Genomic DNA, 144,179 nt, shown 5'->3' with positions numbered 1-144,179 from the left:
TCCATCTACAAAGGTGGCCCACCACTTTATGTACACACATCCATCCATACCTGATGTACATCTTACCGTACTGTCAGTATTTCACCATATACAGGTGTCAATGATGGGGCTGCATTGCAACTGCATGTTGTAGTAAGACACAGATGAACTGCAAACATCAGCTACTGCTCATGCATGGTAGATGAATGCACACCACTACATGTACATGTGTATAGGTCCTATATTCCTGTCATGTAGTCATGTTTGTATACATTGCAATTGATGAACATGTGTGATGACATACATGACACATGGACTGTTGTATGATATGATAGTTGTCATGGGTAACCAGTACAAAGGGAATGTTAACTCAGTCAACATTGCTACCTTATGTACTGTTAGCATTCAGCAGCCATGGACCTACCTTCCATGTGCATGCCTGTAATCGCTGTAGCCACATGTCTGCACGAAGGACAGCAAAAGCTATGCTATGTACATATGTGTTGTGTGTGTGTGGGCCATGTACATATCCATGGCAGTTACATGTTTGTCATATCCAAACATGAGTGTGTTGTCTGGTGTACAGCAACAGTTATCTGTTACAGCTGTATAAGACCCAGGGCCCCTGTTATGCGTACAGCCAACCTGGTTATGAATAGTGGTATCAGTGCATTGCATAACACATGATGGAACCCTGTCAGTACATGGGTAGTCTGCACAGTTGCTGTAGAGCTAGGTACAGTCCACTGGACATGAGTAACATGGTGTTGTACTAATGTATGGATGTGTGTTGCTGGTCCAAGGGCATGGTGATGTGTGAGGGCTACATACTAGAGTGCAGCATTTACCACTGTGATCTGCACCTGACACATCTGTGATGGCTTTTGAGAGTGTACTGGTCAGTACATGTGAGTGGCCTTCATATACGTGGGGACACTAACACCTGGAGCGGTCCGTAATGGTCTTATGGCCCACATGTCTGTAACTGAGGTATACAGTGGTAGTGCTATTGTGCACAACTGAGCCTTATGCCAGGTGTTCCTCACTGCACAGATGTCAGTATTCCCCATTGTTGGATCTAGACTGGCAGCTATGATTACGAACGCTACACATTTGGCACTGTTTAGCATACACATACAATGCAGTTGTCCTGTAGGTGTCAGGGTATTTACCTGGTCTCAGGTTCTTCGCCTATGTATGGTACTACATGTGCGAAGTACCCACTCCTGCCAGGACAACACCACGGGCAGTATTAGTGTGCCAGGTTTAGATTGGTACAGCTAAGGTGATGGACAGCAGCAGACGTTGTGTAGAAGACCGGTGTCAGACATATGTAGTGCAGTGTTCATGCTAACAATGATGACTATCGACACACTGTACCCTTCCGTGTTTAGAATCTGTGTGCATACAAGACAGCCCTTCGCTACTGTGTGAGCATGCCCAGTACGCCATTGTGTAGATGGACACATAGTGCATTCCAAACTGACGTCTGCTACTAAGTGTGTGAGCATGCCCAGTGACACCTTGTGTCGGTTGTGTGCCTCTGTGTATGGGCATGACCATTGTAATCCTGTATAGTGATAGTGGTCATCCAGGCAACAGATGGCCATACCTCACTTCAGGATGGATTCCTACATTTAACACACTGGTTCACAGGTATGTACACTGTAACTGCCAGCATCCATGTCGATGTCTGCAGTCCTAGAAAGTCATATTGACTGTCTTGAAAGGTGTACTGTTTGTGGTGCGTCTCATATCTATGTAGTGTTGTAATAGTGCTCCGTAGATAGCCAGTTGTCCTGCTCACACCACTGCCGTGTGTTTGTCTCTGTCTGCCTTGGGACAGTAATAAGCTTTTAGACTGCTCACACTCTATAGAATCCCTATCGGCGTCTTTGCCTTTGCTGGTGATGTCACCCACCTAGAAGTATGCCTCTGGGAGTGCTGTGATCCAGTAATCTCAGTAGTGCATTCTGTAACTGCGTAATGCTGTAGTGTGATAAGGTAGTCAGGTCTATGTTCTAATCCCAGCCTTGCCATGTGTGTTTCCAGCTGCCTGAGGACAGACTAATGCTTTTAGACTGCTCACTCTCCATACAATCCCTATTGGCGTCTTTGCCTTTGCTGATGATGTCACCCACCTAGAAGTATGACTCTTGGAATACTGTGATCCAGTAACCTTAGTAGCTTGTTCAGTAACTGTGTAATACTGTAGTGTGATAAGGTAGGCAGGTCTATGTTCTACTCCCAGCCCTGCCGTGTGTAAGTGTTTCCAGCTGCTTGGGGACAGGATAATGCTTTTAGACAGCTCACTCTTCATACAACTCCTATCAGCGTCTTTGCCTTTGATGATGATGTCACCCACCTAGAAGTATGCCTCTGGGAGTGCTGTAATCCAGTAATCTCAGCAGCGTGTTCTGTAACTGCGTAATGCTGTAGTGTGATAAGGTAGTTAGGCCTGTCTTGTAATCCCAGCCCTGCCATGTGTGTGTGTGTTTCCAGCTGCCTGAGGACAGAGTTATGCTTTTAGACAGCTCACTCTCCATGCAATCCCTATTGGCGTCTTTGCCTTTGCTGATGATGTCACTCACCTAGAAGTATGCCTCTGGGAGTACCGAGATCCAGTAATCTCGGTAGCGTGTTCTGTAACTGCGTAATGCTGTAGTATGATAAGGTAGTTAGGTCTGTGTTCTAATCCCAGCCCTGCTGTGTGTGTGTTTCCAACTGCCTGGGGACAGAGTAATGCTTTTAGACAGCTCACTCTCCATACAATCCCTATTGGCATCTTTGTCTTTGCTGATGATGTCACCCACCTAGAAGTATGCCTCTGGGAGTGCTGTGATCCAGTAATCTTGGTATTGCGTTCTGTAACTGTGTAATGCTGTAGTGTGATAAGGTAACTAGGTCTGTGTTCTAATCCCAGCCCTGCCGTGTGTGTTTCCAGCTGCCTGGGGACAGAGTAATGCTTTTAGACAGCTCACTCTCCATACAAGCCCTATCAGTGTCTTTACCTTTGCTGATGATGTCACCCACCTAGAAGTATGCCTCTGGGAGTGCTGTCATCCAGTAGTCTCGGTAGGGCGTTCTGTAACTGCGTAATGCTGTAGTGTGATAAGATAGTTAGGTCTGTATTCAAATCCCAGCCCTGCCATGTGTGTGCTTCCAGCTGCCTTGGGACAGAATAATGCTTTTAGACAGCTCACTCTCCATACAATCCCTATCGGCGTCTTTGCCTTTGCTGATGATGTCACCAACCTAGGAGTATGCTTCTGGGACTACTGTGATCCAGTAATCTCGGTAGCGCATTCTGTAACTACGTAATGCTGTAATGTGATAAAATAGACAGGTAGGTGCTTGATTCCAAGGCATGACAGGTGAGTGTGTTTTGCAGTCATTTCCTATGTGTTGGTATCCGTGGGTGGCTAGCTTCAGGATGTGTTGAATGTGTTTTGTTGCTTTCCTATATAGTGTCCACAAATCTCATAACCACCCAAGACACTGGGTTGTCAACACATACATTTGTCAATAGGTCTGGTGAGTAAATATCAGCAGCCCTACTCTTACCCTTAATACCGTCTGACCCATGTGATGCATCAAAACACACTTGCCTTGATAGTAACACCACTACATAATGCAGGTGGCACATGTGGTTTCCTTTTCATTCTTGTCTAATGCTTTGGTGTCATGTGGTCCGCTGTTGTGATATAAATGTATGTGTGTGTATATGTATATGTATGTGTGTGTGTGTGTGTGTGTGTGTGTGTGTGTGTGTGTGTGTGTGTGTGTATATATATATATATATATATATATATATATAATATACATAAATATAGATATAGATAGATAGACAGACATAGATATATACATATATGTATGTGGACATTAGCACTATTGAATGTTTGTGCTGGATGATCTGTACGTGATCACCTTGGATGTATGTATATCTGCCATGGCGTAATGGTAAAGCACATCGTCTGTGGTGGGCAGGGTCCGGGGTTCTAGTTGTGTAGAGACTAGTTATTTTGTTGCTGGGAAGACCAAGGAACATTGAATATGGTGATAGTAAGGCACCTTTAACCAGTTGTGTACGGATCTGAGTGACAGTAAGCAGTGGTTATTAATTTGGAGGGTCAGTATGGGTCATATAACTATGCATTAGAAGACTATACTATGCAAATGAGGTTGACAATAGTGAATCCCGTTTATCCCCAGGGTGTGATGCAGATCCCAAGAGTATATGCGTGTAGATAGCTGGGTGCAGGGTTCGAATATAGGTGAAAGCATGGGAGGGGGGTCAGGCATACTGTACGTACATTGGAGACCTGTGCCTCGGGATTGCTCCTGCCTTAGCATGCCTAAGCTGGGGGGTGTGTCTATACCTGCCTGGTGAAATTGGGAGGGACAACAGCAGTAGTGAAGTAGTAAAGGTGAACAGGCTGCACAAACAGGTGATAATCAGCACAATCAGCAGATTACATGGCCAACCCTCCCCAGAACACTGCGGTAATGTGAGCAAGCACCATACACACAGGTGTCTTCCACACTCTACACCACTGGTGTATACATGCGGGGACATTTCTCAACACAGTCCAACCAAATGAGAAGGGCTGCAGCAGGCAACATAGACCAACATGTGCAGGAGGCTGAGGGTGGTGAGGATGTGAATGCTGCCAAACAACCCTTAGTGAGGTGACATAAGACTTTACAGACCCAGGGTAACTTACCAGGGGCTACATGAGCTGGAGATAGTGGAGCGCTATGGGGTGGACAGAGACCTCTTACAACAGCTTGTTGAGCTGTGCCGGCCACACCTGACACATCGAACAGGCCAAGGGAAACCCATCCCAGTGGATGCCAAGGTATGTGTTGGCCTAGGTATACTAGCCACAGATACCTCCCAAAGCACAACTGGGGATATCATGGGGATCTCACAGGCATCTGCATCCAGAGTATTGCACCGGTTCACAGATGCCATGTCACCACATGCCAGTGAGCACGTACATGCCCTCAACACACATGATTTGTTGACCAGCAATATGCATCTCTTCCACCAAATGGCTGACTAGCCTGGGGTACTGGGTACTATAGCCTGCATGCACGTATGCATCAAAACACCACCCGGTGAGTGGGGTAGGGCCTACATTAACTGCAGGGGCATACCCTCCAACAGCTAGGCCATATGCGATGGCCAGGGCATTAAACTGAATATGTGTGCTGTCTGCCCTGGAAGCAATGACGAGTTTGATATATGGCATCTGATGCAGCTGTACCACACCATTGCCAATAGGGACATCCCCTACAGTCTCCTAGTGGGGGGTGCTGGGTAACCACTGGAGTCGTGGCTGATGACACCTATCAGCAATGCACACACACCTGAACAACCACACCATAATGAGGCAGATGCACAGGCAAGACATATAATTGAGCGTGTGTTTGGGATGCTCAGGTCACGGTTCTGGTGTCTGGACACATCCGGTGGAGCCTTGCAGTATTCACCAGCTTCATGCACCCAAATTGTTTTGGTATGTGCTATGCTACACAATCTGATCCTGTGGTAACAGTTACAGAAGGAACAGCATGGGGCAGGGCCACACAGCCCCCCCCCCACCAATGCCAAGGCCTGTACAGGCACAGTGTGACTTGGAGGAGGAACTACCTGAGCTGGGCCCAGTAGGTGAAAGGGCCGTGCACAGTATGACCTGCCCTCGGCAAAGAGGCAACACATGGCATATGCACTGACACAGTAGGTACCCAGAGATTTCACCCTCTCTGACTCACACAGACAGTACAATGGATGCCAAACATGACACTACCTGTGCTCATCCATGTATAGGAAGTGCACTGTGTGCATCCGATATAGGCAGCCCTCCAGCACCATCATCAGGTCTGGAACACCCCCAAGGTAAGTCAATTGACCTACCAATTGGCAGTTGTATTAGAATGTGTATTTACCTGTAGCTATGGTATGGAAGTGAGCATACAAGAGTATTTGGTGGCCGACTGTTAGGGCAGCAGACAGTACATGTCCATAATGGCACCATGACATCTGTAGCACATACCAGGGTCACAATAGTAGCCAGTAGTACACAGGGTGTCCTAACCCACTGCAGGTTATGGGCTGAACATCATGTGTGTCCATACAGCCCACACAGGTGTCATACAGCTGGACAGGTGTAGACCAATACAGACAAATGCTATACAATGGCCTCTGGATATGCCCAATGAATGACCCCAACCCCCACAGACACACACACAGACTACAGCAGGCCAGGCAGTTGGATGTAGGTTGTGAAGGCTAGGACGTTTGCAACCTCTATGCTGGTAATTAAAGCTAAGATCTGACGTACACTGGTATGCCTCCAACCAGCAATTTAGGTAGGTCCACACACTGAAATGGAGTACCTGGCATACCAGTACAGGTAGTAGCAAATATGTACAACTGTCAGCTGTGCCCCCCTTCCAGCGTACACATGTGAGAGTCATGCACGCCACCCCCGGTGCTGTGTAGGACTGAGGATACAGTTGGATGTCCCCCCATGCTGTGCAGAAATGTAGCAACACATGACTGTTAGCTGTCCTGCAGACACAGCATGCCACCTGTCGGTGTACAACGCAGGGGTCGGCACCACAGTACTGACTATCTGGACATGTGACACATGTGATCCAGTTGACCATACTTGGCATGCTCAAACACATGAAGGTATGACGTTAATGTCAGTCGACAACATGTGTAACAGTCATACTGGGCATGCTCACACACTGAAACACAGGGCGGCCAGGTCTGCAAACACCAGTGGTCCAGACATATCTGCCAGTACATTGCTATACTGTTGGATGGCTGTGCTGTATGGTATGTGTGTGGTACTGTCTATTCTCTGTACATATGCCATGGTGTATTGGTAATTCACATGAGCTGTGTGCACAGGGTATTGCTGCCAACACATGCAAAGGATGGTTCTTTGTTTGCAGCCAGAACGATGCCTTTGGATACGGAGTGGGTAAGGCACATTCCAACAGGTGGGAGCGGCTGTGCATGGGTTTGCATGATGTTAAGCACTGCTGACCTCTGGTTACAGCTCCTTATACTTGTTTAGACTCCACATTTCTTTAACAGTGCAATACTGGCATACTGGTAAACAAACACGCTTACACCCGCTCGCTCACTCACTCACTTCCACGTGCACCGACATTTGTGCTTACATTTGTCACTCATGCTGGGTGGGTGCGATCCCTTGTGATGCCTATTACATCAGACTACATGATTACAGTATCAGGTATGTCTAATCATTAGTCGACGGTAGGCGTTCGACTGTACAGACTCGGCGGCCTGTCCAGTGACATAATATTACATGCGTGTTCCTCATACAATCTGCTCCCATCTGGCTGATACATGTGAACCGATACTCTGCGATGCTGACATGTAAATGTTTTTTGGGAAACGCATCTCTCTGCCGGGTCATGCTACCACATACCTATTGTAAGTTTTCCACCTTTTGGATTGGCCGATGTGAGACTCTAGGAGTAACACCTTTCCCACTTTGCATGGGACAGTCCCTCATTAGGCATATGTGTCATGCGAGAATACTCTAGCCATAGCAACTGTCCTAATTAGAGGACATTATTATATTCTACGTGTCTGTAATAGTTGCATGTAATGGTTATTGTATACATGACACGTTGATGTAATGTGAAGTAGCATAAGCAACTTGACTGCTGCTAGACTAAGCTTTGATTTGTGCAAATATGTATATTTCTGTACTATGCATGGCTGTAGGTATGTTTTGCCCTGCTATGTCTGACATTTCTACAGAGCAGGTCCCACTTTGGCCATTCAGAAAGGTGGCAGCCCTATAGTACCTATATGTAGAGCTGTCACATTTGGCAAGGCAATACATACCCACAGCCAATAGTAAATTGACTACTTCAACGGTTTGCATACGTTAAGGTTATTCTTGTAGCATTATAGTTGCTAATACTGTTTCCTATAACATATAGCTGTTTCTGATACAACAAAATCATTTCATGACACCACTACACACAATATATGACCTCCTTTCCTGAAATCACAGGCCATGTGCCGTAACATTCATTTTGCAGGACACAACTGCCCAGAGTGGTGTGTCCCTCACAAAGGCGAACAGGTGGTAATCCAAAACTATTATGCTATCATCTACCTAAGGTGGTTAGCGGAATATGCGCTTTTCGTCACTGGCAGACCTCACATACCAATGGGGGAGAATGAACACTGTATCAGGGACACTGCATAACACCCTGAGGGACACATTTAAATGATTGGTTCTATTAACCTGACACAGTGACAGTCACAGGGCATACGTATTCATTCACGTTTGTCGAGGTACGTGCTGTTTATGACTCATACATGTCATCAGCCATTACCTGTATTCCACCACCTGTCCACCTAATATCACTAGTTCTGGAAGTGTTTAGTTGGACTTTGTTACATTCTGATTCATAACTATGGACGTCCATGCTAATCAGGTACACGGCATTGATTTGGTCTCTATGTATTCCCCCAATAGTTTACAGACTATCCAGTAGATGTGCTCTTCAGGTTTTGGAGGTATAGGCATCTGCTATGCCCACATAGGAATATTAATTACTTCCACTGGGCGGGCATACTACATCTCTGCCAACCAGCACCTGCACACTTAGGCCCATTATTGCATACCCATGATTCACCTACCTGACACCCCTCTACAGCACTCATGACAAATACTTACTGTGAGCACAGCTGGGGTATGAGCACACCCCGACACATTGCCCACTCTCCCCGTCTCGGGACACATGGTGTACGTTTTGTTAACCCATGTGTTATTACACTTGCACAACCTACTGTTCCATGTACACCTACATCCTGCTCGCATCGATAACGGGTTCACACGTAAAGTGAATTTTTGGTGTCCCGCAAGGGACCCCATTATCCATGTTTAAAGTGTAGACCTTGCAGATCTCTCCCACTGGTACTTTCCTGCCGGTGGTTTGGAAAGCAGCAGTGTATTTATCTTTATTGCCTGTCTGTATGTCTGACTGGCCTAGCTGGGTGGTGTGGGAGGTGAACGTTTGTTTATTGGACTTCCCAGTAACATATGCCCGGTCTGAACATATGTTACCTGTAATTGCTGTAAAGTAACCTAGTTATGTACATTTGTATATCTACAATGACATATATATCCTGTGTTCATAATCGCATAGCCGTAGTTTCTCCAGCCTACCGGTGTTGAGTTTCCACGCGTAACAGCCATTATCCACCTGATATTGCAGCCATGACCCACCTTTACACATTGCTCTCTCCAGAGTGTTAGGGGCCCTACACACATTTTGTACCACCTCGTGTATTCACAGGGTCTCCCTCCATTTATATTTGCACATATGTGCCTTTCCTGGTGTTATGGATTACGAACATTTTGCGGGTTACAAGTGTAGGTGGTCACAACATGAATTACATTCCATCTGTGTGTAATGTTGATGTAGCAGTTCAACGATATTATGGCCACTGGTTTAACCCTGCCTCTGGTGTGAATAGTGGTGCTCTACTCACTCTTGTGCAGCTTTATCTGACATATGCTGCAAGCACTATATAATACCTTAGTTGCTCTAGATTCCCTTCACAACCCTTATGTATGCTTTCTTCTTTCAGCGTTCATTCTATATATATATATATATATATATATATGTATATATATATATATATATATATATATATATATATATATATATATATATATGTATGTATATATATATATATATATATATATATATATATATATATGTATATCTATATGTATATATATATATATATGTATATATATAATTTCATATTTCTTTATTTTATGTCTGTGGATATTTACCTATACACACATATCTATATATATATATATATATATATATATATATATATATACAAAGTTACAGCTGTACAAAACAACATGCCGCTTACACCCACGCAGGCGCACTTGCATCTCCTTATTGTGAGTTACATATGTTTACTGCCACTTCTTTGTGCTTACATGTGCCTTATTCATTATGACAGTACCACTTTGATTGATGGAATCCGGTTATTGGCCCCATGCGGAACACACGTTCACCTTTACATGTTTAAATGTTGGCTTTACAGCACAGAGGCATTCATTACACAAAAAAATGATATGTGCTATAGTCATACTTGAACCGGGAATGCCTTTACATTAGGCAGATGCTCTAACCACTACACTATTGGTGTTCTGCCTCATTTATATGTATACCCATGGTTCATAGCTACCCTAACATACGCCTCACCGCTTCATGTACACAGCAGGCATCCATTCTCCTGCTGGGAAAACCGCAGTACTACACATGCGACATTCCCTATTCCCTACTGCTCTGGACCCATGCTGCATGTTTACTCACTCCAAGGATATTCAGAACTCCAATGCTTATAGTCCTGGCACATACGTGTGTTTGATTGTCAGAGTGTTCATGTGCTGGGCCAGGTTTAGGCTTGTCTGACTGGTGACTGGCACTGTCCTGTAGCTGTTCAAATATCAGATGTAGTACATGGACAGAGCTGGTCCCAATTTTAACATTCTACCTGTGTTTACAAATGCAGGGGTTTGGGCACCTCTGACCACATTATTAGGTTGGCACTACATAATATAGGGTGGGGGGGGGTGTTTCCACTGGTGCACATGGACAGAGTTGTTCCCAATTTTAGCATTCTACCTGTGTTCACAGACGCAGGGGTTTGGGCACCTCTGACCACATTACTAGGTTTGCACTGCATAATATAGGGTGGGGGGTAGTTCCACTACATAATACAGGGTGGGGGGATGTTTCCACTGGTGTTTCCCTTCACATTTGACTATTTCATTCATTCATATATATGATGAATATTATTCTGGACATCACTTATGAATTCACTACAGGTATGCAATAGTACTGTCAACAAATGTGACAGTTGGTTGGTGTACATATGTGTACGGACCTCTGTGATACTCAGGGACTAATTTCAACAGTGACAGGAACAAGAAAATGACAAATCAGGGACAATCACAGACACTTCTACAATATTAGTACTATTAACTTGAAACGCGTTGACAGATTGAGAGACATATGTATTAATACTTATTTTCTGCAGTTAGAAGCGTCTATTACTCTTAATTATTGTCATTAGTCATTCAAGTGTCATTCAACACCTTTCCTCCAAAGGTCACTGGTTTGGTGAGTGATTAAGACGCTGGCCAGTTATTGTGCGAATGCTCTGACCATTGGTAGGGTTGCCACATTTTCATATATACAGGATGGGATATATTCTGGACACACCAGATTTTTTAGGCCAACAATTACCCACGGTCAGTACAGGGTTTAGAGCATTCATTATTTTCCTAGCTGAGAGCCTATTCCTTTAGAACTTTAGTTGCTTATTCTGTTTCTTGTACAATTTATGTATTTTATATCCAGAAATAACTGCTTTAGGCAACTGTTACATGAAGTATGGTACATAGTTATTTCCTACAATCACAGGACATTTGCCATTGTATCATTCTTGGTCAGGACACACCTACCCAAACAGTGACTGTCCCTCACACAGTGGGTCAGGAGATACCCTGTTTACATCAGCACCTTAATCACTGTATTTCCAAGTGCCTCTATGTGAATGTGTACAATATATTCTCTCGATACTTCATGTGGGGAGATGTGCATCATGGGCAGGTGTTTGATCCTGGGTAGTAGGTTCTGCATGACCGTCTAGAGGCTGAACAGTCTCGTGCACCACTACTGCACATACAACTTGTGTCCAGATGTCTGCAGGACTGGACATCATGTCGTGATACCAAGTCTGATGTTTACACAGGATACTTCTCCCATGAGGGATATCCAAAAATTGAACAAGCCAAATACCATCCATTCTTTTGGATTTACGAAAATATGTTAGGGTTTTACATGCAAGGGATACATAGTTTGCAATCCTGACACTGCCTATTGTGACACTGCCTACTACATATGAGTAGTGGTCACTATGTGTAGCTATGGCTGGATTTGGTGGACATTCATGAATGGGGGCGGGTTGTGTGCTGTGGAGGGGATGATGGGTATTCAATTATGCATCCAGGCGTGTTGCATTTGGATGGGCCAGTTCCATCCAGACCATTCTGTGGGTATGTGCCGGTGACGTTTCTATACATGTGTATCGCACATTGTAATATTCATATGTTTGTGTGATTGTTTTTTACAGTATGGCCTGTCAGGCTGTATTGCGGATGCATATGCTTGTTCTTTGTGTTTCTTTCTGATTCACCTGCTGCTTCCTCATACACCTCCAGTTCACCTATTGTGCATCCAACACAGTCTTGCCTTTGTGGATTATACCATTACCCATCCCCCCCCCCACACACATATTCCTGACACTCCATCCATCCCTTCTTTGGGTGATGGCTCATGGCACGGTCAAGGGAACACATTGCATACACTACATATGTCAGGTACCTGTATGGTTGTGAGGACTACCCTGGCATTTTTCACCTTCCACATGCTGTACATAATGCACATAGGTACACGCACATATTTAAGTTTCATGACATGGTAGGTACACCCGGGTAATACCCGTTCAACTTTGACACATCCTGACAAGAACAGCTTGGACCGCATATGGGCGAATTTTGGCCAAATGCTCTGACCATTGGTAGGGTTGCCACCTTTTCATATGGCCAGGATGGGATATATTCCGGACACAAATCAGATTTTACAGGACAACACATACCCACGGTCAGTACTATGGATAATACTTTTGTTTTATGCCTACATGTTAGCTTATTGTTGTAGCAGTTTATATGCTCCTTCTGCTTCGTTTTCTTGCTTATTCTATTTCCTGCAACATGTGGTATGTTACATACGGAAATAACTATTGTATGTGACTTTTACATGGGATGTGGGACATAATTATGTCATACGGTTGCAGGATATTTTACATTTATAATGGTTTTGGTATGGACACAACTGCCCAGCTGTGCACTATCCCTCACAATGTGGGACAGGTAGTAATCCTGACCATTGCGCTAGACGTAGCTATTGGCGACGCGCTAACATGATGTGTTTCACTTCCACTTGATATAACTATCTACACTGCGTTAGAATACGGGCACAAGGTTTTAAATGTCATTTGTTCGAGGGATGGAGACTCAATATTCGCTACCGTGCATTTGTGTTTGCTTCTTAATTTTGTGTTCCCAAGAACTGTCTTGCATGCTTTGCATACATTTCAGTATCCACGGACACTGATTACTATTGCAGGCAGATTGTTATATTCATGCATTTTAGGTTGCACGTCAACAGCCGACATTTCCACGCCTCCGTACGGCACTTCGACACACCCTATGCACTCGCTCTCATTTCCTATGCACGTGGCTGTGGCGGCAGCGTGCCTTCATTTATATGCATATGGCACTACTGCGCCATCTACATGCCGCACGGTCGGTGCAAGCCTAACGCCGGCCTTCCGCCGAGCTTCATGAATCCCGGGGTCTATGTATATCAGGACTAATGCAAAGAGAGAGAAAGACTTTATTATGTGCTAAGATATGATGAATGAAATTGAATGATGAAAAATTAGGGCAGAATTTTCATAGATTTATAGATAAGTACAAGAAAACCATGAGTAATTTATGTACCATTACTTCTATGAAGGAAGACAGTCAAACAAGGTTGGATCTTTCATGGTACAAAAGGCTAGATATAGAACTCCACAGAGGAGTCTGTAAGAGATCGAGTACAGAGAAAAGGCATACCAGTCTTTCCTGAGAACTAAGATTTTTGAGGTGACTAATTCTTCTAGTTATGAACCGGGCTGAACCTGAAATTGGTCAACGCTGACCAGTGGACTACCCCGGTAAACAAATATGAATTTTGTTTGCTGTGAAGAATATAAAAGAAAAATTAAAAAGCATATATTTATTTATTTAACATTTGTTAACCGGGAAAGTCCGACTTGGAATTAAGCTAATTTTCAGCAGAGGCCCAGGGAGAAGCACTCCAGATGCATGTCTTTCTAACAAGAAAGGAAACTGGAGCACCTGGAGGAAACTCATATGAATGCAGGGAGAACATGCAGACTCCACACAGAAGACACCCTAGCCAAGAATCAAACTGGAGAACCACTGACTGTGAGGTGACTGTGCTACCGCTGCACCACTGCACCATCCACGTGTGGAAAATTTATTTATCTATCCATCACAACTAGCTACTGCCCACAACAAGGAGTTTGGACCTTGGTTTAATGTCTCATGCTGACACACTCAGGAGTGCTGCACCTCTATTATGGTACTGTGCAATGTCGGCAATCCATCTATTTGCTCTGGGAATAGAACCTACACTCTTCTGCATCAAAAGTGAGTGTGCTATGCATTGTGCCATTGATGAATATTGTACTGTGTATTTTTGACTTTTAGTTTAACTGGTTACTTAGGTTTCCTGTAAAACCTCACCTAGATACTTAATGACTTTCTTATGATTACAAACATTATGGGTAATCAGCAGTGACTTCTTACTTACATTGTGGTTTCTCTACTACCTAATCACATGAATTAATTTTCAATGTGAAGGGTTCAACTTGCAAGAACTAGTTATCAGCTTGTCTTTCAAAGAAGGAAGTAATTCCTACTGATATATTTAGTATGGAAATGCAGTAGCCTTTACATTAATTTAAGTAGTGAAGCATTATGGGTCAGACTTTCATGATGTGACAGCAGGTGTATTTAGCACTAAAGAAAAAAAATTAAATTAAGGGTCATCCTTAGCAAAAATCAAAAGTAAGATATTTTGGCATCATAAAATGCATAATTTGGTATTCCATCTGGTAAGGAGTTTATATCCAACACCAAATGTATGCTTTTTAAACTTCTAGTTTAATTTTCCCAGGTCTTTTGGGTTTCTAATACTACCATGAGACTAGACCCCATTCGTATGTCAAAGTATCATTAAAGCTCATGATATTAGTATTGTTTTAATTTTTGATGCAAGTCAAAAGTGCTCTTTACAGCACCTGTAATGTGCCCAGAAGAATTTATGTCAGATTATCAAAGTTCTGAAACTTGAAATTCATATGGCTGAGACCATATGATCAAAGTTTCGGAACTTCAAACATGAAGAAACACCCCCTGTTAATTAAATATACCAACTCTGAGATCGTACTACATTGTGAAAAAGGGTAAATTTCCCATTCCGTGCTGTACCACTTCCTTCAAAATGTTCAAAATTTTAAAACTTAGATCATATGGTCCCATTAGTGTATCATACCAGCAACAAGATGTGCAACTAATTCCAATTCTGTTTTTACAAAACCTGCATTTGTCTGATGTTCTTCATGTTTCACTGTTGCAGTCATTATATTTGGGTTATCTGCTTGCAGGTAGCCCTCAGTCGGCCTGTTTAACAAAGTCTTAGGTCCTGCATCAGTTGCTGTCCCTTCTTCCATGACGTCAGGTCATCAGGGGTATAAAACATGCAGCTGATGCCATTACATCAGTTTTTCTTGCTATGCAGTGCCCGAAGCAGAAGCAGTTCACAAGTGCTGGTCGGCCGACTCCTGAAATTTTCATTTTCGAGTTTCAGAACTGAAGTCTTCAACTGAAGCTAAGTACCCCGTTGAGGAATCTTTTTCTTGCTCCTTACTGATTTCAGTAAAAGTTAATAATTGCATTACTTGTGGAAAGCAAATACCTCATAAAGATTTTCATTCGTACTGTATTCCTTGCCTAGGCCCTGACAACGATGTACCTTGCTGTCAGTTTTGTGCTTTATTTAATCAACGCACTATCCATCGTCAGTATATTTTCGCCTCTAAATATTTCAGTTCTCTGTTTAATTATCCAGAAATGTCATCAGTTAGCCATCCTACTACCAGGATTCCAAAAAAAATGCCAAGATAAAGACAGAGACAGGCCGCCGAGGTCCAAAACTGCCAATGATGCTTCTCCTAAGCCAGTCACCAGTTCGCCGGTACTCGGTGAGGTGCTTTCGCAGCCCCAAATACCCGCTATTTCTGATTCGCAGGCCTCTACTGAGACCTATTCAGAGTCCGGTATGCCGCGAGATGCTTCAGCTATGGAACCCGTGGATGTCTCTACCTTGGATGGGTCTGGAGCTGCTATGCAGACACCGGCTTCTGGGGGTGTATTCAGGCCTACAGACTTGCATATTAAACCGACGCCTCCTTCTTCATTTAGGCTTAAATCTCGAACCATGCCTAAAAAAATGACGCCCAGGCCACATGCTCAGGCCTCTATGCCTAAAAAACAAATGATAAGAATGGCTGAAGATCTAATAACTCTAATCAGGGGATGCCAACCCCCCCCCCCTTTCTAAGAGGCCTAGGACTGAAGTTGTTTATGAATCTTCTGACCAGGATTCTGTTTTTTCTGATTCTTCTGATTATCTGGATTTGCCCTTATCTACTTATGAGGATTCTGATGCAGAGGACTCCATTCCCTCTGCTTCCTCTCCAGATGATTTTTCTTTTGGGGAAACCTTACATACTCTAAGGAAACATTTCCACTGGGAAAGCCAGGACTTTTCTGATTCAAAAAAGAGGCTTAGGGATTTCTTACTCCTACCTCAGCATAGGCCTTTAGGTATTCCTCCTGTACTAGACATTCTTGATGATGCTTTTTTGGAATCTAGTTTGGCCCCTGATTCCTTGCCTCCTGCTCCCAGAAAACCTGACAGATACTACAGGGTCCCTGAATCACATAAGTTCTTTTTTAAAAATCCTGTTGTGGATCCAGAGACTATTTCACAGGGGCCCAAGGGCCTTAAGGTTTATACTGCTAAAAATCCTACCCCTTCTGATAGAGACTCCAGGGCGCTGGATAGATGGGGAAAGAAGGTTTACACTTATGCAACTTTGGCCATTAGGGCTTTAAACTGCCAGTTTCATATGTTAAAGTATCAGCAACATGTTATTGTATTGCTTAAACAGAAAATGATGTTGATTCCTGACTATGTGGAAAATAAAGAATTACAGGATTTAATGCATTCTGCTGAACAAGTTGGAAAACATACTTTGCAATGTGGTTTTGATTCATTAGAGGCCTCTTGTAGGGCTGCTGTTACTGGGTCTGTGCTCAGAAGGCATGCTTGGCTAAAGGAGCAATTTTTGCCTGATCTTGTTAAAGCTGGGAGTAATAAGACCCCCCCTATGGTAAACTGTCTCAATGACTTCCTTTTAAAATTTCCAAGCACTTATCAACTGACTGCCCCTTTGGGGAGGAAGATTGCTCTTCATGCAAAGAACTGGGAACTCATTACCCAGGACAAATGGGTTTTAAATATAGTGTCCCAGGGATACAGATTTCACTTCCACATGTTGCCAACACCAAGCAGGTGGCTGGACCTACCCCTAAATCAGTGGGCAGAGGCCCAAAAACAAGTACTTTCTCTCTTAAGCATGGGGGCTATTCAACTGGTACCAGAAGAGGAAAAGGGACAAAGTTTCTACTCAAGACTTTTCCTGGTACCCAGAAAAGACAATTCATGCCATCCTATCCTGGACCTGTCTACTCTAAACACCTTTTTGGAGATTCCAAAATTCAAGATGCTGACTCTTCACCAATTACTTCCTATGCTAGGCAAAGATGCCTGGTTGGCAACACTAGATTTAAAAGAAGCATACCTGCACATCCCAATTACGGAATCTTGCAGAAGATACCTATGCTTCAAAGCAGGCTACACACACTATCAATTCTCTGCACTGCCCTTTGGCTTATCTACTGTGCTGAGGGTATTCACAAAGTGCCTAGCTCCAGTTATTGCATTTTGCAGGCAAAGAAATATTCAAATATACCCATACCTAGACGATTGTCTAATTCAGGCAGAAAGCCAGGACATACTTTTGAATCATCAGGCCTTTGTACAAAGGGTTCTAACTTGTCTGGGGTACACCATAAACGAAAAGAAATCACACCTGGTACCCTGTCAACAAATTATATTCCTGGGAGCAAGCTTGAATACAACTTCCCAGATGGCTTACCTCATGCCAGAGAAACAAATTCATTTGACAACCTACTTCAAACAAGTGGCCACAAAAACCCTGCTATCTGCAAGATAAATACTGCAAGCTTTGGGGTTTATGGCCTCCTGCATTCTTCTAATTCCATATGCAAGACTGCGTATGAGGAAACTACAGTGGTATCTAAAAAGCCTATAGTGACAACATTCTCAGGATCTAGAAGCAATGATTCCTATCATACCTTGCCTACGCCTAGAATTCCTTTGGTGGGTAGAGGCCTGCCACCAAAACAAGGGACTACCTTTCACATCACCCCCTGCCTCCCAGACCCTAACAACAGATGCATCAGACTATGCATGGGGGGCTCACTTGGCAGGAAAGTGCATTCAGGGCAAATGGAACCTAAGTCAAATGCACCTGCATATCAATCAAAAAGAAATGTTTGCTGTACAGAATGCTCTGACAGCCTTCAAGAGCCACATTCTTCCAGGACAACTTATGGTAAAGACAGACAACACCACTATTATGTGGTACATAAACAAGCAGAGGGGTACACATTCTTACCCCCTCTGCAGACTAGCCATGGCATTGTGTAACACAGCCCTGAGCTACCAAGTGCACCTACAAGCTCAATTCCTGCCAGGAAAAATAAATACACTGGCAGACGGACTAAGCAGAAACCTCATGGACCCAGATAAGTGGAAAATGGAACCAAAGATTTTCAACATGTTGACAAGCAAATGGGGGAGCCCAGATATAGACCTGTTTGCCTCTCCCCAGAACTACCAATTGGACAATTTTTGCACAAGGACTCCCCACAAACAAGCCTGGAAAGTGGATGTTCTGTCCTTCAGCTGGAAAAACCTATCAGTCTATGCCTTCCCCCTCTGCCTCTGCTATCCAAAGTACTAATAAAAATCAAACAGGACAAACCAAGGATAATTTTGATTGCTCCAGACTGGCCACGCCAACACTGGTACCCCCTCCTGCGCAGTGTGTCACGGTTATCCCCATGGCACCTGCCTCAGACTCCTTCCTTGTTGCCTCAGCAGGAGAACCAGATTCTGCACCCTCAGCTTCTAACACTGAACCTTGCAGCCTGGCTAATTACATAATCTCTCCTTCACCATCCCTCAGTAAACCTATGATGGATATCATTTTAGTGGCAAGGAGGCCTAGTACTAGAAAATCTTATGCTGAAAAATGGAAAAGATTCTGTGCCTGGAATCAATCTCAAGGGATGAGCACAGCAGTGCCCAATTTACCTCAGATTTTACAATGCTTAACTGAGATGCTTCACAAGGACCTGTCTTTTTCCTCCATTAAAATCCACACCTCAGCCATTTTAGCTCTCATCTCATCCACTGCTCAAGCAATTCCTCAGAGGGGGCCAAAAATTTGAGACCACCCGGGAGAGCTCCAACCCCAGCCTGGGACCTTAACTTTGTTTTGGAGAAACTCACTCTACCTCCTTTTGAGCCAGCTGCTACTGCAGACTTAAAATTTCTTTCTTGGAAAACAGCTTTCCTTTTAACAATCACTTCAGCTAGAAGGGTATCTGAATTACAGGCCCTTATAGCAGTTGAGCCTTTCATCATCTTTCATGCGGACAGGGTGTCCCTCAGAACCAATCCACCCTTCATGCCCAAGGTGGTATCTAGTGTGGCTCTTAATCAGTCCATTCATTTGCCAACCTTATTTCCCAATCCACAGAACAAAGGGGAATGGATACTGCATTCCTTAGATGTGCACAGACAACTTAGATTCTACTTGGACAGGACTAAACCTCAAAGCAAATCTAAAGAACTGCTGGTGGCATTTGCTGCAGGGGCAGAGGAGAAGGCTATTTCAAAGCAAACCATTTTTAAATGGATAGGCCATTGCATTAATTTCTGCTATAAGCACCATGGAAAACCTATCCCCCAGGGGATCAGACCTCACTCCACCAGGGCTGTATCTGTCTCTACAGTCTTTCTCAGAGGCGTCCCTACCAGGGATATCCTAGAAGCTGCTACCTGGAGTTCTGTACATACTTTCCCCAAGCATTATCATTGCTAATTTTCACTAAATCCAGAGCTGGCTTTGCCTCTGCAGTCTTGCAGGGCCTTATAGCTGGTCCTAATGCTATCTAAATTCCTCCTCCCAACCATAGCTTTGGGAATCTACCCAAATGTAATGACTGCAACAGTGAAACATGAAAAACATAGTACAGTTGTGTACACTTACCATAAATGTAGATGTTCAAGCGTATTCACTGTTGCAGTCCTGGTTACCCTCCCTCCAGCCCCCCAACTTCTATTGGCTATACCTCTACTTTCCTTTACTATACTTAAAAGCCTATTTGTGTATTTGCTTTTTTGTTGGAGGTATAATATTGTACTTTTATATTTAATTGCTCCCCATTAGGGGGGCACCTGACATCTGGGGCAAGAAAAACTGATGCAATGGCATCGGCTGCATGTTAAAACATGACATCATGGAAGAAGGGACAGCAACCGACACAAGACCCAAGACTTTGTTAATCAGGCCGACTGAGGGCTACCTGCAAGCAGATAACCCAAATGTAATGACTGCAACAGTGAATACACTTGAACATCTGCATTTATGGTAAGTGTACACAACTGTACTTTTCTCCCATATGTTCAATGGACTTTGTAAACCAACATGTACGTAGTCCACTATCCTGGGCTGCCAATATTAACCTTTTGGCTTTTGGTATAAATTCACTTCTCCTTAACCATTTCTGCATTCTATCCTGATTGACATGAGGTTGTTCATAGGTTCATAGGTTTATAGGTTCATACTAGGCTATCTGCCCGAGGGCATTTACAAGCCTAGCCTATAGTTTTGTGGCTTATGCCACCCCTTTAGTATGGGGAACTATACCCATTATTTTGCTGTGCCTCTGTCGAGCAGTGACACTGAGGTAATCCCTGGGGTATATCTGCGATCTCCCATCCATTGGTCAAGATTTCTCTTGAACAAGGCCAGCGAGGTGCTCTGCCTCACATATACCGGGATTTTATTCCACAGCATAGGGAGTCTTTGGGTGATGAATCTATCCCTCCAGCACGTCCTATTAATAGCCGTGTCGAGATTTAAGTCTCCCGCCCTTGTGGCTCTGACGGATCTAGATTTTTGAGGTGAAGCATATTCATCAAATCTGGGTTTGACATGGCCTTGTATGTTAGGCAAAGGTCACCTCTGAGCAGCGTGGCGACTGAATAGAGCTGGAGTTCTTTCAGTCGGGCAGCATAGGACAGATGTTTGAGACCCTTTATCCTTTTGGTGAGGAACTTTTGTGGCCTCTCCAGCTGCTGCAAGTGTCGGGTCAGATACATTCCGAATGGGGCATTGTACTCAATCATTGGTCTGATGAGTGATGAGTATAGGGAGACTATGACCTCCCTTGATCTAGATGAGAATCCCTTCATGATAAGGTGGGCAATGTAGAAGGTCTTCCTAACTACTTTAGCTACATGGGTGTCGAATGACAGACTACTATCAACCTGGGTCCCCAGGTCCCTGATAACTTCTTCTGTGCTCAGTGGATTGCCACCTATTTGGTAGCTAGGGGTAACCTTGTTTTTCCCGAAGGGTATGACTATGCATTTTTTGGCATTTAACTTTAGGCCATGGCTCTGGCACCAGTTATCCATTTCTGTGAGACCCTTCTGAAGGATATCTGTGTCATATGTGTTTTCTACTATGGCGCCCAGTTTGCAGTCATCTGCAAACTTTGTCAGCCATAACCCTCCTGTGTTTGCTTGTACTTCGGAAAAGTAGATGCCAAACAAGAGTGGGCCCAGGACTGAGCCCTGTGGTACACCACTTGTGACAGGCTTTGAGTCTGACATGGCGCCAGCAACTCTGACCCTGTGGGTTCTGTCACTCAGCCAGTTTGCAACCCATCTTGTGATGTATGGGTTAACATTTAAGCTGATGAGTTTTTCAATGATACCCGAGTGGGGTATTGTATCGAAGGCCTTCGCCAGATCGAGGTAGGCTGTATGGGCTGCCTTTCCCTCATCAATGGCTTTGGTGACTGTTTCGAAAAAGTCAACCAAGTTTAGAAGGCATGATCTGCCTTTGACAAAGCCAAACTGGGATGGATCCAAAGTCTGCAAATTCCCTATGTCTTTATTTATGAGGTCCATTATGATCCTCTCCATGGCTTTGCAGATAAGGCTTGTCAAGCTAATGGGCCGGTAATTTCCAGGGTCGGTGGAGGCACCGCCTTTGTGAAGTGGGACCACAGTTGCAGTGTGCCACTTCCTGGGTACATATCCAGAGGTAAGACTATGATTAAACAGCTGTCCTAGCTGTGGGTTTAATTCCTCGTTGAGTTCGTGGAGCACACAGCCGGGGACACCATCAGGTCCCATGGATGCTGTGTTTTTTGCTTTGGAGAGAGCAGTTCTCACTTGGGCGTTAGAGATGTTTGGGGGGCTGCAATCACTTGGTATAGATATCTCTCCTTTTGGGGGGGAGGAGAAGTTTGCACTGAACCTGTCAGCCAGTATGTTGGCAATGTCTGTAGGATCAGTAATCTTCACATCATTTTGAACTAGTTCTGAGCATATCTGGGAGTTTCCTCCCAGGTTTCTAACATAGCTAAAGAAGGCCTTATGATTGTCTTTTGAGTCTTTAGCTATTTTTCTCTCAAAATTTGCTTTGGATGATTTTATGAGAGCTCTTAGTTTTTACTTATAGTGATCAAGGGTGTCTTACCTTTTAAGGATTTTGCTCTATCTTGTAGTAGCTTCCTCCTTTTGTTGTAGAGTTTGTTTATGGCTGGGGTCCACCAGACTGGACGCTTGCCTTTGGTACAAAGAGTCTTTGTTTTGCTTGGGATTGCCTTATCCATGCAGTCCTGCAGGTGCTGGTAGAAGGCATTTGTAAGTGATTCAGCGGCTTGAGTACTGTTTTCCGCCAGCTCGGGGGCCTTAAAGGAGACCACACTAGTCTTTAGAAGTGTGAAGTCGGCTTTCGAGAAGTTCTTTACTGTGGTCTTTTTTATTTCAGGTGGGGGTGGGATGAGGACCACCAGTGAGATTAGTTTGTGATCTGATCTCACCAGTGAGGGGTATACTTCTGGTGTTGAACATTGTGCTCCCATGTTCGTGATGATGAGATCAAGTATGTTTTCTCCTCTTGTGGGGATGGTGACTAGTTGTTCCATGGCATTTGAGTTTATGAATTCCAGGAACTTTTGGGCTAGGGTGTTTGGGCTTGAGTAGTGTTCCCAGTCTATATTAGGGTAATTGAAGTCACCTAGTATGATAGTGTTTGGTGATACATTTATCCCCTCTAGTGTTTTCAGGAAGGCCATGTGAGGTTCCTGAGTTTGTGAGGGTGGCCTGTAACATGCTACAATTTGCAGAGCAGTCTTGCCTATGGTTAATTGCACCTGGATGGTCTCCGATGCATCGTGCATTGCCACCAGTCTTGAGGTGTGGGTGTCCTTGATGAATATGGATACCCCCTCCTTTCTTGGTATTGTCCGGATTTTGGGGCGGAACGCATGATAAGAGGTAAAACCTGATAGTGCTGGGGTGCTCTCAGGAGCCTTGAACCAGGTTTCTGTCACTGCACAGACATCGATGTTCTCCATACTGAGAAGGGCCTCGAGTGCGTGCATTTTGAGATTTAGACTTCTGGCATTGAGCAGCATTACCCTTAGTTTTTTTCCTTTTTGGTGTTCTAGGGTGGTAGGTTTAGAATTTGAGCCTTGCCTAAAAAGGCACTATGGGGGTGGCAAGAGCCTTTGCCAATATCCGGAATCCCAGGGGTGACAGGTGCAAGCCATCCCTTGCGAAGCAGCGTGGCTTGTCCAGCATGTCATCCCAGGCAGACAGACATTGGATCCCCTTTGAATGACACCAGAGTTTAAGCCAATTGTTAAAGCTGATCATCTTATCTCTGTATTGTGGCATCATTCTTGGTGAAGGTAGGATACTGCTCAAGGTTAGGGTCATACCTGCCTGGGCTACATAATCAGAGAGCTCCTCAATGTCTCTTTTCATGTAGTCCAAGGAGGTACGTCTCAGGTCGTTTACACCAGCGTGGACAATGACTGAGTCATACTTGTACTTGCTGGCGAGTGACCTGAGTGCTTGCGTTATGTGGCAGATTCTAGCGCCCGACAGGCAGCTTACTGTGACCTTCTCCTTGCTCAATCTGGTGAGTGGGACGTCAGTGTGTCTGACTATGGAGTCACCTATGACAAGAGTGTCTGGCATTGTGTTTGGCCTTAAGGGCTGTGACTGTTTGGCACACTGACTTTGTGGTCTATGTGTTGCATGTGTCTTGGTCTGTGGTGGTAGTTGTTTGGGTGTCTGCTTTGGTGGCCTCTGCTGTTTTGGTAGATTTTTGGTCAGAGCCTCCGAGTATGTTTTTATGTGTTTGTGTGTGTGATATGAGGTTGTGCTAGTGCTATGTGAGACTGGGTTTGTGGTGTGTGTGGTTACCTTCTCCTCCTGTCTGTCTTGCCAGTCCTATGATGAGAGAGCTCAGCCTCCAGTTTGGCTATATATTTGCATCTCTCGCATGTGTTTGTGTTTTGTGGGAGAAGGAGAGGGTTGTCTGTGTACATGAGGCAATTGTAACATTGCCTTAATATTCCCAGATTCATCAGCTGAGCAGGAGATGACACTAGCAACTGACCCCGCGACATGCTAGAAGGAAAAGTTAAGAACTTTGTGTAGATGGGTTTGAGAAGACTTCAAGGGGTGTGGATGATCGAAAAAGGGGTATTAGGCTGGTAGGGTGCTATGTATAATAAAAAGTGCTATATCAGAGTAAAGAGTACTTTGGGTGCAAGTGCTAGGCTATCCGGATAGAGAATAGTCACTTATGAATCAAGTAGATCAAGACTTTATAGGTATAGAATAGGGTAGTTAGATTATCGGTACAGCTTAGGAAGAGATGTTATAAGGGAAAATTTGAAGAGTGGACTTTAGGTAGCCCGAATAGTTTAACCTTGATTAACCGCCGCTGCTCTTGTGTGCTCTTGTGGCAACTCCGCGCTAAAGCGCGCCAAAGCGTGCTTTATAGCAGGGGGCTGGAAAAGACAGGAAATGACCCAAAATGGCCAATAAACTACAAGTTACTGCCTTAAACCACTCCTCTGAGGACAAACAGGCAGCTCAGTACTCCCCACTCTCACTGGTGAGTAAAGAAACTTCCCCCTGACCAAACAAGGAAAATGGAGAAACACAGGAACCAAGACAAAGCCCAGGGATCAGCAAAATCTGGTCTCTGGAACACTAGCTAGGAAAGTATGGAAAACAAGGATATTTTTTTGTTTTTTTTTCAAGTTTTTTTTACAGAAAGGCAGAAAACACAATAAATGCTATACTTTTCGACTAATTGCTATCAAAAGCTAGTACACTTGAGTGTATTAGCCTGTAGTTTAACTTTTAGGCAAAACTTAAACTAGCAAGTGCAGTAAACAGTTTGAGCTTATAAAAACAGTAAAATCAGGTCAAACTTCGATAAAATAAGCAAAAACAGTGGTCGAAAGTCGAAAAAGGTCGAAAAAGCCAAGAAAAATACTTAAATTCTGGAAGGGTAGTCTTTTCCGGTCTCTGCTGCTACAGGAACCCTGCTGGCCACCACGAGGAGCTGTGCTGAGTTCTCAATAGCTGGAAAAGCCTGCCAAAGCGTGCTTTATAGCAGGGGGCTGGAAAAGACAGAAAATGACCCAAAATGGCCAGTAAACTACAAGTTACTGCCTTAAACCACTCCTCTGAGGACAAACAGGCAGCTCAGTACTCCCCACTCTCACTGGTGAGTAAAGAAACTTCCCCCTGACCAAACAAGGAAAATGGAGAAACACAGGAACCAAGACAAAGCCCAGGGATCAGCAAAATCTGGTCTCTGGAACACTAGCTAGGAAAGTATGGAAAACAAGGATATTTTTTTTTGTTTTTTTTCAAGTTTATTTTTACAGAAAGGCAGAAAACACAATAAATTCCCAAATATTTATACACTCCACTTGCTCATGTTCTTTTATATCACATTCCTGCCCTAGGCTGATGTTTTCTTGGTGCTGCAGCTTTCCTGCTTTAAAAGTTGCTATTGCACATTTATCAAGACCAAATTATATTCTTATATCATCTTAGAAAGTTTTGACCACTTGCAGTTGTGGTTTTATTTCCTTATCTGATGAACTATACAGTTTTAAATCATTCACAAAAAGATGGTAAGTCTTTACATATTGTTGTTTTCTGGGAGCCAATCTGTAGCCATGACTTAATCTGTTAAATAAATGGGTTAAGGGCAAGACAAAAGAGCAGCAGTGGCAAAAAATCACCCTGGAATATCACCCTTTCAATTTTTATCCTTGGAATAATAATTTGCCCTTTATCATGGCTTAACTGCAAAGAGGTCTGCCACTGTTTCATGGTTGCTGTAATGTAATCGATCTGTGTAGGGTGTATCCTATACATTTTTAATCACTCTTTTATCTATGAATTTGGAATACTGTCAAATGCTTTTTTGTAGTCTATCCATGCCAAACTTAGATTCTTCCCCTTTTTACAGTTCTCCATTATGACTTTAACAACAAATGATCCTTTGCTCCATATAACTTTCTTTTGTTACCCTTTTGTTCTATTGACATAATTGAGTTTTCCTCTAAATGACTATAAAGTCTGTCTTCATTAATTCTTGTGTATAGTTTATACATTGTCAGAAGGCAAGTTATTGGTCTATAGTTTTTAGGATATCTTGCCAACTTGCCTGAAGTAGGAATATTGTTTTTCCTGTTGTTAACCAGGGTGGTGTCTGTTTGGGGTGCGCATATAAATAGTTCTGACTCATGGCTAAATCTTTGTGTAAAGTTGTTAATACTTTTAGCCTGAAGTTAGGTACTGCATCTGGGCCTGGGGTTTTCCATTTAGGAGCTTTTCTTAATTTTGTTTCACTTTCTCTGCCCATTACTTATCTCATTTCATATCCTGTACATTTGAACATCTTATTCTTTTCTCCTTTTACTTTTTATATCCATTCAGCATCTTTGTTATATTCCACAGGATCTTCATAGATATTTCTCCACAATGTGTCTACCATTTCTTCTTTTTTGGTGGTGTTTCAATTTCTTTTTCTTTGTTTCCCAGTTCTATATAAAACTTTTCTGGGTCATCAATAAATTGCTTATTTTGTACTTTTCCTTTATATTTATCTGCATATCTTCCAAGTTTTTCTGCCTGTGCTATCTTTAGTTTATTATTTGCAACAGTGTTCAATAAATCTTGAACTGTTCTAATACTACTAGTTGCTTTTATCATGTCTTTCTAAGTATTTTTGTTGATCTGTTCCCTCTTCTATACACTTCTAACAGTGACACTTCCTGTCTTAACTGGTTTATAGTTTTCTCAAGTCGATACTTCCATGATGGCATTTGATTTCTCCACTTCTTTGCCTTACTACCATGTGTTTTTGTGGTAAGACTTTATCTGTTATTAATTTAGCTGCACAGTAGTATATCCTATTTACTTATGTTATCAAATTCAAGAAAATCACCCCCCTTCTTACAACCATAAAAAAAAATCAGGAACAATAATAAATTCAACGCCTCCATTTTTCAAACTGAACTTAAAGCCCACAACTGGACAATACTCAAGTCTCTTCCTCTTGAAGAGGCAGTTATCTACTTCAACACCACCTTCCTCAAGATTCTAGATTCCCATGCTCCAATACAGTCCATTAGAACTAAAACCAAAAACGCATCATGGCTCTCTAAGGAAACAAAATCCAAAATCCTATCTAGAAACAAGATGTGGGTCACATGGCGTACCTCTAAAGACCCACACTCCCACCAAACCTTCCAGCAACTTAGAAATGAAACTAAAAGAGTGATCTTAAATGATAAAAAAAACTTCTTCCTCCACCTCCAACACAAACACCTTAATAATCCACAAAAATTCTGAGCAGGCTTAAACAGGCTCCTGCACCCAGGCCAGGCAACCACCCCCACTCCAACAACTTGCAAACAACAGTGCCCTGTAAACATTGCTAACACATTCAATAGTTTCTTCACAGAAACTATACAATCCCTGGCCACACAATTCAAACAAACAACCAGCCCACTCCACTACCCATGCCAGCAGAATACTACAACTACATCAGATCATCTATTTACCTTCGATCCAGTACCCATATCCTCTATAACATCTCTTCTTAAAAAACTAAAACCCACTAAGCTAGCAGCTGACCTTCTCCCAGCTGAGTTTCTGCAAAAAGCAGCTGAGGCCATTTCCTATTCCGTCTCCATAATCATAAACCATACCTTGTCAGAAGCCTTCATCCCCTCCATATGGAAAATGTCCCACATTATTCCTCTCCATAAAGGTGGTAGCTCACTAGAGCTAACCAACTACAGACCTATAGCTATACTCTCACCCCTGGCCAAAATTATGGAAAAGTGTGTCCACAAACAACTGATGGAACACCTCACCAAAAATAAAATTCTAGCCAACTCCCAACATGGCTTCAGGCCAAATCACAGTACCACATCAGCCCTACTATCCTTTTCTAATACCATCAATAACTTCAGAAACAATAATAAACTATCATCTGCTCTTTTCTTAGACCTCTCCAAGGCCTTTGATATGGTGAACCACATTCAACTCCTCCATACATTAAAAAAACTATCACTCAGCAATTCCACGCTGAAATGGTTCCAACCCTACCTGTCCAATAGGCAACAGGCTGTTCTATGACAGGACAAATTATCCACATGCCTACCTGTTACACTTGGAGTTCCCCAAGGATCTATTCTTGGCCCTCTTCTCTTCACCATCTTTGTTAATGACCTGCCCACAATCACCCCCCATGCCACATGCATTCAATATGCAGATGATTCGTCTATCATCAGCACTGCCTCCAACCTGGCAGACCTCACTGCTTCAACCCAAGACACCTTCAACCTAATAGAAAAATGGTTTTCAAGTCGTCAACTAGTTCTCAACCCCAACAAAACAAAACTACTTACTTTCTCACCCACTAACAAGACTCTTCCCCCCACCTTCTCTATTACATCCTCCAATGGAATCACTATATCACCAGAAGCTCACACAAAGCTATTAGGTGTTACCATTGATAACTCCCTTAAATTTGACACCCATTTCAATCTAACCATCAAAACCGTCAATAAAAAGCTTGGCTCTCTCTATAAAGTAAAACACTTTCTCACTCCTCACGCTAAAATTACAATTGCCAGCACACACCTATCAACTCTTTTCTATGCCTCCCCCCTCTTTACAAACCTAAACAAGACAACCCTTAACAAACTTGCTTCTTGTTACAATCACATAGCTAGATTTGCCACAAATTCCACCTTTAGAACGCACCACTGCACTAACTTGAAGCAACTAGGGTGGTTAGAGTTTTCCAGCCAACTCCATTTCAACCAACTCAAAACGGCTCACCAGATACTGTATCACCCAGAGAAAACACCAGCTCTGAAAAACATCATTCACCTCTATATTAACCTGCAATCTTTACGCTCCACCAATAAGATCTTAGCTCAAACTACCAAAGCCAATAATTCTGCTGGGGATTCGCTATTCTCAAACTTTGTAGGTAAAATGTGGAACTCCCTACCGACCATGCTCACCTCAGAACCTTCACTCCTACAATTAAAAAAAAAGCTTAAACCCCATCTCAATACTCTCTGGCAATGTCCCTGTTCCAAACCTGATTAACCACTATCATTTACCCTTCTCTTACCTTACTATCCTTAACTGCTTTTTAACAAGGCGCCTCGCCTTTGTAACTGACCTATGTTTTTTTTTTATATGCTGCTGTTATTTTTTTCCCAAGATGTGATGTATCTTTATATTGTATTTAGAACTCAACTATCTTCCTTTTTTGCATTAACAATGTTCATATGTCTGTTATGTACCTGGAGCTTTTCTCCCCGGGCCTCCGCTGAAAATGGACATGTATCCAGTCGGACTCTCCCGGTTAACAAATGTAAAATAAATAAATAAATATGTTATACTGCATGAATTTCTGTGAACAGTCCTAATTATTGTATTCATTTGTTTTATCAAACTTTTAACATTTTGGGTCTTACTGAATTTCTGTAGTCTATCTCTTTTATTGATCTTAATATGTCTATCCATCTCTATTAGATCATTTTCTTCTAAACTGAGGGCATGTTCTTTGTTCTGCACTTCCTGCAGGCAGTCTACAGAAATTTCCAGAGCATATTCCCATGCCATTTTTTCTTCAGTTTTATCCTGTGTCATATGTTCTCTTTCATATGGGAATTCACTAACCTATCAGTCCACAACATTGACTGTGTCAGAGTTACGACAGTTTCCTGTTCCTTCCCTTGCTGTGCAGCTCCAACTGAACTTTTGTACTGGTTTCCTACTGAAGGCTGCAAATTATCTTCATATGGTACCTCATCAGATGTTTCCCACTCCACTGGTTTCTCCTTAATTTGGGGATCTGATATTCCATTCTGCTGTGGTGTTATCAGAGATTGCTTTGTTATACTGAACCATTCAATTCATAGGTAATCCATAACTCAGTTTTTATTTCTTTAACTTCTCCATTACTAATCCGCTTTTCTACTTTCCCTCTTTGTTTTCTTATTTTTTGTATTGTAAAATTTTCCCTATCTGGATGCCTTTACCTGTATTTCTCTTCAAATCTATTTGGTGCTACTCTTTTTGTATTCATTACTTTTGCTTTTTCCTTTGCATAAAACTTGCACCATATTAACTCTCTTTTTTCTTTCCCATGTCCATATTTCTTCTTCAGATTTCTCTGTTCCTCCTACTTCTCCTTATTTGGATGACAAATTGTTCCATCATACTGTTATATAATCTGTGTTTGACTTTCTACACTAAATCCTTCATTTCACAGATATTCCATAACTTCAGCTTCGTTTTTTTTTTTTTAATTCAGCTTTACTAATTTTCTATTCTATGTTCCCCCTTTGTGATCTTATTGTTTGTATTCTGAAATATTTCATATCTGGGAGTCTTTGCCTATATAATTTTCTCAGAATATCTTTTGAGACTGCTTTCTTTTTATATTAATTTGGCTTTCTCCTTTGCATAAATATTGTACCATATCAGATCTCTTTCCCATGTCCATATTTCTTTTTTATACCTTTCAAAAATGTGTAGATTTTGTTCTTTATATTTTTGCACTTCCTCAGTTGCTTCTTTTTCCAAGCAATACAAGGTTATATAATGTTTTTTCATGAATCTGTTCAAATTTGCATTTGAAGCTTTTGACACTTTTTCTTTTGTATTTTTTCTTTCCTCTAAATTCTCTCTTAATCTTTTTGTATATCTTTTGTCTGAAAATTCTGGGCTTCTTGCATAATAGTAACAATACAATTTTTTTTCATATCCTCAATAGTCTATGCTAATCATCTTTATGGCTCTTTTTTATCCTATTAGTTTTTGTGATTTTTGTGGAATACTACTTCCTTCTACAATGGGGGGTGGGGACATCCTCCCCATGAGCCTATCCTTCCCCCTTTGTAGGAATGTTTCAATGGTTTGAGGATTCTACACTGTCATTTTTCTCCATTCCTGGCACCACTGTGCCTGTGTTAAAGGGAAATACTGCCAGCCCAGCTATCTGGAATATTGTAAATAATTTTATGTAATTTGTGAATATTGATATGATTTATACAGAAGTAAGTGTAATGTACTGAGCTAAAATGTAACTATAGCATGCTCTATTGGAATAAAACAGGAATGTACCTGCACTACTGTGATTGTTTCGATGTATATCTTTAATGGAAACTGGAACACAGGAGGTTAACTTGAAAAACAAATTCAGAGAAAATAGTTGAAATTAAATTGTTTCATAACCACATAATAAAAGATATGTTATCTCTCAGTTTCAGTGCAGTAGCAGACACAATGTCTAGAGCTAGAATTTTTGCATTGTCTTGAAAGAGAATTAATTACTAGGTTTAAGATATAGAAGTGTTTTATTGTTTTATGACTTCCAGGATCTGCAAACATCTGAGAGATGTGTATTTTTCACAGGGAGGTGCTAAAATTCTGTTAGTTTTTGACAAAGGGAGTTTAGCTTGGGAACTGAAGTCAAGTGACAAAAAGTGATGTTATCCAAGCTAACCCAACAGTAATATTTGATATTAATTTAAGAACTGTCTCAGAGAGAGACTGTGCATTTTGTATTTTGTCTTTCACCTAACATCAGCTGGAAACATCCACTCACCTCTGCAATTTCCTTGCTGTAAGCAAGTTTTTAGGGCATATCAACTCTTTTAGATTCAGATAGGAATATAGTAAAATGTAGATTAGATGTTTTCTTTATTTATTTGAGTCTGTCCTTCAATGTTTGTTTTAAATATTTCCTATGATTTTGAACTCTGATGTAACTGATTACTTACTGAGTATTGTCTTGTTCTTTTATTATTTATTATTAAATATATTTAAACCTTGTAATTGTGGCTGGTCTGTTTAGAGATATTTAAGCTCTTAGAGTACTTGAATATCTATTTGACACTGTACAGGGCACTCCTAAATAGCCTTACTCTTGGTCAGACTACCATTTGGATTAATAGTAACATTATACAGCAGGACTGGACATCCTTTGCTAACAACCATAAAGTAGCTGATATGAGTTAGCTGGTAGCAGTGAAAACTACCTTATAGTCTGGGCAGAAGGGGGCATAGATAGTAAACCTGTGCCAGCCTTTCCCAGGTGTGTGTGTGTGTGTGTGTGTGTGTGTGTGTGTGTGTGTGTGTGTGTGTGTGTGTGTGTGTGTATGTGTGTGTATATAAATAAAATCTCAAGCAGTGTATGTCAGCTGCTGGATCAGGGACACAAATCACTCGTTGGACAGAGAGGGTACTGGAGATCTTGGTTTGGCCACTCAGCTGAGATCTCAACCCTATAGCTGTGCCAGTGGGGAATCGTATTGCAGATCTGGAGAAAGAGGGAGAAACCGCCCCCAGACTGACTGTGATCTCTCTGTGCTTTTAAGGAAAATTGTGCTTTACTGTGTGTGTACCTGTCATCCTCAGAGTGTGTACTTTCCCCACTGTTGCCAGTAGTGAGAATTGAGGCACCTTGATTACTGGGCCAGTGCAGGGGTGTCACAGTGCTGTCCAGGATTGGGCACATTTTTATCCTGGGACTTGTGCACCCAGCTGTCTTTTTTATTTTCTAACCTACTTCTGTCCATGATATATGCTATATCAATGTCGTCTTGGTGAGATTTTGTAAAAACTGGGTCCACCTCATGAAGGTACCACGACTTGAGGCCGAATTAAATTCCAGCAATACTACTCTCCTTTGCTTGCTGATTTTATCATTTACATTTCGGAACCCAAAACTTCCCCTGTAACATGGCACTTTAAAAGTATAAATTCAATATGTATTACATACTCCCCCGGATTCACAAATCCTCCATGTAAGACTTAATAAGTCTTACTCAGAGGCTGCAGTTGAACAGTATGATGTCAGCGTGCCATGAATATTCATGAGGGCACACTGACTCAACCGTAACTCTTACACGGACTGAGTATGAAAGCAGGGGGGAGTGTCCGACTGCCGAGCAGTCTAAATGTCCACGCCTCTGCAAGTGTAGTAAAAGCAATGTCAACACACAAGAGCAAGTTCGCTCAAATGTACTTGCACCCAACACCACACTCCCTGACACTGTAAACCCCCATCACAGTTATAAAAAGTAAAATATATATTTTTTTTAAAATCCACGATATAGCTGCCCGTATTTGTGCGTGTGTGCGCGGGTGTGCCCATTGCTTAGCCATAGTAAGCAATTCCGACATGGAAGAGCATAAGAAAGAATGTTTATACAAATCACACCAAATTGCAATAGCATAATGGTAGAGCGTATGCACAAAGAGGAGGCATTCACGGTTCAAGTTCCACCACTCCCCTTCTTATTTATGTTTTAATTCAGTATTTGAAATAATACCAGACAATATATGAATAAAATTTTATTAAAAGCAGTGACATGGCCAATGTATCAGTGAACAAAATATATATTTTTAAAGGACCCAGATATATGATAGGCTGCTGTTAAGCAACGCTTTACCCAGTGAAACACAGGTACCCATAGTTTAACAGCGCTTTATCCAGCTAAACACAGGTGCCCATAGTTAAATAGCATTTTACCCAGTGCAATATAGTTGCCCAAAGTTTAAAAGCGCTTTACCCAGCGCAATGTGTTTGCGTGGATGTGTGCGACGTGCCAACCAGGGCACCATAGGGTACCGGGAAGCAACGTAGAGCAAAGTTGCTTAAACGCAGCCACACCCCCTAGCCTGTCTAGACAGTATTAAAATAAGACAATGACAAGGTTCGAACCCAGGACCCTGTGCATCATAATCAAAGTACAGAACCACTAAGCCATGACAACATAGAGGAAGCAGCCACTATTAAGATTCATATACTTACGAATGGTAGTTTAACCATTATTAAGCAAGTCTGCAGTCAGCCGAGAATTTTACAAAATGGCCAATCACAAAAAAGTGCGGGAAATGTGGCATATTTAAGCCCCATAGGCGGGAATACTCGCCATAACTGATTGTAGCTCACATTTGCAGTCAGAATGGGAGGTGCAGGAGAGGGTTCACGCTTCCGAGTGCAACGTTGGGGCATCAAGGAGTCCAAATACATGGTTTGGCTCCTTGTCCACTGTCATGAGACAATACTTCTCCAGGGCCAGTTCCAAGGGATGGAGTACAAGGCAGAGGCTTGGAACCGATTAGCTCATGACCTCACCAGTGCCACAGGCATTCCCCGGACTGGTGAGCAGGTCCATCACCACCATGCAGACCTGAAGAGACAAAAGCAGGACCGCCTGAACCAGTGGCTACAGGACCCATGGGATGCAGAATGCCCCACAACTGAGTATGTAGCCATGGAATGCAGTATGTAAGAATTGATAATGGAGTATGTATAACAGATAGGTATGTCTCAATATCCCTTCATTTACTTAACAGCTGCAGGTGACCATGCTACGAATCAGCAAACCTATACTGATAGGCTGCTAAGGCTGCACCACCAGGCAGGTTAGTGATTATTCTGCATGTATTGTTATATAAAATATGGGATAGAGCATGAAAGAAAGTGTTGTAGTCCAATAAAACAGCCATAGAATTGCCTGAATAAGACCTCTGCATGTACTGCCAGAAAAAAAATGTCAGAGAGGCAGAAAAAGAGTGTAGTAACCCATTAAGAAAGGTAACATATGTCTGGAATAATATCTCTGCAGGCACTGTCATATAACATAAGTGAGTGAGCCTGAAAAAAGATTGTTCTAACCTATTAACAAAGGTATAATATGTCTTGAACATGTCTGCCATAAACACCGTTAAAACAAATAAAGGAGTGAGCCTGTGGAAAAGTGTTCAATGTCATTAATAAAGGTCTAAAACCCAGAGTGTGTCTGTGTCACAGAGTCTGAAATGTTGTTGTACCCTTGCATTATACAAACAGTACTGTTTGAAAATGTGCTGGCAACCCAGAGTTATGCAGTCCCATATAAAGTGGGTGATGGAAGTGCTAGTAGCTGTGAAACATATATACAGTCCACAATAGTCAGTTACTGGCTGGCATGAATAAATAAACCTGGCACACATGTAGCATGTAATTATTCACCAGAAATGTGAGTGTGTGTTAAGAAATGCAGGGTTCTGTACAAATCGAAGTGAAAATGTCATGTGAAAACATCCCAGATATGTAGATAAAGAAATATAAATGCAAACAAGAAATATGTAGCAGTAATACCTGCATCCTGGACAGTTAGTATGTCAGATATAAGTCAGGCATATATTGAACTAGCCAAACCCATGACACAACCTGATGTATTGTGGCAAGTGTAATAATACAGGTAGGGGATATACACTTGCAGTCACTCGGAATGTAGTGTAGACTAAAAGGTCATTATAAGATGTTAACCGAAGTTTTTTCTACACCCTACCAAATGTGCATAAACCATGCAATTCCACACCTCAACGGGTATGTGTATCCTTAAGTATTTGTTGGGACATATGTCCTATTGTTTTATAAATATTTGCATTGATGTTGATGCATGTGCCCTGTTCAAACACCACGTTCATGGTGGCCTGTTGCTACCAAACATCCCTGCATGCTGTTGGAATATCCACTGTCATTCAATATATGCATGTGTTATGCTTGCTGTTCAACTGTTGGAACCTTGGTGTGTTGGGTTAATGGGAATATTACTGCATGCTGTTACAACTAATCTGGAATGCTGTTGTTTATGTTGTAATTAAACACACCTAATCACAGAACGTAAGGGAAGGCCGGTCCCAGTGGACCCACCTGTCCCTCCTCAGTTGGCGAGTGCACCTGGCACCAGCAGCTCCGGTGCCCAGCCCGGACTCCCCTCCTCTGTAGGTCCTGTGCCACCTTCGGGTGGAAGCATTGCAGGGGATGGGGCTCGTCCCCCCCCATGCAAGCATGGGTGGAGAAGGGCCACCTGTCACCCTTCGAAGGGTCCGGGCTGTGGTGCTTAGGGAGATCCAGCATTCAGTCGCTGATCCCCTAAGCCAGCTTGAGGTGAGAGTGGCATGTCTCTCGGGTGAGCCTGCCCATCCTACTCAACCCCCAGCACAGCCACCCTCGGAGCTGTGAAGGTGCAGTGGTGACTGCCCATGGGTGGGGATCTCAGTTCCGCTGTTACCATCTGTGGGCTCATGGGCTTGCGATTTCCAAACAACCTTCCCCATCAATTGTGTTCACCCACCCCATGTGTCAAACTCTGCCCCTGTATGCTTCTTGTTTGTCTTGTCTGTTTACCTCCCCAACCTACCTCCCCAAATATACCTACATCCTCTACCTCACATTCCACTCTCACCTGAAAAAAAATTTAAAAAAAGGGCAATATGTTCCCACAAAAAAAATCACGCCCCATACATAGCTGCCCAATTCGCATACATGTCCGCTGGACATGTAAACTGATAATTCTAACTGGCAGTACAACATATTTTGTTGTTCTCACCCCTCTGTCAGGGGTGGAAGGTTTCAAATTTCACACCAAATTTCATACATACACACAGCTGTTGCTGGTAAAGAAATGGGCAGTTATGGACCTTCCCTACACCCATCCTGCACATCCCGAGCTTGTTTCCCTACTGTCTTTCCCTCTTTGTGCCCCTTTTTTCACCACTTTCCTATCTCCCCATTTTCTTTTCTTTAAAAGAAATTAGCGCGGTGGTTAGCGGGAGTAAGCACTTTTAAGCAGTAGTTAGCAGGTTTAAGCGAGTGTCCGCATGTGTGCACTTAGCTAAGCATTGCTAAGCATCACGCAAACCCTCTTACAACTACTTAGAAGTGCCTTAGTCACTCTGCATGACAAGGCCCTTGTACTCTCAGCAGCAAAATAAAATACCCTTGTCAGTCTCGAACCCAGGATCTTGGACTCACCAGTCTGCATGAAGTACCACTACACCACAGCAAATATACAATAACTTAGTGCTGAAAGCAATATATCATGCATTACCATGAGTGAATGTAAAGGGAAAATAGGAATGGCATAACACAAATCTTGTTCTGTGGGCCTTAACCAGCAGGTGTTGTGGAATTGCATGACATGACTGTGAAAAGAGAATCAGCCATGCTAGTAGGGAATAAGGATACAGTAGCACCTTACAAACCCCCACACAGTATCAGAGCAGGATAAACACTGGCATATTTTCATAGGTCACAGGCCAGACCTCCCAACAGTGACTGCTCTACAGTGATGACCCTGATTTGTAAACAAATGTTAGCTGTGCCCCTCTGACTCCCTGTGAAATGTACTAACAGTAGGCAGAAAGGTGTTGAATCTCACTTAATGACAAATGTCAATAAGTGAGAGTAGACACCGCTTGCACGTCCGAAAAGGTGTAGTAATACATATGCTCTGAATCCCCCAAAGTCTGAACTGCAAAATGTCTGAAATATATCACAGGTGTATCCCAGTTATATGTACCTTTCCCTGAGGCTGTTCAAATATATACGTGAGAGTATCTGAGGCCTGGAAGAGTCAGAAACACACAGGCATATCAGCTTGTCTGCTGTTACACACTCTGCAAATAGCTGTAGAATGAATCCCACAAGCATGTCCTTACGTAGAAGTACAACACAGAAATATCAAAGGATGTAGCCATGTACAGCTAGCAACCACCTGTGACAATGCTATTGTTCAGGTGCTGAAAAGACTGCTGTGGTGCACAAAGAATACTAGGCTGACTTTGTTTACCATCTGGATATGTCCACAGGTGGGAGCTACTCAGACAGACTACTAGCCTTCATAGACTTACAGGTACACAGCAACTCTGCATATTCAGTAAGATAAACATCACACAATAATAAAAAATGCACTCTGCACCCCTACCCAAAGGTACTATATACCCGTGTAGTCAGGCACAACCAAGGGTGTAGGTAGGCATACACAGTAGTGAAATATGTCCAGTTGTCCTGAGCAGACTGTGCTAATGTCAACACAAACAAACCACAAACTGTTCAGAAGTGAGTAACATACTAATGACAGTGTAGCAGTTCACAAACAGTGCATGTGCCTGATATTCATAATTGGTAGTACAACACACTTAGTTGTCCTCACCCCTCTCTCAGGGGTGGAAGGTTTCAAATATCCCTCCTAATGTATTGTATATGCACAGCTGTTGCTGGTAAAGAAATGGGCAACTATGGACCCTCTCCACACCCATCCTGTACATCCCGAGCTGGTTTCCCTACTTTCTTCCCCTCTTTGTGCACCCTTTATCACCACATTCCTATCTCCCCATTTACTTTTCTGTCAAGGAAATGAGCTCAGGGGTTAGCGGGAAGTGAGCACTTGTAAACAGCAGTAAGCGGGTTTGCACCAGTGTGCGCATGTGTGCGCTTAGCTTAGCATTGCTAAGATATGATAAGCTAAGCCAAGCTTGGCTTAGTATTGCTAAAATAAAATCAGCTAAGCTAAGCTTAGCTTAGCATCACTAAGCGTCACACAAACCCGCTTACAACTGCTTAAAAGTGCCTTAGTCACTCTGCATGACAAGGCCCTTGTACTGCTCAGCAGCAAAATAAAAAACATTGTCAGCCTCTAACCCGGGACCTTGGGCTCACCAGTCTGCATGAAGTACCACTACACCACAGCAGATATACAACAACTTGGTGCTGAAAGAAATATAACATGCATTACAATGAGTGAATTTAAAGGGAAAATAGGAAAGCTGTACGAATACATTGCAATAACTACTGTTGTATGCCAGTTAATTCTCTAATTGGAAAAGAAAGTACATACTCCCATGTATCCAGTGTTAGCATTAGGAGGTGTGAGTAAACCTACACAGTGAGAAGAGTGTACTGGAAGAAGCAACAGTCAGGTTTCAGTACAACATGCATTTCACTGGCTACAACCCATCTTCAGATATGAGACATATACCAACATTCTGACTAAGACAACAGTGTCCACAGCAAACAAGCATGGTCCCCACTTTGCAAAACTGAAAGGGCTACGCCTACCTAACCTATCATTTTATAGCAGTGTCCTGAAATCACAGTGAGAACTGCAATTACCACACAGCAGGTTGCATGCAACTACTAAATACCTAGAAAAGCAGACTGTATCTGCTGTCCACACATGCAATAATATCATTGCAACAACTGGGAGAGAAAGAGAGAGCATGAGCGAGAGAGACAGACAGAGACAGACAGACACAAACAGGCAGAAGGAGACATATGCTGAAAACAAACAGCAACACACAGAGGAAACAAAACCAAAAAAATAAATAAATAAATAAATAATAAAAAAATAAAAAAACAACACCTACAACAGATGGAGGTGAGGAATACAAGAGTAAGGTATGTAACAGATATGTATTTGGTGACATCCGAAAGATGTGTCTGAAGGGTACTGTACATATTGTGAATCATCCATATGTGGCAGCAGTCTGTATCTATATGTACATGCACATTTACATAGGGCAAGGGACATACTGCAATTGTTAGTGAAGGCTGGACATAAGTATGTTGTTGAAGGCTGCTATGTGCACATATGTATGTAGGTTGTAGTATGTGGCATTGCAGACAGCAAGCAGTGTCAGTATATATCATGTGGTGTTAAACGCTGTGGGACTGAGCTACAGGCAGTGAGGCCTGCTACAGCTATATGGCCTGACGACAGCAGAATGCATTCTGCACAACATTGTGCAATAGTATTACATAACCGTATGTCTCACAACTGTTGCATAATTGATATCCGCACCATGAAAGGTGGGCAGTATATGTGTCTATATGTGCAGCTCTATGTACAGCAATGGATGTTCACATGTATATATATATATATATATATATATATATATATACATATATATATATATATATATATATATATATATATATATATATATATATATACATGTATATATACATATATATGTGTGTATAGATATATAGATGTATATATGGATATATGTAGATATATATGGATATATATGGATAAATATAGATATATATCGATATATATGGATATATATAGATATATAGATATATATGGATATATATGGCTATATGTAGATATATATAGATATATATAGATATGTATGGATATGTATGGATGTGGATAGATATGGATAGATATGGATAGATACAGATAGATACGGATAGATATGGATAGATATGTATATATGTATGTATGTGTACACATATATATATATATATATATATATATATATATATATATATATATATATATATATATATATAAGAGAGTGAGGGAGACATGGGGTCATATGTACTGCAACAGGTACCTGTTGTCCAAGGCATGGACTGAACACCAGTGTTGATACCGCAGTGCCATACCGCATTCAAAAACACCTTACGCAGTAACTTTTATTTATTTTATTTATTTTATTTTATTTTACATTTGTTTACTGGGCTGGTCTGACTGGATATATTTCCATTTTCAGCAGAGGCCCGGGGAGAAAAGCTCCACATAGAGACAAAACACAGTTACATTATACATAAAAAGAAAAAATAAGTAGCAGGTTAAACATGATTCAAGACTACATTACAGAATTCTACATACATACCCTGTAGAGAAAACAATTAAGTTGTAGTTATAGAAATACAAAATAGAAAGGTTCTGTAACAGTAAAATATTTGTGGCAAGAGTAGAGCACATTCAGCAAATTTCTTATACATTCAAAATTCTTTAATGGATTGTAATAGATGCTACTTGTAAAAGAAGTAGATTGTTAGGGAAACTTCTCAAAGTGTAGGTAGTAGAGAGCGAATAGAAAGAAGGTGTTAAAGAGAGAGAGAGAAAAAAAAATGTGGAAGTCACAATTTTAGTCAGGATTGAAGCATGGGCATAACCAGTGTATTTTAAGGTGTTTTTTCAGCTTTTGTTTAAAGAGAACAGGGGAGGGAATAGAAGTTAGAGCAGTCAGTAGAAGATTCCAATATTTATCGATGGTATTGGAGAATAGGGAGTCACCAGCAATGTTATTAGACTTAGTTAAGGTTACTAGAAGTTTGTTTGGAGAGCGTAATGAATTTAGGTTAGTGTAAGGGGTAAATAGGTTAGAAAGTATAGGTGTGTTATTAGGTTGGTAAAATATCCTATGGACAAAGGTGAGTTGGGAGAGTATCAACATGCTTTTTAGTTCAAGCCAGTGGAGTTGCTCTAGGTTCAGACAGTGGTGAGTTCTAAATTGGTTCCCAGTAACAAACCTAGCAATACTATTGTAAGTATTAGCCAGTTTAGAGAGATTATTTTTCTTTAGGTTAGTGTATATAGGTGAAGCATAGAGAAGAGTAGAAATAAGATGAGAGTGGGCAAGTGTAGCTTTGGCTATAGGAGTTAAGAACATTTTAATTCTGTAGAAGGAGCCCAGTTTTCTATTTACAGTTTTGACAGTATTGTTAATGTGGTTATCAAAGGTAAGGTTATTGTCTATAGTGACACCTAGCAGCTTGGTGGTCGAGTCAGGGGATATAAGGGTGCCATTCTTGGATAAGATAGAGAATTCTATTGGGGAGGACCTAATAGTAGGCTCAAAGAGCAAGAGTTTGTTTTTTTTAGCATTCAAAAGGAGGCAGCATTTTAAGAACCATGCCTCAACTGTGTTAAATACATTTTGTGTTAGTGTTTGTAATTCTGAAATGGTTTTAGCAGAACATATGAGTGTAGAATCATCTGCGTATTGTATGCATGTAGCTTGAGGTATAGCTACTTGTAGGTCATTTATGAATAAGGATAATAGAAGAGGTCCAGGAATAGAGCCTTGGGGGACACCAAGTGAGACTGGCAGAAGAGATGAGAGTTTGTTATCCCAGAGAACTGCCTGTTTCCTATTGCTGAGGTAGGAAGTGAACCAGTGAATTGCCTTGGGTTCTAAAGAAAGAGATTCTAGGATTTTTATGAGCAGGGGGTGGTTGACCATATCAAAGGCTTTTGACAGGTCTATAAAGAGTGCTGATGAGAGAATATTCTTGTTGCGGTTTTTATTGATGAAATCAGTAAAGGAAAGGAGAGCTGTGGTGGTACTATGAAATGGCCTAAAACCGTGCTGGCAGTTAGTTAGTATGTTATGTTTAGTTAAGTGACCCATTAACTGATAGTGAATACATTTCTCCATAATTTTTGCTAAGGGTGATAAGAGTGCTATAAGCCTGTAATTAGAGTACTCGTTTGAGTTGCCTCCTTTATGTAGGGGGATAATGTATGAGATTTTCCAGATATCAGGGATGGTTTCTTCACTAATGGTTCTGTTTATAAGGATGGATATGGGGTAGGCTACTACATTAGCTGCTTTTTGAAGGTATTCTGATGGTAGCTGATCAGCAGAGGGGGTACAAGGTTTAAGTTTTTGGATAAGTTTTTGGATAAAGGTGGTAGAGATGGGTTGTAATTAGAAAGTAGGCAGATTTGAAGATGTGTGGTTAGGGATGCTAGAATTGTCAATGGTAAGGTGAGAGGCTAGTGAGTTAATGGTATCAGAAAAAAGGAATTAAAGGCATTAGCAGTTTCATGAGTTGTATTCTTTTCAGACCCAGAGGGGGAGGGTGTAGTAGTCTGGCCTGGGTGAAGTAGTCTATTTAAGGTTGACCAGAACCTTTGGGGCTTGTTGTGATTCATTTGCTGCAGTTTACTATAGTAGTTCATTTTGTCTGTAAGTATGGCTTTTTTGGTACTATTTCTTAAGTGTCTAAAGGTTTGCTGATCAGAGGATAATTTGCTAGCTCTCCACTTAGCCCATGATTTGTTTCTTAGTAATAGTTTTTGTCTTGTTTCTTTAGTTAGCCAGGGGGCAGGCTTAGATTTGACTCTAATAGATCGTTTTGGTGCATGGTTATCAAGGATTGTTAAGAATTTGGTATTAAAATATTTAACAGCATCTTCAAGTGGGAGAGTTTTTAGAGGGTTCCAGTTGCAGGCATTAAGTTCAGTTTTAAATAATATTAGGTTAAAGTGTTTATTACATCGTGAGATCCTGTAGGTTGGGGTGTTAGTAGTGACGCTCTTTTGTCTTATGATGTAAGTTAAAGTATGGTCACTTACGTCATCAGGTAAAGTACCTACTAGATAAGTTTGTTGTTTGTTAATAAGAATCCAATCTAATATACTTTCTTTGTTGTTAGGTTTATTGATTCTAGTAGTGGTGTTTATTGTCTGAGTAAAGCCATAAAGATTAATGTGCGAGGAAGAGTTGTTAGTATTGACTGAGGACCAGTCATGGTTAAGATCTCCTAATATGATAGTTTCTTGTGGGTAAGAAGAAGACACCCAACTAAGGATATTTTCTATTATGGTAGAGTTATTTCCAGGAGGTAGATAGATACAGATAATACAGATTGACTTGTTTGGGTTTAATTGTAGTTTAGAAATAAGGAGTTCAGTCTTAGTATCTTCCAGTGGGTTATAGGGTACTGAGGAGATGTGTAATCCCATCTTAAATAGCAGTGCTACTCCCCCACCTTTATGTGTAGTGCGGTCCAGTCTCAGTATATTGTAACCTGGGGGAATTATTTCATTATCTTTAGTACAAGGTTTTAACCAAGTTTCAGTTAGACAGAAAATATCAAAGGAGTGATATTCAAAGAGAGTGTGGAGATAGGTGACCTTGTTGTTAATACTTTGGATATTAAGATGCCCCATAAGTAAGGCATTTGAATCAGTGGTTAGTGTAGGAAGGGTGGAGTTTGTGATAATATGTCTAGTTTCAGCAGAGGTATTAGTGGGTCCTGGGTTAGGATGTATGTCACCATCTTTTAGGGATGAAGTTTTAAATTGTAACGATGGTTTACAGGAAAAGCTGGTTAGGTATTTTAGTCTCCTTAACATAGGATTATTAAATTTAATATGTGAAAGTCGATGGTATTTGGCTAGGAGGTAGTTAAAGGTGGATGTGATGTTTAAATGAGTTAATTTTTGGGTAGTAAAATCAAAGGCTGTTTGTTTGAGAGAGTAATTGATGTGGTAATTATTTGCCTTTTCATAAGAAGTAAGGAGATAAGACAGTGTGAGAACTAGAGAAGGTATGAGTAAGAGGATTAGCTTGGCTAGGTTGCTTTTAGTTATAGGAGTCTTAGATAGGGTACTGTTAGTTTTGGAAGACATACTGCAAAGAAGAGTTATGGAACCTTACAGAGATAGAGTTAGGATATAACTACAATATAAATTATGGGAGGGTATGGTCTTTATTAGGAAGTAATAGCTACAGGTATGTGAGGAAGGTAAGATAGTATAAGAGAGGGTATTATGGAAAGTAGAATAGTAGAGAAGAGGTGGAGTTATATCAATTGGTAGTTTGTCAGGGTAGGTTGTTTTTAAAAGGGGGTGTGGTGAGGGAAGTATAAGTGTAGAAGCACGTGGGGTGGGTGGGATAAGGGGGTAGGGAGGGGAGCGAAGTGGGTCAGAACCAGTTAGTGGAGAGAGTGGAGCCAATCAGTCCTTTCAGTGAAGCTAAGCACTGAAGTCGCTTAGCAAGGTAAGACAACTCCTTATTAAGGGAATGTAATATTACAGTTACTACTACAGCTAATTTACAAGTTAAAGTAAGAAAACCTTGTTGAGGGAATATAGTAATTAAGTCAATATAAATCCAGCAACGTCTTACTTTAAAAGTGGAGTCTACTGTTAGATCTTTTGATTAGAAATTATACCTAAGCCAGAGAGTATCATTAGGCAGTACAGAGATCCAGGACAAGTGAATTAAATGCTAGCAGACGCTGTGTACTGCTGCCCTCTAGAGGCGTAGTGGGGAAAGGAATTTAACTATAAATGTTTGAATAAATAATAACTAGCAACTACAAGGAAGGGAAAAGGAATATAAAATGACCTCAGTTAGTTCAGCGAGTGTGCAAATCCCGTTTAAACTACTGTAGCAATGTTACAAGACAAAAACATGCACATACAGCAAATTCTGTGAGGCTGTCAACTAGAGCCAACACTGTGAGGTAGTAGGGATGCGTCCTGGGTGTCCACGCTATAGTGGCCTGCCTTGTAGCTTCAGAGAAATTTTGTGAAAAATTAGCAGGGAGGGGGACAACCCGATTAGGAACGCTGGGCTTCCAGGAGCAAATTCTGTGAGGCTGTCAACTATAGCCAACACTGTGAGGTAGTAGGGATGCGTCCTGGGTGTCCACGCTATAGTGGCCTGCCTTGTAGCTTCAGAGAAACCTTGTGAAAAATTAGCAGGGAGGGGGACAACCCGATTAGGAATGCTGGGCTTCCAGGAGCAAATTCTGTGAGGCTGTCAACTATAGCCAACACTGTGAGGTAGTAGGGATGCGTCCTGGGTGTCCACGTTATAGTGGCCTGCCTTGTAGCTTCAGAGAAACCTTGTGAAAAATTAGCAGGGAGGGGGACAACCTGATTAGGAACACTGGGCTTCCAGGAGCAAATTCTGTGAGGCTGTCAACTATAGCCAACACTGTGAGGTAGTAGAGATGCGTCCTGGGTGTCCACGCTATAGTGGCCTGCCTTGTAGCTTCAGAGAAACCTTGTGAAAAATTAGCAGGGAGGGGGAAACCCCGATTAGGAATGCTGGGCTTCCAGGAGCAAATTCTGTGAGGCTGTCAACTATAGCCAACACTGTGAGGTAGTAGGGATGCGTCCTGGATGTCCACGCTATAGTGGCTTGCCTTGTAGCTTCAGAGAAACCTTGTGAAAAATTAGCAGTAACTGCCACATATGTGGTAGCCTGCCTAACACTGAAGGTGTCAGAAGGGTACACGGGACACAGGTGGACAGTAGGCTCCCCTTTGATAATCACAGTGACAACAGTAGTAATGTAATCTGTCTACGTGGTACGTGTCATCACAAAAGGTGTGTCATCTAGGGAAATATAGGTCGGTGTTCCCCTCTACTCATCACAATGCCCCATGTGGTATGTACCTCACATGACAGCTACAGCAAGTGGAAAGGCCACAGACATACCTAACAAAGAGTAATACTACCCTCAAACACATGCCCTATGCAGACTGACTCACAAACCACAGCTAGACTGCGTTGCAAACCGGCCACCCAGAGGTTACCACTGCCAGACATACAGAGGTATGTCACACCCACAGCAGTCAGCCAACCACCATGACAACACCTCACAATCCCTCTGGGCTACATGACCTAGGGCCCTAATCCTTGTCACCTCACTAAACAGCACATGCTGGAGGTACAGGTTCCAATTCACAAATATGCCATACTCTGGACTAAACCACCCAGCATGAACAAACAAGGCTCCTCATTAGCAGATGTCATACATACCCCTGATGATTGTTTTGGCGATAGGTAATATGCCCTGGGAGTCACCTCTTTGTATCCAGTTGACAGGAGCAAGTGAAATTACATTACATGTGTGTCAAAGGCCAGGGTAGCATATGGCTAGGCTGCTCTAGGCCCTAGGGCCAATAGCATATTACCTACCTATGACACAATGCACACACACATGTACTCAGTGCAATACCTGCTATGTGAGGCGGAATGAGTGTGACAGTGACTGTGTGCAAGGTTTGTAAAGGTGTGATAGCTTAGTGTGAGGTTGCGTCTGTCATTGTAGTTTGTGTCGTAGGTGTGAGGCCGGTGAAAGATGTGTCAGTTATTGGGATGCAGACATAGTAGGATGGCATATGTTGTGATGTAGTTCCTTGTGTATGACTGTGGTGTCCCAATATAGGCTGAAGTAATACATGTATGCTCAGTACGTGGTACTGCTGGTGACTCCAGCTCACATATGAACTGTTGTACTACCTGAAGCTGTAGGCCTAAACAGCACAGTATGGTGTATGTTCACAGTCCCTGGTAACACTGTCTTGTGTGTTTCCTGTAGTCTGCACAGATTACATACCACAGGCATAGGGGCACACAGTACTATAAGGTACACAGGTAATGGTCATCTGTGTCGGCATACATCTGTGTGTTGTATGTATGTCTGATGAGTGTTTAATGATGCCTGTACCATGCCTGCAATGACATGTGTGTCACAGGGTATGTGTGTGTACCTAGCAACATGTATACTCTGTTACAGCAGTATGCCAGCTATATTAACAACCGTGCACATATGTTAGGTAGGGGTATGGCATCAAAGACTAGGGTGGTTTACCGGTAATACTGTAAATGTATATGACATTCATTGCATTGGATGACATATTTCTTCATGCATTAGCTTGATATATACCCCCCGGGGTGAGGTTGTGCATTGTATCCCAAACAGTGTGCTGACTACTGGTGTATACTGATGTGTTATATGGAGGGTTGCAGGCACTGTCAGCCAGTTGTGGGCTGAGCACTGATATGTGGTATTGAATGTGTGTATCCTCTGATATACAGATAGATGCTTTATATGGCAGTTAAGTGATATCTGTACTTCATAATGTTAAGTGTGCCACATGGCATGCTCACACATATCGTTTAATTGTCTTCCAGGGTAATGGCTCATCAACGTAACCCATCCTATTCAGCTGCGGAGGAGCAGGAAATACAGAACAGCCTGGTGCAGCACTATAACCTGCTTTTTTCCAGGGCCAGCCAGCACCAGCATGACCGTACTGCACTGTGGCAAGATCTTGTTCACCAGGTAAATGACATAGGCATGCATAACCGGACATATGAGCAGGTACGCCATCACTGCAGTGATTTAATTAGACATGTCTGGCGGCATGCTTCTGATATACATAGGCAACAGCTTGCCACAGGTGGTGGGGAGGCCATACACCCCCCCTCACCAGAGTGGAGGAGCTGCTCCTAAGCGTGGTGGCTCCTGGCCTACAGCAGCAACAGCGTCACACATGTGTCATCATGAAGGCCGGAGCTGCCCAGCAGGATGACATGGAGCGTGCATGTAATACTCCCTAGCTGTAGACTACCATTACCTGTATGGTTAGAATATGCATATGTGAGATGTGTACTGTTTGTTTAGCAGTTGTGCTGCCTAATGTGTACAATACTGATATTTGGAATAGTATCCGTACACCTGTGACTGTTGACTGTTGTTCCACTGTCGTTTAGCACACTCACAGTAGCAATGCCACAGTTGTGGCCACTGACAAACTGTGTCATATTCTTCTAGGTCCCTCTGGTGTGACAGCAGGGCAGACAATACATACTGGTGAGTGTGTTAACACTTTAATATTGGTAATGAAATGTGCATGTCATAGGTGAGGTGTAGGCCATGTACACGTAACACACCTACACATAATGCATGCTGTGCATGTTTGCTGTGAGACATCATTCATCTCAGTAAAGTCAGTAGCTGCCTCAATCACATGCAATGCACAGTGCAGCAGACACAATTGTGGCAACACTGTACTGCACATTGGATATGCATAGTTTCTACAGCTGTACACAACAGAACATGTTTATCATACGCAGTACACGAAAACATGCTACATTTGGCATTACCACACACCCGCTGTAAGATCACACTTCAGTATCCCACATGTCTTGCACACACACATGATGTACCTCAGGGGTAGAGGCCTATCATGCAGCTGTGCAACACTCTGCAACACATAACACAGTCATGTTAGGCAATGCTCCCTATTGGGCACCTCACACACCCATGTACAAGGTGGCTGTGTAAGTGTGAATGTAGCCACGGCACTGCAGTCCAGGTACAGCATGCCAGGTGGTGGTCTTGCACACATTATTAGCTGTGAGTGACCATAAGACACATGTTGATGATGGCACAGGGTACTACACCCCATCCAGTTACAGTGACCACAGTACTACTCATAGCAGTCATTGCTTTGCACCTCAGTGTTGTGTGTGTGCAAACATATGCACCTATACACAATATACATAGCATGTTGTCTGTGTGCTTACATATGCCAGTATACACAATATGCACAGCAGTCACCATCCACACAAAGTGTCACATATATGTCCTGGAATGCTAGTGGGTGTATAGGTCACTTGACGCACATTGGGTATGTGTGGTGTTTAATGTTGCACCCGTGCCCACTATTATCTGCTATGGACACAGACACTGCACTCAGACATGGATATCTATGTGTCACACAGATAACACATGCAGCCATGGCATGTATACTTGTGAGTGATGGTGCACAGGCCATTGCAGAGCTGATAATACCTGCACAGCGATGTTGTGTCCATGTACACATTGTGTTCCAGGGTGTAGCCAATCACTGAACAACTACACAGGTGCATCAAAGCCATGTATACTGCCATTTAACAGGGGCAGCTACACTTGCACTGCATGGTCTTGTGCAATACATATTCTGCATGCTGACACGTGTGGTGACTGTCTATCTTGTGATACTGACACCCACCTTCATCCACTATAGAGTATGTGTTGGATTGCTGGTATGTGTGTGTATGTGCTGTAGTGAGGTGTGTATGGTTGTTCATGTGTGCATGTGTGCATGTGTTCATGTGTGCATGTGTGCATGTGTGCATGTGTGCATGTATGCATGTGTGCATGTGGCTTGTGTGCATGTGTGCATGTGCAGACCGTAACATGTGTTTCCTGTCTTCCTCTCACAGGTGCTGAGTTAGGGGTTGGCCAAAGCAGCAAGCAACCTGAAGCCACTGCCACGAATAGTGGTGATGATGACACATGTATATTGGCACAAGAAGATTTAACAGGGTCTGTCATTGGTCCGCCAATCGACAGTACACAGTGTTCAACCCCATCTATGCGCACACTCATACTGTCAATACATCCCTCACCACCAATGGCCATAGGCGAGGGACAGCATACAGTTGGCATTGACCAGGAGAGTGTGCTACCCATGGCACTTGCATCCCCTCACAGCAGCCATAGCCATAGACCTGGAACGGTACCACATAGGCAGAGGTCCAGGGGTTCTCGGGGGAGCACCACTGGTCGTATTGCCCCTGGCAGGTGTGCCCTCACAGGTCTTACGACGACCAGTATGTTCCAGGCTGTAATGCAGGCTCAGGCACATATGGAATGGTACACTAGACAGGGACATAGGGCGCAAAGGGCACATTACACTACTATCAATGACAGCATCCGTGACCTTGCCGGTGCCATCGGGACTTACACCGAGGCTGTTGATAGACATTGGGGGGAGACATTAGATGCCCTCCACAACATGTCTTCCATGAGCCAGGACCGTGTGGGATGGTTGCGATGTCGACACGGACGCATGCCAGCAACAGGAACAGCTGGCAGTGGTCACTGATGGCCCACAGTTCACAGCCACTCCTGTAGTGGCAGTACCAGCCCCAGCAATGCTGGGGCTTGCCTGTCCATTAATAGTCCCAGTATACCATGTGCCCATGGCTCTGGCCAGTCCCAGCAGGGACATGGGTCCAGTCGTCATACCTCTGCCTCTGATGACAGTACCCAGTCAGGGTTGGTACCCGATACTGTCCGTAGCATCCCTGCCAGGCACAGGTACTGTGTCCATGGCTGGAGACAGTGATCTGTATAGCCTAGCAGGTACAGTCTGTGGCTGTCCCACAAACTACCGTATATGGCAGCCACATGGTGGAGCTGTGTGCATGCAGACACACACACACATTAACCAAATAACTAGGGCTCACACATACACACACACATTACATCAACATTGGCCCATGCTGTACTGTTGTCCCTCACACACACACACACACACACACACACACACACACACACACACACACACACACACACACACACACACACACACACACACACACACATACATGCCGATTGAATGGGTCAGTGTCAGGCTCTGGCAAACAACATAATGCCCTGTGCATATGATGATACCTGTGTCACCTCCTGTCATCTGCATCATTGACAGAGGGACAGGCTAACATGGTGCTGATGCACAGGGTGACACAATAGCAGTGTAGCAATAATAGCAAGTTGTCAACAAGGAAGTGTAACGACATCGTTGTAGGTATATCTGAGCAGACATTATGCATCAAAGCTCTGATTGTCAATGTAGCATTGTTTATACCACTGTAAGGTCTGAGTATGTATTGTCCACCCATGTGCCACTTGGCTGAAGTGTAATATGTTGCCAGCATGTGTTAGTGACTGTACAGTATGTGTTTGATGTGTGCAGTACAGATTATCAAGTGTACATCTGTGAACATGGTGGGTGCGCACTGTCTGCATGTACATGCATAGTGGACACATGGGACATGTGGCATACCCTGTCGTATACATTGTTAACATCTCATAGTAACTTTCAATGGCCAGTATGCATTCTACTACAGTTATGTACTAACATGGGAAGACGTGTGCATGACATGGGTTGACACTATGCTGTGGGTGATACCGTTAATATCTGTCAATGATTTGCAATCTGGTAGTATACACAACCTCAACAGCATGACTTTAAGCAATCATTGGATGATGTCCTGACAAATGACATACAGTAGTAGGGAACCCAGTAACAATTGGATCCTTCCGGTGCTACACTATAACACTAACCAGTGGTAATGACCACCACCCATTCCTGTGACCACACCTGTTTGGCATATAGCCCCCTTAGGTACATGCAGACACACTAGGGATATGTCCATCCAAATCTGGAAATCCATGGATTGGCCTACAATGCATTCCCTGGATGGGACGCATATCCTACACAAGGGTATCATACAGACAGATACCTGTTGTCTGCTACATGCTGCATAGCAGTAAGCCAACTATGACAAAGTCATCCTCATGTACTATACATACTATCCCGTCAGTACCACACAGGTGGTAGCCCTCAACATGTATGTTGGGTACCAATGTGTACATACAGCCTCATGTTATGTCATGTGTCCCTTGGTATCCACATATCCATAGGTATTGTGGAGTCCCGAGGTGTATCACATAAGACATTACAGGCCTGACTGCATATCCACAAGGCAGTCATACACCTGTAAAGACTGTCCATTCTTGGCAGTCTTTGTTGTGTATGACCATGTCTGACATATACCCCAGGCATATACCCTCACTCACACTACTCTTACGTAAGTGTCATGGGTGTGTGTGCCACAGATGACCTTGGCCACAGAACACGACAGTGGACGGCCTTGTCACATACATACATATGTGACCTATGATCTGAGAAGCAGCGGCACAACCTGTTAATGGAAACAAATGTATACATGTAGTATGCAGGCTTCACACCTATGTACTGATTGAGGGGACATGTACACATATATATTTGCCATGCAGATACCTGATGTGTGCAATGCACTTACTGTTGTAATCATACTATGTCATATCATAGTAAAAGCAAATCCTACACCGCATTGACCAACAGTGACACACACACAATCAGCATTTGCAGGATTCACATCCCTACTTAGCTATGTTATGATACTTGATACTAGAGAGCGATGTATTAACATGGCGCACTATCGGCTTTACTGGGTGGTTTTCCTTTTCCGGTTGTATTTGTAGGATGGTGACATCATCAGTCTTTCCAAAGAGGAATGTACGTCTTTTAGTGAGTTTTCCCAGTCTCCAAAAAGGGGACACCTCTCAAAGGAAACTGCACACATACACACACACCCCCCACACACACTCACTGTTTGCAGGATTCAAATCCCTACCTAACTATGTTATGATACTAAGAGTGACGCATTAACACGGTGCACTATTTGCTTTATTGGCTGGTTTCCCTTCTCCGGCTGTATTTGTAGGATGGTGACATCATCAGACTTTCCAAAGAGGAATGTACCTCTTTTAGTGAGTTTTCCCAGCCTCCAAAAAGAGGACACCTCTCAAAGAAAACTGCACACATACACACACACACACACACACACACACACACACACTGTTTTCAGTGATTCAAACCCCTACCGAACTATGTTATGATACTACAGGGAGATGCATTAACACGGTGTGCTATTTGCTTTACTGGCTGCTGTCCCTTCTCCTGCTGTATTTGTAGGATGGTGACATCATCAGACTTTCCAAAGAGGAATGTACCTCTTTTAGTGAGTTTTCCCAGTCTCCAAAAAGGAAACTGCATACATACACACACTCACTGTTTGCAAGCTTCAAACCCCTACCTAACTATGCTATGATACTATAGGGAGATGCATTAACATGGCACGCTATCTACTTTATTGGCTGCTGTCTCTCCTCCTGTTGTATTTGTAGGATGGTGACATCATCAGACTTTCCAAAGAGGAATGTGCCTCTTTTAGTAAGTTTTCCCCGTATCCAAAAAGGGGACACCTCTCAAAGGAAACTGCACACATACGCACACCCCCCTCCCACACACACACTTACTGTTTGCAGGATTCAAACCCCTACCTAACTATGCTATAGTACTACAGGGAGACGCATTAACAGGGTGCGCTATTTACTTTACTGGCTGTTATCCCTTCTCCTTCTGTATTTGTAGGATGGTGACATCATCAGACTTTCCAAAGAGGAATGTACCTCTTTTAGTGAGTTTTTCCAGTCTCCAAAAAGGGACACCTGTCAAAGGAAACTGCACACATACCCCCCCACACACACACTCACTGTTTGCAGGATTCAAACCCCTACCTAAATATGTTATGATACTACAGAGAGAGAGATGCATTAACACGGCACACTATTTGCTTTACTATCTAGTTTCCCTTCTCCTGCTGTATTTATAGGATGGTGACATCATCTGACTGGACATGGTGATGTGTTTACACTTTGTTTTCTGCCATTCCAGGAATGGTCCATGTGGGTCAGCAGGTGTCAACAGCTTGAAGAAGATCTCAGAATCCTTACCTTGTCTGATCTATCTGTGGACACATTGACATTCCATCATATGTCAACACATATTTATGCACAGCTTGTTGGTTTTGTGGATACTACATGTGAATGTTGATAAAGGGCTATTCAAAGTCTATGTGACACATGTGTAGATGTGTTCATTGATGTATGTCCTGGGTGGCTGCCTTGCAAACAGTCTAGCATGTTTGGGAACCATGATCCGGACATGAACATACCACAGTTGGTAGGGTTGTGTGTATGTCAGCTTCCAATAACTCTGTTTATGACTGCAACCATGATGGACTCCATGACCTTGCAGATCAGACTTCATAGGCGTACTGGACTTGACTTCCCATGGTGTGTTGTGCACCAACACTTGTGGGGAGTGCCATATGTAGCTGTGACACATTCAACGGTTCCACATCCTGTGTAGGGGTGAGGCTCAGCTGACTGTTCAGGTGCATGATCTGTTTGTTCTGTAGTTTGTGCATGACACATATTGGGAATCAATGTATTCCACTTGCTGCCATGCTTTTGGCAGTGGGGGTAGCTGCTCATCCATTCTACATGTGATATCTCCTGGTATGATGATATGGACTATTGTCAGTGGGAGGTGGGTATGTATATATGGGCCTGTCTGTCATGATGTCGGCATTGTCACTCAGTTACAGTTGGCCCTAACTCAGGATATATATGGGTGTACATTGCTATTTATGACATAGCTGAAGGAGGTGTCATGATTCAGTCTGGACTCCTTCTCAGCTACTCTTTACAAAACACCAACGAGCATGAGCACTAATCCCTGTTATACTCTTTTACATGCTTAACACCCTACTGATCCTTTGTGATCAGGATACAGAGTATGTCATGATAATATCCTGGCATGTCCAGGGGTCGGTTTTGTGTGTATTCTCCAGTCCAGCTGGTGGATATTGTGATATTGACACAGTGTCACATCTGCCTCATGTACACAGCCAACCCTCTCCTCCTCCCGACAAACTCAGATATATGTGTGAGATGCACCTATATAGACATACAGGGTGCTGAACTCTCTCGACCCATGACTGGCACAGTCTATCAGGGGATGAAGGTAACCACACACACCACATATCAGTCTCACATATCCTCTAGCAACAGCACTCAATCCACATTGTGACACATAGACATACTCGGATGCTGTAAATGTACTCTACCTAAGCAGCAGAGACCTCCAAAGCAGACACACACACACCTGCTACCCCACTACAATACCCACATATCACATAGTTCTCAACGTCAGTGTGCCACACAGTCACTGCCCCTCAGGCTAAACAACACACCTAATAAACTTGTAATAGTCGACACGTATTGTCAGACACACTGACGTACCACTCACCAGCCCTAACAAGGGAATAGTCACTTTGGGCTGTCTGTTGGGTGCCAGGATCTGCCGCATAACACAGGCAGTCAGGTCACTCCAAAGCAAGTACAGGACTGGCACCATCATTGTCCGTGCTGGTGTGTATAACCTCAGACATTACTCCCTGGACCACATGACATGATACATGGAGGAACACTCTGATCATGTAGCCCAGGCCAGTATGACCCTGACCTTGTCTAGCATCATACACCCACCAATTATGATGCCACAGTAAATGGACACACATATCACATTTAACAGTTGCCTAACAAATTTGTTTAATTCATAGGGGATACAGTGTCTGTCAGCCTATGGTGACATGCTCAACATGCCATGTAGCTTCACTATGGACAGCTTGCACCTGTCACTCTTGGACTTTGGAATGCTGGCTAAGGCTCTTGCTACCACCATAGTGCCTTTTTTAAGCAGGGCTCAGAAGACAAACCCACCTCCATAGACATTACAGGTTAAATGAAACTAAGCGAAATGCTGCTCAACACCAGATGTGTTACCCTCATATTGCAGCCACTCAGGACTCTCCTCAGTATGGAGGATAGCGATATCTGTGCACTGACAGACACCTGGTTCAGGCTCGCTTATGCACACCAGCACTACCAGGTTATGTTTCATACCATGCTGTCTGACAACAAGCCTTGGAACAGACAACACAACTAGTGGGAGTATCCATATACATCACAGATACACACACCTACGGGTTAGTAGCACTGCACAAAGCATCACAGACCATACATATACAACCACCATTGTGCAATACTGCCTTTCAGTTTGTTGCCTGCTACAGAACACACTCCCAAACTCAGGAACCACACTCGGCTTTTGTGGGAACTATGGAGAATATGAAGTTCTCCACAAACACCATTATATTGTGTGACTTCATATACACAAATATTGACTGGGGATAGTACTCAAGCCCTGACACCCTCACCCAACAGTCGCTACAATTTGTAGACTCATATGCTATGGCACAACCAGTCAGCACATCCACAAGGGGGAATACATATTGGACCTGATCATCACCAACATGGGGACTCTATGTTCCACAGCAGCGATATACCCCTCATTGGTAAGGTCAGAACATACATGTATCTCACTGGACATACTTATACCCTCCACACACCCATCCTGGATAATCTTGGTGAACTTCTCATGAGCCAATGTCTCACTTCACCGAGGCAAGGTGGTATCCTTCAGAGACCCTGAGACAGTGGCAAATACGGCTCACACTGCTGCATCCTTTACATACACATTCTATGGATACCTAGTGGACTGCATGGATTGTGCTATCCCAAATAACAACAGGACTCACTACTCCAATGGCAGGGGACCTGTCTGGTAGACACCAGCCATTAATAAGCTGTACAACATCAGGAGGAAGCTATTACATGATAGACCATGATCACGGACTGGGAAGGCATCTGTAATCTGTGCTAGCAGACAGCTACGATCACTCATGAACTTTTCTAAGGGCCGCTTCTACCGGACAATTGCAACAGACTCGTAGGACTAATACACAGCCTTCTTCAGTTATGTCAGGAACCTGGGTGGACACTCACTGATATGCTGTGAGTTACTGTATACTGACTAAACCTACCCTGAACCCACTGGCATTGCCAACATCCTGGTAAACAGGTTCAGTGCAGATGTCTCCCACCCATCCCCCCTAAGGAGCAACTATCCATCCCAACAGAGTATAACCTCCCTGACATCACATAGTAGCAGGTGAGTGCTGCCCTCCCCAAAGCGTACATCACAGTATCAATGTGACCAGATGGTGTCCCAGCCTTCATCTTACATGAGAATCATGACAGACGTAACCCTCACATTACATCACTGTTCAATATCGGAGTTACCACAGGATATGTACCCAAGGAATGGCGTACAGTGACAGTGGTCCCGCTCCACAGAGTTGGTGCCACAATGGACCACAGACAATATTGCCCTATAAGCCTAAGTAGCCTGTTCTGCATAGCTATGGAGTGTATTGTCATGGGACTCATACACGTAGACATCGGGAACCTACGGACACTGTGTCCTACACATTTCAGTGTTGTTGTGGGCAGATCTTGCCTCTTGAACCTGTTTGTATTCTTTAAACAGCTAACAGGTCCATCGACATAGGGACGGTTGTCCACACAGCCTACCTGAACTTTGAAAAACCCTTCAACACAATATCCCACTGGGCCATTATGCATAGGCTCACCAGCGTTGATATGGACACATATCTCACACGATGGATTGAGACCTGGATCAGGGATAGCACACACACGGTCAGACTTGCAGGTGCCATGTCTGACTATACACCAGTTACATGTGGCATCCCACAGAGCTCGGTCCTGGGACCTCTCTTGTTCAGTATATATTTGTCTGACATACAGGCTACCACAGGGGGAATATGGCTGAACATGTTTGCACTTGACTGCAAACTGGGTGCCATGATCAACTCTCCAGCTGCCACATGCATACTCAAACAGGGTCTCACAGAGATGGATGACTGGTGCCTGAGCCATGGCCTACAGCTAAATGCCATTAGTTGCATAGTCATCCCCTTTGGGAATAACAACATGCCCACACATTACCACATAAGTAGTACTCTATTACATACGGTAGGAGTTGTTAGGGGCTTGGGGACATGACATGTTCGTACTGTCGCCTTTGACATTCACATTGCCAAAGTGGTTGGACACACCTTCTATGTGGGCCACCTTATCCCATTTGGTTTCACATCTAGATCAAGTGAGGTCATTGTGCCCCTATACTCATCACATCCATGCTTGGTTACAATGCCACATTTGGGGTGTACCTTAACTGACACCTGCAGCAACTGTACTGGCCATGGAAGTTCCTCACCAAGTAGATCTAGGGACTCACACAGATGCCCTGCACAGTTCAGATGCAGCAACTCCAGCTCTACTCAGTCGCTTACCACCTACTCAGATATGATGCGTGCCTGTTGTTTACAGATATACCCAACCCAGAATTATTGGACATGCTCCACCTCATGATATCCGACTCCCTTGGAGCTACACACTCCAGGGACGTATACCTCAGCACAGCTGTTAATAGGACATTGTGGAGGGACAGATTCTTATCCCAGAGACTCCCTCACTCCAGAATGTAATCCCACTTTCACATAGGGAGAGCCACCCACTGACCACCTACTGGAGACATCTTGATGACTGTATGTGTGATCGTATGTTTACCCCTGAGATATCTTCTGTGCCCCTGCTAGACAGAGGCACACTAGCCTAAACGTACATGGGCTATCTTGTATGACCTACTATTCACACACACAGTGTAGTAATCTGTCATGGTTGCGAATGCCAAACACACTCTGGCTAGGCTTGTACATGCCCTAGGGCAGATAGCCTACTATCGACCTCTGAACCTATGCTAATGTTCAAGATGCACAATGTTTATTGCTGATACTGTTTGCAGGTCTTTATCATCTTTGCTTTACCGTTTCTATGAACAACTTCGGTATCTGCAGAACATATTTGATTATGACAGGGTTCCACTGTATTATATAAGTGTCTGTTGTCATATAACTGTGTGCACAGGGCGGATTGCTATATAGTGACAGGTTTCTGAGTTAACACAAGCAACTGCCAGATATGCATGGCCCACTGCTGTACTCAGACATGGCCTAAGTGTGTGAGCATGCTCAGTTCTGCCATTCCGTGTTTTGTTGCCTGACATTTGTCTCATTTATTCAAGTGTGTGAGCATGCCCAGTGTGACCTTTCAGTATGTTGCTATCTGAGGTCCACTACAGGCTGACCACTGCAATACTGTCGTGGTTTAGTGGTTCAGTAATTTGGCTATAGTGCATAGTGTCTTGGGTTCGAGGCCCATCACTGCTTTATATTTTCATACTGAGCAGACCAGACTGCTTAAGGGCCAGTTAAGCAAATATGAACATGTTGGCTTTTGTTCAGCTATGCCCTACTTAGACCAGGCTTGTCTGACATTGCTCAATATTCACCAACACTGCTGGACATTGCCCAATATTACTGAACATTGACCACAGTTGTGCTAGTTGGTGTGTGCAATTTTGTTTGCATATACTACATGGTGGTAATTGCTGTTTAGCACTGCTTTATATTGCTTAACACATGGCATTCATGCCTTAGGTGGTGCTGCAGGGCTGCCTATGTCGGATGTACATGCTACACTCCCTGCACATGTTTGGAAGCAGGTAGTGTCAACTTTGGCATCCCTTTTACTTTATGTGCGAGTTGGAGAGAGGTATCATTTCCAGAGTTCCTACTGAGCCAGTGTATGTGCTATGTGTTGCCTCTTTGCCAAGGCCAAAGCATACTGGGCACGCCTGCTTCTGCCTACTGGGGCAGGCTCAGGTTGTTCCTCCTCCGAGTCACGCTCTGCCTGTGATGGCCTTGGCAATGGTGGGGGGCTGTTTGGCCCAGGCCTATGCTGGTCCTGCTGCAGCTGTTTTCACAGGATCATATTATGTAGCATAGCACATACCATGACAATTTGGGTACATGTAGTTGGTGAGTAATGCAAGGCTCCACCAGATGTGTCCAGGCATGGGAACTGTGAGTTGAGCAGCCCATACACACACTCTATTACATTACGTGTTTGTGTGTGTGCCTCATTATGGCGTTCCTGTTCAGGTGTGTGTGCATTTCTGATGGGTGTCATCAGCCACGGCTCCAGCGCATAGCCAGCATCCCCCACTAGGTGACCATGTGGGATGTCCCCATTGGCAAATGTCTGGTACAGCTGTGTCAGATGCCAGATATGGGAATCATGGTAGCTTCCAGGGCAGCCTGCACACACATTCAGTATTATGCCCTGGGCATCGCACATGACCTGGCAGTTGATGGAGGGGAAGCCCTTGCGGTTGAAGTAGACCCTACCCCGCTTGCCGGCTGGTGCTTTGATGCATATGAGCGTGCAGTCTATTGCACCCACTACCTCAGGGTATTCTGCTATTTGCTGGAAGAGATGCATATTGCTGGCCAATACCTCACGGGAATTGGGGAAATATACATGATTACCGACATGTGCTGACATGGCATCCAGAAACTGGTGTAGTACCCTGGATGCTGATGCCTGTGATATCCCCATCATATCACCAGTTGGTCTCTGGAAGGTACCTGTTGCTAGTATTCTTAGGCCAACACATACCTTGGTTTCCACTGGGATGGGTTCCCCTCTGTTGGTTCTGTGTGTGAGGCATGGCCTGCACAGCGCAACAATTTGCTGCAGGAGGTCTCTGTCCACTCTATAGTGCTCTACTATTTCCAGCTCATGTAGCCCCTCGTAGGTTACCCTGGGCCTGTACACTCTTCTCCGTCTCCTTACTGTGGGTTGTCCTACAGCATTTCCATTGTCACCACCCTCAGCATGTTGCATATGTCGCCTTATAACAGCAATGGCAGCCCCTAACATTTCTTTGTCTCAGTAATGCTTTTTCAGTTTTCACTTCTATTAGCTTACTGCAGTGTCTCTTGTGAGAAACATAATGGACTGTTGTTTGTAGTGTTTTAAGTGCTAGGCTGGGCTGGGCTAGTGCACTGCCTGTGTAATTGTCTGATTCTGATTGTTTTCACCTGCCAGCTCTGCTAGTACTCCCTGGTAGCTTCCTACTATTTGTTGTGCTTCCTTTTTCCTTTCTGTTTCCTCAGGGGGGAGCGCCACGCACACAAGCGCAAACACACGCACAGCTGCTAACACGCACGCACACATGCTTACACGGACTAAAACTTGCTTATTCAGGTTAAAACATGCACACACCAGTGCAAACGCACTTACAACTCTTTAAACAGCCTTATACATGCTTACTCCGGCTTAAATGCACGCACTCACGCTTACACGCGCGCATACTGTCTTACTCAGGTTTACACGCGTGCACACACGTGCATACCCGCTCAGCAAGAAATGTTGGTGTTATCCACGGCATACACCTTCCATTTCTTGTCTTTCCCTAGCTTACCTGTTGACACACCTCTTTCCATGATGTATAAATGACAGCTGACACATGCCACTCTGCTCCAATGAGCTTCACTTCTTTCATACATACCCCCCTCGTGATGTCACCTATCTTCTACTCTGTTACTCCCCATATCCTACTCCTACACACCACTGACTGTCCTTGTTTGCTATGTAAACTTGCGATTCACTATCCTAACACTCATTTACATAGGATTGCCTACTAATAATGCTTGGTTACTTGTCTTAGACTGAGCTTCCCCCCTTAGCAACCGCTACTTGGTGGCCATGTTGTCTTCAGCCTGCCATTCCCTAGCATTGTACATTAACAATGTCTATAAATTCCACTTTTGTGGGTTTTAATTTTTAGTATTCTGGGTTTTAGAGTGCAACCCGTTTGCGCGGCGCTGCGCTACGCTTAAACATTGGAAATCGGCGAAAAAAAATATTTTTATTTTTATATTGCATCAGGAAACATTTCCAGTGGCCGTATATTTGGCCATTGGCATGCTTCATGCACTGGATGCAACCTTTATTTGGAGCTGTCACAGCTCCGTTTTGCTATTTGCAGAATGGTACTCAGTTGTCAACTGAGTACATTTCTGCAAATAACACTGCTCTTACTCGGACAGGTATGGGTTTTCTGAATCGCAAATCTACCTCATTTGCATACCTTTCGCCTGCAATTGAGGTAATTTGCATATCCCTGCCCTGTCCGTGTAAGAGCCATTTTAGGAGCTCTCTTACACACCCCTACAGGCTGTTCCTGGATCACTCATCGGACATGATGGCTGCATGGAGTCTTACTCTACTCTTACACTCCGTGCAAGCCATCGTGAATCTGGCCCATTATCTTTGGTGCTATCTGCTTATAAATTGGAAAAAAAAAAGATATCATAAATAGGCATTGCCTGTGGGACTTACTTCCTTACTGTGGAGGATTAATAATTTGGGTGTATCTCTTTAGATGGGACAACACACACATTCGAGATAATCCATAATTAAGTCATCAATATGGAGATTATATCTAAGCAATAATTTGGTTAGTTGATGATCTATAAGCTAGATCTCCTACTTTCTGTAGTTCCAGGGGGTCAGAACATGTAAATGGGTTCACAGCAGCATAGCCAGAAGCTATGGGCAAGTGTCAAAAGTTGTTTTGAATCTTGTTACTTGCAAAGTTGATGTCTTGTCAAGAAATTAGACTTTAGGTATTTGTTGCATTTCCATGGCTTTCAAGTTGCTACACATCAAATTAGCCATTAGAAAAGGCATCAGTATTTGTTCCAAAATGGTAATGGCCACTGAGATAACAGAGCTTTGATCTTCCACTTCACAGTTGGCAGTGGGTTTACCCAAACAGCACATGTCCCTCATTGGGTTAGTCAAGATAATAGGAGGTTACATCCATGGTATCTCCAAATGAGATTCATGCAACAAAAGGAATGAACATACTTGGTTTCATTTCTCTCAAGTGTCCATGGGTTTCTTCAAAGCAGGACTATTGGGTAACTTCAGGGGCAGTCCTCTTGTTTCATACGTGCAGCTGTGGAGCCAAGTATGGGGTTTTGCTATAGGAAGCTTTTTTTCTTGCACTTTGTCTGCTTTCTAGATTGTTGTAATAGAGACTGAAATTCCTTTGAGCTCATGTTCTGTTGGGGTGCCACTATAGGTATGCCATGAAAATGTGTGGAGTAGAAAGGTGTTCCTTTCATTCAGAGAACATAGCAGTGTTGCAGGTATTAGGTAAACCTCTGTATCAAGGGTTTGAGCCATTATTCATGATTGCTTTTTCTTGTGGATACTTTTTCCCAGTATATGTCAATTAGATAGAAAAATTAAATCACAGCTTTTGCCTCCTATAGATAACTAGATGCATCATCTGACTATCGGCTCGACTCCTTATTATCACATCAGAGATCCATAGTATGCACTAAAAGTAATGCAATTGCAGCTAACCATTCTTCCCCCTTTGGTCTGCAGAAACAAGGTTCAGGTTAATTGACTGTGCAGATCATTAGATTATTGTCAGATTCTCTTGAGACCGGGTGCAATTAATAGGTGTAGATACAGACTACATTCAGCCTTTCAGCTGGAGTTTATTTTGACCTTTGTGTAAAGTTTTCACCTATTGGCTAATGATTTTGATACTTATTCCATGCAGGTGTCTTTACTTCTGTAGCCTTAGGCAGGGAGCCTTTTGCACAACTGCATCTCTGTCTGCACTGCGTGGGAGGAACATAACTGTGTTCCTACCACAGTAGTAGGTCATTTTTCCTAAAACAGATCAATGAGATTTGGGCCATTAAATTAATTTAATCAGCACTTCTTGCTTCCTTCTCTGTCCATTATGGTGGGTGTTTTGTATTTCATTTATTATTTTAGTATATTACTGAACATCTGCTCAACAAAATTTCCAACAGGGTAGCTAGTGACTTTAGTTTTGGGAATGCTGTCAGTAGGTTTGGTTGCATAAGGGTTGCTCTGTTCAGGTTATTTCTCCCATTCATAGCATGGAAAGCTGGCTCCAGATTTAGCAAAGGCAGCTCAATTACTGGAATTACAAGAAAGCTGGTTATTTCCCCCAGATCAATCATTTTACTTTAGATAACTGTAGCATGTATAGCTATGGTGCAGTCTTCCAAGGTAATTTCTTTTGGGTTTGTCATTGCCAAAGTTGTTCAGAGGCCAGTGTTCCCTCAGAGCTATGTGAAGCTCGTCCATGACCCTGCATTTAGTTACCGTTGTGGGGTTTTGTTCAATGTTACGGGACTAATTATAGTCACCTTTCAGTTTCTGTTACATTAGCTGGTCAACTAGACCTTATGTCCTGCAGCATAGTATTAGTGTAGGAATTTTATTTATTTATTGATTTCACATTTGTTTACTGAAAAAGTCAGACTTGGCCAGAAAATGCCCATTTCAGTGTAGACCCAGGGAGAAAAGCTCCGCAATCACAATCTTTCAAAGTCAATTACAGATGTTTTAAATCACAAATTATCATGGTACACTACAATTTTTTTATTTATTATTTATTGACATTTGTTGATCGGGAAAGCCCACAGGGCTTGAGACCATTTTCAGTGGAGGCCCTGGGGAGAAAAGCTCCAAGTTTCATGAAAATCATTACATGAATTTATAAGAAAACAATTACTTATAAAGCAAGTGAAATAATAAAGAAAACTATCTAAACAGCACATGTTGTAAAAAGGCACAATATAGTAACAATGGAACATTAGCATCTAGGAAAATTATACAGTTAAAAATATTTAACAATACAATTCAATTTTTTGGGGGGGGTAGGAAAAGGGAAAAGTAAGTGTGGAACATAAGAGTGAAAATGTTGTAATGTGAAAAACACAGAACATGTTTCATAGTAGAGTGCAATGAAAAAAATAACACTAGTTGGAGAAAATATAAGAGGAAAAACTCATTAGTCATATTATTTGTTACATATATTAGTACGTGATAAATGAGACCTGAGACAATTTTAGTAAGATATTTAGAGATATTAGAGATTACATGATTAGATACTGTGAGGGGAATTGAGTGATGTCTTTGTACAAGAGATGGTGTTCATATTATGTTTCTAGAAGGAAGAAGGATGGAGAGAAAAGGAGATTAAGAAGAGTGTAGGATAGGGTGTCTTCAGGTTGTTTAGGTGAGTAGGGAGCAAAGAGGAAGAGAAAGAGGAAAGTTCTGTAGAGATGAAGGGGATAAGTTAAGTTAGTCGGAAAAACAAAAGTAAGGAGTCGAGTAGGAGGTTAGAGAGGGTTGTGAGGTATGACTTAGGTTGGGGGGTGGGTGAGTGAAGTCTAGTGAGTGAGTTTAGCCAGGATTTCAGAGGAGCAGGTCCATGATTTTGTAAAGTATTCTTTTAGGGAGCATTTAAATGTGGGTATGTTAGAAACAATTCTGGTGGTTAGAGATAAAGATTATTTTTTTTTTGCTACTGAGTACAAGTATAGGATTTTTTCAAGGGAATTATTTGGTTTATTTCTGGTAAGAAGTTGTTTGTCTTCTGATCTTAGGGAAATATATGTTGATTAAAGGGGTATAAGCTTGGAAGGCTAATGGTTTGTATATGATTTTTATGCATTGTTATAAGATGAATGTAGGACAGATGCAGGGGGCTCTAGCCAACTAAGAGTATTCAGAACGTTTCAGTGATTGGTAAAGGAGGATGAATTAATAGCAAACTTGAAAATTGTGTTGTAGCAGCTCTCAAGTTTGTTTTTTATGAAGGATTGTAAATTGGTTAGAACTGATGCTCCACAGAGTGGATAGAGCAGAAGGTAGGTTTTGGCTAGAGTAATTTTTGTGGGTATGCTCAGAAAATGCTTTTTTCTGTATAGTAGGGTTTCATGGGTTTTCTTGATATTGCTTTGGATATGGAGGTCAAATTTAAAATAATTGTTTATTATGACTCCTAATAGTTTGGTATGGTGGATTAATTCAATTTCAGTGCCATTTGCTGAAAGGATTTTGAAAGATGCTTTGTTAGGATTGTGAATTTTGGGGGTAAAGTGGAAGAGTTTGTTTTTTGGGGTGTTGAGTAAGAGTTGTGCTGTTGTGAGCCATGTTTCAATGGAAATGACAGCTTGTTGAGTGATTTCTTGGAGGCAAGTTAAGGCACTGGAATAGCACATGATGGTAAAGTCTTCTGCATACTGAATCAAGGTGCCTTTACAGGAAGATGTATGTAGGTTATTGATAAAAATGTTGAATAATAGAAAGCCAAGGATGGATCATTGTCGGACTCCTGTGGAAGTGGGAAGGTATGCAGATATGGATCCCTGCTATTATACAGTTTGTAGCCTGTTGGCAAGGTAAAGAGAGACTCATTGAATAGATGGAGATGAAAGACCCTGGGTGGAAAGTTGATTGAGAAGTTTAGTGTGAAAGATCATGTCAAATGCTTTTTGATAGATCTAGAAATACTGTAAATACAAGTTTATTAGAGTTGCAAACTTTACTGGCAGTGTCTGGAAATGATAGTAATGCAGTAGAGGTTCTGTTGTCTGGCTGAAATCCATGTTGTGAATTGGTGATTAACTTATTTTTTAATAGATAGTGGAGAAATTGTTAATGGATACATCTTTCAAGAATTTTAAAGATGGGAGACAGTGGCTGTGGGGCAGAAATTTGTAATGTCCGTAGAATTACCTCCTTTATGTAAGGGGATAATATGTGCCATTTTCCATACGTTAGAGACACAGGATTCTGTTAGTGATCTATTAATAAATATGCTGATTGAATATTATTACATCTGTAGTAGATTTAGGTATTCTGGGAGAAGATTATCAACTGAGGAGGAACAAGGTTTTAGTTTATATAAAAGTTTTTTTTTTTTATGAGAGTTATAGAAACTGGTTGAAAGGTAAAGTGGGTGGGGTTTTCTATGTGTGTATCAGAGAGGTTGCAGTTAATTGAGTTTTGTAAAGGAGATGTGCCGGGGTCTAAGGTAGAGGAAGTTGGTTATGTGGAAGAGGGTGTATTTAGATGAGTTTGCAGTTAAGCTGGCTATCAATTCTATGAGGTATGTATTGAAAAAGGTAGCTGTTTGAAGAGAGAGAATGTCTGGGTATGGGCTGGGATTCTTTTTTTGTACCAGGGTTGAGAGGATATGGAGGACCGGAATTTTTTAGGGTTGTTTTATATCTATCTTGTAGCTAGTATAATAGGACTTTTTATCTCGATTAACTTCTTTCTTGACCTGATTTCATTGCTGTCTAAATAGTTGCCAATTTCTGTCATTTTTATTCTTTTGCCCGTCTGTCTTTCATAAGGAGTTTGCATTGGGTATGGCTGTTTTAAATTCATTTTGTACATTGTGGGGCTAATGTAAAGAATATTTAGAAATGCTGCACTGAAGTATTTGACTGCATCATTTAAGAGGAGTCTTTTTAGGATGGATCATCTAACTGCTAAAAGAGCTTCAATAAAAGACTCTTTGGAGAAACTGAAAGGATTGTGGGTAGTTTTGAGCTTATGTTCCTTTGTTAGTTGTGCAATAGTCCTGTGGGTATAAGCTGGCAGGTGGCCACTTAGTGTATCAGGGAGGGTACCTGAGGAGGTAATATTCGACGGGCTGGTAACCAGAATCCAGTCCAGGATAGATTGTTGGGACTTATTTTTGTGATATCTTTTTGGTGTATTAATAAGCTGAGTGACTTCCAAAGAGGTCCATGCTGTTGGTCACTAAATTTGCAGATAAAAGACTGCCAGTCAATGTTTACATCACCGAGGAGGATAATTTCATTTGTGATTGCATCTGCTATCCAGGATAGTATGTTTTCAAGTATTGGAATGTTCTGCCCTTGGGGAATATATAGTACAGTAATGCATATGCTTTTGACTCTGTTTCATTTTAGGAATGAGATTAGTATTTTGACTTTTCCAAAATTTGGGATGCAGAGAGTTACTGTGAGCATATTTGGGAAGATTATAGCTATTCCAACTGCTTTTTTATGTATTGAGTCTAATAATATTATAAGCAAGGGGTAGTATTTCAGGAGCTTTTACTTCAGGCTTTAGCCATGTCTCTGTTGTGGCTAGGATGTCCAGGATGTGTTGATTGCATGAAAATATGAGATTTTGTTGCACATACTTCTAAGGTTTAGAGTGACTATTTTTAAACGTTTGGTGTGTATTCTTTAGTTTGGAAGTCGGGAATGCTGTGGGTACGTTTGGTTGCATAAGGGTTACTCTTTTCAAGTGAATGAATCATATGGGTTTTTCAGCTGAGTATTAGGATTTTGAATAGTAATCTTTAATGATTTCAATGGTGGAATACACAAATGGGATGTCATCATTTATATGTTTAACTTACCTTTGCCTTTTTCCTTTGCAGAAATGGTTAAATTTTAAGTACTTTGTTTTGAAGTTGTCTCCAAGATAAAAAAAAAAACAACAAAAAAAATAGATAGATAGATAGATAGATAGATAGATAGATAGATAGATAGATAGATAGATAAAAATAAATCTGTATATATCTAACCTTAATAAAGGTGATGCTACTCACAATAAATTATATAAGTCTAAGTTAAACAAGCTGATTCTTCAGCAGCCAGCACTCTGGTTGTGGTTCTGTTTACTTGACAATGGAATGTTCTTCAAGGTTGTAAGTATTGTAGTCCAGGAGTTTGAGGTTCCTCATGCCATAGATTCTGATGGGCATCTTATTATGGTGAGGTACTTTGCAGCCTGGTTGATGGTTGTAGCACAGCCTTCCCCCTTTTCATTCCCCCCTTCCATTCCTGGGCCAGTTTAGCACAGTACTTACGGGTTTGCAAGGGGTTACAATGCTGCTTTGGTGGAATTGCCACTTGGTTTGAGGACTGGGCAAGCCAACAAGGGGGGAGTGTTGGTTATTCAGCACAGGGTTGCTTATTGCACTGTGGACTTAAAATTTGGTTTATCAATGGTGGAATGAGATTATCTGTGGCTATTTTGGAATGGTTCTGTTGTTGTAACTTTATGGTCATACAATAAACTGGTTGCACTGGTATTATGTACCTTAGTGTTTGCTCATGGGAAAGGGCTTGAGAACAAACCACTTTATGGCTGAGTCATTATAAATAGACAACATCTAGTGAGTCCGGACATTCGGTTGGTGACTACCTATGGGCGTAACACCAACATATTATTAGATTGCGTCAAACAACACTGGAACATATTACTTGCGGAGCAGAAATTATCTGATATTCTTACAGATAAATGTTTGTTTTCATTTTGTGGGGGCAAAACTTTGGGCTCACATTTCAGTCATTACAAATGGTGGCCGGAACCAGTTAAGCAAAAACCACAATGTACCCACAGGGGACCTTTTGCATGGATGTTTCCCTTGTGGACATTGTGGACATTGCCCTAAAGTTGTAAAATCAAAACACTTTACCAGCAGAAACATGGCAACTATATTTGATATAAAATTTTAGTCAGTTGTGGGTCTGACTAGGTCATTTATCTTGCCACATGCTCCTGTTCAGCCTTCTATATTGGACAAATGTCCAGACCACTAAGACTACATATATCCAAACATACCAGCGATATCAGAAATAAAAAAACATCTAATGCTCTACCTCGAAACATTGATTAATTTTATATACCCACCTGCTGAAAATGGACATGTATTTTGTACAAACATACACTTATACATGCTACAGCCGTTTTTAGATTTACTATCATTGACAGAATTTTTGGAGATAGAATCAACAAAACAGGTTGGCATTCAATATTAAATAATAAGGAAAGAAAGTGGATAATCAAGTTGGTGGTTTATTTCCACTGGGATTAAATGAACAATTATGATGAAGCAATGAGAAAGGGTTTTGCTGCGAATATGTTGTATAAAAGGGCATTTGTATTTTGTGTTTCATGGCTTACACTGAGGAAGGCTTTCTTATAGCCAAAACCATGTTTATTGTGCCTTATTTATATTAAAATAGTATTAACACATACCACTTTGTGCTGGCCTGCTTTTCTTTTGGAATTGAGTCATTATAAAGACCAAATTACTATCCCAGGGATAAAATAAATTCAAAGAGACATATTCCAGGGTGGTTCTTTGTCACCACTATTGTTCTCCATTGCCTTTAGCTCATTAGACAGATAGGCTTGGCTACAGCTTGACTACCAGGCAACGACCTTGCCAAATGACATCTCGCTTTTTTGAATGATTTGAAACTGTATAACTAATTAGAAAAGCAACTGAAAGCAGAACTACAAATAGTTAAATTTTTCAGATGAAAGAATGGCATTTGGTCTTGATAAACATGAAAAAGCTACATTTACACTAAGAAAATCGAAGCATCGAGAAAATAACTTTGGCAGAGGAATGTAATATAAAAGGACCTTTAACAAGAAGGAGTATATAAATATCTGGAAATAGATAAAGGGTCAGAAATATGTGTGGAGAAATTAGACACTGTCAGTGCAAGCATGTCTGGCAGAGGTTTTGTACATAATTTCAGTTTAACCTGTGTTGTATGCCGGCATGACTAGTCATGATATTGTAAATAAGTTCTTACATGTTGATTTATAATTTGTAGAGACTGTTTTAAAAGCTTGAACATTGTTCCTTTACATTTCTAACTGTGCATATTTGTGAAGAAGATGCTAAATGCAGAATGTCTGAGGATCAGCTAATCTTGTAGATGATATCATTGGAATGTTGATAATTGCTATGTGTTACTGTGAGAGGCTGAAAAACATGAAGGGCTATTAGTAAACAGCTGTTGGTTGATTTTCAAAATATGAAATGAAAATTAGAACTGGACCAGTTGTGACAGTTAAGCTAGTGTATAAAAGAGCCTGCTGAAGACAGTTTAAGTCAGTTGTCAGTTAATAGCCAGTTATAGTTGTCAGTTACAGTTGTCAGTAGTTCACAGTTATATTGTGCAGTGAATACCCAAAAAAAGACTCACCAAAAACTGTAAGCCTGGCTTTACTCTGTTGTAAGAATAATTTAGTTTAGATCAGGGACAGTGGGAAAATTATAACTAATCAGTTAGAGTTTTTCTAAATGTTGGATTTCAAGTCCTACAATATTGATTTCATTTTCCTGGTGATTGAGTTCTGGTTATTTATTGGTAATTATGGTTTCATAATTTGTAATCATTTTGCTCATTATTAAATATTTTATTAACTTACATTGTGGCAGATCAATCAGTATTTTCTTTAGGTATTTTGAGAGTGCTTATACCTGCTTTGATAACTTCCTGGGCTACTCCAAAAGTCTGGCTGCTTTAGGTAATTAGCAATCATTTGTTTTAATATCTAATTTTCTTAACTGGACACCCCTTTAAAAGGGCATGTTGGTTCTCTGATTGGTGGCAGTGTGTTATCTGCATCAGGCTTTCCCAGAAGTGTTTGGATGTGTGAGATTTAATTTATTTAATTGTGAGTGTATCAGAGGTCTTAAACTGGGACACGTTGCTCTGAAATGCGTAATAAGTCATTACATTAGGGGTGGACAGAAGTATACAGTCCAGTCCCAGGTTATAGAGCGTGTTTCTCTTGTGCTTTTAGGGAAAAATTGTGAAATTTTACTCCTGTTTAAGTGACAGTCTCACATTGGAGTCAGTAGTGAGGACTGAAGTTCCTTATTTACTGACCCAGGATAGTGAGGGACGTCACATTATTGTTGGCAGTCCAGTGGGGTATTATCGAGATGGCACATTATGTATGAGCATATGAGAACAAAGCTTAGTGAGGAATGTTTCAGAAGTCTAAAACTAATACTAAAATCTGTCTTGACATCCAGGAACAAAGTTCAAGCTATACATCAGTTTGTTCTTCCTGTTCTTACAGGTTTAGAATGACTGACTGTTCCCATGAAGTGCTGTATCAGGTGGATAGGAAAATAAGAGAACAGCTTTATGCTTATCAAATAACATAAAAACAGAGCATGGCATGTTTATATATTCCTTAGTCTGAAGGTGGAATAAGCCTCCTTGAAATTGAATACATGCATAGGTCGTAACTTATGGGACTGCATATATATTTGATAACATCATCAGATCCAAATATAATGAAAGTCTGAAGAAGATAGGTCTAAGATGACATTTTTGCTCAAACTAGCAAAAGCATTTATGCATAACACTGTTAATAGCACAGACTCTATATATAGAATAGTTAAATATACTTTAACTATTCTATATATACAATGTCTGTAACCATTTGTAATATTTGTGTTACTGTTATGTTGAATATTTTAGTTAATGTTAAGTGAAAACTTATGTCTGTACTACTTCTCTATTCATTTGTCTAATATTCCTCACATAAACTGTTGCCTTATGGAGCTTTTCTCCCCGGGCCTCCACTGAAAATGGGTTCTCTATGGCCCAGTTGGTAAGGAAATGTTAAATAAATAAAAAAAAAAGAGTGGAAATAGAACTCAAACCAGAAATGAGCAAAAACAGGTAGCAACAGAAAGTGGCAAAAAAAACGAAGAAAGAATATAAAGGTAGCTGTGAAGCTTTGGAAACATGAACCACAAAGAATGACTGAAAATGAAGAAGTATTGATCATTATCTAATACCAAAAGTCAAGAAAGTAAAATCAAGAAAATCAGATACCACAGCTGAAGAAAAAAGGACAAAGTTACATTAATCCTTGGAATAACAACGCATACTGATTAGAAGGTCCTGTGTACTGAGTGACATAAAGGTATAAAATACTAAGATATTCAAGCAGAAACTAGGGCAATGTTGAATAAAAACACATGGATAACTCCAATAGTAGTAGGATCAACACAGCTAATAAAAAAAGAGTTTTAAGCATACTTAAATATCTTGCCAATACAAGTAACACCATATGAAATACAATACGAGGCCGTAGAACTTGAAGATCCGAATTGATTGAAATTTGCAACACAAGAAGATTAAGATTGCTAGAACTTAATTCACCCTGAAGCACTTTATGTGAAGGACTCTGTATTTAAAAAAATATCACCAAGACAGTACTGATATATACAGGTTATAATACAGAAAAAGAAAAGACAGGGAAAAAAGAATACACTATGGATGAAAGGATAAAAAATGTCCATTACTGGCACAGACACTGATGCCCATAGGTTCATAGGCAAGTACTAGGCTAGCTGCCCTTGTGGGCCATTTTAAGCCTAGCCAATTTCCCTGCCAAAGTTAAGAACCAAACTTGCACATTGTGTCTATTCATATGAGCAAAATGTCATAACGTGTATACCAACCCCCTTAAATGCACGTGACAGGATAAGGTTCATAGGTAAATAGTAGGAACTGCCAGTGTGGGTTATTTTAAGCCTAGCCAATTTCCCTCAAAGGTGAAAGTCAAACCTTTTTTCATGTGTCTTTAAGGGAAACAATTTAACCATTATGTCAACTTCCAACCCATACTGGAAAAAGAAACTGTGTGTATTCTTCTAAAGATGAAAACTCTTATATCATTGTGTTGAGTGACCCCCAAACCTGAGGCACATGAAATTAGTAGCCCACAAAAATATAAAAAAAAAATCTAATTGGCCAAATAAAATATATAGGTAATAAGGCAAACATTTGTGGACAAAAAAGAGGGAATGTCTGGTTTCATTTACATAATAACCCCAGAATATCCCCAGAGATGATATACAGTAAGAGTGAGAAAGAAATTAGACAAGAGAAAAATATATGCAACAGAAAAGCTGTCAAGAACTACAAGTAAAAATTTAAGATCATGAATTGAGTAGATCAAAACAAAACAAAATAAAGAGAAAAAACAATGGTCCATATGAAAGAGGATGCAACTGAGAAGTGTTACAAAAAGGAATGAAAAACAGGGGCTACTAAAATTCATACAAAAGCAAGGAATTGGGAAAGAAAAATAGATCAGATATGGTGTATTATTTATGCAGAAAAGAAAGCTGTTAACTGATATCACCACTGAAGCATCAAAGATTTTTAAAGATACATATAAATGAAAACATCTAAACACAGTAAACTTTACTAAAAAGAGAATAATAAAAAAAGAAAAGAAAATGTAATGCTGACAAGTAAAATCTGGTAGCTTTTTAGAAAATATTTTCTTTCTGAATGTTCAACAATATTTAAATATATTTTTAGAATATTTATACAGCCATAAGACTTATGAAATCTGTAATAAGAATTCATCTAGAGTAAAGAAGAGTTTAAGCTATTATTAGGTAAACCTTAGGTTATGTTTTCTTACTAATTATACATATAAAATGTTTATTATGCTAAGAATTACTACTGTAACTTTCTATTTTTGCTTAAGGTAGGTAAAGATATGCAGTAGTCACCTGGCATAAATATAGTTAGTGGGTGCCAATGTTATTTGTAAAAATAAGGTCATTAATGAACATTTGTTAAAGTATTTAGCAAATTAGTCTGTTATGTCCAAGACTAAATAGCAATTCTGGTTAAGTTTGGAAACATTGTTTCCATTGGGTCACCATCAAAGTAAAATCATTATATACTAGTGCGAATAATATGTGATCCTTGAAGATTTGGATTACTTTTTGGGTTCTGGTCTAACTTCTTATATTTGCAACTTGAAAAGCTTGGTTTAAACTTTGCTCTATATATGATAGGCAGATTTACAGAGAGAAGTATGAAGCTGCAATGGATACCAGCTTTGCACTATCTTGCTCCAATCCGGTAATGGTCCTACTCAATACTTATATGTATGGTACATGTTTCTTTCAAGATGATCTGTTTTAAGATTATTATATATTGACAGCTTGCTTGTGATATACAAAGGTAATGTGGAAAAAGTTTGTGAAATTTACACCAGCCTGGCAAATAATATATTTGCTTACAATTTTCTAGCATAGTGAGCAATCATCAGATAAAGTATTCATAATTCACATTATGTGGGATATTGAGGTACAAATATTGTAAGGAGGTTACACAGAGAGGCTGTGTGGCTAGAAGCAGAGAAGAGTTGTATAGACCAACTGCTTTTGACATCAACTGGGGTACAGGTAGGAGAACATAGATAACAGAGTACATGTTGTTTTAAGGGTAGCCACACAATAGTATAAAAGAATGTACTCTAGATAATTTGGCTGCATTGACTAATCTTGCTGAAACAATGTTATTGGTATTTACCACTGATTAGTGGGTTGAGGACCTGGCCAACTCCAACCTCAGCCAGGGGCCTATGGTAATGATAAGAATGGTTTATGTAACCCTATTCACTAGTATGTCCACCATAAAGCCCGGCAGCCCTAGGTCAATAAGTTATTGGACATCCAATGTCCAGTTGCACAGCCTGGGTTACCTGGATAGTTTTGTTGAGCATAAGCTAGAAGTAAAACCAGTCAACCAGCCCAACATGAACTAAGGATTGCTACACTCAATATAGTAAATAAAAACAGATTGGACAACTCCCCCCCCCCCCCCGCCCAGCAACAGACTTTTTAAAGGCAATAAAATGAAAACAAGAAAAAATTCAAAATCCACTGTGTCATTCCTTCAAACCAACACTTTATTGCAAACAGACATAATGCGTTCATCTCTTCACATACAGACTTATTCAGCCTCTCAATATAGGTTCACTGACAGGAAGCAGCTTGTAAGTGGATGGCATGATGGCAAGAAGGAGGCAGGACAAGATGGAAGGGTAGTACAGCAAAGCCACATGACTTGGGATTCAGAGTCTACTGCTCAGGGGGAAGACAGACTAGAAATGGTGTAGGAATTAACTTAAAGAAAGCAGCAGGCTCCGATGATATGATCAAGATGTTGAGTAAGTTAAGACAGGAATTGCTCCAGAGGGTACTCATTGCAATATATATTGAAAGATGTATTCCAGATGACTGGCAAATATGCATTTTACTGCCTGTGTACAAGAACAAAGTGGGGCATTCACAACTGTGGGCACCATAGAGGTATCAGATTCCAGGCATATTGCATTTATTTATTATTTGCTGCTTGGGAAAGTCCGACTAGGACAGAGCCTATTTTCAGTGGAGGCCAGAGAGAAATTCTCCAGATTCATGCCTTTGGAATGTGGGAGGAAACCCATGCAAACACAGGGAGGACATTCAGACTCCATACAGTAGGCAACCCAGCCAAGCATCGAACCAGAGAACCTCTTGCTATCAGGCAACAACGCTAACCTATGCACCACTGCGCCGCACATATGCATGAAAGTTCTGTAAAGGGTAATTAATAAATGAGTATACAGCTTGGTAGGAAGTAGTTCAGATTCAGATCAGGATGAATCACAACCAATCTGATATTTGTAGTTAAACAGATAGTTTTAAAGAAGATAGAGATGAAAATATTGTCCAACTAGTTATTCACAGACTTCAAAAAACTATATGGCAAAGTCCCAAGAAATCAGACTTAGGCAGTCCTGTTCTTGTTCAAAGTCCCAGAAACAATGATAGAATTAGTGCAATGACACATGTATGAACAGTATTCAGACTCACAGAGGGGTTCCCAATGAGAGGGCATCAAGGTTCAGTTCTGAGTCCATTGCTTTTCATCCTGGTGGTGATCTACATTAGTATATAGGTTGCTATATGCAGACAATGTGGCATTACAGGTAGACTCTGAGAACTTCAGCAATGATAGGGGAATGGAATACAAAACTTGAAGGCACATGGGATGAAATGGAGTACAGATAAGACAATTGTAATACTAGCAAATGAGGGAATATCAGAAAAAGCAGAGAACTGAGATAGAGGGGAAAAGAGTGGAACATGTTAACAAGTATCTCAGATGAGTGATCGAGAAGGGATGCCTGAATGAGGAGGTCAGAGTTAGAAATCGATGGGCTGTAGCCAAATGGCATGGAGTACTGAAGAAGCTTAAAAGAAAGATGTAAAAAACAGTGGTGCAACCAGTACTACTGTATGATACAGAAACATGGACAGTAAAGGCAGAGCAGTTGAGGAAGCTCAGTGCAGGATAGCAAATAAAATGAGCACATCAGAGGAGAAACTCAAGTAGCTCCTATTGCAGAAAATGTCAAAAAGAATAGATTACTATGTTTCAGACCCATGTGCAGGAAAGCAGAAGACAATCTGTTGAAGAAAATTCACAAGACACCCTGACCCCAAGTAGAAAAAAGGTTAAAAACAGTGTTTTTGTTCGTAACAATGATATAGCAAGATTATTTTGAAGGAAGCTAATGAATTAGTGAACAACTTTTTCTGATTGTAAGGGAAAATTCATTCCAAGATGTTGGAAAAGTTTGTGTAATGTGTCTATCACATCTGTTCTTCTATTAATGAGAAGTTATTTTGAGTATAAGATTTCATGTTCTGGTGTTCCCGATCCCACATGTGTTCCAGACATTCAAACAGGACACTTCCTCATAGATCTTGCAGAAGTCATCTTTCAGTAATCTATAAGTTCCTGGACCATTTTTGATTTGCATAATTTCATAGTGAGGCATCATTGTGTATGTAGTGCAATTATATATGTCTCACCTGATATTTGTGCAACTGTTCTATGTGTTTCTTGGCTGTGTATATCTAGTTCTCATTAGCCTCATGTCAGGCATCCTCGGAATGGCCTGTGTTTGTGTTCCAGACATCCTGTTTATGTTCATATCATCACATATGCTTACTACTCACTGACCCTGTGTCTGGAAACTGTAAAATAACCTGTCAGTATTCCACCACATCATGTATGGGTATTGATCACTCACCACGTCTTGGGTTTGTCCTATCAGATCCTGTGTACACTGTTTATTGGCAGATACAGCATCTGCTGCCTGGTCATGATCTGTCTTAACACAACTTGCTTGAGTTCTACCACAACCTGTGTGCCCTATGCAATGAACTCATGTGTCTTTTGCTACATTGCCCAAGTGTGTTCTGAAACATTCTATTTGTTCCCATCATACCCCTTGTGTATGTTACTCATTCCCCTCATATAGGAAACTTGCTGCACGGCCTGGATGGGCTCCACCAAATGTGTGTTGCACACTGACCTCATTTGTGACATCTGCTGCTTGACCTGTGTGGGTTCTACCTTGTCTTGTTTATCTCCTTCACACAACCTCATTTTTTATTAACTGTGTCATGGCCTGGGTGGTGTCCCACCACATCCTGTGCATGTTTCACCACATCCTGTGTGTGATGTACTCACTGACTTCATGTGGCATCTGCTGCATGGTATGTGAGTGTTTCACCACATTATATGTGTGCTGCTGACTGATCTCATGTGTTGTATTTGACGCATTGCCAGAGCTTCTTTTATCATATGTTCTTTGTGTTACACTCCATCCTACATGTATGTGTTCCACCACATCTTTTGTATATTCCACCCTGTCTTGTGTATGTATGTGCATGCATGTTTTTACTATATTCTGTGTATATGCTACTCACTGATCTTATGAATGTCACCTGCTTCATGGCCTTAATGTGTTCCTCCATATACTGCATGTTCTGCACAACATACTTTGTTCATTCTACCACATGGGGGTGGCATTCCATCAGAGAGAGTGTGTGTGTGTGTGTGTGTGTGTGTGTGTGTGTGTGTGTGTGTGTGTGTGTGCGTGTGTGTGCGTGTGTGTGTGTGTGTGTGTGTGTGCACTATTAACTCATATCAAGTTGTGGCATCTGCTGCATAACCTTGGTGTATTTCATCCCATCCTGTTTGTATGTGCTGTTTACTAATCATGTGTAGCATTTGTTGCATGGTCTAGGTGCATTCCAGAATATCTTTTGAGTGTGCTGCTTATTGACCTCATGTATAGCGTATGTGTGTGATAGTCAATGACCTAATGAGTGGCATCTGCTACATGACTTGCAAGTCTTGCTGTGTGTGCATCACCATACCTCATGTGTGGTTGATACTTTGCTAGGGTGTGTTCCACCATATCCTGTGCATGTTTCTTACATGCTTTATGTGTAGTGTGCATTGAACAAGTAGTTTCTGTTGCATGGCCTATGTCTGCTTTGCCACATCATGTGTATTTGTATTACTAAATTACCTCAAGTGCTGCATTTGCAGCTTTACCTGTAAATATTTGCCCATAACTCGTGTATATTCTGCCCGATGCTGGGTGGATGTTTTTAACCACATCTTAGGTGAGAATTTGTGTGGGATTGGTGTAATTGCTAAGGTGTCTACCTTACAGACACAATGTGCAGAGTTTATTTTCAGATGGGGTAAATGGCTAGGATTAAAATGGCCCACAAGGGGAGTTAGCTTAGTACTACCCTATGATCCCATGGTGCTTACTGATCTTATGTACTATTTGCTGCATATCTTGTGTATGTTCCACATTATTGTATGGAAGTGTCAGTGGTATAACAGGTGACACACTTGCCTTTGGTGATGGAAGATCAGAAGTTTGTGGGGTTTTCCCAGGTGATTGTATTCATTTTCCATTACTGACACTGCAGCATAGAATTATGGAATATTGCACTCATGAGTATGCCATCTTTCATATGAGATATTCATCTTTGGCCCCATTTATCTGAGTTACTGGTAGTTCAGATGGATGCAAGAGACTCCATAGCACTAATTAGAATGAGTAGGGAAGCTTTATTTATATTGGGTCTATATTATATTTTCGAAAGTTTCAAACATCGAACACCCCCCTGCACCCCCACACCCCCGCTACTTAAATATTCCTACTCCGAGATTGCACTGCATTGAAGTAAAGGGAAAATATTCCCTATGGCGATTTCCATGTTATGCACATGACGTTTCGACTAATTGGGGTTCGCTCAATACGTGTTTGCCATTTACAATTTTCGATCACGCAATAGGAACCCATTTATATCACATCATAATTCAGGATTTCACATCATACATTCCACATTATTCACATTTTCTTTTTTGAGTATAACATACTTTTCAAAATGTTTAACATCAAACACACTAAACCACACAAATATCTTTCTTATTTTTTTTATAATTAACCATCCCCACAATTATAACCTTATTATCCTTAATACAAACGTACAATTCCATAATTTATTATGTAGTAATTCCTTGCACCTGCATTGCCATGCGTTTCATATTGCACCTATCAAAACTCAATCCATTTTTTCTCACTGCATCTTTGTACAGCCATATATTCTCTGTATAACAACATGTTTATTTCCTGGAAACAGTCATATGTTCTTGAAAATTTTCCCAGAACACTTTAATTCACCTACACTCTATTAAAAGCATGCTCCATCATTTTCTCTATATCATTAATTTTATGTGGTCTTTCATTCTGCTGCTTATATCACACATTCCTTTACAGGCAATTTGCCCAATATTAATCTCCATACAAAATCACTTATTTCTTCCACTTCTTTGAATCTTTGTTGATTCTGCTTTATAACTTTTAATTTTCTACCAAATTATTCCAGCATTGGACATAATGTTTCTCAAATATTTTTTCATACCAGCATTTTCTTTTCATCCATTGAATCCCTATTTGCAATGTCTACCACCTCATTTTACATATGTATTCATTTATTTCTTTACTTATAGTACCTTCATTATTTTTATCTTAATTTTAACCATTCTGTCATATACTTAATCCCTAATTTTTCCTCCTATATCTCTTTTCCTGTTATTCTATCTTCATTAGCATCCATTAAAATTGTAAAGATAAAAAAGAAACACCAGATTAATTCAACACAATCCACTGTTTTTTTTTTGACACAGTGTAGTACCCTTCACTTAATCGAGTTCAGCTTTGACCCCCATATATCCTAAATATCTCTAATAATGATTTTATTTAAACATTGGAAAGGTGTATACTCCTCCCATATAACTCAACTTTCCTAATATGCTGATACAAAGCCATAGTACAAGCTTTCCACATTACAGTACTGTTCCACCTTCTTCCATAATGTCTTCCCATAGATTATCCTTTCTTCATGCCTTCAAAACCTTACATGTAACAATACATACTTATCTCTTGATTAGTGAAAATGTCTAATACCCTAAGACCCTTGCTTTCTTCTTAACATTAAGCTAATTTCCCTTAACGTACCTTCCAATATGTACATACTTTCCTTCATCCAGTCTTTGTTCTTCATGATAGCCACCAAATCAGTGTATACCACAAACTGGATGCACCTTAACTCCTTCCACTACCCCCCTTAATATTCTCACTGTGTTCAACTATCACACTATTCATTAGTAAAGTAAATGAAACCCTAGTTATAGGACAACCTTGTTTAACTCCCTTAAATACTTTATTTTTTTTTCTAGCCAGCCATTTACTACCAACCTATTCAAAATGTGTGTATTGTTTTAAAAACTTTTATTACTTTATAACTCCTTAATATCATAATTTCCTCACTTTTTGCACTAGAAGATTAGTCCCACACAAACAGTGCACTTTCTTGAGCATTCTGAGAATATACTGCTCACTGATGTCATGTGTGGCATCTGCCGCCATAATGAGAGTGCATTCCCCACATCCCATGTCTACTGATAATTGGCTAGGTATGCAGCACGTCCTGCTTGGCATGTGTGTTCTGTCATGACCTGTGAGTATTCTGCCATGGTGTGTGTGCGTGTGTGTGTGTGTGTGTGTGTGTGTGTGTGTGTGTGTGTGTGTGTATGCACTACTCACTGACCTTATGTGACGCATCTGATACATGGGTTGTGTGTTCAAACAGATCCAGTGTGTGTTCCACCACTTTCAGGGTATGTGCATCTCACTGACCTCATGTGCACCATCTGTCATGTGGCCTGAGTGTGTGTATTTCATCACATGCTCAATGTGCTCCACCATATCATTTGTGTGACGCAAGTTGTGAGTGTACTGCTGACTACCCTCATCTGTGACACTGTATGCATAGCTTGTACATGTTCCACCATATCTTAGGTGTGTGCTTTTCACTGATGTTATATGTAGTGACTGCTACATGGCCTGTGTGCATTTATCTACATCCTTTGTGTATTCCAGCATATCTTGTGTGTATTTTGCTTCAGCTTCAGTGTGTGTTGTTCAATGATGGTATAATGTGTGGCATTTATTGCAAGACTTAGGTGTATTTCACAACATCTCTTGAATGTGTTCTATCATTTGTGCTCATAGACATCAAGTGTGGTGTGTGGTGCATGCCTCAAGACCTATGTGTGTTCTATCACATCCTGGCCAAGTTTTCCAACATCCTGTTTATGTTCTACCACATCTTATATGTGTGCTTTTCAGTGATGTAATATGTGGCATCTGGAACATGTCCTTTGTATGTTGCAGCACCTTCCGTTTGTATTTCATAACATACTGTGTGTGTGTGTGTGTGTGTGTGTGTGTGTGTGTGTGTGTGTGTGTGTGTGTGTGTGTGTGTCTGTATGTGTGCATGTGTTTGTTGTGCAAACTAATCTCAGGTGTGGCATCTATTGCATAGCTTTGAGTGTTCCATAACATCCTGTAAGAATTCTGCTCATGACACCATGTGTCACACCTGCCTCTTGTGTTGTTCTACCATGACCATAGTGTGTGGTGTTCCCTGATCTCATTTAATATTTGCTACATGGCTTGTGTGTACTCTATCACAGTATGTGTGTGTGCGTGTGTGTGTGTGTGTGTGTGTGTGTGTGTGTGTGTGTGTGTGTGTGTGTGTGTGTGTTTTCCTCACTGGCCTCAGATGTGTATCACAAACCACATGTGTATGCTTTGTTGCATCCTGTGTGTGTGCTTATCACTGACATCATGTGTAGAACTTGCTACAGGATTGAGGTGCATTTCAACTCCTACTAAGTGTGTACTGCCTACTGACATTGCCATTTGCTTCTGCTTAATGGCTTTAGTATGTTCCACTACAACCTGTGTGTGAGCTGCTCACATCATGTGAGACATCTTCTGTATGTCTTGTGTGTGTTCTACCACATTCTGTGTCCCTTACTCATAGATTTGTTTGTGGCATATGCTGCATGACCTGTATCTCTTTTATCCCAGCCAGTGTGTGCTCTTCTGCATTCTGAATGTATTTCATCACATCCTCAGTATTTGATAGTCTTATATGCAGCATCTGGTTCATGGCCAGGTTGCCCTCCTCTACATCATGGCTGTGTGCTTCTCACCGGTGTCATGGGCATTATCTGTTGCATGGCCTAGTTGTGCTCTACTATACATTGTGTGTGTGTGTGTGTGTGTGTGTGTGTGTGTGTGTGTGTGTGTGTGTGTGTGTGTGTTATGTAAGATCATGCTATATGCTAGCAGTAGATGCCTAGGCCTCCACACTCGGTCTCTGCCATGATGGCATGTAGCTTTCTGATATTGGAGATTCTAGTGACATGCAGCAGACCACCAGTCCTGTCCAAGCCAGACAAGATTGCTGTAAGGTGATGGTCATAATGATTGGGTTGGCATAGCAGCCTGCTGCAAGTAAACAGAGCCAGATCTAATGCACAGAGTGTAAATGAACAAATTCTACCACAAAACCAAACTGTGTACATGTTGAGCTCAGCAATAGGTGTGCAGCATGTGGCATAGTTTGCTATATCTGCTGTGCTCATATACCTACCTATCATGATCTAGTGAACAGTGTCAATGAGTATCCCATCATACTCTGACACAGATACCATGGACAGTTTGGATGTCCTCAGCATGAGAAACATCTCCTCAGAATGCGTCCTCTAACTCACTGTTGATGGTGTCATGTTCAGCATGTAACAGTGTCTAGACTGAGTGGTCACTACTACCCATGTGGGTGTATCTCATGAGTAGAAGGCATTTACTGCTATTGTTACCTGCTGCAGTAACTCAAAGACTACCTACTGTACCTCCCCAGTCAGAGAGCCTTTTACTAATTCATCAAATTGTACCTGAGATTGCAGAATTGTAAAAGTGGTGATGCAAATATTGGTAGAGATGAAATATGATTCCACCTTCTCCCAGTGATTTATGTTCACTAGAGGCATACTGCAGAGATTAGACTTGAGCTCCATTCTATCATTCTATTTGCCTTTAATTTACTTTTATATTTATCATAGTCCTATAGCAAACAGTATGATAACTTCCCTCCAATATTTTTTTATTTTCAATTAAAATAACATTTACATATTTTAAATATCATTTTAAATAACTATATACAATATTTACAATAGCCTGACTTTCGATTATATATACTGTATGTTATTAAATATAGAATTAACAGATCAGTTATCAGAGATACAATATTGATTATTGCAGAGTGTTTAACAAAGATATAACTTTCTTCCAAGGATTATTTACCAATGGCCTGTGATAGATTCGTAATTCTTTGATTTTTATTTCCATCAATGCAGTTGTCTTCAGTAAAGTGTAGAATTCTTCCAAGGTTGGGGGTGTATTTGAATTCCACCTTCTGGTTACGTATTTCCTAGATATAGCAAGTATTGTCCATAACAGATACATATTTGTCTTATTCAGGTAGGGACCTTAATTTACATTTAGTATAGTCAATACTTTAGTTAAGGTAAAGGATGCATTAAATAAAGCTTGTAAAAAATGATTGATCCCATTCCAATATGATTTAATTTTATTACATTCATAAAAAATATGGATCCAGTCTGCTTTATTTGGCTTTTCACACCTCCAGCAAAAACCATTTGTAGTAGTACTGATCTTTTTAATTCTATCTGGTATTAAAATGCTCTATGTAAGTATTTCCAGTTAAATATTTCCAGTACTGTGTGTTAGAGGTGTAATTAACATAGTAAGATGTTAGTATTAATTCCTTCTGTTAACTGCAATGACTGACCTTTTGTTAAGAACTGCCAGTATGATGGTTTGGGAATTGTTTTATATGTTATTAACTCTTTATACAGCTTTGAAATGGAATTTTTCTTTTCACAACTATTATATATAAATTCATATAGAAAACTTATTAGATTTGGAATATCTTTAAATGAGAAATTATTAATTAATCTGCATAAATCTTTAGTGTACATTAGAATGCTTTGTAAGGTTAACCAGTCCTGTGTTGGAATATTGTAAACAGTTTTTATCATATCTATATCTAAAACATTTAATTTATTCACACATTGAAACCAGCATAAGAACCCATTTTGTTCCCTGGAGGTTATTGTTTCCCTATATATTTTGTGAAAAACATTTTTACTGATGGTAAATGGGGTTAAAAGGTCAAACCAAAGTTTTAGATCTATGTTTGCATTGATAAGTTTCCTAAAGGAATTAATGTAATGATTAATCAGTGTTGTTTTAGAAGGTTTTGTTATATTATATTGTATACTTACGAATAGTATGTACCAGGGTTTGTTTGATTTGTCTGCTATTAAAACTTTTTAACAGATTAAATTAATTTGTTAATATAGCCATTAATTCTTTCCAGTTGGCAAAATAATTTGAGTTATTGTAGTTTTAAGCACAGATGCTGTTATATATGTTTCTATTTCTGGGAAGTTCAATCTTACTTGTTTCCAGGGTCTAATGTGATGAGTTAGAGCTACTCTATTCTTTTTGGGATACCATAAAAATTTTATTAAACGTGAGTTTATTTCTTTAAGAATGCATCCTTCAGGAATTAACTGTATTGCTAATTCTACATATAATATTTTTGGCAATAAGACCATTTTTATTAATTGCAGTCTGTCTTCAAAAGTTAATATCATTTTGTTCCACTTTTCTATATATATTTTTATTGTTTCAATAATGTTTTTATAATTTATTAATATTGTTTTGTTTATATTTTTACATAACACTATTCCTAAATAATTTAGCGCAAGTTCTTGTTTTCCTATGATGGATTTATCTGTAACTTGTAGTTCTTTTTTCTTATTTAAAAATAGAAATTTTGATTTTGGTTTATTAAAGTGTAGACCTGAAATCGTATAATATTTCTCCATTACTACTTCTAGCTCTCTGGAGTTTGAAAGGGTTAATAAAATATCATCAGCAAAAAGCATTATTTAAGATATGTACCGGTCATAGACTTCTATTCCTTTTATTCTTGGATTATTGTGTATTATTTCTGCAAGTATTTCTATAGCCAAAGCAAACAAAATAGGAGAAAGGGGGCATCCTTGTTTAATACCTTTCATTATATGGATAGATTCTGAGGTGAAAGGACCTAATTTAATGTAGGCTAAGTTATTAATATATATGGTTTTTAGTAATAAGATGAAGGGAGGAGGAAATTCACATAATGCTAAAGTTTTAAATAGATATTCCAGTTGAGGGAATCAAAGGCTTTTTCTATGTCTAATCAGATTACAAGTATTTTTCTATCTTCTTTATTCATATAATCTATAAGAGTAGGTATCATTTTAATATTATCATGTGTGTGCCTGTTATATAAAAATCCAGTTTGATCATTATTAATTGTCTTTGAAAGTAGGATTTTCATTCTGTTAGCTAGGATTGACATGAATATTTTTAATCATTATTCAGTAATGATATAGGTCTGTATGAGGTGCAAAGGTCTGATGGTTTATTATCTTTTAGAATTGGTGTTATGAGAGAATATTTCCATGAGGGTGGTATTTTTGCTTCTGACTGGACTTTTAGCAACGTTTTATGAAAAAGGGAGATTACTGTTGAAGGGAAGAGTTTGTAAATTTATGTAATTATACCATCTATCCCTGGAGCTTTGTTAGATTTACTTTCTTTTATCTTGTCAACAATTTCTTTGTAGGATATAGGTTTTTGTAGGTCTAGTTTTAAGTTTTCGGGATTTTTTTTATATTGATAAGGATTGTATCTAAGTTTATTTGGTTGGTATCTAAATCTTCTTTTTTGAAGTGTTCCCTATAATGGAATCAAAATTCTTCAAGGATGTCTCCTATAGCTGATACTTTTTTCCCCTTTCTTTTCATGATATATACTACTAATGTTATTTGCTTTAGACTGTATTTTAATTCTTGTAGATAAGTTATGTAGATATCTGGGGGAGGTGGCTAATGAGTTTATTTTTAACTTTTCCAAGGCTAGACAAGTTTTTTCTGTTAGAATTTCATTATATTTTTAATTTAATTCCTCTATTTCTTTTTTGACTTCTGGACAATTCTGATTTTTTTTTAGATTTTGCTGTCAAGAGTCTGGTTTGCAAGTATAATGATTCAGAATCCCACTCTCTAACTTTGTTTTTGTACCAGCTAAGGGTCTTACCAAATAAATACGCTTATAATGAGTCCCAAACCATGACTCTACTGATTTCTGTTGCATTATTAATTTCAAGAAATAATTGTAGTTCTGACAACATCCAGGGTCTGAATTCTCTAATTTTCGTGATATATGATGGAATTCTAGTTGAGAGGATTAAAGGTTTAAACTCTATTTGGAGTTTCATTATCAGAGAGTCATGATCTGAGAAGGGGCATGGAACTATTGAGACATTGAGGATTTTTGTTTGTAAATCTTTGAACTACGAATAATTTGTCTATTCTGGTTTGTGTTCCAAATCTACAGACTTTATGGGAAAATAATAAGGATTTATCATCTTTTACTTTAAAAGTGTCTATTAAATTAAATGAATCAATCCATCTTTTTAAGGATTTTGAAATAGTTGCTATGCGAAAAGACTTCTTGGTGGTTTCAGAAGCTTCTAAGGTGCAATTAAAGTCTCCTCCCAGTATAAGATTTCCTTTATAATTGTTGGAAATAAAATCTAGGTGTTTTTTAACTGTTCTTGCTCCAATTCCTGGGAATCAATATAGATTAGCTAAGGTCCATATTCTGTTATTAAATTTAATTACCTTCTTTGTTTTCATATTTATAAATAACGTTTGGAGTGATTATGTTTTTCTTCCAGAGAATTGATACTCTTTTTGTCTTTGTTCTATAGGAGGATTGAGCTAGGGTTCCAAATAAAGCTATCATTAGTCTTAAAATGCATTTCCTGGAGAAATACTACTTGTGCCTTATTTAGATTTAAATATTTTAGTAAGTTTGATCTTTTAATTGCATTATTTAAGCCATTAGTATTTAATGATAAGAATGTTAAATCCATTTCAAGTTATTGTTGGAAGAAACGTTTTGCTTCTTTTTTTTTATTTTGATTAGTTATATCATATTCTCTGATAACATGGAATGTTATTTTTATGTGTGTAAACTTGGGAGTGTAATTTAATGTTCTTTCTTCTTTAAATACAAGTAGGATAAAATTCTGGTCAGGCTTTAAAAAATACGTCTATAAAACATTAATTCTAAAGTATCAAATACAAGTAAATATGAATTTCCCATTAAACATGGAATGAAAGTCATTCCTAATCAAATAGATAAAGATAGAGCTATTGGATTATCACTCATACCTTTAACCAACAATATCAACTGAGCTCCATATGTTAAATTATTATATGGAGAATTTTCTAAAAGAGATATGAAATTCTATATTATTCTATTATTATTCTATAGTATTTTATATATCAGGTAGCCACGGTGGTGCAGCGGTAGCATTGTCGCCTCACTGCAAGAGGTTCCCTGTTCGATACTCAGCTGGAGCACCTTCTGTGTGGAGTCTGCATGTCCTCCCCACGGTCGAGTGGCCTTTGAAAGACTGTGTGGATGGGTATGCCTTCGTTGAAGGTTGGACGTCAAGCTGGCATCTCGGCACCGTAAAAATCTACTGCCAATCATTAGCGATCCCTAACCAGAAAAGCCAAAAGAAGAAGAACAAACAAGTATTTTATATATCAGAATGGAATGTTAGTAGTGTAAACAATTATTATGTTGACTTAGAAAATATCCAATATTTAGTTACTCTTAAGAGATCCCAAACATGTCAGATATGTCATTTTGGATAAATTAAATGCAACAGAGGAGCATACGCTAAATAAGCCAACAAGAAATAGATTATAAAGGACAAGAAAATAACTCAAAGTAAGGCTGGCACAGATAGGGAAATAAATAAACTAAAAGAAAAACTGCACCAAAGCTACCACACAGTGCATTTATTGAAAAATAAATAAAAAGGTTTGCGCTTTCGCGACCACACTTGTCGCTTCATCAGACACATAAATAAAAATCACTACAACTTTATAGTCTGTCTGAAATGATCAGCTGACCTGTAAATCACATGTCTGCTTTAACAAGCATTACAAAACATAGGGATCTTTCTTTAAAAACTTTTAAAAATATGATAACTAGTAACTTTAAAATTAAATTCCTACATTTGTAACTAACATATAAAACTTACAATATTTAGACTGCAGAGTATTCATAATAAAATATTATTGATACCAAGCTAACTCTATAATCAAGTACTATCTCCCTATACAAAATTATATGTGTCCATCTATATATACTATACAGATGACTAATTAGGAGTTAGAAATATATACACGAAAACATGTTGACATATGCTTCAACCTATATAAAACATCTAGGATACATTTCAATGTTTAATGAGACAAAATTTTAAAAAATGTTTTAAAGAAGTAATACCATTAAGACCGGGATATCTCTCAGCATTAAGTGAGAGAATCCATTTCTGCTCAATACTTTCTGTTAAGTTCTCAATATCACCTCCTCATATGTTTGGATGGATAACCTGAATGGCAAAAAACTTAAAAACATGTGTAGAATCAGTCTATTTAAGATGCTTTGCCAGAGCATTAGTTTGTTTGCCATAGCTAATATCTCTAATATGTTCAAGGATCCTGTCCTTAAACATCCTATTAGTCTTACCCACATAATATACAAAACATTTCTGACAAAATGAAAAATAAACAATATTTTCAGTCCTGCAGTCAACATACGTCTTGCTAGTAATAGTAAATTTATGTGTGGGATGTGTAAATACCCTGTTACTATAAATGTATGGACATGCAGAGCATCGCCTGCAAGGAAAGGTGCTCATATGCATGGACTGAAAAGATCTATTTGTTTGCATTCTATTACATAAATGTTGTTTTAAAGACTTACTGTTTCTAAAAGAGAACAATGGAGCATCGCCAATTTTTTCTAACAATCCAGGTACTTCTTGCAATATATGACAATTTCTCTTAATAATTTGTGTGTATTCATTCACATCACTTGAATATTGAAATACCACCCTGAACTCACTGCCACCTGGAGTTGGAGTTTCGTCACATTCATTGAGTGCGCTGTTTGTTAAATAAGGTTTACATTTATTCTGTCATTGTTTCCATGCTTCATTTATAGTATGGTCAATTTCCTGTTGAGAATAACCTCTCTGCAAAAACTCAAGCCTCATATCTGTTAAGGCAGGAATTTAATTTTAAAGTTACTAGTTATTGTATTTTTAAAAGTTTTTAAAGAAAGATCCCTATGTTTTGTAATGCTTGTTAAAGCAGACATGTGATTTACAGGTCAGATGATCATTTCAGACAGACTATAAAGTTGTAGTGATTTATGTAGTTGTAGTGATGAAGCGACAAGTGTGGTCACGTAAGCGGTAACCTTTTTATTTATTTTTCAATAAATGCACTGTGTGTTAGCTTTAGTGCAGTTTTTCTTTTAGTTTAACAAATAGATTATTACTAAAATAATTTGACTAAAAGGACTCTGCAGGAGACAATGAGTGATTACCAATGAAATATGAATTTACTGTAGGTGTACTGTCTTCCTTTACTTTCCCACTCTTCAGCTCATCAACTTCAACTTACACTTATGAAAAGACATGGCTTATCAGTGGTATCCTGACTCTGAGTAGAGGCATCCTACATTCTAGTGTGCAGTGCTTTTACATATTTATAGATTTACAAAGCAGAGTCTAAGAATGGACTATGACCACCCTGACAATTCACATCATGCATAGGGGACCTCCTGCTTCCAGAAGGGGTAATCACATCAGGTCTAGAATGAATGTGAAGGTACCTATATGGTAATTAAGACTTACTTTAGGTAAGTATTAATCAAATAGTATTTAGAGCATCTTAGAGAGTTCTCAGGGCATTTAGAATACACTTAAGCCTCTCCTCCCTTGAACAAAAACAGAGACTTCCCTTCCCTTTCTTCCCCTTGTTTTAAATCAGTACTAATAAAAGAAATTCAGCAAACATAGGTAAACAGAAATAACATTCAGTACTCCATCTTGTACATGACTCGCAATCCATCAAACAAGTCAATGACTAACATCACTTTAGTAAACATTATAAAGACTAATTAGAAATAATTTCCTAACTCTTTAAATTTTCTGATAAAGCAAAAAGTTAACAATAAGCTATTTTAACTAAAAGTATAAAGCATTTCAATTTTTCCTTGCATGTATACAATTCTACTTATATTGTAGTGTCAATAGCTTTCTTTGAAATGTGTACAATACCTCAATTCTTCAAATCATTCCTTTTTCAATTCAGGTTTTGTTTTGTCAAAACGGCAACAATATTTCAAGGGCACAAATAATATTTAGACTGATGCTTCAAATAAATAACTTGTCAGTTGCCAATTGAGTTAGTTTAGAATGTATGGTTAGTGGAAATATAGCATGTTGCAAAAATAATATGTATTTTTGTGTGTGCTCTAGAGACTGTCATATGCAAGTGGCATATATAATGTAGAATATATAGAGCAGATAATTTATGGATTCAGGTTGTTAAAGTAAATTATGCTTATTAATCAGGCAGTTTCATTTAAATTCACAAGTAATTCGGGGACATTTCAGTTGAGTTTCCAGGAATGTGTAGTCCAATGTGAGTAACTGAGTCCACTTTTCCTCATAAACATATGTCACAGTTCATTAAACAAAGCAGAGTCTAACATCTGTCTAATAATCATTATAAAGACAAAAAATAGTAATTTCCTAGCTCTTCAAACTTTCTGATATCGCAAAATGTTGACAATAAGCTATTTTAACTGGAAGACTAAAACATTTCAATACTTCCTTGTGAATATATATTTTTACTTTTACTGTAGTGTCAAGAACTGTCTTTGAAATCTATGCATTACTTCACTTCTTTCAAGTCATTCATTTGACAGTTCAGATTATATTTTGTTAAAATATCAATAGCATTTCAAGGGCACATTTCATATTTAAACTGATATTTTAAATGAATAGCTACCAGTTACCAAGTGAGTTTGTACAGAGTGTGAGGTAACTGCAAAGATAACATGTTGCAAAAAGTAATATGTATCTTTTCATGTGCACTAGAGACTGACAATTTCAAGTAACATATAGAATGTAACTTTTACAGTGCAGACAGCTTGTGAAATCAGCATGTTAAACTGAGTAATACGTTTTAATCAAGCAGCTACATTTAAGTGCACATGTAGTTTGGGAACATTTCAGTTGTGTTTCCAGGAATATGCAATCCTATGAGAATCACTGTCTTTCAGCTTTTCCCGGTTAGGGGTCTCCACAGCGGAACTCCGGTCCGCTAATGATTGGCAGTAGATTTTTATGTGCTGGCTTGCCGGGCCTAACGCACAACCTTCAGCGAAGGAATGCCCATTCACACATGTCGACAAACAGAAGATGCTCTAACTGAGAATCGAACATGCAACGTCTAACTGTGAGGCGACAATGCTACCGCAGCACCACCACCGCAGTATGTAATCCTATGAGAATAAATCATAAAATATTTACAAATAGTCCTATTATGTATTTATCTTACCTTGCTTATGTTGTTTTTCATTTTAATAACTTAAAAACATTACTTTTTTCTTATTATTTGTAATCTGTTGGGCTAAATGCACTTCACAGGTTCACAGTGTCCTTAGAAACTGCAGCAATTGTTTACTGTTGCTATGGCAACACAAATAGAATGTGAAGAAAGCTTCACTTCTCTTAACCAACAGTACTTTTTTCCCATCCTTTTTTTTATATATTTGTTAATACTAAAAGGAAATAATTCAAAGGACATATGTACATGAATTGAACATTTCAGAGTTAATCACGACATTGTCCCCAATCCCAATAAGCATAACAGTGACTATCTTCTTATTCTTCTTTCGGCTTTTCCCAGTTAGGGGTAAATATTGTAACAACAATTAATTAAGTTCACTATTCCAATTAGTCTATTTTAAAACTAGATTATTTTAGACTATTATTTATCTATGTAGAGATAGTTATTAAATATATACAGACTATATTAGTATAGTAAATAGGATAGAATTTAGAAAGGGAGACAAGATGCAGTTAAAATAAATAATGAGAAAAGAGAGAAGAGAGAAAGAAAAGAGAAAATACACATATACTATGTATGTTGATTTACAGTATAAATATTTTATGTGCTATATAACCTTCCTTCTGTGAAAGAAAAGTACCCTGTTTTACATACCTGAGGTAATGTGAAAACTCTCATGTGTCATCTATTTTCAAAAAATATAGATAAAGATTCCAGCAGTTAGTTACTTTTGTTTTAAAATTCCAAGCCGTAAAATTGATCCTTTAAAGTAATGTTAAAACAATTCATATCATAGTAGATGCTTTGAGAGATTTGGCAGTAACAGTATCAGTATTTTGCTTCTTCTTTTTGACATCTGTCCAGACATTTGTTTCTTTTATTCTCTTGAGAGAAGGTGACATCCAATCCATATCTTCTGTAAAGTAATCACATTATTAGTTTTAATAAATGAAGAGGCTTCCTCTAAGTCAATAAAAGTCCTCATCTCATTGGCATACATTATTCTTATCTTAGCTGGATATGCAAGTTGTGCCTTGATGTTATTTTGTTTCAGAAACTTTTATCATTGGCCACACTTTTTTCCTTTGTTCCATTATTCTAGATGAATATAGCTATAACCCATGCCTGGGTGTGGGTAATGCGGGATTTACCCACGGTTGGCGTGGTTTGGTCCCGAGGGTGAAGCCCGAGGGACCAAACAAAGACAACCGTGGGTAAATCCCGCATTACCCACACTCAGACATGGGTTATTGCTATTATACTATGACATTATTTAAGAAAAGAAATAATTACTTTTCTTAAATAATGGCATTGTATAATGCCTCTTTGCTGCCCTTCCACAGCTGTCTGGTATCCGCGGCAGTTCTGATGTACTGCGCATGCCTACGCAGTACATTAGAGCTGTGGCCAAAAGCAACGGAGAAAGCAAGATCTCCATTGTTTTTTACTGTTTCGCTATGCTAAATGGGTTTAACATAGCGAGACAGCTTTAAAATAAGCAACGGAGATGTCCGTTGCTTATTTTAAAGCTGCCTCGCTATGTTAAACCCATTTAACATAGAGAAACAGTAAAAAGCAATGGAGATCTTGCTTTCTCCATTGCTTTTTTTTTTTTTAAACCTGTCTCGCTATGTTAAATGGGTTTAACATAGCGAGACAGGTTTAAAAAAAAAGCAACGGAGAAATCAAGATTTCCGTTGCTTTTTACCCACTGTGTCACTATGTTAAAGGAGTTTAACATAGCAAGACAGCTTTAAAAAAAGCAACGGAAATCTCCGTTGCTTTTTTTAAACCTGTGTCGCTATGTTAAAACAGTGTTTTAAAAGAGACTTATACTAATGGAAAAAGTCCGGGCGACCGGACCTTTTTCCATTAGTATAAGTTGATTTACAACGTGCACGTTGGCCAATTAGCGTGCACGTTTTGGAATATTAATGGGGGGGTCATGGTATAATAGTCGTTATTAAATCTTATCAGGCTCTGTTTATATTTTAGAGGTGCATTCCTCCAAGCAGATCTTAAAATCAGTTCCTTGTCCAAGTATGAAAGAAATCTGATAATTATTGACCTAGGAGTAAAGTCTGAGTTAGTGGCAGGTTTTCCAAGAGCTCTGTGTGCCCTTTCAATGCCAAAGAAAAGTCTTTCTTTTAAATTTAAAAAGTCAGGGATCCAGCTTGATAAAAAGGAAATAATATCCTCACCTTCTGTGTTTTCAGGTAATCCGAAAATCCTGATGTTATTTCTCCTCTCTCTATTTTCCAAGTCATCTACTTTATGAAGCAAACAAGTGTTTTGTTTAAGAAACAGTTCTTTCCGTGTTTCCTCTTCCTTAAGTCTGCTTTCTAAGTCATTTAGAGAAACCTCTATTCCTGTTATTCTTGTCTGGTGTTGTTGTAGCATTTCCTTGAGGGTGTCAGCCTGTTTTTGACTGCTTGTTTTAAGATTTTCTATGTTCTCTTTAAAATCATCCATCTTCAAAGACAACTCCTGCAGGGTAGATGCCATCTGTTTTAATTCCTTCTTTAAGGTAACATCCTGGTGAAAATTCCTTGAGTTGCTAATTTTAACAAGTGAATATATCTCCAAGCTTTTTGACAGGAAATTATTTGTAAAACTTCACCAAAGTTTCTAAGTATGTAAATTAGTCCTTTATCTATAAAATTTTATACTTTGAAGAAAAAAAATAATATTTTTTCCTGTCTTATTTAACTAGTTATATGGAGCTCTAAAATACTGCTGCTTTCAGTTAGCCATTCAGGCTCCAGTATGATAACGTAATGGCACCAAAAGAGCAGTGTGTATATATGTGTGTTTGTGTGTGTGTGTGTGTGTGTGTGTGTGTGTGTGTGTGTGTGTGTGTGTGTGTGTGTGTGTGTGTGTGTGTGTGTGTGTGTGCATGTGTGTGTGTGTGTGTGTGTGTGTGTGTACGCGCAGACATGTATGTGTAGACAGATATATATACATAAGGATTAGATATCTATAGCCATAAAAACATCAACCTTTTACCTCTTACCTGTCCCTCAGTTGACAGAGTATCCCTGATGTACCCTCAAAGCTGGTCAGAGTGCTAGTGCTATGTTGCATTTTTTTGTTGTTGGTTGTGGTTTTCAGTGCCTGTGCAAAGTCATGACATTTGCACAATGCTGTTCATCCAACACTTGCAGTTTGAAGTTCCTTGTATATATTCAGGTACTTAAAATATCAACTTTCCCTACAAAACCAAATTCTGAATTTTATTCAGTACTTAGTTGTGTGATGAGCAATTGAGTTGCATATAGGAGAGCACTTCCTCATGAGTTTAGACCTAGTTTGTAGTCTTTAAACCTGTATCCCTCCTTTAGATCACTCAGTAAGTATCTGGAGCCATTGCTATGCACTTTCCTACTATCTCTATAGCCAGCTTTTTGGAAACAGGCATGCTGAAACAATTATCAGTTGTCTCATGTACAGTGATAACCACTTAATTCTACAGAAAACTGATAGATTGCATGAGAGATTTAGTTACACAGTATGACTGGAGGCAAGGCTCTCACATACATATACTTCTAATAACAAACAGGTTGTTAGAAACACACACCACCATACCAATCCTGCTACACACAGTGCAGAGCAGAAAAATAAAACCACATATGCTGAGGCTGTTAGATGCAATATTCCTAAACCTTAGCAACCTTGAAAACACTCAACTCAAGTAACACATATCACAAAGCTTGCAACTAGAACTCTGTTTCTCAGTTTGTTAGCCCATAATACAATCACCAACACAACTAAATATCCTTGTCATAGGAGTTTCTATTGTGAGACACTGATAAACAACTGTCAGTTGCCTATGTGGAGACAGGATTTTCCACATAATGCATTCACTCAGGTCCTTGCACCACAAGTATACATTTAACTTGGACACAGTACGCATGGGAGTACATGACATGAAGTGCACCTACCTGACTATATAAACTGACAAGATGGAGCTCTCAGAAAATGTGTCTAAGGCAGGTATGAACCTGAACCTGAGCAGCATTTTACCTTCACTTAGACTGATGTCACAATATGAACAAAACATGACTGACTTTAACAAATGGCTTCTAGTGATATTCAAAGTGAAGCAAAATATATATAATCTTCCTGGGAGGACTTGGTAGACAGTCTTAGAGATGACCTGCACCTGCCTTCTTCAGGCTTTTATATATTGGCAAAATTCTTACCCACCTAATCAGTGCCTGTCAATTCAGTTTACAAAAACTTCCAACATAGCAAAACAAAATTCAGAAACATGAAAATAGTACTGCTCTATGCCAACAGCCTAAGCAGAAAATTACACTCCCTGCAAGCACTCATTACCCCTAGAATGCATTGATATATACATTATCCAGGAGACCTTGTTCAAGGATACTGAGAGCACCCCATCAAAGCAAAGCATCAGAGCAAAGTTTCAATGCAGGCCATGTGTTCTGACCAATGCAACAGATGAATGCACTAAATGTTGCACTGTCTCTGTATTTGTAAAACAGAATTATACATCCAGACTGGTTAATCAGGAAAGTGACCTGGAACTCCTCCATGTCCAACTTAACATTAATGATTCAATGAACTGAAATCCAAACTCACAGCCAAGCTAGGTGATTTAAGAGTTTGTTTAATTTTAGTACCTGTAGAAGATTTCATATTACATTGCAAGCCCCTATAACCCCCTTGACCCATGACTCCTACTTATCTAATATGGAAGCCTTCATGATTCAGTCAAATACCATTATCTTGGGGGACTTCAACTACCCCTCCATCCCCTCCATTAACCTAGAAACTTATACATCCCCAAACTGGTATGCCCAGAGGTTTCTGGACTTTGTAATTACTATCTCACTAGACCAGTAAGTCTTTATCCTTACAAGATGAGACAAACTTCCACTTGGTTCTTACCACTATGTTCCTCTCCAGATATGATATCCTCCCTAGTTAAATCAGTCCATAAATTAGTCATATTCACCATACGACTGAAGCTGGAAGCATCCTGCAATAACTCAATATTCAGAGATTATGCCAAAGGAAATTAAAATTAAGTGATGGCATTAAAAATTCAACTTTCCCTTCCACACTGAGGGCCCATTACAAATGCAGAATCCTTCATCAGCAAATTTCTATGAAGATGTAAATAAGTACACAGAAGCATCTGTCCACTTTTGATATAATAAACATAATGTCAAGTTAGAAATAACCCCTTATGGTGGAACACTAATATAAATATAATCTGTACAATAAAAGAAAAAATCTCATTGCACATAAGAACAAAACAGTTCTACAAATGCCAAAAATGATTTTGTCAAAGCTAATCGAGAACTTCAGACTGTGATTAAATCAACCAGCTAGATGTGGTGTAAAAATAGTCAACCAGGTAAAATACAATCACAAAACTTTTTTTCAGCTATGTCAGAAACTTCAGAAATAATGTCCAAAACTGCACTGAGTTAACGGTTAATGATGTTGCATACTTTAAGCCTGAAAACATAGCCAGTCTACTACAGGATATACTTAAATCTAAATTCTACTAGAGGATATATTTAAATCTAACTTCACAACCACAGAAATACTGGTAATTTTAAAAAGGGATTTAAGAAAGCTGATGGTAAATGACCAGAATGAATGTTCCAGCATGGCATAAAATCAAAAAAATGTTGTGACACCCATGCACTGGCCCAGCAATCAAGGAGCCTCAATCCTCAACACTGAGGGATGTCCACATTGGGAAGGATAACAAATACACACACGCAGTAAAGTATAATTTCCCTTAAGAGTGCACAAAGATCACAGTCAGTCTGGGGCTGGTTTCTCCCTTTCTCTCCAGATCAGCAATAAGACTCCTCACTGGCACAGCTAGAGAATGGCGTCCTTAGCCAGGGTCCCAAGCCAAGTCCTCCCTGCACTCTCTCTGTCCAACCAGTGCTTCGTGTCCCTGCCCAAGTAGCTCACACACACACACACACACACACACACACACACACACACACACACACACACACACACACACTTTGAGATATGATTTATATACAACCACACAGACACTCCTGGGGAAGGCCAGCATAGGCTTACCATCCATGCCCCTTCCATCCAGGCTATAAGGTAGTAATCACTGCCACCAGGACCCTTACTTATCAGCTACTAAAAAGGCCCTTACTAAAGGGTGTCCAATTATTACTGTGCAATTTTATTATCAAATTAGTAAGTATGACCAGAACTTTTTAAGGCTTATTGGAGTGGCTTGGCAAGCATCAATATATACGTGCAATGTACTCAAGAGCTTAAATTATCTTTACACAAAACAGCCACAATTGAAAGGTTTAAAAATATTTAATAATAAATAATAAAAAAACACAAGACAATGTTTTTTACTACACAGGCTAGTCAAGAGTTCAGAGATCAAAGGAAAATACTTAAAATAATACCATAGAAAATTTCTGACATCAATACAGGAAATAGCTAGACTAGACTTTCCTTTTCCTATCTATATCTAAGAGCAAACACAGTTCTAAAATAAACTTACATATAGGGTAAGGCAGTGCTGGTGATGTTATCAGTTCTGAAAACAAATGCAAAATGCCCTAATCTTCTCTATCTCACTGTCCTTAAATTAATAACACAGTACCACTGACTCATATCAGATTACCTCATTATTCTCTGCTTCCCAAGCTAACAGAAACTCATAGTGCAACAGCCCTTTTTATCTTGCAGCTGGTTAGGAAGCCAGAACAATAAAAAAACATTAAACATGTAAATTCTAGCCATTATCTCTGGTCTCAAAACAATAGGAATAATTCCTTCATTCAGACATCTTGAATCCTAGGTTTGAGATTAGACAATTATACAATGCTTGACTTATCAGCTTTTCTCCAGCAGAGTGCAATGTGGTTACATTTTTGAATTTCAACATTTAACACCATGTTCTTCCATTTAAGAGAACAAGGCTGTGGCTTATATTAATATTTACAAATGACAGAATTATCTATCTAGCTATGTTTGAGCTATCACATATCTCCCCCTCCTGGAGAACTCAAGCTAGCTTTTCAAGTGACCCTTGAGAAATGTTGCTTGATAGGGTTAGGTCTATCTGAGTATACCTTACCCCATTCCCTGTCTTGAGAGCCCATCTGAGTTGGCATTGATAATTCCACTGTGGTGCTGCACTGACATATCATATGCTTGCAACCCTAGGCTTCATCTTAACAACTTGGCATTTTGCTGTCTGGCCCTGTTTAATCATTTTAGAGGATTGTGATCTGTCACTACAGTTAATTTTCTTCCATACAGATAAGGCTGACGTTTCTGCAGTGCCCACACTATGGTCAGACATTCCTTTTCTACAGCTGCATAGCATTCCTCCCTGGGTTGGAGTCTACAACTGAGATAAACCACTGGGTGCTCTTCTCCCTCTGAAGAAATCTGGCTAAGTACAACCCCCACCCCATAGTTTGAAGTATCAACCTGCTCAACAAATTCTTTACTGTAATCTGGACTGGCTAACACAGGGGATCCTCCCAAAGCTTCTTTAAGCTTCTGAAATGCCTGCTCACATGCTGAGGTCCACACTACCTTATCTGGCCTGTTTTTCCTTGTCAGGTCTGTGAGGAGAGTAGCTATGGTACTATAACTGCGGACAAACCTTTTGTAGTACCCTGCTGTCCCTAAGAATGCCCCCACCTGCTATTTTGGTAACAAATGCAGGCCATGCTTGAATGGCTTCCACTTTGGCAGGTTCTGGCCTGATCTTATCACTCCCCACTCTATGTCCCAGGTAGGAGAACTCTGCCATACCCACCTGACATTTTCTCGGCTTAATGGTCAACCGGGACCTCTGTAGTCTGCCCAGCACCTCCCTTACATTTTAAAGGTGCTCTTGCCAGGAATGGCTGTAGATGGCAATATCAACTAGATAATCAAGGGCAAACCCTTCTGCTCCTATGAAGATGTGATTTACCAGCCTCTGGAAAGTCGCTGGGGCATTTTTCATCTCAAAGGGCATCTTTGTGAACTCCTACAAGCCAAAAGGAGTCACAAAGGCTGACTTCTCTTTAGCACTGGGAGTCAAGGGCATCTGCCAGTAACCCTTGGTAAGATCAATGGTGGGAAGATACTTAGCTCCATCCAGCTGCTCTATGGCCTCATCTGTCCTAGGCACGGGGTAAGCATCTGAATCTGTGTGACTAATTTCCTGTAGTCCACACAGAACCTGGAGCTGCCATCCTTCTTTGGCACCAGCACCACTGAGGAGGCCCAGGGACTGTTGGACTCTTTAATTACCCCTAGTTCCAACATTTCCTGTATCTCCTCCCTCAGAGTCTGTTTGACTCTCTCAGGCACCGTATAAGGGGCCTGCCTAATAGGCCTTTGGGGTCCTGTATCCACCTGGTGCTGCACCAGGTGGGTTCACCCTGATTTCCCAGTGAACACATCTCCAAACTCCTGTAACTCTGCTCGGATTTCTTGACAATGGGTAGGAGATAGATGCTGAGCTATTGCTACCCCTTCCACTGAGGTGTCAGTCTGAGCCTCACTGAGGAGATCAGTCACCAGATTTCCCTTAGACTCCTCCTCCAACCCACTGCAAATACTCAGCACAAGGGTCTCCCTATCATGGTAAGGTTTCATCATGTTAACATGGTACAATTTGTGCTCCTGCCTCCTGCCTAGCAGTTCTACCATGTAGTTAACATCACTTACCTTCCTTACCAACTTGTAGGGTCCCTCCCAAGCTGTTTGCAGCTTGTTGTGTCTGACAGGAATGAGAACCATTACCTGCTTCCTCACAGCCTAGTTAGGTCATTTAAGAGTTTGTTTAATCTTAGTACCTGTAGAAGATTTCATATTACATTGCAAGCCCCTACAACCCCCTTGACCCATGACTCCTACTTTTCTAATATGGAAGTCTTAATGATTCAGTCAAACTCCATCCCCTCCATTAACCTAGAAACGTATACATCCCCAAACAGGTATGCCCAGAGGTTTCTGGACTTCGTAATTACAATCTCACTAGACCAGTAAGTCTGTACCCTCTATAAGGGGAGACAAATTACCACTTGGTTCTTATCACTATGTTCCTCTCCAGATGTAATATCCTCCCTAGTTAAATCAGTCCATAAATCAGTCATATTCGCCAAAAGACTGCAGCTGGAAGAATCCTGCACTAACTCATTATTCAGAGATTATGCCAAAGGAAATTAAAATTGAGTGATGACCTTAAAAATCCAACTTTCCCTTCGACCCTGAGGACCCACTACAAATGCTGAGTCCTTCACCAGCAAATTTCTATGAAGATGTAAATAATTACACATAAGCATCTGTCCACTTCTAATATAATAAACATAATATAAAGTTAGAAATAACCCCTTATGGTGGAACACTAATATAAATATAATCTGTACAATAAAAGGAACAATCTCATTGCACATAAAAACAAATCAATTCTACAAATGCCAAAAATGATTTTGCCAAAGTTAACAGAGATTAAATCAACCACAGCTAGATGTGGTGTAAAATAGTCACCCAGGTAAAAGACAATCACAAAGCTTTTTTCAACTAAGTCAGAAACTTCAGAAATAATGTTCAAAACTGCACTGAGTTAACAGTTAATGATGTCACATACTTTAAGCCTGAAAACATAGCCAGTCTACTAGAGGATATATTTAAATCTAAATTCTACTAGAAGATATATTTAAATCTAACTTCATGACCACAGAAATACTGGTAATTTGAAAAAGTGATTTAAGAAAGGTGATTTTAAATGACCAGAATGAATGTTCCAGCATGGCATAAAATCAAAATAAGGTTGCGATACCCGTGCACTGGCCCAGCAATCAATGAGCCTCAATCCTCACCACTAACACCAATGAGGGGCATCCACATTGGGAAGGATAACAAATACACACACAGTAAAGTACAATTTCCCTTAATAGTGCACAGAGATCACAGTCAATCTGGGGCTGTTTTTTCCCTTTCTCTCCAGATCCCCAATAAGACTCCCCACTGGCACAGCTATAGAGTGGGGACCCTTAGCCATGGTCCCAAGCTAAGTCCTCCTAGCACTCTCTCTGTCTAACCAGTGCTTTGTGTCACTGTCCAAGTAGCTGACACGCGCACACACACACACACACACACACACACACACACACACACACACACACACGCACACACACACACACACACTTTGAGATATGATTTATATACATCCACACAGACACTCCAGGCGAAGGCCAGCACAGGCTTACCATCCATGCCCCTTCCGTCCAGGCTATAAGGTAGTAATCACTGCTACTTGGACCCTTACTAATCAGCTACTAAAAAGACCCTTACTAAAGGGTGTCCAATTATTACTGTGCAATATTATTATCAAATTAGTAAGTGTCACCAGAACTTTTTAGGGCTTATTGGAGTGGCTTGGCAAGTATCACTATATGCATACAATGTACTCTAGAGCTTAAATTATCTCTACACAAAACAGCTACAGTTGAAATGTTTAAAATATTTTAATAAAAATAATAAAAAAAAACAAGACAATACTTCTTACTACACAGTGCTAGTCAAGAGTTCAGAGATCACAGGAAAATGCTTAAAATAATACTGTAGAAAAGGTCTAACATCAATACAGGAAACAGCTGGACTAAACTTCCTATTTCCTATCTATATCTAAGACCAAACACAGTTCTAAAATAAACTTACATATACGGCAAGGCAGTGCTGGTGATGTTGCCAGTTCTGAAAACAAATACAAAATGCTCTGATTTTCTCTATCTCTGTCCATAAATTAATAACACAGTACCACTGACTCATATCAGATTGCATCATTATTCTCTGCTTCCCAGGCTAACAGAAACTCAGAGTGTAACAGTCTTTTTGATCTTGCAGCTGGTCAGGAAGCCAGAGCAATAAAAGACAATATACATGTACATTCTAGCCATTAACTCTGGTCTCAAAACAATAGGAAGAATTCCTTCATTCAGACATCTCAGCTCTGAGGTTTGAGATCAAACAATTATACAATGCTTGACTTATCAGCTTTCCTCCAGAAGAGTGCAATGTGGTTAAATTTTTGAAGTTCAACGTGTAACACCATTTCCTTCTATTTAAGAGAACAGGCCTGTGGCTTACATTAATATTTACAAATAACAAAACTATCTACAAAATCCTATCTAGCTAGGCTGGCAGCCTTCACAAAGGTACTGATGTAAAAACATTCTGAAATATCTTGCTTTTCTTGTTTTTTTATTGAACTGTTGCACAAGCATGACAATGACCTGTTGAAACCCACCCCCAAGCCCACAAGGTCAGGCCCACAATGACATCAGGAGTGGTTCAATAAAGCTTATGCCCCCATACACCCCTCTGATGTAATAAGTTATTCCTACCTTGAGCCCACTCACTTAACCTGTAATAAAAACCCTGTGGAAACCACTGGTACTCAGTCTTCTAAGCAGTGCTCATCTGCCAAATAAAGGATTGCATATCTGAACAAGAAGCGAGTACTTGGTTATTTTTTTCTGGAATTGTTGCTGGAGTTTAGGACCAGGGAATTGCCTTCTACAAGAAACAAGCACCACAGGGCCACAAGTCAGAGAAGCAGATTTTAGCACAGGGGATTCCTCAAAGGAATCCCCTCCAATAGTGGCAAATGTACTCTAATTGTGCTGAAAGTCTTGAAAAATAATACAAACTTAATGTACCTCCCTGTCTTGTTCATTGGATTGCAAGTCAGCCATCCAAAAATCCCAGATTGTAAAAGTTGCTGGCATGCTTTCTGAATGGAAAATGTTAATGAGATCTGCCACACAGATCTGTCTTGGCACTCTCCCATGTAGTACTTACTTTGTAGACATCCAAACAAAAAAACAGAAGTTTGATTGACACAGTTTGCTGATGAAACTAAGCTGGGTACTGGCACAGTGAAGGGGCAATTGTCCCAGACACAAAGTGTTAAGGGGAGTGGTCACCTGATCCTTATCACTCTTGAAAGTATACATGCTTTTAAAAGACAGTATTGCATTTGTGGCCAAAGCTGCAGAGCTCCTGTGTGGTCTAAGCTGTCTGCTACAGTTTAAGACATTTCTTTTTCATTGTTTTAAGTAAATCCTGATTACTGTAGTGCTCCATGCAGAGTATAAACTGTAGCAACTATTTGTTCCATTGTAGCAAGCAGTTTGCTATAGTTTAAAAGAAAAAGAAAAAATCTTTATATTTTTACTAAAACCTGAACACTGTAGAACTCTGTGCAGAGTATAAGCTGTAGTTTGTCACAATTTACATGAAAAAACAGACTTTCTGTTAAACTAAAATGTGATGATGGAAGAGGGTGGGGGGCAGAGTTCAGAAACAGGATCTGATTGACTCTTGGGTCAGGAGGGAGAGGGTATATATCTGGCCATTTGGATGGGTGAGCCAGTAGAAGGAACTGAGCTTTTTTTTTTTTTTTTATCTTTCCTTGAAGAACTAACGGATTGGAGCACAACTTTGTGGGACCAGTACATGGAGCTAAATGAATCCGTTATGCCTCTGTTGATATCTGCATATCCACTGATACTAAAATGCTCTACCAAAGGTTAGAATATGCACATACCTGGTGTACTAAAAATCATCTCAGGTTAAATGTGAAAAAGTGCATGGTAGTTCATAGGTTTATAGGTGTGTACTTGGCTAAAGGCCATGGAGCCTTTATGGGGTTGGGAGGGTGGCCTAATGGTTAAGGTGTTTGCCTTACAAACACAAGGTGCAGCATTTGAGTCTCACAAGGGATAATTGGCTAAGCTTAAAAAAAATGGCCCACAAGGGCAGTTAGCCTAGTACTAATCTATGAACCTAAGCCTAGCCCATAGGATTACCCTGGCATCATGCCACCCAATCATAGTTCCCAGTGCCTCTGTCAAGTAGAGCCACTGGAGTGATTTCCCCAGGGTGAATTTTCTATTTCCCATCCACTCATTAAGATTTCTCTTGAACAGGACCAGTGAGGTGCTCTTTTTGACATGTATGGGAAGTCAATTCCATAGCATGGGCAATCTCTGGGTTATGAAGCTGTCCCTCCAACACTTTCTGCTAATTGTGGTCATGAGGTTGAGGTCTCTGGAATGTGTGGTGCAGAGGAATTCAGATTTCTTTAGATATAGCATTTCTAACAGAGTTGGGTTAGACATGGCTTTGTAAGTCAAGCAGAGGTCGTCTCTAAGCAGGCGATATGAGACAGAGACTAGTTGGAGTTTTCTGAGTCTGTCCATATTGGGCAAGTATTTAAGGCCTTGGATCCTCTTTGTGAGGTACTTTTGCGGTCTTTCTAGTTGTTGCAGGTGTCTAGTGAGCTACATGCTAAATGGGGCATTGTACCTGATGACCGGCCTAATGAGGGAAGAGTAAATGGAGACAATGACCTCTTTCTTCCTGGTTGCAAAACCCTTAGTAATGAGATATGGCCACATAGAAGGACTTTCTAACCACAGTGGCAATGTGATAGTCAAAAGAGAGGTTGCTGTCAACCTGTGTTCCCAGATCTCTTATAATGCCTTCTGTGTTCAGTGAACTACCATTGATGTGGTAATTCATGGGAACTGGGTTTTTCCCAAAGGGGATGACGACACATTTTTTGTGAAGCCTTTCTGTAGGATGTCAACATCACTTGGGGAGTTAATAACAGCTCCCAACTTGCAACAGTCTGCAAACTTTGTCAGCCAGAGTCCCTTCGTGATGGCCTGGACTTCAGAGAAGTAGAAACCAAATAGGAGAGGACCCAGGACTAAACCTTGTGGGACTCCACTCATGACTGGTTGGCAGTCTGACTTGGAGTCAGCTACTTTCACACTGTGGGTTTTATCTATGAGCCAGTTTGCAACCTGCCTAGTGATATAGGGATTGATGCCTAGCTTAGTGAGTTTTTCTATGATTCCTGAGTGGGGAATGGTATCAAGGCCTTGGCCAGAACAAGGTAGGCTGTATGAACCACTTTACCTTCATCCACAGCTCTGGTGACTGACTCAAAGAAGTCGACCAAGTTGAGCAAGTATGATCTATCCTTCACAAAATCGAACTGTGTGGGATCCAGAGTTTGGAGATTCCCTATAGCCTTGTTTATTATGTCCATGATGATGCATGCCATAGCTTTGCATATCAGACTCATCAGGCTAATAGGGTGATAGTTCCCAGGGTCTGTAGTCACTCCTCCTTTGTGGAGAGGGATGACTGTAGCAGTGTGCCATTCGGTAGGGACAAAGTCTGAGGTGAGGCTGTGATTGAACAGGGCACACAGGTGAGGTGCTAGTTCACTCTGTAGTTCATGTATAACATAGCCAGGGATATTGTCAGGTCCCATAGAAGCTGTATTCTTGGCCTTGGATAGTGCTGTTTTAACCTGTGCAGCAGTAATACTGGGTGTCTGGCAATCTATTAGTATTGTGACTGGTCCTGGGGGGGGGGGGTAAAGTTGGCAATGAATCTGTCGGCCAGTATACTGACAATATCTGTTGGCTCTGTATAGGAGATACCATTGTGCAGTAGCTCAGAGCAAATCTGGGTACTGCTGTGGAGATTCGTTACATAACTAAAGAAGGCCATGTGGTTGTCTTTACTATCTGCTGCAATTCTGTTTTCATAGCTAGCTTTAGAGGATTTGATAAGGGATCTCAACTTTTTGTTGAGGCTGATAAGGGAACTTTTCCAGTCTTGGGACTTCACCTTATTCCACATCAGTGTCCTCCTTCTGTTGTAGAGTGTGTTTATGGCAGGGGACCATCATTTTTTTGGAGGAGAGCATCTTGGTTCTATTGGGTATGGCAAGATCCATGCATTTGTGTACGTGTTCGTGCAGTGCATTGATGTATGATTCAGCAGTCATGCAACTATTCTCATTTGCATGGGTGCCATGAAGTTAGCCACCTCTGTTTTAGGAGCCCAAAGTTAGATTTGGAGAAGTTTTTCATGGTGGTTACCTTTGTAAGGGGGGGGGGATTTCCAAGGTGATTAGTTTGTGGTCAGATCTAACCAGGGAAGAGCTGACTATTGGTGTAGAGCAACAGTCACCCATGTTAGTAATGACCAGATCAAGGATGTTGCTACCTCTAGTGAAGGTAAGAACGAGCTGGTCCTGGGCATTGGAATTAATGAATTTCAGGAAATGTTGGGCAAGTGTATTGGTACATGAGTAGTTTTCACAGTTAATGGAGGGGTAGTTGAAGTTGCCCAGTATGACAGTGTTAGGTTGGACCCTAATATTCTCCAGGGTACTTAGGAATGTGGAGTGTGAGTCTTGGGACATGGTTGGGGACCTATAGCAGGCTATGACCTGAATCACTGTCTTACCCAGTGTTAGCTGCACCTGAAGTATCTTTGATGCGTTATGTTGGGCTACCAGTGTGGAGGTTTGCACATCCTTTATGAATATGGAAATATCATCGCCTTCGGAGCTCAGTCCAAGTTCTGGGGTTGAAAGGTATGGAATGCGTTATAGCCTGGTAGTGCAGGTGTGCTTTCTGCTGCCTTGAACCAGGTCTCTATTACAGCACGAATGTCAATGTTCTCCATTTTAAGGAGTGCTTCGAGCAAGTGCATTTTGAGATTTAGACTTCTAGCATTGAGCAGCATGACCCTCAGATTGCATTTGCTTGTAGCTGCTACAGTGGTAATTTGGTATTTGGAACACTGCCTAAAAAGGCACTATAGGGGTGGCAAGAGCCTTGGCCAGTATCCAGAAGCCCAGAGGTGACAGATGCAGGCCATCTCTGGCAAAGCATTGAGGTCTGTCGATCATGTTATCCTAGGCAGACAGATATTGGATCCCGTTAGAATGACACCAGAAACTTAGCCAATTGTTGAAATCAATCATTTTCTGCTTGTACTATGGTATCATTCTGGGTGATGGTAGGATGCTGCTCAGGGCTAGGGTCATACCCGCCTGGGCTACATAATCCGACAGCTCCTCCATGTTTTTTTTTATGTAGTCCAGGTAGGCACTTCTCAGGTCATTCACATCCACATGTACAATGACAGACTCATATTTGTACCTGTTCTTGACAGACCTGAATGCATGCATTATGTGGTGGATCCTGGCACCTGACAGGCAGCTGACTGTTACTTTCTCCTTATTCAACCTGTGGGACATCAGTGTGCCTCACTATCGAGTCACCTATGACTAGTGTGTTGGGCATGCTGTTTTGCCTTAGGGGCTTTGGCTGAGTGGCACACTGTTTAGGAGAGTTATGTGTCTTGTTATTAGTGCTGTGTTGTGGTCAAGTACATTTCTGCCTTGGAGGTCTCTGCTGTTTGGGTAGATATTTATTGAGAGCCTCCACGAAGGTGGGTGTGTAGTTTGTGTTTTTATGTGAAGGCAGTGCTGGTTTGTGTTCTGGAGGGTTATGTGTTTCATATGGTGTGGTGCAAGTGTTGACCTTCTCCTCTTGACCAGCTATTCCAGTCTTGGCTGGAGACTGCATGGCTTATTATTTGGATATATAAGTGCATCTCTCACAAGTCTGAGTATTGGGAGGTAAGAGGAGAGGGTTGTCTGTGTACATGAGGCAGTTGCTACATTGCCTCAGGATGCCCAGGTTCACCAGGTTAATAGGAGAAAGCAGAGGGAACTGACCTTTAGACATGTCTGGAGGGGTGGGCATTAATAATAAGTACTGGAGTTGTTTCCTTGTAGAACATTTAGTGGTGGTAGCACTTTTGTGTGCTACAATAATTGCTACAAGAAGTCTGGTAAAATGCTAGACTAATAAGCTAGTAAAAGTGCATAAGAGGAGAGAACTAGCAGATCTAAGAGAACACTTGAAGAGCAGACTTTGGCACCACTCAGAAGCTTACAAACAGTCCTGGATACAGCAAATCTGTATCTGGACTAGACTAGTTACAGAAAAGGCAGGAAACAAGCGCAAATGTGGACTTTTAAACCAGAAAGTTGAAAGAGATGGAAAAACTGCCCAAACGGCCAATATGGCAACACATCTGAACATATATTATGAATGGTACTCTTCTTTAGACAGAGACAGTCATAAGAGACCTGGACACTTATGTAGACAACTCTCTGTCATTTGATCATTTTTCTACCATAGTCAAGAAATCCCACTAACTGGTCCAGTTAATAATCAAGAGAATATCTTCAAGAGGCATAAAAAGTCATACTACCCCTGCATTACTCCTTTATCAGACTCATTAAATACAGTGCCCATTTGGTATGTACAAATCCAAGCATATCACTCAACTGGAAGGGCTCCAAAGATTTCCAGTCAAGAAAACTGAAAGTCTTAAATCTTTCAACTATCCTGAAAGATTAACATGACTGTCCTTATACTCAGTAGCATACAAGTTGTTCCAATGTGACCCGTGCCTAGCTTTTCGGGGGAATGAAGGACCTAGTCCTATATGACCTACTATTTCTTTGCAAAACCAGTACCTCTACACACCAGGGCCCTAAATCTATACTAAAACATAAGCAAGACTTGCTGGAGGGATGAGTTCCTAATACAGCATATCTCAGCCCATGGAATAAATTGTCACCACAGGACAAACAAAGTATTACTTTGGCTACCTTTAAAACTAATCCAGGGGACCAGCTGTATAGACCCCCGATTTACACCAGGCTTATCATCTAAGGCCCTGCTCAGTTTGGGTGGTAAGCAGTAAGAGGTGCTTGACAAGGGTAGTAAGACCAATTAATTTTGTCTGCTTAAAGGCTAGGCAGCTTATGTTTCCTGTGATTGCTTGCCTAGAATTAGTCCTAAGTTCTTGTGTTGTCAAGCTGTTTTATGTAATGTTGTATTTTATTTATGTTATATATGCTCCTTTACGTTGTCTCATGTCATGCTGTGATATATTATGTCATGTTATGTTATTTTATGTTATGTTGTATTTTATTATGTTATACTATGCTCCTTTATGTTGTGTCATGTCATGCTGTTATATATTATGTCATGTTATATGTTATGTTATATTTTATTTATTATGTTATACTACACTCCTTTATAGTGTCATGTCATGCTGTAATACACTATGTCATGTTACATGTTATTTTGTTATGTGGTGTGACTGGCCAGATGTGCGTTGAGCTCCAATCAATATTCAGCAATGTTTCTACATCCCATAGGCTGGTGTCCACTACACTGTCTACAACACTTGCATCACACGTGTTAAGATGAGTGAATATATGAGTATCAGAGTACAGGTATACTATACACAGCTAGGGAATCAGTAAACAGAGTAAATCCCAGGCAGCAGCAGACATGTTCATGTATTTATGCACATCAATGATATTTAGTACTCAAAATATAAAGAAATGAGACCAAGTGCTCAAACCAACATATTAAGTTGGCTATTCCCATGGCTTTACAGCAACACCATTTAGTGCCTTCTCAATGGGACCCTGCTGTGTTCTCTCTCTCTCTCTCTCTCTCTCTCTCTCTCCTGGATTTCTTTTTTTCTGTTTGTTTTATTATTGATCTAAATTTACATCAACACTTTCAAAACAGTAACATACATAAAAATAAAACATCCCAAAACATTGATCAATCAATCAAAAACATAATTAACAATTTAAGCTGTTCTAGTAACATATAAATGGACAGACGAGCTCAGTCTTAAATCTGCCTGTCTTCTTTCAGGAGTCTCATTAGTAACAAAAAAAATGTATCCTGTACTTTTATTCTCTTATTGAAGTTATCATGTCAACAAAGTCATAGTAGACCTTTCTCAATTTATGCATTATCTCAGAATATTATAAGCTCTAGGAATCCTCATTCCAATATTTTTTGCAGAAACCTCACCTGGTTATCACTTGTCTTAATCTTTTGCTTTGTATCAGATTAATCTATAATAACTCCTCTATATACCCCAAGTTATGTTTGTTAGTTTGACACTTTTCTCACAGTTTTAACTCTCCTTTCTAACCTTTTGCTAATACACTATTTGCCCATTTCACTAGAAGAGAATCTGACTTTGTTCTTTACCCTTCCAAACAAACGTTTTAACCTGTTCCAAAAACAAAAAAACACCAATTCCATTGAGTATATTTCTCAGTATCCCTTCCCAATTAGAAACATACTCTTCTCAAAAATATTTTACCCCCCTACTCTTCCAGAACATTTGAGGTATACCTGCATTTGGTTCAATAAATCTCTGGCCCTCTCCTCTCCTTTCCCAATTCCTCAATTTCTATTGAAAAACTCAGGGATTTATATCCATCTATGAAACAGCCTCATGTGTTGATTTCAAGCTACAGGTAGAAAGATATTACACTTAGCCTGTATAAGGATCTATTTTCCTCTGAAAGGTATTCACTCTGCAATGGGCTCCATGGATTATATTATGCTTCCAGTTTCCACCCAGTTGTCAAAAAAACAAGCCTTTTTATAGTGTTTCTAACTTACTATTTTGTCTTAGTTGTAAGTTTTCAAGTCTTGATGTCACCTTCACTTCATAATTCCGAAGATGCACTATTATTCACTCCCTATACAGCCAGCATTTAATTGCAGTCTATCTTTTAAAATGTTATCCCCACTACCTCAGGTACACCACATCTATAAGTGAAAGAGTCCCAAGAGGATATCTGTTTCCTCCATCAACCATTCTCTTCCCTACCAAAAAAAATCTTCTGTTTTATTTATCTCCTTGCCTGTCCAGTTTTTATACAGAATCAGTCAGGCGCACATTTAATCACTGGATTGTTCCATATAGTTCTACCCCAGACAGAAGGGAAACTATTGTTTTTCCAGTCCATTTCCTTTGCTGTCACATTGCTTTGTGTCTCACTTTTGTTAAAACCAGGTAGTAGTCTTTGAATTTCTGTAACCCAAGAAGTCTTCAGTCACATCCCCTCTCTCTCTGGTCTATGTTCCTCAGCCATTCCTCACTTTCATTTTCCTTTCAAAGAATATTACATGGTGCATTCATCTGAAAATAAGGCATTCCTCAACCTCCAGGTTTCCTAGAAAGTCTCAGTCTTGGCCTTTCCCTCTCTGTTGATCCCTGTTCTGGCATCTTTCTCCTTCCATATAAATCTTTCACAACAAAACTGGATTTTCTGAATCCACCCATTAGAAACCTTAGCTGCAAATGCCTAAGGTAGTAAAATATTTGAAGAAATAGCATTATTTGAATTATATGCTTCACCTCATTACTTTGCATATTTTATTATTCAGTTTTCTCAACTTTGATAAAAGTCTTCATAACTTTGCTGAACTATGACATACCAAGGTTTATGTACCATAATACCAAAGCATTTCATTCCTACTGTGCTCTTTATAAGTGCTTCTGTGAGACAATTTTGGTGGGCTACCTACTTTAACCTCTTGCCAAACTTTCCTTCCAGCTCTGATCACACAAATTCTAGAGCTTACCAAATCTAGCCTATGTGGTGTTATACTCAATTGTGACCAGATGAAAACCCTTCTACAGGCATGAAACAGTCTCCAACACTATTCAAATCTTTTGCATCAATACTTCTGTAGCCAAAAGAAAAAGTACTACATGAGAGTGATAAGCCTTACTACATCCTTCTTTCCTACCATCTCTTAATTTCAGAAAGTCCCCCATTAAATGGCAAATTATTTCTATTTCTATGTGAAGTCATCACCCGCCATATAAACATTTCTCAATTATGCCTCCAGTATCCCTCAAAACCTGAAACAGAAATGGCCAATTTACTGAATTAAATTATTTTTGTATATCAAAAAAGATAACACCTACATGCTTCCATGTCCTAATGTGTTGCCTGAAAAAATGGGCTGAATATTATCTGTATCCTCTTTGTCCTGGCTTCTTTTAGGTATTGAGACCACCCTCACCCCCAGTGTATGAAGCTGGAGTAATATCCAACTCTCTTGCATCCCTGAATACCTGGATTAAGGTCTGTAAAAGTATTTTCCCAACTCCTCATAACATTCTCCTGATAGTTTATTTTAATCCAGTGCTTTGGTTTGAAGCTTCTTAGGTATAATATGAAAGTCCCATCTGAGGCAAGTATATGATGAAAAAAAATAGGATTTTAGGAAACAAATGTTTTTCACATCTGTGTCCTACTAAGAAAGGATAGGCACTTAATCTTCCAGGTAGCACATTTACTGTGCACCTCTTATCAGAGACTTTAAGTATTCTCAGTGGATTAGTCGCATAATGCTATATACTTTACAACATGCTATATTCAAGAGAAACAGAACTTAATATGAAACCTACTTCTCAACCTCCATGCAAGAAATCTGGACAAAGCCTAAAACAGTGGGAGACAAAGGTTCAGAAATAAGGACAGATCTTAAATATTGGTCTAATAAAGTTAGAAAGTTATTAGAATAAGAGGATTTGTGTGAGTATTTTCTGAAGAATATGAAGTATGAAATTCAAATTTATGTCACTATTTAGTGATGTCAGTCCTCACTGACTTGCCAGAAAACTACACATTTTATGAGGAACAGACCAAAAATGTGAGGTAAAAATCTGGACAATTGAGAGGTACTGAGAGGTATGTTATGAAACCTGAAACAAAGGAAAAACACAAATGATTGTATCCCAGTAAAATTCACCTCTGGTCTAATTATTCATACTAAACAATCATCAGCAAACTACTCAGTAACAAGGGTGTTAGTGTTTTGGAGCGCAGTAGAATATGAGAAAGAATATTTCTGAAGAACTCAAGAGTTTCCAGTGTTAATACCAAGAGCAAAGGGGCAGGGGATACTGTATCTCGCTCCTCAATACTTTAGCATTAGAGGAGTTATAAAACACAATAATATATAAAATTAGATTTCTCTGCCAAGATCATTTTCCTAAGGATACACCATAGAAATGGCCATTCTAATGTCTAGAAAGTCTGCTGCATATTTCATGTTCGGCCTAATAACTGGCCTCCATACATTAAGCCAAATAAAGACTAGCTCTTGCCCACACTAGCTACCTTTAAAAAGCTCTGGTTGGTTCTTCATTTAAAATACAGCACTACCAATACCAGCAGTGTGTTAACATCTTGCAAAGACCTTATTCTTTAATATTAAAAAGGAAACTGGGTGATAATTTGCTGGTCCAAGTTGGGAGATGAGAATAACCCTCACCACCCTAGAAGAAAAGTCCAGAAACAATTCCTGTCTTTTCAGCCTCATAATGTAGGTATAAAAGAGTTTGGCCGGCTTGTGTTTATGCACATTGTAAAAAACAAGAATGATGCCACTGAGTCCAGGAGATTTACCAAACACCAGGGAGTCCAAACATTCCAGTTTCTCTGTTTTTTTTTTTAATTCAACATTCCCCCAGCCCTTCTTCCTAGTGACTATCAAGCATATGCCCTCTGCATACTTATTCACCCACCCGTGGAAAGAAATCTACAGATTTAATGAGATTAGATGACAACCATCCTGTGGGCCATCATATGATCATAGGATGTTATGAGGTCCTCATGCCCTTACAAGCCTACCCAAGAGTTTATCCCAAAAAAAGAAACCTCAGTCAGCACCTGTCACCCATGTCAGTGAGTGATACAGGTGGAACCCCTGGGACAAATTTGTGTTTTTTCATCTACTCATCAAGGTTGTGCTTGAAGAGGGTCAGCGAGGTACTCTGTTTGACATTATGGGAAGTCTATTCCAGAGACAGGGCAGCCTCTGGGAGACAAAACTGTCTCTCCAGCAGGTTTTGTTGATGTTGCACATTAGATTTAGGCCTTTTGAGTAGGTAATGTGCGAGGAGTTAGACTTACGGATATGGGGCATCTCTAGTAGGGCAAGGTTCGAGATTGCCTTGTAGGTGAGACACAGATCACCTCTTAACAGCCTGTATGACACCGAGTAGAGTGATAGTGATTTGAGCCTCTCTCTGCATAGGACAGATGTTGGAGGCCATGGATTCTCTTTATGAGGTATTTCTGTGGCATTTCCAGTTGGTGCAGGTATTTAGACAGTTACATACCAAATGGGGCATTGTACTCAATTATTGGCCTAATGATGGGGGAGAAGTACAGAGAGAGCCAACATCAAGGTTTGTTTTAACCCTAAATAGTATCTCAACTTTGAGGGCATTTTTACTGTGAATGGTCAAAACCTCACCAGCTAATGGCTTGAGCAGGTACGTCACTACCGTTACCACCTATTCGTCGTTGTCCACTTAAGACTGTGCTTCCACATACATCAAGAGCTCTCTTCACTGATTTGGGTGATTTTGCCACATTGTCCCCCTGACCTCAAGTCTGATTCTACGATTTTTGTTTACATTCAATTTGTTCTGGAGGGCAATAGAGGAATTCTTTCAAGTTGTCTTCATGTTTGGCAGACATTTTGTAGTACATCTGTGAATATTGGTAGAGTATTTTTTTTATTTATCTTCATTTGAAATGTATGTACTTTGTTTTAATGCTGCAGAGTTTTTATCTTAGAGATGTTGGTTGGTTATTCAATTTAAGCTCTGCTTTTTTCTGTACAAGGGTTGGCACTTGTGTTAAATGTTTATTTTATTGTACAACTTTTAATTACCTTTTTAATTGTTAAACTGTTTTTAATATCTTCTGAGCATAACTTATGTTTTTCTCAATATTGCTCTGAATATTTTTGTCACTTCAAAGTTAGATTATTGCAATAGTCTGCTTCTGGGATTTCTCTGAACTGAACTTGTTAATTTAAAGAAGGAACAGACCTCTACAATGTAGGTTTTGATTCCTTACACAGCCACCAAGCAGTGTAAACATTGGATCTAGATGATGGTAACCCCAACCCCATGCAAAAATGGGAAGAAGGGGTTCTGGATGGATCATCAACACTGCCATTAACTCATATTTTGTATAGTCTGCACTTAATTCCTTTAAAATCTAAAATAAAAGTTGATGTTCTACTGATGATGTGTGAATCTGTACATGGCTTATGTCCTTCCTACACGAAAGAGCAACTTGTTCTCCACTGGACTTCTCAGCTGTAACACTCAGCTGCCTAAGAGCTCTTTGTGGTTCTTATGATGTTACCTCAGATCTACTTAATCATTTGCTTATCAGAAGCTGCATTACTGAAATTCACTTCCTTGGCAGCTAATGGAAGACCCTACAAAAGCTGGTCTTAGGAAGACACAATTGTTTCGTTTTACAAACCCACATTGAGACAGGGAGAACAAAAGGAATAGTTTCAATACCTATTTTGCATTAGTGCCTTGTGTATTTATGTTTCTTATTCTTTAGTTTTTCTTTTCCAGACTTTATACCATATTATGTCCAGGTCTGGCCACTGCATTGCAATGAGAAAGAGCACAGATGGAGACAAAGTACACTGCTGATAAGAGGCATACAGTCTGACCACATTCACACTTTGTACTGCAGCCTGGCTAACTATTATGGAAGCCTAGTACTGCCACACATTAACTGTAAGGTCAGTACAGCATATCACATCCCACTTCAATTAAAGACATATTATCATATGCTTGCTAAGGTAGAATGACATTTTAATGTCCACATACTAAGTTAGTGCAGAGGTTAAGGCTATGAGCTGAAATTCCTGTGGTACAGAATGTTTGATTCCCTCAGAGGCATACAGTCTGACCATGAGCAAGTCACTTAACCAGACAGTGCTTGGGGGCAACTGAGAACTGGGATAAGGCTACTCAATGGTCTGCTGAGCAGTGTAGTAACTACATATGAACCTATACATGCAAAGCAAAAATCAATGCACTTTAGACTCGTTCATCTTAAATTCAAGTTTCATGCTGTATTTTGCACTTAGTGTCAGCATTTTCTGAAACATTGGATTTCCAAAACCACGGTACCCTTTCTTGCGAAGAGTTCATCAACTCCTATAGTTGCTAGTCTTTCACATTGTCATAATCCACCATTTCTGGACAGGAACATGGGCACACTGCTTCAGTGTGTCCATATCGACAGTCTTTGTATCTGTAGATATTGTGATCGTTATTTAACCACTCTGCCTTTAACAAAAAGTTAAACTACACCTGCCTGTCCAGTTATTAGACCTACGATTCACTTAGAACCTTGTCCTCTCATATCTCGTATGGAATCCGGTTCATTAAATGACTGGTCCTTTGCATTTTTATCAGTGAAACATTACTGTAAGTACTGTTTGATTTGTTACAGCAACACACAACTTTGGTTTGATTAGGTTGCAGCTGGTTTTATCATGCTTATTAAGAAACAATCTGTATGTGATAACCTGCAGTACAAAACCATTGAGGATAGATCTGTAGTGTTGCAGAAATAACAAAGATTTGGGTGGTATTCATAGTTATTACATAAGTGCAGTATGTGCCATTGACAATCGCCTACACATAGTAAGGCCTTGTTAAATTTAAATTCTGGTGGCTGCCAAAAAGCAATTACTAGAAAATGGAAATAAAAAATCTAAAGCGACTATACTTGAAGTAGTAAATATTGCAACAGAGATAAAAGAGCAGGAAGTAGGATATTTAGAAGAGGGTAGGAGTACATTACATAGAATTATGGAAACTGTGGGAACAATACATGCAGAATAATATTTTAGAGGAGGAGTGAGGTTTAACAGAAGACAGGGAGTGAATATTTTAAGCAATGCTGCTTATATTATAAGATATATAACAATATATGAGACGTATAATGTTTGTAAATGTGAAATGGTTAATATTGTTTGATTACTTTTATATAAATAGAAGTTTGTCTGTGTCACAAGTGATAATTCAGTAAAGGTGTTAAAAACAAAGGTGCAGTTCAGTGACATAAGCAGTGCAACAGTCAGAAACTGGTTTAGAAAGTCTCTGCAAATGAGGGAATGATGAGACATAAATGAGAAATGTTTGAAAACTGTGCACCTTTTGCAGTTCATAGTCACTTTTGGTGAACAACTGTACTTTGCACACTTCTGTTACAAAAAAGTTCAAACCTGCTCCTTTTCTAGTCACTTTGCAGTTGTCGAAGATGCTCATATTTGCTGCTGGTCATACTGCTTCCCATTTTCAGTGGCTTGTCTCTGTTGTACCAAAAGCTAATGTGCTCATCCAGCAGGAGTAAAAGGCAAAGAATAACCCACCTGAAATTTACTGTACAGGAGATTTAAAGGTAGGCATTTATATAACAAGGGTATAGGTGAGCTTGTATGACCCACAAATGTGAATTGGGGGAATGCATGGCCTCCCTATCTTTGTGGATACCAACGTATGTACAGCGTTCACTGTACCTGCCATGGGGACCCTTCAGAGACAGAATGGTGACACTGCTATCTCAAAAGCTTCCACCTCAAGTATACTACAGCAGTTCCCCAGTACACTCGTGGTACATGTGGATCAGCATATCCCTTTCTCAGTGATGCCACAGGACTGAGCTGATACCATGCATGCCTTCTGCTGAATGGCATGCTTTTCTGAGGTGCTTGGTGTAACAGATTGTACCCAGGTAGCTATAAAGGTCCTGTCTGGATCATGACGGGGGGGGGGGGGGGGTTAGGTACCGTAACAGGAAAAGCTACCATTCCATCAACTGCCAGATGACATGTAATGTTGAGTGGTGCATAGCCATATTACATACATTAGGCTTTTCTCCATATATCAGACAGAAATTACTTCCTTTATGTTAGGAGCCATCATCATTTATGCCCTGTACAGAGGTCAGTTGCATAGCTAGTTAAACTGGTAGAGTTTGCATGAATTGCAAAGTAGCAGGTTTATGACAAACATTTAGCGATTTAGTCCAAATTGTAAAGGAGTGGGTTTATGACAAACATTCAGTGATTTAATCCAAGTAATTGAACAAGTATATGACTGAAGCTATATTTTAGTGGTTAACACAAATGTATTTTATTTTTCATATTGAACTGTTTCATTGCCACATGTTTTTTTTTCTTTCATTTTATAGGAACCAAGTGCAGTACTTGTTATTTGCAATAGATATAATGTGGCATATGCCACTCTGTAAAGTATTTTCCTGGTAAGTAACATAAGCATAACAGCATCTGAGAATCTGAGTTATATTTGAATGGTATCATATACAATGTCCCCTAAAGATAGTGTTGGTGATGGTCTCAAAGAGTTTGAATAAGCAATAACTTTATGCAGAGTTACTCCAATGATGGGATCTACTGGATGCATATGGAATCTCTTGACATTGAACTAACAGTGCTGCAGGACTTAGACCTTGACTCTGAAGTTCTACTCATGACATGGAAGTCTGACAAGGTCTTACTGCCTTCTTTTTGGTGGACTCAACATGATTCATTGGTTCCTAAATAAGCACTAGGCTAGCTGCCCTTGTAGTCCATTTTAAGCCTAAGTAATTTCCTTTTCAAAGGTGAGAAGCAAACCCTGTACCTTGTGACTGTGAGGTTAACACCTTAACCATTATATCAACCTCCAACCAGGCAACATGAATGCCTACATCAGTTTTAAGAGATATATGTTGCCCATCCTACTTATGTACAGTTCACGTGGACACTACCTCATCCCCAAGCTGCACTGTCCCCAGTCTGTGTCTAGTAAACCCTTATTAGTGTGCAGATACAGGCTGACAAAGATGCTGTGTGCACAGCCATATTCTAGAAGGGAATCATTATGGTATGGTTCCTGGCCTCCACCATTCCCATGTACCGCTAAATGCCTTCATGTATAACCTATAGCACTCTAACCATCTCTATCTGACTCTCTGTGGCAGTAGCGTGGGCCTGCACTGTGGCCACTATGCAGGCATGGCTTTGCATGCCTTTAGAGCCAACTGCGAAAGATGTCTTCACCTAGCACTTCTGTGTGTAGTAGTGTCAGTCAGTATCCAGGGATTCAACCTGTGCATAAGAAACAGGTATTAAGCTATGTCATGTTCCCTCCTTGTTGTAATGTCATTTCCTCATTATGTTGGCTATGAGTCTGTGTCATTAACTACAGAGTTATCCACCCACTGTGTGAGGGGTTCTGCCAATACACTTTATGACTTTGTGCCACTGTCCTGAGGCTGTGTCATAAATACAAGAGTAAAAGCACTATTGTTGAAGGCCATTCTGTTGTCAACATCAGCCTGCTATGGTCAACCACAGCATGCTATTGTTTCTGATGTTGCTGCTTTTAGAAAATAAATGTTTATGTTAATAATGCCACCTGTGATGGCACATCTTTTAGTGCTTAGTTTATGATGAGCAAATTTGCCATGTTTGTTTTTTGACATGGCACAACTGACAATGATGGGGTAACAGATGATGTACCTTTTCACAATTATATGTACACAATTACCATTCCATGCATTCATGCCATGAAATTGATAGTTCTAGTAAAATACTGACCTTCTGTAGCACCTGTACATGGATTCTCCACCAACTCAGATGAATCCTGCACCTTCTTTTTCTTCTGCATCAAAGTTATCATCTCTTACAGACAGCAGGTACCCCTCATCTGGTGTTAAAGGCTGGAAGTGGAAGGCTCACCACTAGACCACCTGCATTCTGCTTAGCTTTGGTCTTTGTACAGCTCACCATACCAATTGCTCTGTGCTAACGTGTGGTTCCTTCCGTCTACAGCATTTATGTCAGACACCATTTGATTCCATACATTTGCTTGCTTTGCCATCCTTTTACTAAACAAAAAATAAGAAGAGAAGAAAGAAGATAAAAGAGAGAATATAAGGGTAGAAGAATCAGGAAGAAAGAAGTTTATTGTACTTATACAATGTAAAGAAGACAGGTATGAAATATGAGACACAATGATTGTGCCTTTAGGAGTAAAGCCTCAAGAGGCAACAGCATTTATTTTGATAAAAAAGGAGACATATTGTGACATTTTCTTTGAAACTGCTGCAGGACTAGAGTCTTTTTTGTGAGTATATGAAAAAAATATATATTCACGGAATAAGTATACTGTTAAGAATTTTTATTGTGAAACTGTTAAACATTTATTACAGAACTTTTATAAAATGGTTAAAACACATTTCAAGCAGAGGATTATGGAAATAGGATTGGTATTGTAATGTTATACTGAAAATAGACAATGACAGAATTATACAAATTCCCAGTATGATTAATGTTGAGGAAATAGAGCTGTTGTAAGATACTGGGGGCAACCAAGACACACACACACACACACACACACATATATATATATATATATATATATATATATAGATATATATATATATATATATATATATATATATGCACACACACACACACACACATATATATATATATATATATATATATATATATATATATATATATGTATATATATATATATATATATATATATATATATATATATAAGTACACCAAACTCCCAGATGTGAATGTAGAAATGAAAAATGAAAATAAATCCGAAGGAGCCAGAAACCTTCGTAGCGTCTAACCACAACTGCTACCACTTCGATATGTGAGTTACCAATGTGGATCCTTCACAAAGTTCCTATTGATGTTATTCCTCCAGGTACACAGCAAAGGCAAAGCAGAAACCAAAACAGGAACCAAGTACTCCAACAGTTCAATGCTTGGAACAAATGAGTAAACTGTAGTATCATAAAACTTGTTCATTTATTAGTTAAAAATCGTGAGCGCTTTCGTGGGACTTATCACCGCTTCTTCAGACAAAGACAGCCATACAATAATCCTGGTTTAAATAAACTAAGCATCCAATGACAACTTTCAAAATTCCCTCCAAAATCAACATCACTTCCTGTGTCAAAAACCAACAGGAAGTGATGTATCATGAAAACTGACTTTCAAAATTCCCTCGAAAAATGAACATCACTTCCTGTATCAAAGACCAACAGGAAGTGATGTATCATGATTACTGCAATGAACATTGTATTCATGCTAGTATCATTCTCACTTCCTCTATTCAAAAGCCGACAGAAAGTGAGGTGACATAGCTACCACAGTAAACATTGTACTTAAAATATTAACATCAGTACATATTCACTAAAAACTGTGTAAGCAAAACAAAGCTAATAAAACCACACCATGATACTAATTACTAATACTACCAGAATTATTGTATGACTGTCTTTGTCTGAAGAAGCGGTGATAAGTCCCACGAAAGCACTCACGATTTTTAATTAATAAATGAACAAGTTTTATGATACTACAGTGTACTCATTTGTTCCAAGCATTGAACTGTTGGAGTACTTGGTTCCTGTTTTGGTTTCTGCTTTGCCTTTGCTGTGTACCTGGAGGAATAACATCAATAGGAACTTTGTGAAGGATCCACATTGGTAACTCACATATCGAAGTGGTAGCAGTTGTGCTTAGATGCTACGAAGGTTTCTGGCTCCTTGGGATTTATTTTCATTTTTCATTTCTACATTCACATCTGGGAGTTTGGTGTACTTTGTATATCATGTTGGGGAACATGGAAGGAGCTGGTGACATCAATGGGGCAATAATTAGTCCAACTACACCCACAAACATGAGAATGAGACTGAGGAACCTGTTGGATGATACAAACAATCCGCTTGTGGGGTTGGTGAATTTAACAGAGGATGATACACACAATAGAGGTATGGAAAATTACTTTAATATTAGAAAATTGAAGAGAGACATAGAAAATTATTTGTATAAGTTTAAAAGGTTAAGGGCGCAACGCTTCCATATGGAAGCATGTCTCAGTAATGAAGTAGTGCCCAGAGGCCTTCGAATTTTGACCATGCCCACTTATGGCAACATGTACCCCACTTTGCTTGCGAAATGGCAACAAATTAATTTACGAGCAAGTAGGGAGTACATTCAGTTACTAATAGATTTTTTCAGGCCCATGGAGAATGAATTAAGAGACAAGATATTTGAACAACAAGGGAAGTTGATGGAAATATCTGCTGTGGTGTACTGGTACTTCATGCAGACTGGTGAGTCCAAGGTCCCGGGTCCGAGACTCACAAGGGTATTGGAGATCATAGGTTTACCCCGGGAATCATCTCAGTGTCACTGCTGGACAGAGGCACAACAAACTAATGGGCACATTATTTCTAACATAAGGGGTGGCGTAAGCCACATAACTTTGGGCTAGGCTTATAAATGCCTTAGGGCAGATAGCCTAGTATAAACCTATGAACCTAAATATGGGGCCCTGATGAAACTGAAGTGTTTATGCATGAGTTACTTGATCGTGTATTAAGATGTGAGAATAACCTCTTGGCCAATAAACGCAAAAAGCTGTCCAGGGATGTGGTTGATTTTTCAAATAACAATGTATTTGTTTGGCCAAGGACCAATAATAATGGGGCAAGGGCCATAAACAATAGTAATAATTATGGAAGAAATAGAGTGGCTGTGGGTGAACGAAATAACAATAAAATGGGCACGTCAAATATTGGTTCTCACCAGAATGTTACTCTGAATGAAGCTCCACAGAATCGTATTGGTGAGGCAGCGATAAATGGGGTGCCTGTTTCAACCCAATTGGAAGGGGGAAGTATAAAGCCACAGGCGATCACTGGTGATACAGCATTATTACCAGAAAACATTACCTCACCGACAGTTGTTGGGTCGGTGTATACTACACCTGATGAGAACTTTGGGGACCATGCCCAACCTTTAAATGGAAAAGGTGTAATGACTGTAAACTCTTCTACCAGCCTCTCCAGTGTGGTGAGGAGGAAAATACAGTTAGAGAATCAACAACATGTGGATTTTCCTCTGCCCATCAGGGCAGGGAGGAAAAGGTCGCTAGATTTGGAAGTCGACAGAGGAGCGAAGAGGAAAGAATCATCAATGAGCAACCAGCAACGAGTAATACCAAGTTATTGGAACAATCATGTTTAGTTTATAACATCTCTAAACAAGTTTTAAATGAAGCTGAGATAGCAGTCCTTAATAGGGGGTTATCGTTTATCCCCACATCGAATATGGACATCAGTCAAGCTCTAATATCATTGAGGATGTTTACTAGGAGAATTGCACTTAAACTTTCATTTGGACCCCAACACGATAAAACTGATGCATCAACATCAGTTGTTTTTAAAAAGAAAAGTACATTCACTCCCCAACTCCCAGCAAATCTAGAGGTATTTGTGAAAGTGGTGGAAAATAATTTATACAAGGATGCTGATATGTTTAACTCGATTCATAGTGGAAATCTCAATAGAAATGAGCGAGATGCAATAAAGGGCCTACGGAACAACAGTAAGATCGTCATACGACCAGCTGACAAGGGAGGCCTGGTAGTGGTAATGGACAGTGACTACTATGAAAACAAGATGTTGGAATTATTAGACAATGAATCATATGAAGTTATAACTACACAAATGGCACAGAATATGCAAGACAATATAATTCGAAGTCTACATGAATGTAAATGTATGGGCTATATCACTGAAGATCTATACAAATATTTCCTAGTGGAATCGCCCTTAATTCCAATGATAACAGGGTTACCTAAGGTCCATAAGAATCCACATGCACCAGATATGAGACCTGTGGTGGCTGGAGCTGGATGGCTCACCGAACCTGTCTCCATTTATTTAGATCATGAACTCAGAACATTTCTTAATGGACATGATCCAGTGTTAAGAGATACGGAACAATTCTTAAGGGAGTTGTATCTGAGAATGACTGAAATCCCCAATTTTGACAATATTGTGTTTGTAACAATGGATGTTGTATCTTTGTTTACATGCGTTCCCAATGAAGAGGGACTTGTATACTTGGGATGGTTTCTTAAAGAGATTATGAAATGTGATGATAAAAGGGCTGACTTGCTCTGCCTATTGATGGAGTTAGTTCTGGAAAATAATATATTTTTATTCCAGGATGTCTGCTATAGACAAACAAGTGGCGTAGCTATGGGTACTAGTTGTGCCAACAGCTACGCCAATTTGGTAATGGCCACTTTTGAAAAAAAGTTCATAATGGGTGACCCACATATCATATGTTTTAAAAGGTTTGTGGATGACCTGTTTTTTCTTTGGAGGGGCCCTGTTGCATCATTATATGAGTTCTATCACAAGCTAAATAATAGCAGTACCTTTCTGAAATTTACCATGAAATATTCATATGATAACATCGATTATTTAGATGTAAATGTGTTCATGGACAAAGGGAGAGTGAATACCAAGGTCCATCGAAAAACATGTTATAAACCTTCATATCTATACACAGATAGCATGCATAGTCCCCATATATTTAACAACATAGTTAAAGGGCAGGCTATGCATGTATCAAGACTATCTAGAACAGAACATTTGTTCAATGATGAATTAATGCATCTAGAGAGAGGTTTAATGGGACGTGACTATTCTGCACAGGAAATTCATAGGGTATATACAAGGATGAATCAATTAAGGATTGACAGGGCACAGCCATATTTTTCTGGTGCAGTTAGAACAACGCAGGATGCAAAACGGAAATGTGAATATGAATCCTTTATAGTTCCGTTTGGTCATAATATAGATGTAGTGAAGGAAGCGGTTAGCAGGAACTGGAATATCTTGATTACAGATGAGCGGGTGAGAGATATGGTTGGGGAACAACCAAGGTTCACATATAGTAACCTACAATGCTTGAAATAGATGTTATGCCACAGTCGAGTTCATGATCTCACATTCTCTACCACTTCAATCTCCCTTATCAGGACGAGTAAGTGTGGGACATGCCCCCAATGTGACTCTATTGATGAGTCGCATTATTTTAAACACCCGGACACAGCCAAACTCTGGGAGATTAGAGTCCCCTCTGATTGCAGCAGTAGGAATGTAGTATATGTTGCAAATTGTGTACAATGTTTCCATTTTTATGTGGGGAAGATGAACAGATCCCTAAGAGAACGCATTAGGGACCATAGATACTGTCTGAACAGAGGGGATGAATATAGTGCATTGGCAAAACACTTGCTAAGATATGGTTCCTTGCACTCATTTGTATTTCAGGTTCTGCACGTAGAGAAACCATCGGTACAGATGGGGGATTTGATAAATAGAACTGAAGAGTGTGAGTTAGCATGGATTTTGAGGCTTGGGGCCCATAGAGGACGGGGATTAAATGAGATAGTATCACTGAAACCCCACCTTAAAGGTAGGAGGGTAAAGTAATAAAAATTTTTAGTACAATAGAATTATATGAGTATAGAATATAGAGTACATATGCAAATGTTTTATTAATTACTATTTTTAGCATGTGTTTAAGTATATGTAAGAATTTTTATAGACTCATACAATGGTTTGTAATATATTTATTGAATCCATTATACATTAGTTTGCATAAGTATATTTTGTAATTGTTTATACATATATCTATACATTAGTTTTAGTATCTTCAAAGTCTGAATGATATGTATTAGTATCATGATGTGGTTTTATTAGCTTTGTTTTGCTTACACAGTTTTAGTGAATATGTACTGATGATAATATTATAAGTGCAATGTTTACTGTGGTAGCTATGTCACCTCACTTCCTGTCGGCTTTTGAATAGAGGAAGTGAGAATGATACTAGCATGAATACAATGTTCATTGCAGTTATCATGATACATCACTTCCTGTTGGTCTTTGATACAGGAAGTGATGTTCATTTTGGAGGGAATTTTGAAAGTCAGTTTTCATGATACATCACTTCCTGTTGGTTTTTGACACAGGAAGTGATGTTGATTTTGGAGGGAATTTTGAAAGTTGTCATTGGATGCTTAGTTTATTTAAACCAGGATTATTGTATGGCTGTCTTTGTCTGAAGAAGCGGTGATAAGTCCCGCGAAAGTGCTCACGATTTTTAATTAATAAATGAACAAGTTTTATGATACTACAGTTTACTCATTTGTTCCAAGCATTGAACTGTTGGAGTACTTGGTTCCTGTTTTGGTTTCTGCTTTGCCTTTGCTGTGTACCTGGAGGAATAACATCAATAGGAACTTTGTGAAGGATCCACATTGGTAACTCACATATCGAAGTGGTAGCAGTTGTGCTTAGACGCTACGAAGGTTTCTGGCTCCTTGGGATTTATTTTCATTTTTCATATATATATATATATATATATATATATATATATATATATATATATATATATATATAAAACACACACAGACACACACACACACACACACACACATATATATATATATATATATATATATATTTTATATATATATATATATATATATATATATATATATATTTATATATATATGTATGTATATATATATATATGTATTGTTTTTGTTATGGAAAAGAAGGTCCTTTCGTGGACAATTGTTCTAAAACAAATGTTTTGTATGTGGGAGATATGGTCATGATGCAAAATAGTGTGAAACAGAATGTTATCAATGTGTGGGTGGATTATAAAAAAGAACAAATGGAAAAATTATGTATTGAAGAAGATGTAACTGAAGAGTAAGAAATCAAAATCACAAGAAGAGGAAAATTCCAAAGTTTATGATTAAATGCGAAAAACAAAGGAAATGGATAAAAATAAATAATTCCCTTTAGACTAAGTAGAAGAGAAGCAAATAATCTCAGAATTTTAGTAGTTAATGTGAATAGTATACAAAGTTTAGTAAGAATGATTGGGATATTGGAGTGGTGTAATAAATGTGAAGTAGATATTATAATATTAGAAGATCTTAGAGGTTTAATAACAGAAGAAAGATTACAAACAGAAAACTTATGGAAAAGGGATATCATCTGGAATGTGAGAGAAGAGACTTCTTTAGGAATAGCAGTATTATCTATTACAGCAATTTTAATCATAAATTTCACTTTGCTTAGATTAGGATGATTACTTCTAATAGATTTAAGGTGGGAAAATAAAAGTATATAGAATTACGGGAACACTTTCAAATCTCAAAATACTGAAATATCAAATTTCAGTATTTCGAGATGAAAACAAAAGTGCAGTTATTCGAAACTGCATTTTATCAACTGTTAGATTTTTGAATTAGCGGTAGTTGTGGCGCAGTGTGTAGTCTATAGTGTACTGTCTCTTTAAGGTGTTGTGTATTCTGGTGTTTAGAAATGGTGTCCCATGTGTGGTTACACCCAGAAATAGGTAGGTTTGCATTTTTTACTAGTTTGGGGTAGAAATTTTTATTTTTTAATCTTTTTGGAAGATTTAGGAGTAAGTTTAGGTAGGTAAGTGCGTGTATGTGTGTGTGTGTGTGTGTGTGTGTGTGTGTGTGTGTGTGTGTGTGTGTGTGTGTGTGTGTGTGTGTGTGTGTGTAAGTGTTGATTTTTGTACATGTGCAGTGTGTGTGTGTTTTTACATGTGAAACTCTGCAGTGGAATTGTAGATCTTGTAGCGGTTGGTGTGTTGTGTTGTGTTGTTTGTGATAGTGCGATCTCAAGTAGCAGAGGTGTGGGGGCTTGCCCTCCTCCCGCTTATATGTAGATTGCTTGGGTTTTGTTGTTGTGTGTGTTGTGTTGGTTTGTTATGGTGTAGGGTGGAAGGTGATGTTTGTGTTTTTGTTTGTGTGGTGGAGAGTGTATTAAAAAACAGAGCACTGTATACTGAAAATTTGGTATAATAAAGTTTCAGTATTGTAACATTTATTTTTTTAATTTTTGATTGTAGTGGGGTTTTGAATTTCTCATGTTTAAATACTGTAATTCGATATTTCAGTATTTTGAGATTTGAAAGTGGACCCAGAATTATAACTGTATATGCAAATTATTATATTAAGAGATATTTCATTACATAATAGTTAATATGGGCATCATATTTACAGGTGATCTTAAAAACAGATCAGACAAGAAAATGAGAGAGATCATGAGATGAGGAAATTTGTTATTAGGGAATATAAATGCAAGCATGTATAGGAGAGGAAATGTAAAGACAGAGACTGGCTATTTTTTAGTTTCTTGAATTATAAACATAATTATAGAAGATTGAGTACAAACAGGTTTTTCAGATCACATCTCAATATGGATAGAAATTAAAAAAAAATAAAGAACATAGAAACATTGGGAAAGGAATTAGAAAGGATAAATGAAAAAGTGTGGAAAGAAAAAGGAAAAGGCAACATATGTCAATTATGGAAAGCACATATAACTGTGAGAACTTGTTATAATAATTAGGCAGAATGATGGCTAATATTCAAAGAGAAACTAAACTAGATTATTGACAATAGGAACATGGATTAATACAAAATGAACAACAGTATATGAAATACAGGAGTCTATATTACATTGTCGAAAGCCGGCAATATCGAATCTGATATTGTCGACATGACAATAACGAACGTTCGAATGTGTAAACGGAAATCTCCATAAGGGGAGATTTTCATTTACTTCAATGTAGTGCGGTCTTGGAGTTGATATATTTAAGTAGCAGGGTGTGTGGGAGTTTGCAGCCCCCCACGTGGGGGGAGCAGGGTGGCTTGCCTCCCTGCTTACACCCTTTAGTTTTTCTTTTTTTTTATTATTTTTTAGGAACATTCAATGTTTTAATAGTTTGATCATTAAAGGTCGACCTTTAGTGATTCGACCTATTAAACCTTCGATGTCTTAATATAGACCCGAAATACAGAATAAAGCATTAGAGAGTTTGGAAAGAAATTAGAATGTATATTATGGAAAAGGGGAATATATATATATATATATATATATATATATATATATATATATATATATATATATATATATATATAAAAAACAAAAGAAACATTTTTATAAGGAAAAAGGAAGAGATTTTTCCTTATTTATAAAAATGGTAAAAGAGGAAAGCAATTTAATGAGGGAAATGAAAAAGGGGAAGTAGAATAACAGCAAAGTATAATTATTGAAATTGTAGTATAGTATTGTTAAAGAGATGGTGAGGAAAAGAGTGAAAAAAGAAAGTGATTGGAGTGTTAAGCAATTTACTAAAGAAATAAATAAAGACATGAATTAACAGATTACCATAATGGAATTAAATATGGTAATGAAGGAAGTAAATCTTAATTCTGCAGCAGGTTTAGACAGTATAGTTTATTTAATTTATAAGAATTTGGAGCTATGACAAAAAGAAATTTTGATATGTATATTTAAAAATGGTTAAAAGAAGGTATTTGTCATACACAGATATGTAGTGGTATTATGAAATTTGTAAGGAAGAAAGGACAGAAGGATGAATTTTCTAATTGAAGACCGGTTGTATTAAGTAATACTGACTATAAAATATCTATGAAAATTATACAGTGTTAGAGGATAGTATTTATGGAATTAAAGGAAAATGATGGAGGAAGTATTAATGTTTGTTAGAGAAATGATAGATGTGTCTTCTTCTTCTTTCAGCTTTTTCCCGATTAGGGGTCGCCACAGCAGAACAATGGTCCACAGAATGATTGGCAGTGGAGTTTTATGGTGTTGAGTTGCCAGCCTGGCGCCCAATCTTCCACAGAAGGCACACAACACATGCACACACTCACACCTAGGATCAATTTGGAGTGTCCAGTCCACCTACATCATGTCTTTGGGATGTGGGTGGAAACCTGAGCATCCGGAGGAAACCCATGCAACCGCAGGGTGGACATGCAGACTCCAAACAGAAGGCACCCCAGCCGAGAATCGAACTGGAAAACCTCTTGCTGTGAGGCAACAATGCTAACCCCTGCACCACCATGGCTGCCCAGAAATGATAGATGAGTAATGGAGCAAAGGTATTAATAGGGGATATAAATAATGCATTTGCTGCAATAGATCATGAAATATTATGGAAAATAATGGAAAGGTATAATGTTATCAAACAGATACATAATGTGGGTTAAATCAGTGTACAGAAACAGTAAAATAAGAGTTTTGATAAATGGCTGGGTAAGTGATGAGATAGAGGTGAATAAGGGTTTAAAACAACAATGTCCAATAAGTAGTATTTTATTTGTGATAGTTATGAATTGTATAGTAAAAAAAAAGACATGAAATGAAATGAAAAAGGTATGCAGTGTAATGGCATTGAATATCCAGTTATTATGTCTTATGTGGATGATATCACTCTTATGACTAAGGTAAGTAAAATGATAGAACAAGTGGTTTTCGGCATAAATAATTACAAAATATAGAAATGTTATTAAATAGAGAAAACAGCAAGGGATTTGGATCAGAAGACAAGTTGAAAGTAATTCAGTTTCAAATAAAATAAATAGTTTTTAGGAATTAAATTTAGTACACTGAGTGTGGCTAAGGAAATCTGATTGAACATTTTACAAGAATTAAGAGACATTAGATTTATATGGAGTAGATGCAGATTATCATATAGGACAAATGCACTTGATATAAACTCTATATGAATGGGAACATTCTAAACTGACTAAATTAACTAAAGTAAAATAAACCAAGTCACCAGCCAGATTAGCCATATTACTGCCCCAGACTAAAACCAGCAACCTATATGACTTATTTTCTATCTAAGTCATGGCAAGCTCCCTAGATGCTAACTAAACATAATTCTCCTAGTGCATTCTACTTTTTCACTACACATTTACCTTTAGCATATTTTAAATTCAGACATGGATTTATTAGACATTCTAGTAAAGCCTGTACAGAAAGTAACCCACTCAAACTGATATGCATGTGTGATTTTTATTATACCCTTCAATTGTAATCTTGAGCTACTTGTCTATTTTTTATCCTGTATAAATAACCATAAATTGGAATGTGTCTCTTTAGAAATGCTATGTTTAACGATTTTTGATCTCTTATGTATCACTATGTACAATGTTCTAGTTTTAGTCATTCTATGGAGCTTTTCTCCCCAGGCCTCTGCTGAAAAAGAACTTGTTGTTCAGTTGGACTTTTCCAGTAAACAAATGTAAAATAAATAAATAATATATGGCTGGTGTATATAGGATTCCAAAAGCCCTGGAAAAATAGTTTATTGGATTAGTATTTAGATTTATCTGGGGATGTAAATTATATCTAATGAGAAGAGGAGTGCTGTATATGGATAGGGATGATGGTGGTTTGGGTTTATTGAATCCTATAGTTTATGGAACATCATTAAATTTGTATAGGGTGCTAAAGTGGATAAATGGAAAAGAAAGCAATTTAGTGATAAGATTATTTAAGATAAAATACTATAGAGAGTGGAATTTAATGAAATTGAATAAGAGGGAGAGAGAATGAAGAAATAAAAATGTATCAAGAAAAAATAAAAATGTGGAAGTGGAATGTAGAAGAAAAAGTATAAGAAAATAAGAAATTATAGTATAAAAACATAATGATAGAAAATTATTTTGTAAACCTATAGAAGCATTTGATGGAAGAAAAATAAAATCTATAAAATAAAAGATAAATGGTGTAAGAAAAATGTGGAATGTCAAGATTTTCTATGGAGTTTATAAAATAATAGACTGCTAGCAAAGGGAAATATGCCTTATAAAAAGGTAAATGAAAGAGTACACTTTTTTTAGATACTACAGATCATGATTTTTTTTCTGAGATATGTAAAAGAGTTAAAAAACTAAGGGATAAATAATAGAGAACAATATTTTAAATGAAATACAGGATTATAAACAGTTAAATATGGATATGATTGAATATGGATTTTATGAGGTTGTAAGTAAGGCATATTTTAAAGATTTAGACAAGAAATGGTTTTATATTATTTTGGAATATTTGAAAAGAAAGACTGAATAAGATTATGTTTAATAGTTATTGGGTAATAGCAAATATAGTATGAAAAATTAAGTGGTGGTTGTGGAAAAAGGAGTAGAGGTCCATATGCATGTGATATAGAAAGCTTGAAAAGGATGAAGGAATGGAAGCCCGATGTAACTTTTTGTAAATATGCAGATATGTAAATATGTCAGCTTGTACATATTTCTAAATACTTGTATAAAATAAAGGACCCCTAGTCTTTTCAATAGATGCAGTAGGAGCTTTCATATCCACCTGAGTTACCACCAATGCAAGAAGATGGGGTGTCAGTTTAACATCTCATTCAAATGATTACCCAGGTGTAGAGCAAGAATATAGCCAGGTATGTTGTAGAAGTTGGAGTTCCACAGTTTTGTCATATAATAGGAGTATAAGGAGTTTCTACAGTTATTAGATTTAATTATAGCTAGGAGTGATATTTTATTTAACACAGAGTTTTGTTACTGGAGTATGGCTGTTGTATATTTTTTCAGAGAAGGACAGATTTCTGGGTTGTATATCAGGCTGTGGGAATTAATACATTGTATGTATGTTAAAAGGTGCAGAAGTTTAAGCCAATTTTGGTTCCTTAGAACTGTGCATTGATGGGACTTTTAGGAAGTATTAGCTATTTGTTGTAGCATACTTTGAGTTTTGATATAAGAGTGGCAGTATGATTATGCAAAAATAGAAGATGCATAAAAGGGGGTAAGAGCAGCTGGGTTGCTGCTACAGACTTACTTGTAGTGTCTGCAAAATACTGCTTTGGTATGTATGGGGAGCCTAGTTTCATATTTATTTTTTGATGGCCGTGAGAAGTTTGCCTTCTATTATGGTATGAGATGAAAGAATATGGCAAGTCAGTTTTGTTCAGTGTATTGCTTAGGTGCAGAAACCATTAGTTTAGTCTTTTCTGGGTTCTGGAGTAGCTCTACGGTGCCTAGTCAAAATTCAACAGATGAGAATTTGAGTGATTTCCGGGAGGGTGCTAAGTGTTTAGGCAAGGCAGTAAGTGCTGCTTCATTTGCATATTCAACTATGTTACTTGTTTGGATGTGGTATCTATGGAGTTTGTTTATAAGGATGCTAAATAAGAGAGGGCATAGAAGTGAATATTGTGGGACTCTTACCTGTGACTGGTAGGAAGGTAAAGAGGTCTTGCTTCCATTTTACAAATTGTGGTCTATTTTTTACACAGCTATGAAACCAGGTGAGTAATGATTAATTTAGACCCAGAGATGAGAACTCAGTGAGAAGTTTTTGATTTGAAACTATATTGAAAATTTTGGATAGGTCCAGGAAGACAGTTGAGACTAGGTTACCATTGCTTCTATTATATTATGGCTGACAGTGTTAGTGAAGCTAAGAACAGCAATTGTTGTACAATGCACCATGCTGGGTGATAGAAAGTAGATGGTTAGCTCAGTGCTAGAAGGACTGGTGTCTAGATGGAAGATAGGAGTTTTATCTATGGTGTATTTAGAGATGTTGGTGAAATTAGTTGCAGTGGGGGGTGAGTGAAAGTGGAATGAAGCCTGTAGCCTGAGTATAGCAACGGCAAGTAGAGTGGGGCCCCATTTTCATGTCAGCATTTTTGAGAGAAAAATAATCAGTGAGGTAGTCTGGAAAAAAGGGTCTATATCACATAGTCGAAGTCTTATAACTTTGAACATGTAATGTTCAAACCGTTATGTCCAAAGTTACAAAACTTCGACTATGGATAAAAAAATAAATAAATAAACTGTTCTAAGCAGGGGGGCTGCACCCCCCCACATCCCCCACTACTTAAATATGCCAACTCCGAGATTGCACCCTATTGAACAAAATGGAAACCTCCACTTATGGAGATTTCCATTTAAACGCTCAAACGTTTACAAATTCAAACTTATGGTCTCGACCATATGAGGTTCGAACTTGTAAAAGTTTGACTATGTGATAGGAACCCTTGAAAAAGATACAGGGAGGAGCTTCCACTATAGATCTTAAAAAATAAGATATGCAGGAAGAGCAATGCCAGAAAGTACTAGATAGAGGAATCTGAAAATAATATCAAAGCTAAGATACCTATGCTAGGATTAACGTGAGATGAGTAACACCTGAGACAAAGTATGTGAATAACATCCAAAGAGAAAGTTCTGTTTATCAACATTAATATTCTGGTCTTTGTAGTTACCTGGTTTTAAAGGTTTTGACAACTTTAATTTACATAATGTTGTTAACGTTATAATTGCTAGTATAAAACTTTTTCTTTTACAGTGTATTGTCTACTGGTTGAGAATTTCTATATAGGCAGGGTAAAATGGAATGCCCTCTAGTCATGTGTACATTCTGTGGCTTAAGTATTACAGCACAGTTCTTGATTTTGGGAGGTTGAGAAGCTCAAATACAATGGACAGTTATTTACTTTTAGTCACTGTACTCTATGGGCAAATTCTTGAATTATTTGGTGGAGTTTATCTACATCTCTACCCTTACAATTGTGGTTGCAGATCTGCAACCAGGAAACAGTAGTTTGGCAATTCAGGCTGTTTTGAGACAGTGTAACTAGGATGTCAAAAGTAGTAGAAATTATTATTAGTTTGTAAAACATGGAGGGAATGAATCTGGAAAGAAGGTTTACTAAACAGTAGTATTAGCAGAGAAATAGGCAGAATGGAAGGCTACCTGCACCCAAGTAGTCCACTGAAACACATTTGGCAATTCAAATGAGGATGCTGAAAGATAGACGTCAAGGAGCACGGGTGCTGGACAATACAGTGGATGTGAGCTGAGAGACAGGTGGTAGAAACTATGGTGGTCAGTGAAGAGGCAACCATGTTTCCCAAAAGTCCATTCCAAAGTTTCACAAGCAAAACTGATGTGCTAGTTTACAGTAATACAAATAAAATACTGCTAGCAAACACAGCGACAGGATTTTGACCATTAGAGTAGCTTGATTTAGCCAAAGCCACATCACACTTCTTCCTTTCCTGCTTAATTAACAACTGGTACATGTCCTTTCTTTTTGCTTATATGGCAGTTGTTTACTATTGACCAGGGACTTCTACATCATTTTAGTATAACTTCACAGAGTAGTAATGTACTAGGACAGCAGCTGAACTTCAATAACAACCATTTAATGCTGCTGTTGCTCTTACTTGTGCCGTATTACCATGGTCATAACTTGGTTTGCCTGATGAAACTGTCCGTCAGAAATCTTTTTACTTAACATATTAGTCATGTCTTGTAATAAAAAGGACCTTTCTGTAAGGTATGTGAAAATGGTATTGATAATGTATTGGGGATTTCAAGAAGTTCTCATTTCTGCAAATGATACAGTCAGAGGTATCACAGACCTCAGGGGAGAAAGGATTTATTGATCTACATATCATCAGCAAGGTTAAAATTTTTGCTGATTGTATTTCTTGGGCCCATACCTCTCAACTGTCTAGATTTTCACAGAATGTCCAGATTTGTGCCTCATATTTTTGTCTATTCCTCACAAAATGTGTGGTTTTCTGGCAAATCATTGAGGATTGAAGTCATTAAGTAATGATACACATTTTAGTTTTATACTTCATATACTTAAGAACCCACAGTAGTGGTGCTGTGGTAGCGTTGTCATCCCGTTCGATTTTCAGCTAGAGCGTCTTCTGTGTGGAGGCATGCATGAATAGGTGTGTCTTCGTTGAAGGTTGTGTATCAGGGCTGGTAACTCGGCACGTAAAAATCCACTACCAAACATTAGCAGACCGGAGTTCCGCTGTGGCGACCCCTAACCGGGATAAGCCAAAAGACACAACAACAACAACAACTTCATATACTTAAGAAAATGCATGCCAATACTAATCATTCTCTTCTAGCAACCTCCTAAGTTTATCAGAGCAATATTTAAAATGTGCCTGTCTCCCCTATTATGTTTGGAGATGACCAGATTTCTTGTGTTAAGTTATGAGGTATGTTTGGGCCGCTGATAAATTCCTCATATTGCAGGTGTGTTTGCAGATGAAAATATCAATGCAATAACATGTAAATAATTGCAATGCAAAATTTACATGCTACAAAGGAAAAAGTAATAGGAATATATCAATTCACATTACTGATAACACAAGAAACTTGTTTTTAACCACCGCAACACCTGCAATGATCTGATCTTCTTGAAATTAACTGTTTGCAAGGTTGCCATAGCAGTGAACTTTTTCAGCAATAACTAGATCAATGTCTCAGTCATCCTCTCCCATGAAAGATATTTGTGCATCTGTATGTATCCACTGCAGATGTTTTGTACAGCCTCTGTAATTTACTGTCAAATGTAAAGCATTCCTTCTTATCCTATATGCATACACAACATTTCTTTTTGAAAGATGGATATACAATAAGCATAATTATTTTCAAATGTCCTAAGTTTTAGAAGCTTATTTATATTTACAGAGCAACATGTTTCACTTGCTAATGCATGACTTATGGATGCCAAAGGGGGGGGTGAGTCACAAGACACAAATGTTACAGATATACATCCAATCTAAATACACTTGTGGGGAATACTATACAGATTTCAGTTGAAAGTATGACATTTGTATTTAAAGTAAGCTGAACAGGCAGTAATCAGTCCCTCTCAGTAATCACCTTTTTCTCATCTTATTTTCAAAGCACCTAATGCTATATCTTCCAGCCATATCCGGTAAATAAGAAGGCATGCTAACTCAACCACATAAGTATGATTTACTATCAACAGGAATTGTATAATAAAAAAAGCCCATGGTGGTGCTGCGGTAGCGTTGTCGCCTCACAGTTAGACGTTGCCCGTTCGATTCTCAGTTAGAACATCTTCTCTGTGTCGACATGTGTGAATGGGCATTCCTTCGTTGAAGGCTGTGCGTTAGGCCCGGCAAGCCAGCATGTAAAAATCTACTGCCAATCAATAGTGGACCGGAGTTCCGCTGTGGCGACCCCCTAACCGGGAAAAGCCGAAAGACACACACACACACACACACACACACACACACACACACACACACATATACTTTTAAGGTTTCATAGTTATAACAACAACAGTGTTCAGGAAATATACATGTAATGAAAGTTATCAGTGGCACATTACAACTGTATGAAATAGAGCCCTGCTAACATATCACTGAGGCAGGAAGAAAAATGTGTAATTCTATCAGTCATATATTGCAACAATTCATTTATTCAGCCATGATGAAGAAAATGCAGTATCAGAAAGATTTCAAATTTTGCAGTAATAACAGATCCAAGTGTGAACCCTGCTGTTATCACTTTCCACTAAAATAATAATGAATAATTGTTGCCATCTAGTTCATACTGACAGTTTAAAACTCCTTAATAAAAATATCACTGTTCTAATTTTCCTCTGTGAAACAAATGCATTTGCTATTAAACACTTATGAGTCATTTTTGTTGTCTCTCTTTTGTTTTCCTACAGATTCAAGATAACATGAGGTGCCTTAAGTGCAATCAGCTAAGGCTGGAAGGATGACCACCACTCCTTGCCTATCCAGGGAATGCTTCACAGGATGCAAGTGGTGGCTGCACGTCTGTGGGCACCCTGAGACATGGTGGCCTGAAAAGCCTCTCTCCTAAGCTTTAGGATCTGCTTCAGGCTGCAATTAAGAAGCCAGTGGAGAGGTGGTGGGCCCAGATGAACATCATCTTCAGTGTGTGCAAGACTCACTGTAATAGCTGGCACTAACCACTGAGCCAGCAGCGACCTTGACCTCCTCATCATCAGGGTTACCTTGCCGAGGAACAACATGGCATGGAAATTTGTGAAATTCTCCTGACTGGGCTGGTATAGTACATGAGACTCTCTTCACCATCCCACTTTATGTCTGTTCACCATCTGTATGTCTATTTCCCCTTCCTGATGTCAGCCTAGCATTGTGTTTCTGTCTGTCTTGCCTGTCTAATATATTAATATATGCCCTTGTTAGTACCCTTATTTTTATTTTATTTATGTTGCTTTTGTTTTTGTTCACCAAGTTTGTCTGACTGGGTTTAGTAAAAAAAACTTTTTCATCAGAGCTTTGGGGAGAAATGCTCCAACATATGACAAATATTTTAAACAGACATTCAGTAATATACATGAAGAGACATTAAGTAATACGCATTAATTACACATTCATTTGCTATTTTGATTAATAGCTGCCTTTATTTCACATGACTGTACATTATAAAAGAACTAGGTAGGGCTTAAATGTTAATATTTATTTATTTTATTCTTTCCTTTCCTAACCATCTCTCTTACATACTCTGCCCAACTTCATTCCCCAAATATACTTGTATATATATATATATATATACATACAGAGAGAGGGGGAAAGATACGTATATGAGAGAGAGAGTGAGAGAGTGCCTGGCAATCAATTGAAAGTAACAATTTTGAATTATTTTTTACTTAACAAAAAAGACTGAAACATCAAATTGTTGAAAACATAAATCTGAAATATAATTAATGCTTAATACATCTGCATTTGAGTATTAATTTTTTCAACATTTATGCCCACAGGAAAAAAAAAAACATGCATGCTCCAATACACAAACTTTAAGCTTGAAAACCAGAAAACATTGTTCCTGCAGGGGTGCAAGCCCCATCCTGCATCCCCTGCTACTTAATCAACTCCAAGATCGCACAATAACACAGAAAGGGCATATTCCCCAACCCTTCTACTAGCTTTTACATATATAGTGCAACATCGCTGAATATGAACATCTGTCATCAACAATGCAGTAAGTACAGGTATACCTCATTTAAATCTCAAACATATTTATATATAAGAGCATAACTATAACTTCATTAGCTGCTTAGGGAACTGGAATATTTTGATGGATTCCTTGTACTGCTAGAAAACTTCATAGTAAGAAATAATGCAATATAAAAAAAAAAAAAAAAAATTTTTTTACCAATCAACACTTCATATTTCAATATTATATATTCAATTTTCTTCAGGATTATAACTTTCAAAAGTATGACAGCCACTCTATATATTTGGGAAAATTGGGGTCTATCCCCAACAAAAAAATATTGTCTATCCTCTCCACCTCCTCCAGAAAAATCCTCTTAATTCCTTCTTTTTTTCTTTCTTCCTTGTCTACCATCTCCCCTTTTTTTATCTGTCCTGTCTTTCCCCTTTCTGAACTTATAAAACCTAGAACAGGGTGCCACATAAGGACACCTTCACAGTAAATTCAAACCATGTAAAGGTTTTGACAAGCTGCCAGGGTTGGGCCATAACCAGCCCAGGTTCTCATGGGAAATCCTTGTCTGACTGTTACATTCCTGTGCTCACTACCAGATGCCAAAAATACACAAAAGCATCTGTGAACTTGCAAACAACTGCAGCACGTGCACAGCATTTAGGTCAATTCTGTACATATTTACATTCTTCTTAGTTCAATTTATACACATTCAGCTCTGCAAAACTGTAGTGGCAGTTCCATCACAGGTCTGAGAACCAGTCATTTGCAGTTTACTTATTTACATTCAGACATAGCAGCACTATTCACACATTCACCTTATACATTTACAAAGCAAGGTACTAGGAATATCACACTTTATTTTTCCATATCCAAACAGATGCAGTGTCAGTGGGGCAATAGATAGCACATTTGCAGTGCAGCATTTGGGAGATTATCTGCAAAATATTCCAATTAACAACTAAACCAAAAAGTAAAAAAGTCAAAGACAAACCAGTTATCAAAAAAAGACATGACAAACCTAGCCAAGCTAGAGTTTACACTGTGTAATACCTTAAATCTCCTGTAATAGAGGCCCATGGGATATGGTTATGGACATTAGCTGGATTTAAAGACCCTGTGCCTCTAGAGTATAGCCAAACAGTCCACTTAAGTTGTGCTGATGAGGTCAAAAGAACATTGAAATGGGCATGTTCACAGCTAGTGGTGTTTGGCTTTGTTGATCCATAAAACCTTGCTGTAGTGCACAAACGACAACCACTGGACAGGATTAAAAACTTTTATTTAAGAGTTAAGCACTTTTGTTCCATTAGACAGAACTTCTAAGAACTAAAATTTCACAGTAAAAATTACATTTAAATGTTCGTCTTGTTGCATCACATGGTAAAATTCAACCAATCTTAAAATTACCTCAATGAATCAATTAAAATAATAAATACACATTAATTAAAACCAAGATTTTTCAATTTTAAAACAGGATTAATAGACCATGTATCATTTAACCATGGGAACCTAGTGGCTTCCAATTTTAATTTCCATCTTAATTCATTTTTTTCCAGATTTTCTTCTGCCTTTATACCCCATGGTCGACAACTAAAAGAGTAAAAGAGTAGTCGCTCTCCATTTCAATATGTCTATAAAAGGCATTGCTAGCTTTCTTTTTATGAATAGCCAGCAAATGTTCATAAATGTATTCTTTAAGTTTCCTTGAAGTTTTACCAATATAGAACGCTGAGCAGTCTTCACACTGTGCAAGATAAACTATCCCTTTTTTACGTACAACAATTCTTATTTCAAAACTAGTCTGAACATAAATGTATGAGCATTGAAAACAATGCCCAAATTATTACAAAATATTTTAACTACAATAATTTTACAATCTTCAAAAATAAAATGAAAACAGCTGCAGTTTAATGATAAATTAGACATAATATAAAAAATAAAAACATTGGTTAAGAATCAATACAAGTTACGTAAAAAATAATTTAATATTTACAGAAATTTTAGACAGTTTGTAGAGAAATTAGAGGTAAGCTAGTCTAATACAGACAGAAATTGCAATATGAAGTGAGGGAAAAACAGGCTTATTGTATATTTAGAGAGAATGTCAGAGAATTTGCAGAGCTGTTTAAGATTATTTAGCTTTAGGAGGGAGATTATTAGTTCTGCATTATTGAAGTTAGGTATGGTGTTCCTATACAGAGTGATTTCATAGGAGTTAGTATAAATGAGGGCAATTCCAACTCATTTTTTTTTGGGGGGGGGCAGTCATTTCTAAGGATATTGTATCTGGGAGGGAATATCTCAGTATCTGAAAATTGAAGGATTGAGCCAGATTTTAGTAATAGGTAATATATTTGGGGAGTAGTGGGAAGATCAGCTAATGTGTTAGACAAACTATGGATGTTCAATGATACTACATTTAAGTTTTTGGAGGTATGCGAAGAATGTTATAAGGAAAGAGTGGATGAGGGTAGGTTTTGATGTGTGGCTGGGTGGTAGGACCTGGTTTTGGTGGATGTCACCACAGAGCACTAATCTTTGGTAGTGTATTAGCTGGTAAAGTGTCTTTAATATGGTAAGTTAAAATAACAAATGTTAACAAATGTAAAATAAATAACTAAATAAGTTTTGTTTTTGTTTAGTGTCGGAATGGTTATTTAATACTTTGTAACTGGAAAAGATACTAGTAGCTCATGTATATAAGAAGGGTGAAACTGAGATGGGTGAGCACAGGTGGATGTTGTGTATTGGAAGGCTGAGTGTGGTTAAGATGATTTCTTAAGGAATTGTGTTGTGATGGGATGTCAGAAAGATGGGGGCTGAGTATGAGCATGGTCGTACAGGGCTTTGGTATACTGGAAGGTGTATGTGACATGCTGTTAGAGTACAATATTATTTTATATATGTGGGATGGGATGGTTAGTTTGTGTGGAGAAATTGTGATTTATAATAGGTAGAGAATTTGAGATTGTTTTTGTTTCAGTGGAAGAGCTTGGAATACTTGGAAGGGGAGCGAGTGGAATGTGTGGGGTGGAGTGTGTTTGTCAGTGGCATTGGAGAATGGGTGTGTGCTCTGCAGAGAATTAGAGGAGTGATTAGTTTAATGTGTTATTTGGCTGTTGGGAGTGGAGGGAAGAGTTAGGTTAGTATACGTGTAGAGTAGGTGAGCTGTGTGGGAATTAGGGGAAGGGAAGCTGAGGGCTATTGAGGGAAGCAAGATTGAACAAAGCAAGACACATCTCCATATGGGAGAAATTTGTCAGGGACAATCTATGTTACAGGTAAATCTATCCAAAATGGCAGAAGCATTTGCTGTTTGTAGACCTTAGTAGCACAGTGTAAGTCTGATATTATTTCTTAGTGGTAGTGCTGTATATTTCCAGACATTTGTTGAGATTTAGATGTGGGAGTTCAGATTGAGGGAGGTTCGAATTGAGGGTCCTCTGGTTCAGTCCATTGGCAGATTTAGGCCTTTGTGCCCCCCTCCCTTTTAGATAACCTGATATAGACCCAGATGTAAAAAAATGTTAAACTGTTTCAGCTGAAATTGGAAAATATAGTGCAAATACGGTACACAGTTGAGAGTATACCTCATTTGCCATATTTTCCCATTTCAACCCACTGAGGCTTTAGTTTATTTTATGTATTTATTTTTTGCATTTCTACGTCACAAGTCATGATGGAAGATGTATCTGGAGGAGCTAGTCATCTTACAATCCTGCAATTGTGTCTTCTGTCCTGACTGAGGAAGTACTCCAGATGGAGACCAAGAGGAACTTGGCTAAATAATGTGCAGATGAGAAAGAAAGAAGAGTAGCAGGTCCTTAAATGACAGCTACTGAATAAACATACAGTTTTTTTGCATTTTTAGAATTTAACTCAACAATCACTCATGGTATGTAAAATATATTACTGTACCTTGAAGTTCCACTTTTCATAAGTTTTTCACTTGCCATATTTTCAAATGCAGTGGTGCTAGTGGTGTCCATCTCGTGGTAATTTACAAGTTTGGCTGCCTTCCTCATTACATGTGCAGCCCAACTCATCAATCAACTTTGTAGCCCAAGTGAAGGAACATGCATGAAGGTTTAGGGAATTTTCATAGAGTACAGCATACACATGATGAGGAAACATTTTTTTTTAATCTTGCATAGAAAACATTGAGCCTGGAATTTCTCTGGATAGTAGCAGGTAAGTATTTTTTTATTTTAATTCTGGCAGGGTCAAACCAGATATTCTGGGTAGCAACTGGTCCAGAGCTGTTTGTAGATGAAAGGACTGTTCCTTTTGGGCAGTTTAATATTATAATGTTGGCTTTGTAGGACTAATGTATAGTTGGGGGAAACAAGCTGGAATATAAGCTGTAACTATTGTTTCTTTGCAACAAAACTACATTAATGTAACCATTGTTTTATTTATTTATTTAATGTTTAAACCTGGCATTGTCAGTGCAGATATTGTAGGTAGAAATCTGTATGGGGTCTGCCTGTAGATGAAATTTTTAGCCCTGCTACTTGTTGCTGCAATTATTACTTTGTAGGACAAATGCCCATTTTTGTAAAGCAAGCTGGAATATCTGTTGT

This window comes from Protopterus annectens, chromosome 5.part0, assembly GCF_019279795.1.
Source record: "Protopterus annectens isolate FY-2018-M chromosome 5.part0, PAN1.0, whole genome shotgun sequence".
In the NCBI taxonomy this organism is placed as follows: domain Eukaryota; kingdom Metazoa; phylum Chordata; order Ceratodontiformes; family Protopteridae; genus Protopterus; species Protopterus annectens.
This window is presented reverse-complemented; position numbering follows the sequence as displayed.